Below are 144179 nucleotides of genomic sequence, written 5' to 3' on the forward strand. Positions count from 1 at the left end.
GGGAACCCTATTAGAGAGAGGATTATACAAGATGTGGTTACTGTGTCTTTTTCACATTTCCTTTTTAACATTTTTACAATGGCACACCATATATCAGTTTGCCTTAATTTTTCTTATCAATGTGAATCATTTCACTTGTGAGGTAAATTTCATTTACCTTTTACGGGTTCTCTTTACCCTCTCCTTCAGTCTGTTGCTTCCACCTCATTCTTTACCACATTAGGTTTGGAATTATTACTTATTTTTTTTACTCTGCCCACAGTTCGGAATTCTAAATCACTAATATTGATGAAAATAAAATTGTACTCCCTCACTTATTTCTCAGGGATATCATTGAAAATATCCATTTGCAACCATGAAATCGAGATCATTGGATTGCAACACCACTAGACCCATCAAGCCCATGCAACCTCACGATAAGAGCCATCTCCACAGGTTTTCCATAGCTCCATTGCCTTATAACTTCAACGCTCATTGTAGTCAATCGATGGAGAGGTATCCAGAGACTAATTTGTTATTTGTATTCAAGATAGACACAAAATTCTGCAGTATCTCGGGTCGAGACCCTTCTTCAGACTGATTTTTTGTTTTCATTATTTGTATTGATGTGTTATTATGAACTATATTATTGCCATGCGTACTGACAGCAAATTTGGTGGAGTTGCAGACAGTGAGGAATGCTGTCAGTAGATACAGCAGGATATAGATCAGCTGTATAAATGGGCAGAGAAATGGCAGATGGAGTTTAACCCGAGCAAGTGTAAGGTGGTGCATTTTAGGAGGTTGAATGTAAAGGGAAAGTATACTGTTCATGGCAAAACCTTTCACATCATTGATGTGTAGAGGGATCTTGGGATCCAAGTTCTTAGCTCACTGTAGGTGGCAGCACAAGTAGATAGGGTGGTAACGAACGCTTGTGGTGTGCTTGCCTTCATTGTTATGGGCATTGAATATATGGGTCAGGAAGTCATGATGCAGCTCTATAGGACTTTGGTTAGGCTGCATTTGGAGTATTGTGTACAGTTCTGGTCACCTCCTTACTTACTGAAAGATGTGGAGGCTTTGGCGAAGGTGCAGGGGAAGTTTACCAGACTGCTGCCTAGATTAGAGGGTTTCAGCTACAGGGAGAGGTTGGAGTAGACTTGGATTGTTTTCTCTGGAATGTCCGAGGTTGAGGGGAGGCATGATATATAAAATTATGAGAGGCATAGATAGGGTAGACAGAGTGGAAATGTCCACCACTAGGACTAGTGTGTGGGTGATGGGTATAACGTCGAAAACACAAGCTACCAGTTCGTAGACCGAGTGTATGGGTGATCGGTGTGGACTCGGTGGGCTGAAAGGCCTGTTTCCACACTATATCCCCAAACTCTCTAAATTAGAGGGCATAGCTTTTGGTGAGAGGGGGAAAGTTGAATGGAGACGTGCGGGGCAAGTTTTATTATTATACAGGTACACAGAATACTGAGGACGGAACACATTGACGGGGTGGTGGTGGAGGCAGATATGATAGTGGTATACAAGAGGCTTTTGGATAGGCACATAGAAGTTCAGGGAATGGAGGGATTTAGATCAGGTAGAGGCAGATGAGATCAGTTCAACATTGAGTCATGGAACGTGGAAACAGGTCCTTCAGCCCAACTTGCCTATGCCGGCCAACATGTCCCATCTACATTAGTCCCACCTGCTGCTTTTGGCCCATATCTCTCTAAACCTGTCCTATCCATGTACCTGTCTAATTGTTTCTTAAACATAGCAATAGTCCCTGCCTCAACTACTTCCTCCGGCAGCCCATTCCATACACCCACAACCATTTGTGTGAAAAAGTAACCCCTCAAATTCCCAATAATTCTTTCCCCCCTCACCTATGTCCTCTGGTTCACGATCCCCCAACTCTGGGCAAAATAGTGTGCGTTTAGTGCCGAACTTGGCGTCATGTTCAGCACAAACATTCTTCCTGTGCTGTGTTGTTCTATGTTCACAATAATCGGGACTGTACCTTGAACTGATGTGAAGACCTCAGTACTCCGATAACAGTGGGGAATCTGTGGCTCGTGCTTTCAAGCTTTTCTATCTTCTGCTCGATGCAAGTGGGGAGAAGAGAGAATGACTTGGGTGTAAGTGATCCTTGATTATGTCGGATGAGTTCCCAAAGCAGTGTAGAAAGTAGATGGGGAGGCTGGTATGTATGATAGCCTAGGCTACATCCCTAACGCAACAATATTTTGCCCAATTTTTCAGCAGTGGTGTTGTCAAACCAAGCTGTGATGTATCCCCATAGCATGTTTTCTTATAGTGCATTGGTAGAAATAGATGAGTCATTGGAGATATGCCCAAACTTTCTCAGACTTCAAAGAAAGTAGAGGCATTGGTGTGCTTTCTTGGTCTTGGCTTCGATGATTTAGTCCCAGGCAACAGAAAGCTAGAGTAATACAGCAGATCATGTTTCTATATTGGGCACGATCAGCCATGATCGCAATGAATGGCGGTGCTGCCTCGAAGGGCCGAATGGCCTCCTCCTGCACCTATTTTCTATCAGTTTACTTTGAAAATGATTGATAAATTGCTCCTTACCCAAATGAGTTTGGAAGCCAAATAACAAAGGGGCTTTTTTTCTGGTTGGCTGCCAGTGAATTGCGGAGTTCTGCAGGGGTCAGTGCTGGGGCTGCTACGCTTCAAGTCAAGTCATGTTTATTTGTCACATACACATACGAGATGTGCAGTGAAATGAAAGTGGCAATGCTCGCGGACTTTTGTGCAAAAAGACAAATAACCAAACAACCAAACAAACTATAAACACAATCATAACACACATATACCTTTACATAATAAATAATGGAAGGAAAAACGTTCAGTAGACTTAGTCCCTGGTGAGATAGGCATTTACAGTCCGAATGGCCTCTGGGAAGAAACTCCTTCTCATCCTCTCTGTTCGCATGGCAACGGAGGCGTTTGCCTGACCGTAGCAGCTGGAACAGTCCGTTGCAGGGGTGGAAGGGGTCTCTCGTGATATTGTTGGCTCTGGAGTTGCACCTCCTGATGTATAGTTCCTGCAGGGGGGCAAGTGAAGTTCCCATAGTGCGTTCGGCCGAATGCACTACTCTCTGCAGAGCCTTCTTGTCCTTGGCAGAGCAATTCCCAAACCAGATGGTAATGTTCCCAGACAAGATGCTTTCCACCGCCGCTGTGTAGAAGCACTGGAGGATCCTTGGAGACACTCTGAATTTCCTCAATTGCCTGAGGTGGAACAGGCGCTGCGTTGCCTTACTCACGAGTGCTGAGGCGTGTGATGCCCATGTCATATCCTCGGAGATGTGGACTCCCAGATATTTAAAACAGTTCACCCTATCCACAGGATCCCCATTTATCCTCAATGGAGTGTACGTCCTCAGATGATGTGCCCTCCTAAAGTCCATGATCAGCTCCTTCGTTTTTTTGATGTTCAAGAGGAGGCTGTTATTCTGGCACCAGAGTGCTAGATCAGCCACCTCCTCCCGGTAGGCCTTCTCGTCGTTGTCTGAGATCAGGCCCACCACCACAGTGTCATCAGCAAACTTAATTATTGAGTTGGAGCTGAACCTAGCCACACAGTCATGTGTGTACAGGGAGTACAATAGGGGGCTGAGGACGCAACCCTGGGGCGATCCTGTGCTCAGGGTGAGGGACTTTGATGTATTCCCTCCCATCTTGACTACCTGGGGCCTGGCGGTGAGAAAGTCCAGGACCCAGGCACACAGGGAGGTGTTGAGTCACAATTCCATTAGCTTCCCGGCCAGTCTGGTGGGGACTATCGTGTTGAAGGCTGAACTGTAGTCAATGTTGTATATTAACGATTTGGATGAGGGGATTGAAGGCTTTGTGGCCAAGTTTGCGGATGAAATGAAAAGGTAAAGGGGCAGGTCATGTAGAGAAAGCAGGGACTCTGCAGAACTTGGACAGGTTGGGAGAGTGGGCAGAGAAGTGGCAGATGTAATATAGTTTATGTAATAAAGTGCGGAGTCATGCATGTTGGTAGTAGGAATAAAGGCATAGACTTTTCTAAATGGGGAGAGAATGTAGACATCAGAGGTACAAAGGGACTTGGGAGTGCTGGTACAGGATTCCCAAAAGGTTAAGCTGCAAGTCGAAGTTCGCAAACGCAATGCTAGTATTTATTTCGAGAGGGCTTGTATACAAAAACAGGGATGTGAATGTAATCATGAAGCTGGATATAAGCTTGACATCATTAATCAAGTGTGACAATTATATGGCCCCTGTGTGCTTGGAGTTGGGAATTGTGTGATTAGAAACAACTTACAAGTCTTTACCAAACTTATATACAATGTTTGTACAGGTGCACAACCTTTTATCCGACGATCCAAATAACGAAAACCTCCGAATAGCGAAAAAAATTTCGGTCCTTGAAGAAAGGTCCTTGAAAACGTTCACCGAGGGCAGCCCGCAGAGGTGACAGCGGAACCTCCGGTCGGTCCCGGTCCTCGAAGAAAGGGGAACTAAATCCCCATTCATAAAATAAAAGGTGAGGGTATATTGCGCGGGAGGGTTAATAATTGACAATATGCTGCTGCCTGTCCGAGATCCCAGAGACCCACAGCCAGCAGCAGCCCAGCCCCGTTCCAACTACAGAGGAAAACTGCAAACTGGCCGGAGACGTCAGGACCACCAGAAGCCGCTCCCCAAGCTGCGCCCCCTCATCGGGACACCGACCCCCAGGCCCACTGCAAGCACGGAGATCCCAGATCAGCAACTCCAGCCCCGCTCCAACTCCAGAGGAACATGCTCCCCGTATGGACAGAAGCTGATGGTGTGCAAGGGCCGTCGTGTTTTTGGGGTGGCGCAGCTCGGGCTGTGGGCGAACTGCCACTTGTCGCCGTAGCGGCCCATCGGGGAGCGGATTCCTCTGGAGTTGGAGGGGGAGTGGGGTATTGTGCTGTTTGATGGCCCCCTGCTATCCCAGGGACAGGGAGACAGGACGTTCACCGAGGGCGGCCCGCAGAGGTGACAGCGGAACCTCCGGTCGGTCCTCGAAGAAAGGGGAACTAAATCCCCATTCATAAAAGAGAAGCAGAGGGTACATTGCGTGGGAGAGTAGGAATCCAAAGACAAAGTTGAATTAGCGTTCACCAAGGGCGGCCCGCAGAGGTGACAGCAGAACCTCCGGTCGGTCCTCGAAAAAAGAGGAACTAAATCCCCTTCATAAAAGAGAAGTGGAGGGTATATTGCCCGGGAGGGTATATCGCCTACCTGGAAGAAACCGGACATTTTTTCCAGGATGTCATCTGCACACCAAAGCTCACCAGTTTATGTTTAAAGTTTTACTTAACGTTTATCTCGTCTTTATTATTTATTCGGGGGATTCAAGAATCCCCGAGCTAGGCCGCCTATGTATCGTGAGTCTACCGTGGGAACTCTTTAACTCAGGGAGGCAGCAGCAGATTGTCGCTCCCTTCAGTTTCCCAGCGACAGTCACCTGCCACGGGAGAGAGATCATGCACTGTTGTAGGTCTCCTTTGCACGTCGGTGTTTCTGTCTTTCTCCACTCATTGTTGGCCCCATCTGTCACCACCCCCATCTACACCCCTCTGCTTACCGGCCATGTGTGTGACCCCTTCCCTCCCCTCTCCAGCTCCCCGCTCATTGCACCGGCGCGGGGGCTTTGTACTGTCTTCACGTCGGCGATGGCAGCAGATCGGTGCGAGTCACTGGAGACGTCAGGACCAATTGGACGTCGAGCACCAGGCCCACCGCAAGCACGGAGAACCCAGAGACCCACAGCCAACAGCAGCCCAGCCCAGCCCCGCTCCAACTACTTAGGAACCTGGGTTGCGGATGACGGGGCGCAGCTCGGGGAATCGTAGGGGCCCATCGGGGAGCGGGTTCCTGTTGGTCCTGACGTCTCCGGCCACCTGCTATCCTCCGGGAACTGTACCGCCCTTGCAGGAGAGTGGGGTTGTTTGCAGTTGCAGAGGGAGGGGGCAAGGGCGGTACAGTTCCCAGTCTCAGCTCCAGTCCAGGGGGTGGCCGGAGACATCAGGACCAACGGGACAGCGACCCCCCAGGCCCACTGCAAGGACGGAGATCCCAGAGACCCACAGCCAGCAGTAACTCCAGCCCCACTCCAACTCCAGAGGAACACGTAGGGGCAGAACCTGATGGTGTGCAAGGTAAGTCTTGGGGTGGCGGATGAGGGGGCGCAGCTCGGGCTGTGGGTAAACTGCCACTTGGCGCCGTAGCGGCCCATCGGGGAGCAGATTCCTCTGAAGTTGGAGGGGGAGGGGGGTATTGTGCTGTTTGATCGCCCCCTGCTATCCCAGGGACAGAGAGACACAGCGGCTTTTTAGACTGGTGGGCAATCACTTCCAAAGTTCTGCCCACACAGTCAGTACACCTCTCCTACACCGCATTTGATACAAACATTTATTCTGCAAGAAAAAACTACATTGAAGACTCAAACTCGCGACCGAGTAACTGCCGGGATCAAGACGCAAACTCGCGACCTTAGATCGCCTAAGGGCATGTAGCCCCGCTAGGGTGACATGAGTGCGGGAGGTGATTCAATGCTGCGGGCACATTTACAAATTGAGGAATTCATTCAACACACTGCATTTCATACAAACATTTATTCTGCAAAAAAAAACCTACATTGAAGACTCAAACTCGCGACCGAGTAACTGCCGGGATCAAGGCGCAAACTCGCGACCTTGTGGATATGAGCCGAGCACTCTACCACTGAGCCAGCCATTAAAATCTACGCTAAAAAATTTCCATTCCGAAGACCGACAAATTCTGAATTACGAAAAGTGTCTGGTCCCAAGGCTGTCGGATAAAAGGTTGTGCACCTGTAATACATAGGTAATTGTATTTTAACTATGTAGTTGTAGGGACATTATTTGTGAAGTGTATTGTGTTTTAATTAGGATTGTAAATATTAGACTTTGTATAGATCTGTAGTTTTAGAAATAAAATTATTTTCCAAATGTGAGAACATGTGTTTTGTGTGTATGTATTGTGTGATTGCTGTATTATGTGTCTTTTATATTTTGAGAGGTGGTCTCTGACAATTGATTCTATTTTTCTGTGGTTTTACTTTGTTGAAATAAAATGATTTTGAACAAAGAGGGCAAAAAACCACAAGGCAAGCAAGGGTTGTAAAGAGGCCAGGAAAGGGAGTGTCATGTGACTACACCTGTTGTAAATCACTGGAAGTTGCAAATAAGCTAATTTATGGTAAATAATAATGATTGGTTAATAGTTTGTCACACCTTCTGTACCATAATCGTCTAATACCTATATAATGCCTTGATTTTGTATTGGAGTTACGAGTTCTCTCGACTTGCCCCTGAGCTGTTGGCTCCGTGTTGGCAGGTTTAGAGAATTTTCACAGCGCTGCAATAAAGAAGTATTAAACTAAGACAAGTATTTGAGTCAAGTTTTCTTGAGACTAGACTGATGAAAATAATCCGATTTGTCATAATGCTGAGGCTCTATAAGGTGCTGGTCAGGCCACATTTGGAGTATTGTGAGCAATTTTGGGCCCCATATCTGAGGAAGGGTGTGCTGGATCTAGAGAGGGACCAGAGAAGGTTTACAAGAATGATCCCAGGAATGAGTAGGTTAACATATGATGAGCATTTGACGGCACTGGAGTTTAGAAGAATGAGGTGGGATCTCATTAAAACATACCGAATAGTGAAATACTTGGATAGACTGGAGAGGATGTTTCTACTAATGATAGAGTGCAGGACTAGAGGTTATAGTCTCACAAATTAAAGACGTTCTTTTAGGAATTAGATGAGAAGGAATTTCTTTAGAGGATGGTGAATCTGTAGAATTCTTTACCACAGAAGGTTGTGGAGGCCAAGTCAATGTATATTTTTAAGGCATGAGGAAATATATAATAAAATTGCTCAAATGATAAGTTCTTAAGGAACTTGTATTAAGTGGCAAGAGGAGAGCTTGGAGTTGGGGCTTTCAGAAATACATGCCTCCACAAAGAAATAAAGAACAAAGAACACACACAGGAGAACAGATGGCTTATCATAAACATGGAAAGGGTGATCTGGATAGGCATATCTTTCTTTATTGCTTTGGAGCAATAATAATGCTATGAGAAGGTGTAGTTGGTTTAGGTTGGTGTTTATAATAGAGGTTGTTAATGGGATCTTTCTCCATGACATGGGCACCATCCTTCTTCCTTTGTGGCACATCTCAGAGTTTGGCTGTGTCATCTAAGGCAATTTATGGTTGCTTTTGTTGGATTGTAGGCACCAAGGGTAGATACTAGTCTGTGAGATGGTTTGTGCTGTTTAGATGTGTTTATGTTGGGATAAAAGATAAGGCATAGATGATGGTTGTGTGACCTCTGCAAAAGGATTTCTCATGGTTACCAGAAACTGAGAAAGTAACTCTGTTTTGATACTCTTTCATTTGTTGTGCGGAATGCTTTTAGTGGTGAAGAAGCGTTACATTCCTTTCCTCCAGAGATAGTAGGGGGAGGTTGTAATACAAAATGAAATTAGACCCGAGCTTGGGAAGAAGCAATCGAGTGACAATTAATGGCCTTTATGTGGTTGGAGTTGGGAATTGTGTGATTAGAACTTTGGCTTTACCACTTTGTAAGAATGGGGTAAAACTCATCTTTAATCTTTGTAATCCTTAAGTAACTGTATTTTAACTAAGTGGTTGTAAGGGAATTAATTGTGAAGTGTATTGTGTTTAATTACGATTGTAAGTATTAGACTTTGTTTAAATCGGAAGTTTTAGAAATAACTTTCTTTTCCAAAAGTAAAAATATGTTTTGTATGTATGTGTTGTGTGATTGCTATATTATGTGTATATTCTGAAAAGTATTCTGTGAGAATTAGTTTTATATCTGTGGTTTTACTTTAATAAAATAAAATGATTTTGAGCAAAGAGGTTGAAGAAACCACAGAGGGGATGAAGGTTGTAAAGGGGCTGGAAAAGGGAAAATCATGTGACTATACGTGTTGTCAATCAATGGAAAGGATTTAGTTGATTGGTTAATGCAAATAAGTTAAATGTATGGTAAACCATAATGATTGGTTAATAGTTTGCTACTCCTTTTGTACCATCATTGTCTTTTACCTATATAATGTGTTACATTCATGCCAAAGTCAGTAGTTCTTTCAACCTGCCCCAGAGTTTCTAACTCTGTGTTGGAAGGTTTAAAGAATTATCCAGCGCTGTCAGAATAAAGAATTGATTTTAGCAGCAATGGTTTGAATCAAGTTTTCTTGAATTAGACTGGCAAAAAGAACTCATTTTAACAGGCAGAGATAGATTCTTAATTAGTACGGGTGTCGGGGTAATGGGGAGAAGGCAGGAGAATGGGGTTAGGAGGGATAGATAGATCAGCCATGATTTAACAGCAGATGGGCCGAATGGCCTAATTTTGCTCCTATCACATCCCCTTATGATCAGGAAGTTGCAGAGGGACGGTCTGTGGAAAGCGGAAAAGGGTGGAGATTGGAAGATGTGGCTAGTAGTGGAATCCCGTTGGAGGTGGAGAAAATGTTAAAGGATTATGTGTTGTATGCGACAGCTGATGGGGTGAAAGGTGAGGACTAAGGGGACTCTGTCTCTGTTGTGACTGCGGGGAGAGGGAGCAAGAGTGGAGCTGAGGGGTACTGAGGAGACACGTATGAAGGCCTCATCTATGATGGAAGAGGAGAACCCCCATTCCCTAAAGAATAAAGACATCTTAGAAGTCCTCATACACACATGTGACACATACACATTGAACTGTTTTTTTCCTTTTATTATATTGTTTGCAGAGTACTATGTTTACATATCCTGTTGTGCTGCTGCAAGTAGGAATTTCATTTTTCTGTTTGGGCATAAGACAATAAAACACTCTTGACTCGTGAGATTAATAAAAGTTAAAGATGACCAAATTAATTAAATTAGGTGGTCAAACCTTCTACAGCCTTAGCAACTAATGGATTGGCCATCTGCCATAGACACAAACAACATGAAACAAGATGCATATTGGCACCTTTTTATCCCCCACAGAAGCACAGGTGGGCGAGGTCAGGGTGGGCTGCAGGACTATTTCTGAGCTGTATGACTTGATGTCACCGGTACTGATATGCACGATCTCTGCCTGTTCACTGCAGACTATGAATGCTCTGCAACCACTCTGTGCGATCCTTGATCTCGGCACCAAGCATAAAACAACCTAGAATCATACCTGCAGATGCAGAAACAACCGTCTTTCTCCCAGAACCAGGAATCTCCTGTCACTATCACACAGGATGTTTCCACAGGTGGGAGAGTCAAGGACCAGTGGGCATAGCTTCAGAATAAAAGGATGTACCTGCGGTGCCTTCATTGAGACTTTAATCAGGTCAACCTACGAGCTGCACTCCGCAAATTCCACCAGCTTGTGCAGTGCCTTACCAGGGGCTCAAACACGCTGGATAAAGTGTACACCAACATCAAGGACGCATACAGAGCTCTCCCCTGGGACAATCCAATAACCCCGGCTATGGCGGAGGGACAGGCCTTAACACTGAGCACTTAGGAAGTACAGTGCGCTCTGCGTAGGATCAATCCACGCAAGGCTGCAGGCCCGGATGCCATCTCTCTGGCTCTTCACACTGCCCTGACTGACCTGGAATGACAGGGCACATACGTGAGGATGCTCTTCATAGACTATAGCTCTGCATTTAACACGGTCATCCCCACCAAGCTCACCACCAAACTTCACCAGTTAGGTCTCAGCTTGCCGATATGCGACTGGATCCTGAATTTTCTGATGGAGCAACCACAGGCAGTGAGACTGGGCCTGCACCTGTCCTCCACCATCACCCTGAGCACCGGCACACCACAGGGCTGTGTACTGAGCCCCATGCTCTACTCCCTCTTCACACATGACTGTGTTCCTGCATTCGACACCAACACCACGTCAAGTTTGCAGACGACATAACGGTGATCGGGCTGATCACCAACGGTGATGAAACAAAATACAGAGCGTAGGTGCAGAACCTGGCAGACTGGTGCTCACGTAACAACTTGTCACTAAACACCTCCAAGACCAAGGAGCAGATTATCAACTTCAGGAGGTCACATAATGGGGAATACGCCCAAATCTTCATTTACGGGGACAGTGTGGGGAGAGTGTCCAGCTTTAAGTTTCTGGGCACTCACATTTCAGAGGACCTCACATGGTCCACCAACAACGCTGCGCTGGTCAAGAAGGCACAGCAACGACTGTTCTTCCTGAGAACATTGAAAAAGACTGGTCTGCCCCAACAACTACTGACAACCTTCTACTGCTTTGTATTCGTATTGTATTGTATTCAAATTTATTGTCATTGTCCCAATTTGGGACAACGAAATGAATTTCCCTTACAGGCAGTATCATAAAAAAATCACAAAGAAATAATAAAAATAAATAATAAATAAATAATAAAACATATTAAAAATAAAATTGAAATTGAATTAAAATGTAAAAAAAGCACAAATACAGAAGTCCACGACACAACATAACATAAATGGCACCAAGGTGAGGAAGGCACCATAGTCCAGCCAGCCTCCCCTCCGTGTTCATCCGTGGTCGGGGCCTTCCGAGCACCTGCAGTCGCCGCCCCGAGTGGCCCGATGTTCAGGCCCTCACGCTGGGCTGGTGGAACGCCGACGCCGAAACCCTGCCGGAGTCTGCAGCTCCTGAGTCCACAGGCCGAGCCGGGCAGAGTCACAGGACCCCGCGCTGTCCATCAGCGCCGCCCGCGTTGGGAGCTCAGCAAACCGCAGCTCCATGATGTTGGTGCAGCAGGTCCAGCACTCCGGGCTCCAAACGGCGACCCCCAGTAAGGCATCGCCAGCCTCGCGATGTTTCAACGCTGTCCCGCCGCTGCTGGAGCTCCGGTCGATCCCGGCAGGAAAGGCCGCGCCAATCCAGGTAGATAGGCCGCTGTGGGGGGAGGGGGGGGAGGGGGGGGGGGCGAGGACGCGACTCGAATAATAGTCGCGTCCTCACCAGGAAGCGGCTGAAGTACGGTATCCCCCGCACCGTGCCCTCTTCCCCCACATAAAAACACCAAAGAAACACAAAAAAATACACTTTTTACATAACTAAATAAACAAAAAAACAAAAAGATACAAAGATACAAAAAGATACCGGGCTGTAGGTGGAGGCTGCTGGCACCAGCGCCACCGGAAGTACAATACACACAGAGATGCCATACTAACATATGGCATCTCTGTGTGGTAACTCAGCTGCACGGAGGCGGAGAGGCGAGCTCTTCAGCGCGTCGTCCATAGAGCGCAGAGGATTATTGGGACACAGCTACCACACACGGTGCCTCAGGAAGACTGTCAGCATCCATAAAGACTCCTCACACCCTTGTAATGGACTGTTCGAACTCCTACCTTCCGGCAGACATTACAAGGCCTTCTACGCCCGCACTTCCAGACTCAGGAACAGCTTCATTCCCAGAGCTATAGCTGCTCTGAACCGGCCCTGCTGAGTGCCCCCCACCCCCATGGACTGTCTCCCTCGGATGGTCAAGTTGCACAGATACATCTGCACTTTAGTCTGTTTTGACTGTTTTACTGTTTTAATGTTCTTTTTACAAACCATGTTTTTGGGGTATCTAAATCTAAATTTTATTAGTTTAAGTTATGACATCGGATGGAAGCTGCATACCCAAATCACATTGCACTTTTGTGCAATGACAATAAAATTATTATTATTATTATTATTATTATTATTGTAAAGGAGATGAGCAGGAATTTCTTTAACCAGAGGGTGGTGAATCTGTAGAATTAATTGCTGCAGACGGCTGTGGAAGTCGTCATTGAGTATTTTTAAGGCGGTGTTTGACAGATTCTTGATTATCCCTTTTCTCCAGAGATGCTGCCTGTCTAATCTATTGTCAAGTTAGATTTACAAACAAATAACAGCACTTTTTCCTTGTTAAGTGGCCGAGCCAGCTATGTTAATGGTTTGGTTCCCAATTCTAGCTGGTGCATGGCATCCATTTCTTTAAGTTGTGGCATTCTCATCTCTGAGATTACAGGTTCAAAACCCCACAATTTGAGCACATTGTGGAATGAAGGAGTCGTGAATCACTGGAGGTGCAATCTTTCAGAGGAGAAGATATCCTGCCTGCCACATTTCAGCAAATTATAAGCCCAGTCTGCAGAAAACAAGTTGAGATCAGCATCTGGAACATCTGGATTGGAAGTCCATCCAGGTATGTTTGAGGCACTACATTTGGTTGACACGTATAAAGCACCCCTTCCTCTTCCCCATGTAATTAATTAAGTGAACGGCAGAGGGCACAGAGCGAGCACACACACATCACATACATTCCCCGGCGGCCATCCCCGGTTCATATCCACCCCTCCAGTAGAGTGTTGGCCTGAAATGCCCCATTCCTTTTTTCCAAATGTTTTTCACTATACCGCGGTACACGTGGCAATAAACGAAACTAAAGCTGCCTGACCCGCGGAGTTACTCCAGCGCGCTATGCCTATACTCCAGACCACAGGGCCGGCCTTAGGGGGTGCGGGGCCCAATTGGGAACAATTTGGGTGAACCCCAGATTCCCAGCCAAGGTCTGTCAGCCCTGTTATTTAGTAGATATTATGAAATTGTACACTGGGTGCTATGGATTATACACTGTGTGAATCTCTCCTGCTCCCTCCCGTTTGCCCGTCAATAGCTCCGCTGGCTTCCAACATTTACCCTAGCTGCTAATTATATGATTGGACACAATGCCCTTGGAGACAGCAGCTGATTGGACGGGAGGTGATCTATTTGTTGATTGGAAGGGAATTTTAAGGCAAGCTGGTTGGTGATTGGATGCAACCCCCTTAGAGACAGCGTTTGATTGGTCGACAAATAAAATTGTCAAATAGGAAAACAAACATCGCTGGTCGGTGCGAACTCAGTAGACTAGCTGGCTGTTTCTCCAAACTAAACAGTACAACATGCAGGTACATTCATTTAAAATTAAATTCAGTGATTATTTCACATGATTTCTCGCTGTGTAAAGCTCAATATCTGGCCAATTTCTGTTTAACACGTTTGGTCTGCCGTGAGCATTTTTCTCTCCCAAAACAGTTCATATCTAGCAAACCGATCAACGAACCAGACAGCAGTTGGACGCAGTCATAGGGACATAGAAAATAGGTTCAGGAGTAGGGAATTCGGCCCTTCGAGCCTGCACCGCCATTCAATATGATCATGGCTGATCATCCACCTCAGTATCCTGTACCTGCCTTCTCTTCATACCCCCGGATCCCTTTAGCCACAAGGGCCACATCTAAATCCCTCTTAAATATAACCAATTAACTGGCCTCAACTACATTCTGTGGCAGAGAATTCCAGAGATTCACCACTCTCTGTGTAAAAAAACGTGTTTCTCATCTCAGCCCCCTTTATCCTTAAACTGTGACCCCTTGTTCTGGACTTCCCCAACATCGGGAACAATCTTCGTGCATCCAGCCTGTCCAACCCCTTAATGTTGTAAGTTTCTATAAGATCCCCCCTCAATCTTCTAAATTCTAGCGAGTACAAGCCGAGTCTATCCAGTCTTTCTTCATATGAAAGTCCTGACATCCCAGGAATCAGTCTGGCGAACCTTCTCTGTACTCCCTCTATGGCAAGAATGTCCTTCCTCAGATTAGGAGCCCAAAACTGTATGCAATACTCCAGGTGTGGTCTCACCAAGATCCTGTACAACTGCAGTACAACCTCCCTGCTCCTGTACTCAAATCATTTTGCTATGAATGCTAACATACCATTTGCTTTCTTCACTGCCCGCTGCACCTGCGTGCCTACTTTCAATGACTGGTGAACCATGACACCCAGGTCTCGTTGCATCTGCCCTTTTCCTAATCGGCCACAATTCAGATAAAAGTCTACTTTCCTGTTTTTGCTACCAAAGTGGATAACCTCACATTTATCCACATTTTACTGCATCTGCCATGCATTTGCCCACTCACCCAGCCCGTCCAAATCACCTTGTAGCCTCCTAGTTTAGGGGGGTTTAAACGGTTTAGAGATGTTTAGAGGGCTTCAGATGGGTTCAGGTGTGTTTAGAGGGGCTAGAGATGTTCAGAGGGTCCCAGAGGGGTTTAGAGACGTTATAAGCCCCCCCCGTGAGAAATTGTATTTCTCTGAAATTGAAGATAGACATAAAGCTGGAGTAACTCAGCAGGACAGGCAGCGCAGCGACTCTGGAAGTCCTTCTTCAGACTAAACTGAACTCTCGTCGGTGAGAGTACTTGTGATTGTCTGAAGAAGGGTCTTGACCAGAAACGCAACCCTCTCCCCAGAGCCGCTGCCCGTCCCGCTGAGCCACCTTCAACTTCAGAGCCAAACAAAAAACACAGTGCTGGAGGAACTCAGCGGGCAAGGCGGCTGCCTCACCCGGTGGGTTTCTCCAGCATTTTTGTCTACCGCAAAACGTCAATGATTCCGGGAATGCCGAGGTGACAGGGTGAGAGCTAGAGAGAGATGAGATGGGGAGCAGGAGAGAGCGTGCGAGAGAGGGAGGGAGCAAAACACAGAGAGGCACAACGTGGGTCAGTAGGCGAATGACTAACCTGCACACCAGGAAGAAGCCCCTTCTCGCGGTCCGGGGCCCTCACTCATGATGGTGAGTTTAAAGAAATTCTCAACGTGTCATCGATCTACATTCCTCAGTAAATGTGATTGTGTTTTAAACAAGTATTAATGACGCCGCGTGAATTTTATTCAAAGGAACACGGCGTTGTAGCGGCAGATTTTTCAGATCTTTCAGGAAATTAACTCCCTAGCCACTAATTGGGTGAGAGGGGATAAGGGGAATATCTTCGGTACGCATGCAAGCTGCCTCAGAGACTTTCAGAGCTTCTACTTTATAAAGCTTCAGCACACAGTCTTTTAATGAATATTTTCTTTATTGTAGATATAAAACAGTAAGATACATCCAAGGTTTTCCGACTTGTTCCAGCAATCTTCTTCGAACTCCAGCGCATTGCTTCAGATACTAGAAAACTCCTCGTGTCTCCTTCTTCACATGAGGCTTGACATGGTCGAAGGATAAACCTTCTCCCTCTCCTGTCCAAAACGAATCCCCAACTAAACTAACACGCAAGCAGTTAAGCTGCATAAACACGCCCCAAGACACGTCATAAAATCCCACCCACATTATAACGGGCTGGCTAAAATTTAAAGGAACATGCCATCCACAATGACATGCAAAACAGGCCAAATGGCCACTACAGGCGTCATTAATACTTGTTCAAAACACAATAACATTTACTGAGGAATGCGGATGGATGCATTGATGACATTGCATAACAACGTGTTAAGTACTTGCTAACGTGCCAAAAGTACTAGTTGGTAGTACAGGAGTGCTGGGAGAGAGGGGTGGCTCAGTCTGGAAGCTTCGGCTGGGTTGGAGGAGTTGTGGCAAGGGACATGGGAGTAGAGGACAAAGAGTTCTGCCCTGCAGTATTGTGGCCATCTGTGCCAATATGGTTACTGAACATCCCAAAAGTTGATCTGGAGATATGGGAGGCAAAAAGGAGGAACAAAAATTCAGACCTAAAGACAGAATATCATAGCCATATAGATAATAGATACAGGGAACACCTCTTAATTTTCACAGATTGGGTCAAATGATCCAGTAGCTGAAACAACAGGGGCGGCTGTGGTAGTCCAGGGGATGAATGTTGAGCTTTACGAAAGAACAAACAACTATTTGACAGTATATACAGTGGAACTGTACGCTATTTTGATGGCAGTTCGGTGGATGGAACAGGTGCAACCATGTAAAGTAGTAATATGTAGCGACTCATTATCTGCAATCCAGAGTATTGGGTCTGGTGCATCCCATAGGCGGCCTGACTTAGTTTATGAAATCCTGCTACTATTAAGCCAAGTGACAAGGAGGGGCAGTGACGTGAATTTGTTGTGGGCCCCAGCACACATTGGTGTTCTAGGGAATGAAAAGGTGGATACATTGGCAAAGGAGGCTGTAAAAAAAAAGAAACATAGAGGTAAACTTACAACTATCCAAATCTGAAGGAAAACACATTGTGTGGAAGAAAATAAATCAGGAATGGCAACAATACTGGGAACAGGAGACAAAGGGGAGACACCTCTATTCGCTACAAAACAGAGTGGGCATTACAGCAAGAAGAGGGGGGGGGGGGGGGGGGGACAGGAGGGAACAGGTAGTTTGAGGGTAGGACACACTCACCTGAACAGCACATTAAAAATATTGGTAAAAAACCCTACTGGGCTGTGTGAGGAATGCCATCAGCCAGAAACAGTTCAGCATGCCCTAGTTGCATGTAGGAGATATGAGACAGAAAGAGGATTTATGATAATTGAAATTAGGAAATTTGGATTGACAGAAATTCCAGTAAAGAACATTCTAGAGTGTGGAGGGAAAGGAAAAGGAATAAAGGTGTGATTTCTTGAGGGCCTCTGGGCTTGTAAAAAGGATCTAATATAAAGACATGAGTACTGTGGAATGAAGCCAGAAGGTGGCAGCAATGTAACATTGCGGATGCCGGCTGCCGTAAAACTACAAAGAAGAAGAAGGAGAAAAGTACTGGTTAACAAATCGTTTGTGTCTGATGGCCGTGCAGCGGTTGTTATACACAAAGATCCTATAGTGGAGCTCTGCTAGAAGATCTTTGGTTATCTGAAGAAGGGTTTCGGCCCGAAACGTTACCTATCTCCTTCGCTCCATAGATGCTGCTGCACCTGCTGAGTTTCTCCATCATGTCTGTGTACCTTTGGTTATACATGTTCGTTTAAAAAAAAAATCCGGATGGCGAATTAAAAAAAAACTTTATTTAACAAAGAGAATTCGTATTTCCGTACGAAATACGGAACCTTAGTGCGCCCCCTCCCCCCTTAGGCGCGGGGCCCAATTGGGAGCAATCGGTCAAATCGGCTTAAGGCCGGCCCTGCCAGACTAGCTCGGATACTTGTGGACGTCCCGAGTGCCGGCGGAGCTGCCCCCAAGGCGCGTCTCTCATGTTCTAGGTCTGACAGCCACCCCGGGTACACTGTTGTAAACCCGCAACGGCCTGTCCCAGTGAGTGGAGTGAGGGCTCAGGCACTCTGTTGTAAACTGGCCGTGGCTCTGTCCCAGTTAGTGGAGGCTCAGCCACTATTGCAAGCCGGCAACTGCTCCCTCCCAGTCGGCTTGCCTGCGGACAGATGTGGACGGGTGGGCTTGTCTCCCCGGATCACCCGGCTGTCTCCCGACACAGTGAGCCGGCTACTGAGGGGCAGTCTCCCCCAGTACAGCCCAGCCAACTCCACCTCTCCCTGCTGCCGGCGGGCCTTTGCACTTGCTATAGGATCTTTGATTGCAGGGGCGCGTGTCCGCCCATTTGCCGCGGGGACGCGCACGGCGGCGGCGCTCGGGGACGCGCTCAGTCACTGCGCTACTGCTGCCCACAGAGGCCGGGACGCAGTCATGCTGAGGGCGGCGGCGCACACCGTCCGGAGACTCTCTACCACGACGGTGAGACCCAGCGATACTCCCCGGGCACCAGCCTCCTCTCCCCGGCCACTTATACCCCCCATTCCGCGCTGTCTACCCTCTGCTGGCTCTTCACTGCCCGTCTCAGCGTGTACCCCTCTCTACCCCGTCCCTCGCTCACACCAGCCCCTCTCCAGACGTGTCCCCTCTCTGTCCCCAGACCCGCGCCCCCCCCCCACATATCCCCCACTCTCCCCTCTCTCTCCCCACTCTCTCTCTCCCCTTCTCTTTATTTCTCTCTCCCTTTTCTCTCTTCCTCTCCCCCTTCCCTCCCTCTCCCCTTCCCCCCCCGTCTCTCTCTCTCTTTCCCCCTCCACCTCCACTATCTCTCCCCCTCCACTATCCCCCCCTCCACACTCTCTCCCCCTCCACACTCTCACTCTCCCCCTCCACACACTCTCACTCTCTCCCCCTTCACTCTCCCACCACACACCCTCTCTCCCTCCACACACTCTCTCTCTCCCACACCGCGCATCGCCACCACTCAGTGGACACGTTGCATCAGACTCGGCGGTGGGAGCCGGGCCAGCCAGCTCACAGCCCGGACACACACACACACACACAGAGCTACTACACACTCTCTATCTCTCCTCCCTCCCCGATCAGCCGGCTTCTACACCGGGCAGCCTCCATTCATCCTGGACAACCCCCACCTCCTCCTCGCCACTGACTTCCATGATTATTTCTGTCTCCCTATCACCAAGCACCAAAGATCTTATAGCGAAGATCTCGCTATAAGATCTTTGCCAAGCACAGCTGACACCTACCCCCCTCCCCCCCCCCCCCCCCCCCCCACTCACTCACTCACTCCTCTCACCCCGCCCCACTCACTCACCCCCCAACTCACTTCCCCTCCCCCCCCCTCTCCCTTGTTCCGCCCCCCACATCCCTCTGCAGGGCAGTGTTTTGAGTTGGAGTTTGTTTTGCAGATCCGTTACCAGAACAAGCTGAAAGTTGCGTTGATCGGCCAGAGTTTGTTTGGGCAGGAGGTGTACAGCGGTCTGCGGAAGAAGGGGCATGAAGTAGTCGGCGTGTTCACAGTCCCCGACCGAGATGGGAAAGCGGATCCTTTGGGTGAGTGTGTGAGACTGTGTGTTTCATTGTTGGACTGAGGTGGACCTGTTACAGTGCTGTGGAACTCCATGACTATCAATACTTTCTAAAATCAACTTTCTCCAGGCCAATAACAGAAGTTCCCCTTCCTGGATAGAGTTGATGTGGAGAGGATGTTTCCACCAGTGGGAGGGTCAAGGACCAGAGGGCACAGCCTCAGAATTAAAGGACGTTCCTTTAGGAAGGAGATGAGGAGGAGTTTCTTTAGTCAGAGTGTGGTGAATCTGCGGAATTCATTGCCACAGGCTGTGGAGGTGTTCAATGGATATTTTTAAGGCGGAGATAGATAGATTCTTGATTGGTACGGGTGTCAGGGTTGTGGGGAAAAGGCAGGAGAATGGGGTTGAGAGGGAGAGATAAATCAGTCTTGATTGAATGGCGGGCTAGACTAGATGGGCTGTATGACCTAATTATACTCCTATCAATTATGACATTTACCTGATTTATTCCTCTCAAGATTTTGTACTCTATAAGATCACCCCTCATCCTCCTGCGCTCCAATGAACCCAGCCTACTCAACCTCTCCCTATAGCTTGCACCCTCTAGTCCAGGCAACATCCTCGCAAATCTTTTCTGAACTTTTTCCAGGTCGACAACATCTTTCTGATAACATGGTGCCTAAAATTGTACGCAATAAATACAGCCTCACAAACGTCTTGTATATCTGCAGCATGATCTCCCAACTTCTATATGAAATACTCTGACTGGGAAAGGCCACTGTGCAAAAGCTTGTTTGACCACCCTATCTACCCGTGATGTCACTTTCAAAGAACCATGCACCTGCACTCCTAGATCCCTCTGCTCTACAACACTCCCCATAGCCCTACCATTCACTGTGTAGGCTCTTGCCCACGTCGGACTGTCCAAAATGCAACACCTCACATTTCTCTGTTAAATTGCATCAACCACTCCTCAGCCCACCTGCCCAACTGATTGAGATCCTGCTGCAATTTTTGATAACCATCTTTACTATCTGCAATACCACCCACTTTTGTGTCATCATTTATAAACCATTCAGGTTGCCCCTTGGTCTCTGACATCCCACAGAAAACAATGCAAGGCTGTCCAAATATTCCTTGTTCCTAATTCTTTCTAACCCAGAAGACATCTTGCAGTTCCTTGTGTCCGCATCTTGATCAACCTCTTTTTCAGTAATGGACGGCTCAATTGTAATCATGTATTGTCTTTCTGCTGACTGGTTAGCACGCAACAAAAGCTTTTCACTGTATCTCAATAAACATAGAAACATAGAAAATAGGTGCAGGAGGAGGCCATTCGACCCTTTGAGCCAGCACCACCATTCATTGTGATCATGGCTGATCGTCCCCTATCAATAACCCGTGTCTGCCTTCTCCCCATATCCCTTGATTCCACTAGCCCCCTAGAGCTCTATCTAACTCTCTTAAATCCATCTAAACAATAAACTAAACGTAACTATCCCCTCCAAGGCCCCTACATCCTTTCTGCAGCGCAGTAACCAGAACTGTAAATAATATTCCAAATGTAGCCTAACCAAAATTTAACAGCTGCAACATGGCGGGCCAATGTTTATCCTCCGTGCCCTGACTGAAAGCCACACTCCAAAGACGTACAGGTTTGTAGGCAAAATTGGCTTCGGAAAAATTGTAAATTGTCTCTAGTATGTGTAGGATAGTGTTAGTGTGTGTGGATCGTTGGTCAGCATGGACTCAGAGGGTCGAAGGGCCTGTTTCCCGGCTGTATCTCAATACGATACGAAATTCATATGCACCCTTAATCACTCTATCAATCTGTGTTGCCACTTTCTGGGAGCCTTGTACCTGTATCCATAGGTCTCTTTGTGCAGGAATCCCAGGGCTCATTTGTTGTGTATGTCTTGCCCTGGTTTAACTTCCTTGTGCATCATTTTGCATTTAAACTCCATCTGCCACTCCTTTGCCCACGTTCCCAGTTGATCCTGTTATAATCTGAGACAACCTTCTTCACTGATCATTGCCACTGGCAATGTTGGAGTCGCCCACTGTATCAGCAAAGTATATGACATGCCATAATGTGTTATCTTGCTTTATTCAATATTAAGATGTTCCAAAACATGTCATTTTGGGTTTACATAGTTTTGTTTTATTCCTGTAGGCAACTTGATCAAGTCACCAAATTAAAACGAAGATAGACACAAAATGCTGGAGTAATTCAACGGGTCAGCCAGCATCTCTGGAGAAAGATGGGGAAGATGGGTGGTGGGGAAGATGCTGGAGTCAATTATAAAAGATGAAATAGCAGCACATTTGGATAGCAGTATGAGAATCGGTCCGAGTCAGCATGGATTTACGAAAGGGAAATCATGCTTGACTAATCTTAACCATATAACAATTACAGCACGGAAACAGGCCATCTCGGCCCTACAAGTCCGTGCCGAACATATTTTTTTTCCCCTTAGTCCCACCTGCCTGCACTCATAACATAACCCTCCATTCCCTTCTCATCCATATGCCTATCCAATCTTCTTGAATTTTTTGAGGATGTAACTAGGAAAATGGACAATGGAGAGTCAGTGGATGTAGTGTACCTCAGGGCTGCCAACTCTCACGCATTGAGCGCGAGACTCGCGCATTTGGCCAAATTCTAACGCTGATCACAAATTTCTCACGCTCTGTCGTGAGAAATTCTGTGATCAACAAGAATTTCAAAATTAATATCAACTGCATGGGCCGCGAGTGTTGGAGAGCCAGGGCTGAGGGAGGGATGGAAGCAGAAGCAGCGGCGGGGACAGATGCGGACGGGGAGCCGTGGCTGGCGAGTATTTTCCGGGCTGGCGAATGTTTGCCGGGCTGGCGGGTTGCTCGCTGCAGCTCCAGCCACGGAGCAGCCTCAGTGCAAGAGTCCCGAGCCGTCGGATGAGGCGGAAGCGTTGCGCTGGTGCCGTGAGAGTCTCTGTGCCGAATTCGCACAGGTGGAATAACGGTGCTGGCTCGAAGGGCCCATTGGCCTACTCCTGCACCTATTGTCTATTATCTATAGTCTATTGTCATATAAAGAATGGTGACATTTTGGGTCGAGGCGCTGAGCTTATTTAAAATTAAGGTCTAAAAAGGGTAGAAGGCCATCGACCCGAAACATCATCTATTCCTTTTCTCCAGAGATGCTGACTGACCCGCTGAGGTGTTCCAGCATTTTGTGTCTATCTTTGGTGTAAACCAGCGTCTGCAGTTCCTTCCCACACAGTTCACCTGTTCACACTAGTTCTATGTTATCCCATATTTTATCCACCCCCTATACATTAAGGCCAATTTTAAATGCCAATTTAAAATTGGGTGGTAACCAGAGCACCAGAGCACAAGGAGGAAACTATCATGATCGCAGGGAGATGTGCACATTCCAAACAGGCAGCATGAAGATGCATTTGGGTGGTAGTAGAAGAAGGGGTTTGAAACGAGGCAAATGCACGATCCGAAAAAATGAATGGAGAATATGTGTAGGAAAGAACTGCAGATGCTGGTTTAAATCGGAGACAGACAAAATGCTGGAGTAACTCAGCGTGACAGGCAGGATCTCTGGAGAGAAGGACTGGGTGACGTTTTTTAGGTCGAGCCCTTTATTCAGACTTCTTCAGAATGGAGACTAGACAGTGAGACAGAAGCAAAAACAGCTCTTCAACCAACCATGTCCATGCCAAGTATAAAGCACCTATTTGAACTTTTTAGTTTAGTTTTGCATTACCGCGCGAAATGACGCCCTTCGGCTCGTCGAGTCCACGCCGCCCAATTATCTCCATATACTATCCAACAATTTATAATTGGGACAATTTACAATTTTTTCCCCCTCTATATACTTTATCTCTAAATCTCTTTTTAAATCTCTCCACCTCTGGCAGTCTGTGTTCCTGATTTCAGTAACCCTCCTCGGATCCCCCCCCTCAACCTCTTACCCTTTGGTTTTAGAAAGCTGTGCTATGGGGGAAAGTGTCTTCCCATCCACCTGTGCCCCTTATCATCTGTTATCCTCTGTTCCAAGTGCTTCCTATAATGTGGTGATCAGAACTATACCGGATACTCCAGCTGAGGTCCAACTAATGCTTTGTAATGGAAGGAACTGCAGATGCTGGTTCTGCAGAGTCTGAAGAGGCGTCTCGACCCATTCCTTCTCTCCAGAGGTGCTGCCTGTCCCGCTGAGTTACTGCAGCATCTAACGTTTTGTCAAGTTGTATTCTAGCTGTTGCTGTTATTTTGTATGCCCAGGGTGGTTTAGTTTACTGCCACGTGCACTGCAGGCCAGTGAATAGCTTCTGTTTGCATGCTATCCAGTGAAATAACATACCATGCACGCTTACAATCATGCCATCCAAAATGCACAGATATTTAGTGCAAGATATAACATTAAAGTCTGATCGAGTCCGACTAAAGATAGTTCAAAGATCTCCAATGAGGTAGATGGGAGGCCAGGACCGCTCTCTCGCTGATGAGAGAACCGTTCAGTTGCCTGATATCTGCTTGAAAAAAACTGTCCCTGAGTAGACTGCACTCGGAATAGTCACGATGGGCCGAATGGTCTAATTCTGCACCTACCACTTATGGACATGAATTCTTCCCTGATGGGAAAGGGGAGAAGCGGGAGTGGCCGGGGTGTGACTCGTCCTTGATTATGCTGCTGGCCTTGCTGAGGCTGCGTGAGGTGTAGATGGAGTCAATGGAAAGGAGGTTGGTTTGTGTGATGGTCTGGGCTGCGTCCACAACTCTGCAATTCCTTGCAGCCTTGGACAGAGCTGTTCCCAAACTAGGCTGTGATGCATCGCGATAAAATGCTTTCTATGGCTAACCTGGCAAGTATCCATCCTGCAGTTAAAATGCCGGTTCTCACCCAAAATGTTTGTCCCCCCCCCACATGCTGCCTGACCCACTGAGTTCTTGTAGCAGATTCTATTTTGCCCCAGATTCTTGCCTCTGTAGTCTTATGTATCACCACTATCCTGTTTACCATGTTCCCTCTATATTTACCTTTTGCTGCCTTCAGGGATCCTTGGTCTTGTGCTCCAAGAATCCTTAATTTCGCAACACTCCCCTGGGTTCTGTGTACATCGCAGTCCTCTCTAGATGAATTGCTTCATGTTTTTCAGGTGTAGATTCCATCTGCCGTTGCTCTGCCCTCCTGCCAACTCGTTCATATTGTGCTGAACCTATGCCTGCTCATAGTTTATTGTCGCGTGTACCGAGGTACAGTGAAAAGCTTTAGTTGCGTGCTAACCAGTCAGCGGAAAGACAATGCATGATTACAATCGAGCCGTCCACAGTGTACAGATAGAGGGAATAATGTGAATAACATTTAGTGCAAGATGAAGTCCAATCAAAGAGTGCGAGGATCTTCAGTGAGGCAAATGGTAGTGCAGGACTGCTCTTTAGTTGTCGATGGGATGGATGGTTCGGTTACCTGATAACAGCTGGGAAGAATTTGTGTGTTATCTGTGGATTTACTCATTTTACATCTTCGACATTCACATCCAAATCGTTAATTGGTATTGGTTTATTATGTATACTGAAATACAATGGAAAGCTTTTTTTTGTGTGCTATCCAGTCAGGTCAAACAATCAAGCCCTATGTAGGGAGTTCCCCTCTCCCCTGATTCTCAGTCTGAAGAAGGATCTCGACCCAAAACGTCAACTGTTCCTTTTCTTCAGAGATACTGCCTGACCCGCTGTGTTATGTATAGAGTCATACATTGTGGAAACGGGCCCTTCGATACAACTTGCCCACATCGACCAACATGTCCCAGCTCCACTGGTCCCATCTGCCTGCGTTTGCCCCACATCCCTCTAAATGTCCTATTCACATCTCTGTCTAAATGTTTCTTAAACAATTAGTTTGTGTCTACCTTCAGGTTAAATCAGCATCTGCAGTTCCTTCCTACCTATCCAGGTACACAAGGTAGTACAAAGACAAAAACACCAGAATGCCATGTATGGCGTTACAGCTGTAGAGAAAACCAGTCCAGAAGGCCCACAGTGAGATGGGATGGAAGATAGGGATGACAGTGCAGCTTATATGAAAGTCTGATAACAGCGGGAACACGGTGATCGTGAATCTGGTGGTCCCAGCTTTCAAGGTTTTGTATCTTCTGCCCAAAGGGAGAGGGGAGACGAGGGAACACCAGGGTGAAAGTAGTCCTTGATTATGTTGGCTGCTTTCCCAGGGCAGATAGAGTTGAAGGGGTCTGTGTGATGGACAGTTACATTCACATCTCTGCATTTGTTGTAATCCAAAGTCTTGTTTTCTGTACCGACTAACAGTTTATTTTGGTGTTAGTTTGGGTTTTAATTCAAATTTAGTTTAGTTTATAGATACAGCATGGAAACAGGCCCTTCAGCCCACCGAGTCCGTGCCGACCACAGGTCCCCGCACACTAACACTATCGTACGCACGCTAGGGACAATTTACAATTTTACCGAAGCCAATTAACCTACAAACCTGTACTTCTCTGGAGTGTGGGAGGAAACCGGAACACCCGGAGAAAACCCACGCAGGTCACGGGGAGAACGTACAAACTGCGTACAGACAGCACCTGTAGTCAGGATCGAACCAGAGTCTCTGGCACTGTAAGGCAGCAACTCTACCGCTGCGCCACTGTGCTGCCCTGACTGCTTCTGCCAGCTTCCGAGCAACCCGTTTACAATAGATGGGCTCACATTGGTGAGATTCAAGATTCACAGCTGAGACTGGAGGTTAGAGCAGCCTGTGACCCAGGCACTCTGCTCCAGGCTGGCAACGTGTCTCAGCTGCCTGACGTATGGTTTATGATGCAAGAACTAGCTACTCGATCTTGAAATTCGATCCCGTGGGTGGAGCAGTGGAAGTTGGATAGATTCTGACAGGATCAGGAGTGTGTTTCCTGAGGCTGAGGTTAGACAGACGTTGACTAACCCTTGCAGTACCCCAGCTCCTGCACCTTCCTCCCCTTTATACAGATTGGACTCATTGAAGCAGTTTAAAGTGCTCAAACTCCTGGGCTGCTGCTCCTCTTCCTCTTGCAGCTCAGCTGCCGGATTGTTTTCTTGGCCTTCACCCACCCCCTCTCCCTCCATTCATCCGCAGCAGCTTATCCTCTCCCCACACACACTTCTGGATAACCCTGCCCTATTGTTGCATAAAACACAGAACAGTGCATCACAAAACACGCCCTTCTGCCCACAATGTCTGAGCTGCACATTTTTTTTAATTGTTTATATTTCGCAGTAGAATTAGGCCATTCGGTCCATCAAGTCTACTCCGCCATTCAATCATGACTAATCTATCTCTCCCTCCTAACCTCATTCTCTTGCCTTCTCCCCATAACCCTTGACACCCGTAGTAATCAAGAACCTGTCTATCTCTACCTTAAGTATATCCATTGATAGCCTCCATGGCCGCCTGTGGCAATGAATTCCACAGATTCACCACCGTCTGACTAAAGAAATTCCTCCTCATCTCGTTCCTAAAGGTACGTCCTTTCATTCTAAAGGTTTCAAAGGTCTTTTATTGTCACATGTACCAATTAAGGTACAGTGATATGCAAATTACCATACAGCCATACCAAAAAAAAGCAACAAGACACACGACTACTTAAAATTTAACATAAACATCCACCACACCAGGTTTCCCACATTCCTCACTGTGATGGGAGGCAATAAAGTCCACACTTCTTCCTCTTTATTCTCCCGCAGTCGGGGCAGTTGAACCATCTGTCAGGGTGATTGAAGCTTCCACGTCAGGGCGGGCGAAACTCCTGCTGCTTGGAGTTTTCTCGAAGTCGGTCTCCAACCAGAGACGGCGGGTTCCATGAGGTTAAGTCCGCAAGCACCCATGGTTGGAGCTCCGAGGACGACCCCTGACAAAGGGATCACGGGCGCCGTGATGTTAAAGTCCCGTAGGTGCCCGCGGTGGAGCTCTTAAAACTCGACCTTCAGTAAAGGCGGCCAACTCCTCAATGTTGGGCCGCAGTGCAGATGGATATACGAGCTAAAGAACACTAAAAACATACATTTAACACATACTATTAAAACACAAAGAAGGAAGGGAACATACAGATTGTTGGCAAGGCAGCCATTGCTAGCGCCACCCAGTGAATTCTGAGGCTATGACTGGTCCTAGACTCACCCACTAGTGGAAACATCCTCTCCACATCCACTCTATCCTGGCCTTTCACTATTTGGTACGTTTCAATGAGGTCCCCCCCCCCTCATTCTTCTTAACTTCAGTGAGTGGAGCCAGTGCAGCCAAATGCTCATCATATGTAAACCCACTCATTCCTGGGATAATTCTCGTAAACCTCCTCTGGACCCTCTCCAGAGCCAGCACATCCTTCTGCAGATATTGTGCCCAAAATTGTTCACAATACTCCAAATGCAGCCTGGCCAGCGCCTTATAGAGTCTCAGCATTACATCCCTATTTTTGTATTCGACCCCTCTTGAAATAAATGCCTTGAATTTGCGTAACATTGGTTGCCTTCTTCATGACATGAGGCCAGGCTATCACTTATCTACCTGCACACAGGCCATATCCCTCCATTGCCTGCATATCCATTGGCCTATCCAAAAGTATTTTTAAATGCCACTAACGTACCTGCTTCAACCACTGCCTCCAACAGCGTGTTCCAGGCACTCACCACCCTCTGTGTAAAAACAAACTTGCCCCGCACATCTCTCAACTTTCCTCCTCTTACTTTAGACCGATGTCCTGGAGTATTTGATTTTTCCACCCATGAAAAAAGACTGTCTATCCTATCTATGCCTCCCTTAATTTCCATCCGCAGCTTTCGGCGTGCCAGTGAAAACAATGCAAGTCTGTCCAACCACTCCCTGTTGCTAATACCCTCTAATCCAGGTATTGCTCTGCTAAATCTCCTCTGCACCATTTCCAAAGCTTCCTCATTCTTCCTGTGATAGGGCGACCAGACTGCACACAATACTCAAACTACGGCCCAACCCAAAATAATATAAAACATCCTGATACCCACAACCCTGGCCTATTTAAAGCAGGATTACCATATGCCGTCTTTACCACACTATCTACTTGTGTTGCCATTTTCAGGGAGTTATGGACATTGACTGCAAGATCTCTCTATATAATGTTGTGTAGGGTCAAGCCATTAATTGTATATTTTGTCCTTACATTTGAGCTCCCAAAGTGCAACATCTTACACTTGCTCAGATTAAATTCCACCTGCCGTTTCTCTGCCCATTTCTGTAGCTGATCTATATCCCGCTGTATACTTTGACAGCCTTCCTCACAGTCCACGACCCGAACAATCTAGGTGCCATCTACAAACTTACTAACCACTGTACACTGTGGTTGGCTCGATTGTAATCATGTACTGTCTTTCCACCGGCTGGTAGGCATGTAACAAAATGTGCCCTGAGGGGGATGTGGACACATGTGCAAGTCTCTTCAGTCTTAGTTTAGAGATACATTGTGTAAAAAGGTTCGTTTTTGCTTCAAACAGATAACAACACAAAAGTTAGTAATACAGTAATGTCTTTATTTCGCCAGGTGGGGTGGGATCAACTCTGACAGTATGTAAAATACACACTACAGAGTCTCTCTTTCACCACACACAGAGGTAATGTTCAATCAGATATATTTATAATCAGCAATTCTTTCTCTCACAGCATTATGCAGCCTTTTGCCTGTTAAAATCAGAGGATTGACAGGTTCTTCCGATAGAGGAAAGGTTAGCCCATATATGGTTATGCAGAAGGAGCTATTTTTTGCAGATTCAAGCACTCTTGTTTTTTGACCTTGTTGGTCTATTTTTTGTACATTACAATCTGTAGAGTAAATGGTAGGAACGAATTGTCTGAACATTTTTCTGATTGCTTATATCATAGAAAAAAACATTCACGTTCTTGTGCTGTAATCTCGCTCGTGTTGCAGAAGAAAGGTGAAAACATTCATGGTATTGTGCAGAACTCTCACTTGTGTAGTAGGAGAACGTTTAGGCATTCATTTTATTGCTTCTAAATCTACAGCAGAATCCATTTTGTAACTTCTAAATCTTTAAACCCATTCAGACCCTTCGGCCCATAGCATCCGCACCAACCAGCGATCCCCGCACACTAACACTAGGGACAATCTACATTTATACCAAACCAATTAGCCTACAAACCTGCACGTCTTTGGAGTTCGGTAGGAAACTGCAGTTCCCCAGAGAAAACCCACGGGGAGAACGTACAAACTCCATACAGACAACATCTGTAGTCAGGATGGAACCTGGCTCTCCGGAGCTGTAAGGCAGCAACTCTACCGCTGCACCACTCAATGCTGATGAATTTCCATTGATTCTTCCACTCACTTGGTCAGAGTACCAGGAGTGGGTGCCACTCAGGCTCTCATGGACGTTCCCAGACGGGTGATAAGGTTCCAGTGCAGGGGTTTGAAGTGTATTGTCTATCATCCTGCTTACCATTTGTGTGTTAGTCACAGAAGTGGATCTGCAATCACCCAGTACAATCGCTGCTCACTTTGAAATCTCTACCCCAACAGCAACATTTCTTACTTCAATTATGTCATTCCCCTTATCGTGTATCTGCACACTGTGAATGACTTGATTGTAACAGTGTATTGTCTGACTGGTTAGCACGCAACAAAAGCTTTTCACTGTACACGTGACAATACACTAAACTAAACTCTGTTTGTTCAAATGCCATTACCATGTGAAAGGCAGGTTGTTTAATACCATGGGGGGAGGAACCAGAGCTGGAAGCGAATGTTACAGAAACTGACTGTAAACTAATTGTCTCCTCAGCGGTGGCCGCGGACAAGGATGGAACACCAGTCTTTAAGTTCCCCAGATGGCGGCTGAAGGGAAAGCCCATTGCTGATGTGGTTGAAGCCTACAAATCTGTCGGAGCAGAGCTCAACGTGCTCCCGTTCTGCAGCCAGTTCATCCCCATGGATGTTATTAACCACCCGAGGCATGGATCAATCATTTACCACCCGTCCCTGCTCCCCCGCCACAGGGGTGCAGCTGCTATCAACTGGTAAGAACATCACGCCACAAGGCCAAGTTAAACGCTGTGTGCTCCAAGTTTTGTTTAGAGTTACAGTACGGAAACGGGCCCTTTGGCCCATCGAGTCCGCGCCGACCAGCGATCCCCACACACTAACACTATCCTACACACTAGGGACAATTTACACTTATACCAAGCCAATTAATCTACATACCTGTGCGTCTTTGGAGTGTGGGAGGAAACCGAGGATCTCAGAGAAAACCCACGCAGTCAAAGGGAGAACGTACAAACTCCGCACAGACAGCACCTGTAGCCAGGATGTAACCCGGGTCTCTGGCTTTGTAAACGCTGTAAGACAGCAACTCTACTGCTGCGCCACCATGCCGGCCTTGAAATTATATGTGCTATGAAGATCTGGTCAACCTTTGAAGCTCATTGCACAGAAAACATTTCAGCCTTTGCAGATTTCGATGTGGTCTCAACAGTAAACGTTGTCATGAAATCTTTCCTACTTAGCCACCTTGTTTAAACTATGGTAACGCTCTGGGTAGTGTTGTAGAGCAGAGGGATCTAGGGAGTGTGGGTGCATGATTCCTTGAAGGTGGAGTCGCAGGTGGATCGGGTGGTCAAAAAGGCTTTTGGTACATTGACCTTCATCAGCCAGAGTATTGAATATAGAAGTTGGGAGGTCATGTTGCAGTTGTATAAGACGTTGGTGAGGCCACATTTAAAATATTTTGTTCAGTTCTGGGCCCCATGTTATAGGAAAGATGTTGTGCTGGCCTTTATAAATTAGAGCATTGAGTATAGAAGTTGGGATGTAATGTTAAAATTGTACAAGGCATTGGTGAGGCCAATTCTGCAGTATGGTGTACAATTTTGGTCGGGGACAAGAAAGGAAAAAGGAGGAGGAGCCCGCCTAATTATAGGAAGGACGTCAACAAAATAGAGAGAGTACAGAGGAGATTTACTAGAATGTTGCCTGGGTTTCAGCAACTAAGTTACAGAGAAAGGTTGAACAAGTTAGGGTTTTATTCTTTGGAGTGCAGAAGGTTAAGGGGGGGACTTGATAGAGGACTTTAAAATGATGAGAGGCATAGACAGAGTTGACGTGGATAAGCTTTTCCCACTGAGAGTAGGGAAGATTCAAACAAGGGGACATGACTTGAGAATTAAGGGACAGAAGTTTAGGGGTAACATGAGGGGGAACTTCTTTACTCAGAGAGTGGTGGCTGTGTGGAATGAGCTTCCAGTGAAGTTGATGGAGGCAGGTTCGTTTTTATCATTTAAAAATAAATTGGATAGTTATATGGACGGGAAAGGAATGGAGGGTTATGGTCTGAGCGCAGGTATATGGGACTAGGGGAGAATATGCGTTCGGCACGGACTAGAAGGGTCGAGATGGCCTGTTTCCGTGCTGTAATTGTTATATGGTTAAGTTGGAAAGGGTACAGAAAAGATTTACGAGGATGTTGCCAGGACTCGAGAGAGTCCAATCTATTGGGAGAGGTTGAGCAGGCTGGGACTCTATTTCCTGGAGCACAGGAGGATTAGGGAAGATCTTATAATATCATATGTATAAAATTATGAGAGAAATAGATCGGGTGGACGCACAGAGTCTCTTGCCAGAGTGGTAGAATCAAGAAGCAGAAGGCAAGGTGAAGTGGTAAAGATTTTATAGGAACCCGAGGGGTAACTTTTTCACACAGAGGGTGGTGGGTGTATGGAACAAGCTGCCAGAGGAGGTAGTTGAGGCAGGGACTATTGCAACGTTTAAGAAGCAATTAGACAGGTACATGGATAGGACGGGTTTAGAGAGATATGGGCTAAATGTAGGCTGGTGGTACCAGTGTAGATGGGACATGTTGGTCGGTGTGGGCAAGTTGGACCGAAGGGCCTGTTTCCACGCTGTATGACTATTCCGTTTCTATTGATTGTTCATGAATACCCAAACAAATTATTCCCAGATTCCTTCTCCCACAGGGAGCTGCCTGTTGTACCTTCATACCTAGCTGGACCAGTGGTTCGTTTTCTAAGGAAGGGAGGTTGTTTCAAATCTCTCGGAAGGAACTGCATATGCTGGCTTATACCAAAGATAGACTCAAAATGCAGGAGTAACTCAGCAGGTCATGGAGGATCTCTGGAGTAAAAGGAAGGATGATGTCTCAGGACAACCCTTCTTCAGACTGAAAGTTGAGGGAAGGGAACTGGAGGTAAAAAATGGCCAGAAAAAAGCAGGGCCAGCACTTTGTGTTTATCTTTGGTTAATAATAGTAGTATATGTGTTATCCCCAGTGAGGGAGCACAGGAAGGCTGCAGAGAAAGTCAAGGTCCACGGCAACACCAATGATGCAGGTTCTTGAGGAGTTGCTCGCTGCACAGATGGCAGAACCTGGGGGCACATCTCAAGGTAGTTTTGCAAGCTTCTTGCACGGTGAGGAGTGATGGTAATGCCAGTGTGTGGAGCTGTGCCAATGTTGGAGGGAAGGGTTCATGTAGGGGGGTTAATGGATATCTGTTGAAAATGTTATTGGGGAAAATCAATGGAGGAATGGGGTTACTTTCATAAGTTCATAACTTATAAGAGCAGAATTAGGGCATTCAGACCATCAAGTCCACTCTGCCATTCAATCATGGCTGATCTATCTTTCCCTCTCAACCCCATTCTCCTGCTTTCTCCCCGTAGCCCCACTGGCACCTGTACTAATCCAGAATCTGTCTATCCCTGCCTTCAAAATATCTATTGACTTGGCCTGTGTGGCAATGAATTCCACAGATTCACCACCCTCTGACGAAAGAAATTCCTCCTCATCTCCTTTCTGAAGGTACGTCTTTTTATTCTGAGGCTGTGGCCTCTGGTCCTAGACTCTCCCACTAGCGGAAACATCCTCTCCACATCTACTTTGAGAACCAGCTGGATTTAATATGTTGAATGGCCTCGTCACATGCAAATATGAAATGGAGCGTTTTAGAAAGATAAGCCAGTGAATGTTGGCTCTCATCTCAACATGATGATTGGCCGACAAAAATGCTGGAGAAATTCAGCGGGTGAGGCAGCATCTATGGAGCGAAGGAAATAGTCAACGTTTTGAGTCGAAACACTTCTTCAGAATTTTTGTGGGGATGGTGAGGGGGGGGGGGTGCGGGGGGGCGGGAGGAAGAAAGGAAGAGGTGGATCCAGTGGCCTGAGGGAGAGCTGGGAAGGGGAGGAGAAAGTGAGGACTACTTGAAATTGGAGAAGCCAATGTTCATACCGCTGGGGTGTAAACTGCCCAAGCAAAATATGACGGTGGAGGAACAGCTGGCCATGGACGAGGCCTAGGATAGAAGGGTCGGATTAAGAATGGGAGGGGGAATTGAAGTGCTGAGCCACCGGGAGATCAGGTTGGTTATTGCGAACCGAGCAGAGGTGTTGGGCAAAGCGATCGCTAAGCCTACGCTTGGTCTCACCGATGTGGGGCAGCTGATACCTAGAGCAGTGGATGCAATAGATGGGGTTGGAGGAGGTGCAGGTGAACCTCCATCGCACCTGGAAAGACTGCTTGGGTCCTTGAATGGAGTCAAGGGGGGAGGTAACGTGACAAGTGTACCATTTATTTTGGTTGCAAGTGAAAGTGCCCGGAGAGGGGGTGGTTTGGGTGGGAAGGGACGGGTTGACCAGGGAGTTACGGAGGGAACGGTCTCTGTGGAAAGCAGACAGGGGAGGAGATGGGAAGATGTGGCCGGTGGTGGGATCACGTTGGAAGTGGCGATGATTGGTCATTCATTTTGAATTGTATTTACTTCTTGTATCCAGGAATAAAAGTAAATTAAATGTAGCACCAACAAATAGAATGATGAAGTTGTTGAATTATGGTCACGATCATACTGTTTGTGCTAGGGAACACTGTCGGCCTGCTCCACACCAGTATCATGTACCTAGCAGTTGTTCTCAATGCCTTCAACTGCCTGGTGTCTCAACTGTCGAGTCAGAGTGACGCTAAACTCCCTCTTGGGAAGCGCAGCGTAGGTTCACAAGGCTAATTCTCGGGATGGCGGGACTGTCGTATGCTGAGAGAATGGAGCGGCTGGGCTTGTATACCCTGGAATTTAGAAGGATGAGGGGGGATCTTATTGAAACATATAAGATTATTAAGGGTTTGGACACACTAGAGGCAGGAAACATGTTCCCAATGTTGGGGGAGTCCAGAACCAGGGGCCACAGTTTAAGAATAAGGGGTAAGCCATTTATAACGGAGATGAGGAAACTCTTTTTCACACAGAGAGTTGTGAGTCTGTGAAATTCTCTTCCTCTGAGGGCAGTGGAGGCCGGTTCTCTGGAAATTTTCAAGAGAGAACGAGATAGGGCTCTTGAAGATAGCGAGTCGGGTGATATGGGGAGGAGGCAGGAACGGGGTACTGATTGTGGATGATCAGCCATTGATGGTGGTGCTGGCTCGAAGGGCCGTATGGCCTACTCCTCAACCTACTGTATTGTCTATTGTCTAACAGTGTTTATTGTCATATGTCCCAGATAGAACAATGAAATTCCTACTTGCAGCAGCACTACAGAATATATAAACTGTAATAAACAAAGGTTGTGTGTGTGTGTGTGTGTTATATACCCCCACTCATGTCTCCTCAGTACCCTGCAGCTCTGCCCTTGCTCCCCTCCCAATAATCCAACCGAGTCCCCCTAGTCCTTACCTTCCACCCCATCAGCCGTCGCATACAACACATAATCCTCTGAGCTTTTCGCCGCCTCCAACGGGATCCTAACACTAGTCACATCTTCCCATCTCCACCCCTTTCCGCCTTCCGCAGAGACCATTCCCTCCGCTACTCCCTGGTTAACTCATCCCTTCCCACCCAAACCACCCCTTCCCCAGGTACCGCAGAAGATGCAACACCTGTCCCTATACCTCCCCCCTCGACTCTGTCCAGGGACCCGGACAGACCTTTCAGGTTAGGTAGAGGATCACTTGCACCTTCTCCAACCTCATCTACTGTATCCGTTGTTCAAGATGTGGACTCTTGTACATTGGTGAGACCAAACGCAGACTGGGCAATCGTTTCGCTGAACACCTTCGCTCAGCCCGCCTGGACCTTCCTGATCTCCCGGTTGCTAAACATTTTCATTCTCCTTCCCATTCCCACACTGACCTTTCTGTCCTCAGTCTCCTCCAATGTCAGAGTGAGGCTAAATACAAATTGAAGGAACAGCACCTCATATTTCACTTGGGCAGCTTACAGCCCAGTGGTATGAATACTGATTTCTCCAACTTCAAGTAACCCCGGCATTCCCTCTCTCTCTGTCCCTCCCTCACCCAAGTCGCACTTGCTTCTCGTTTTCACTCAACAAACAGCTAACAATGGCCTGTTTCCTTTATCATCATTACGTTTTTGCATATGTCTAATTCATTGTTCTTTATCTCTCCATATCACCATCTATATCTCTCGTTTCCCTTATCCCTAACTTGTCTGATGAAGGGTCCCGACCTGAAATGTCACCCATTCCTTCTCTCCTGAGATGTTGCCTGTCCCGCTGAGTTGCTCCAGCTTTTTGTGTCTATCTTCTGTGTGCATGTGTGTATGTGCATGAGTGTGTATATATGTGTGTGGCTCTGTGTATACACACACGTTATTTGGAGGTTGTCTTGTTTAATAGCCCAATGGCTGAAACTAGGAGCCTAAAAACGGTAACATCCAGGTTCAGGAACAGTTTCTTCCCTTCAGACACATACCACTCTGGCAACCACTCATTTCACTCCTGCCAGAGTGGTGTGTGTCTGTGATAAGGCTGCCTGCCCGTCAGAGTGAATACAGTTGTGAACGTTACAGGTGATGGGCAATAAATGCTGGCGTCTGGCAACGCCCAAATTCTGAGAAAGAATAGCTGAAAAAGGGTGGAGACTACAAATGGAAAGTAAGATTAATAACATAGCAGTAATGCAAATATGTTCATTTGAATACAAGAAAAGGGAATGAGGCTATGGTGCTGAAGAGGTCTTTTTCAAAAATATTATGAGATGTGTGTAATAGTTGTGTTATGCCGACTACATGGAAGTCTGTGTTGTAATGAATGTTCTTAGGGAGATTAATATCTATTTGTTTTCAATTGCTGTATCAAATCGATTATATTTGGAAGTCGTCTGTAGAGGATTGTATTAATAATGTACATGTGTGTTTGGTTTAGAGATACTGGGATAATTTTAGATTAGTTCAGAGATACAGCACGGAAACAGACTCTTTGACCCACCGAGTCCGCACCGACCAGCGATCCCCACACACTAACACTGTGCTTCACACAGGGGATCATTTACAATTATACCAAGCCAATTAGCCTACCTAGTATGTCTTTGTAGTGTTGGAGAAAACCCATGCAGTAACAGCGAGATCGTGCAAACTCCGTACACACAGCACCCGTAGTCAGGATCGAACACGGGTCCCTGGCTCTGTAAGGCAGCAACTCTATCGCTGTACCACCGTGCCTCCCTTAAACCCACGTGTTAAACCTACCAACATGCCTATTCCCCATTATATTGTTTTAAAGATTTGATTTTGTCTATCAACTATATTCTTAAGTGAAGATGAGCTCATTTTTGTGAAACATTTATTATTCAGTAAACTGTTCCTTACGTAATCCCTGTTTAGAAAATTTGGCAAGCACCACACAATTTATATATGTGATTTTCATGGTTAAATTAGTTGTTGCTCTTTGTAATTGAATGCCATTAAATAATTGAAATCAAATCATTACAGTGCTCCGCCTCATCATGGCATGAAGCAGTGATCTCTTGTGAAAGCAGACAGTATCCTATTCATTCTTCATCCCAGTCTGCGCTGGCTTTCAGGCCACATGTTTTGTACCGCGACCAGTAACCAATTAAAAGTGTATTCATCTTTTCTTGCCGTACCATACTACTTATTATCATAGTACTGAAAGGGCAGGAAAAGATTCAACACACTTTTAACTGCTCACTGGCTGAAGAAGGGTCTCGATCTGAAACGTTGTCTCCAGAGATGCTGCCCGTCCCAATGAGTTTAGTCTAGAGATACCGCGTGGAAGCAGGCCCTTCGGCACACCGAGTCTGCACCGACCAACGATCCCCTCACATTAATACTACCCTCCACACACACACGGGTCAATTTTTTACATTTATGCCAAGCCAATTAACCTACAAACCTGGACGTCTTTGGTGTGTGGGAGAAAACCAAAGACCTTGCAGAAAACCCACACAGGTCACGGGGAGAACGTACGAACTCTGTACAGACTGCACCTGTAGTCAGAATCGAAACTGGGGCTCTGGCGCTTCAAGGCAGCAACTCTACCGCTGCGCCACCGTGCCACCCATTTACTCCACCTTTTTGTGTCTATCTTCGCTTCAAGCCAGCATCTGCAGTTTCATCCTTCACTTAATATAATTGTAACTTGCTATGTTGAAGTAAGATTCTCCTTCTCTCCCCACTGACTCTTTTGCCAATTACTTGTCAAAATCAGTCATATTATCTGCTCTCGGTGGTAAAACCAGGGCCTTATCATTGTGCCATTGAAGGGCTCCTTGACAGTGGTGCAGCAGGTAGTGCTGCTGCCTCATAGTTCCAGCAACATGGGTTCAGTACTGTTCTTGAATGCCAGCTTATGGATTTTACATGCCCTCCCGGGCATCATGTGCATTTAACGACACAGAGTGCTGGGGGCACTCAGCGGGTCAGGCACCATCTCTGGTGAACGTGGATGTGTGATGTTTTGGGTCGGGACTCTTCTTCAGACTGATTGTGGGAGGGGTTTGTAGTTGGAAGGGAAGAGGGGAAGGGCAAAGTCTGGCAGGTTGCATCAATACCATGGCTACAACAGCAGGCCAGAGTCTGGGAGAGGCTTGCCTTCTGACACCTCAAAGCCTTTCCACTGTAGAGAAGGCTCAACCAAGATTGCCTGGAGGAGAGCACTCCCAAAAACGCTCTGGAAGCCTAGCACCACCTCGGATAAAGCAGCGTGTATAGTTCACACCACATCAAACACTATAAACCAGAGTACAGTGATATAGTGACGATGGTTGTCAGAAATTGCAGCAGGGTCTTGAACAAGTGGGTAGTTGGGCAGAGGAATCCTTGATGGAATTTAACAGAGCAATGTGAGGTGTTGCATTTTGAGAAGTCTAACATGGGCAGGATGTACACAGTAAATTAATCTGTGGCTTTAATGTGTAATGTGTATCACCAATTAAATGCGTTGGAGTTATGGAGTAAATGGTGTAATAGAGTCATGCATTGATACGGTGAGGAAACAGGCCCGTCAGCCCAACCTCACCGGCCAACGTGTCCCATCTACACTCGTCCCACCTGCCTACATTTGGCCCATGTCCCTCTAAACCAGTCCTATCCATGTACCTGTCTAATTGCTCATTAAACGTTTCTCAACTACCTCTTTCGGCAGCTCATTCCGTTCATCCACCACCCTTTGAATGAAAATGTTGCCTCTCAGGTTACTATAAAATCATTCCCCCCCTCGCCTTAAACCTATGCCCTCTGGTTATTGATTCCCCTACTTTGGGCAAGAGACTCTGCGTCTACGCGATCTATTCCTCTCATCATTTTATACACCTCTATAAGATCATCCCTCATCCTCCTGCACTCCAAGAGTAGAGACCCAGCCTGCTCAACCTCTCCCTTTTGCTCAGACCCTCTAGTCCTGGCAACATCCTCATACTGGCTTTGATCGGAGTCGTAGGGGGTCGTGAGGTTCGAGCCTGAGGGGTGACCTGGTGTGAGGGACAGGCGGACACCATATCTTCCCTAGTGTGAAACATGAAGTTCTGAGCTCACTGGGCTTTCTGGTTGTGCATGTGTGGTGTGTCCCAGAGATAGCAGTTGCCCACACAGCCCAAAGCCTCCTCAGCCATGTTTGGATCTGGCCACTGGGTTAGATTTACCTCCTTCAAACCCCCTTATTTATCTGCTCTACTGCAGAGGTTAATGTCATGGTCAATGGTTTCTTCATTGTCACGTGTACCATGTACCATGACATACAGCTCTGCAAGATTATCCCCGGACATCAGTACAAACACCCCGTTCAGTACAGAACAGCCCACTGGGTCCACATGCAAGAGGCTCCATTTTACAGTTGCAGCTGTAGCTGGTAACAAAGGCCAGTTACGGCCTGCGCCTCCATTCCGGTCATCCTGTGATCCGATGTCGCTCTCCTCACCTGCCACTGAGGACAGAGGGAAGGAAGGTGACGCCTGCTGATTAGATCTGGAGCATAGTTTGGGAACAAATCCATCCAACACCGCAAGAAATTCCAGTGAATTGTGGACACAGCCCAGAACATCACACAAACCAACCTCCCTTCCACTGACTCCATTTACACCTCACGCTGCCTCAGCAAGGCCTGCAGCATCATCGAATACGAGTCGCACCCCGGACACGTCCTCTTCTCCCCTCTCCCGTCAGGCAAAAGGTACAGGGGTGGCACAATGGTGCAGCGGTGGAGCTACTGTTGTACAGCGCCAGAGACCCAGGTTCCACTCTGACTTTGGCTGCTGCCTGCACGGAGTTTGTATGCTCTCGCTGTGACCTGTGTGCGTTTTCTCCGAGATCCTCGGTTCCCTCCCGCACTCCAAAGACGTACAGGTTTGTAGGTTAATTGGCTGGGTATAGATTTAAAATTGTCCCTAATTTATGTAGGGTAGTGTTAATGTGCAGGGTTCGCTGGTTGGTGAGGACTCGGTGGACTGAAGGGCCTGTTTCTCATGAAGGGCCTAAATCTCTAAACTAAAGTGTGAAAACTCACATCTCCAGATTCAGGGACAGTTTCTTCCCAGCTGTTACCAGGCAACTGAATCATCCCACCACAACCAGAGAGGAGTTCTGAACCTCATTGGTGACCCTTGGACTATCCTAGATCGGACCTTGCTGGCTTTAACTTGCACTGAACATTATTCCCTTTATCATGTATCTATACACTGTAAATAGCTCGATTGTAATCATGCATTGTCTTTCCGCTAACTGGGTAGCACGCAGCAAAAGTTTTTCACTGTACACGTGACAATAAACTGTAACTGTAACTCCCTGGGGTCTGCCTTGAAGCCAGAGACTGCAGAGGAACTGTTAAACATGTGTTCTTTGTGTGTAGGACCCTTATTCATGGAGATAAGACTGCAGGTTTCACCATTTTCTGGGCAGATGATGGATTGGACACGGGTCCCATTCTGCTGCAGAGGCAATGCGACGTTGAGCTGAACGACACCGTGGACTCGCTGTACAACCGCTTCCTGTATCCCGAAGGAATAACTGCAATGGTAAGCGATGCTCGCATCCCCCTGTTTAGTGCAGTATAGAGAGACAGCATGCAAACAGGCACTTCGGCCCAACGAGTCCATGCTGACCAACATCCACCCGTACACTAGTTCCATCCTGCACACTAAGGATAATTTGCAGAAGCCAATTAACCAACAAACCTGCATGTCTTTAGAATGTAGGAGGAAACTGGAGCATCCGGAGTCACAGGGAGAATATACAAACTCCGTGGAGGAAGGAACTGCAGATGCTGGCTTATACCAAAGATAGACGCAAAATGCAGGAGTAACTCAACGGATCAGGCAGTATCACTGAAGAAAAGGAATAGGTGATGTTTCGGGTCAATCAGAAGAAGTGTCTTGACCCAAAATGTCACCTATTCCTTTTCTCCAGAGAGGCTTCCTGATTAACTGAGTTACTCAAGCATTTTGTATCTATCCATGTACAAACTCCATACAGACAGCACCCGTGGTCAGGATCAAACCCGGGTCTCTGGTGCTGAAAGGTAGCACTCTCCCACTGCGCCACCGTGCTGACCTGTTCTGGTTTATACACTTCTCACAGTATGATTCAAGGTTGAGGGGCAAACTGCTTTGAGGATTGTCTGAAGAAGGGTCTTGACCTGAAACATCACCTATTCCTTTTCTCCAGAGATGCTGCCTGACCCGCTGACTTACTCCAGCATGTTGTGTCTACCATCGGTTTAAACAAGCATACACAGTTCCTTCCTACACTTTGTAGAGGGTTGTTAAGTCAGCATTCACTTGCACAAGGATTTACAAAATGGTTCTGAATGTTACCAACTTCTCACACATCCCTCACCTGAGCCGACTTTCCCACTCCTGCACTTCGCTACAATGCATGAGATGCAGCTACATGCAGGAAGAACACTGTTCCTTCTGTGCGGATCATTCTGAGGCATTCCCTCCACCCTACTGCAGGTTGAGGTACGGTGCTCTCAAGTGTGTGTTTAGTGTGTAGGATAGTGTTAGTGTATTGAGATGGCTGGTCGGCACAGACTTGGTGGGCACCGTATCTGCGCCCGTATCTCTAAACAAAACACAAACTTAATATTCCAGCAATACCCCAAAATACCAAACGTGGCATGATCACCTCATTAACACAGCCGACATTTACCTTGGGAAATCAATTAGTTTGTGTACAGTGCCCTCTGTAATGTTTGGGACAAAGACCCATCATTTAGGATAGTTGTCCATTGAATGGGGAAAGGAGTAAGCAAAGCAAGTGGAGTCAGTTCACCCCAAGTTGGGTTAGTCGGTCATCAAGGAAACAATTTAATCAGGTGCAGGATCAGTTCATTCAAAAGAGGAAGAAAGATTCCAAGGATAGTAAGGGGCAACTGTGGCTGACAAGGGGCATCAGGGACAGTATAAAAATAAAAGAGAACATAGCAAAGATGAGCGGGAAGCAAGAGGATTGTGTAATGTTTAAAGAGCAACAGAAGATAACTAGAAAGGCAATACGGGGAGAAAAGATGAGGTACGAAGGCAAGCTAGCCAAGAATATAAAGGAGGATAGTAAAGCTTCTTTAGGAATGTGAAGAGGAAAAATATAGTTAAGACCAAAGCTGGACCCATGAAGACTGAAAAAGGTGAATTAATTATGGGGAACAGGGAAATGGCAGGAGTTGAACAGGTACTTTGGATCTGTCTTCACTAAGGAGGACACAAACAATCTTCCTGACATACTCGTGGCCAGAGGATCTGGGGTGACGGAGGAACTGAAGGAAATCCACATTAGGCAGGAAATTATGTTGGGTAGACTGATGGGACTGAAAGCTGATAAATCCCCAGGGCCTGATGGTCTGCATCCCAGGAAGTGGCTCTAGAAATCGTGGATGGATTGGTGATAATTTTCCAATGTTCTATAGATTCAGGATCAGTTCCTGTGGATTAGAGGGTAGCTAATGTTATTCCAGTTTTTAAGAAAGGAGAGAGAGAGAAAACGGGGAATTATAGATCAGTTACCCTGACATCGGTAGTCGGGAAGATGCCGGAGTCAATTATAAAAGATGAAATAGCGGCACATTTGGATAGAAGTATCAGGATCGGTCCGAGTCAGCATGGATTTATGAAGGGAAAAATCATGCGTAATTAATCTTCTGGAATTCTTTGAGGACGGAACTTGGAAAATGGACAAGGAAGAGCCAGTGGATGTAGTGTACCTGGACTTTCAGAAAGCATTTGAGAAGGTCCCACATAGGAGATTAGTGGGCAAAATTAGAGCACATGGTATTGGGGGTAGAGTGCTGACATGGATAGAAAATTGGTTGGCAGACAGGAAACAAAGAGTAGGGATTAACGGGTCCCTTTAAGAATGACAGGCAGTGACTAGTGGGGTACCGCAAGGCTCAGTGCTGGGACCGCAGCTATTTACAACATTCATTAATGATTTAGATGAAGGGATTAAAAGTAACATTAGCAAATTTGCAGATTACACAAAGCTGGGTGTCAGTGTGAACTGTGAGGAGGATGCTATGAGGAAGCAGGGTGACTTGGACAGGTTGGGTGAATGGGCAGATGCATGGCAGATGCAGTTTAATGTGGATAAATGTGAGGTTATCCATTTTGGTGGCAAGAACAGGAAGGCAGTTTATTATCTAAATGGTGTCAAATTGGGAAAAGGGGAAGTACAACGGGATCTGGGGGTCCTTGTTCATCAGTCACTGAAAGTAAGCATGCAGTTACAGCAGGCAGTGAAGAAAGCGAATGGCATATTGGCCTTCATATCAAGAGGAGTTGAGTATAGGAGCAAAGAGGTCCTTCTGCAGTTGTACAGGGCCCTAGTGGGACCACACCTGGAGCATTGTGTGCAGTTTTGGTTTTTAAATTCAAGGAAGGACATTCTTACTATTGAGGAAGTGCAGCGTAGGTTCACAAGATTAATTCCCGGGATGCCGGGACTGTCATATGTTGAAAGAATGGAGCGATTGGGCTTGTATACACCAGCATTTAGGATGAGAGGGGATCTTATTGAAACATATAGGATTATTAAGGGATTGGACACGTTAGAGGCAGGAAACATGTTCCCGATGTTGGGGGAGTCCAGAACCGGGGCCACAGTTTAAGAATAAGGGGGGCCACAGTTTAAGAATAAGGGGTAGGCCATTTAGAACGGAGTTGAGGAAAAACTTTTTCACCCAGAGACTTGTGAATCTGTGGAAATCGCTGCCTCAAGCAGTGGAGGCCTATTCTCTGGATGCTTTCAAGAGAGAGTTAGATTGAGCTCTTAAAGATAGCAGAGTCAAGGGATATGGGGAGAAGGCAGGAACAGGGGACTGATTGTGGATGATCAGCCATGATCACAGTGAAAGGCGGTGCTGGTTTGAATGGCCTACTCCTGCTCCGATTGTCTATGTATCTATGAATGAGGCCGTTCAGCCCAACAAGTCTAGTCCGTAATTCAATCAAGGCTGATCTATCTGTCCCCATTCTCCTGCCTTTGCCACGTAACCCCTGACACCCGTACTAATCAAGAATCTATCTACGCATTATAAATCCCCATTGACGTGGCCTGCACTGATGCCAGACTGGGCGTTTGCTGTGTATCCCCCCATCTCCTTCTTCCTCTGACCCCCTTCCTCTCACAGCGCCAGAGACCCGGGCTCGATCCTGACTACGGGCCCTGTCTATACGGAGTTTGTACGTTCTCCCTGTGACCTGCGTGGGTTTTCTCCGAGATCTCCGGTTTCCTCCCACACTCCAAAGACGTACAGGTTTGTAGGTTAATTGGCTTGGTATAAATATATAAAGTTGCAAAATTGTCCCTAGTGTGTGTAGGAGAGTGTTCGTGTGTGGGGATCGCTGGTCGGCACGGACTTGCTGGGCCAATGTGCCTGTTTCCGCTCCGTATGTCTAAACCAAACTAAAGTAATCTGTGGACTCCCGATTCCTCCTACCCCTACAAACCAGTCCGTCACCTCCTTTCCTCTCCTGCCGAACCCAACCCTTGCCCCCTCACCCCATCCTTCATAGCACAGAGCCTGGATTCTGTTGAGCTTTGAAGCAGGACTGACCCTGCTGTGACCCTTGTGGTGACCTTGCTGCAACCTTGTGGTGACCTTGCTGCTCCCAGTGGTGGCCCTGTAGTTTAATGCCAAGTTTTGATGAATTGATTGTGGACATCTCGGACGGTTCTAAAGGTGTACATCGCGGCCAGTGACAAAGTCCGTCTTATTTTGTTTCAGGTGGAATCAGTACAGCTAATAGCTGATGAGCAGGCGCCTCGCATAAACCAGCCTGAAGAAGGAGCAACATATGAAGGAATCCAGAGGAAAGACAATTCCAAGGTAGTGTTCTCGGCTGCAGATATCATATTCCCTCAGAACAGTGATTGCTTGAATGGTTATAGTACCTTATTTGTCACATGTATCGAGGTACAGTGAAGTTCACATCTGTTTCCAGTTCAGTTCAAGTATCACAACACATAAGCACTTAGTTACATGGCAGATACGCGTTTCGGCCCATAAGAAGGTTTCGGCCCGAAACGTTGCCTCTTTCCTTCGCTCCATAGATGCTGCTGCACCCGCTGAGTTTCTCCACCAATTTTGTCTACCTTCAATTCTCCAGCATCTGCAGTTCTTTCTTGAACATTAACTCTCCCTCCCATTCCCACACTGACCTTTCTGTCCTGAGTCTCCACCACTGTCAGAGTGAGGCCACAAGGAAATTGGAGGAGCAGCACCTCATATTTCGATTGGGTGGCTTACAGTCTCATGGTATGAATATTGATTTCTCCAATTTTAAGTAACCTTTTTATCCCCCCCCCCCCCCCCCCCCCCCCCCCCGTGTACTGAGGTACAGTGAAAAGCTGTTTGTTGCATGCAAACCAATCAGCGGAAAGATTATATGATTACAATCATGTGTACAGTGCCGTCCATAATGTTTGGGACAAAGACCCATCATTTATTTATTTGCCTCTGTACTCCACAATTTGAGATTTGTAATAGAAAAAAAAATCACATGTGGTTAAAGTGCACATTGACAGATTTTAATAAAGGCCATTTTTAAACATTTTGGTTTCACCATGTAGAAATTACGGCATTTCAGGGCACCATAATGTTTGGGACACAACAATATCATGTAAATGAAAGTAGTCATGTTTAGTATTTTGTTGCATACCCTTTGCATGCAATGACTGCTTGAAGTCTGTGATTCATGGACATCACCAGGTTGCTCTTTTAAGTACTTCGTGGCAAACTGTAACCTGGCCATCCTATTTTTGTGGCTAACCAGTAGTTTGCATCTTGTAGTGTAGCCTCTGTATTTCTGTTCATGAAGTCTTCTGTGGACAGTGGTCATTGACAAATCCACACCCGACTCCTGAAGAGTGTTTCTGATTTGTCAGACAGGTGTTTGGGGATTTTTCTTTATTATAGAGAGAATTCTTCTGTCATCAGCTGTGGAGGTCTTCCTTGGCCTGCCAGTCCCTGCGATTAGTAAGCTCACCAGTGCTCTCTTTCTTCTTAATGATGTTCCAAACAGTTGATTTTGGTAAGCCTAAGGTTTGGCTGATATTTCTAACAGTTTTATTCTTGTTTCTCACTCTCATAATGGTTCCTTTGACTTTCATTGGCACAACTTTGGGCCTCGTGTTGATAAACAGCAATAAAAGTTTCCAAAGGTGATGGAAAGACTGGAGGAAAGACTAGGTGCTGAGAGCTCTCTTATACCTGCATTAAGGAGGCATTTAAACACACCTGAGCAATTACAAACACCTGTGAAGCCATGTGTCCCAAACATTATGGTGCCCTGAAATGGGGGGGGGGACTGTGTATAAACACAGCTGTAATTTCTACATGGTGAAAACAAAATGTATAAAAATGGCCTTTAATAAAATCTGACAATGTGCACTTTAATCACATGTGATTTTTTTTCTATTACAAATCTCAAATTGTGGAGTACAGAGGTAAATAAATAAATGATGGGTCTTTGTCCCAAACATTATGGAGGGCGCTGTAGATACATGGTAAAGAGAATAAAGTTTAGTACAAGGTAAAGTTTGATTAAAGATATTCCAAGGGTCTCCAATGAGGTAGATAGTAGCTCAGGACTGCTGTCTGGTTGTGGTAGGATGATTCAGTTGCCTGATACCAGCTGGGAAGAAACTGTCCCTGAATCTGGAGATGCGCGTTTGCACACTTCTGTACCTTTTGCCTGATGGGAGCGGGGAGATGCTGGCATATCAAACAAAACCCAGTGGGTCAGATGCTGAGTTACTCCAACACTTTGAGTCTGGGCCCTGAGATCAGTTTATAGGCTGGGAAATCTGACCGCTGTATCAAATTAGTGTTTAAAAACCTTTTAAAATGAGTGTTTTGGTGGAGAGCCATTGAGGCCATTCACTGTGGGAGAGCTTGCGTGTGTGGCCATCTCCTGTGTTGCTGCATCCCAGCTGTTTAGAGGCTCTTGAATCTGATCTCTTTAGTCAGAGGTTGGTGAACCTGTGGAGGCCAAGTCATCGGGTGTTTTTAAGGCAAAGATTGACAACTTCTTGATTAGTAAAGTGTCAGAGGTTATGGGAAGAGGCTGGAGAATGAGGTTAGGAGGGAAAGATAGATCAGCCATGATTGAATGGCAGATTAGACTTGATGGGCCAAATGGCCTAATTCTGCTCCTGGAGCTCATTAACATATGCCTTCAATTGCTTCATTTCTTAATGGGACGTATTGCCCACTGTTCAGAATGTCAGTCTGGGTGGTGAATGGGAGGGGACATGAGCCTGGCCATCCCTTGCCTCACAGTTTCTGCATCACTGTAGCACCATTTTCCCTTTTGATATCATCAATATTATTGATGCGTGATGAGAGTATCTGTTTGTGGTGAGAAATGTGGATATGTTGCTTGGTGGTAATCTAGAGTGTGGAAGAAGGAACTGCAGATGCTAGATTACACTGAGGATAGACACAAAGTGCTGGAGTAACTCAGATTGCCAGGCAGCATCTCTGGAGAAAAGGAATTGGTGATGTTTCGGGTCAGGACTCTTCTTCAGAGTGTAATTAAGTTATACCATGGATGACTTAAGTTTCATTTCAGTTTTAATAGCTACTGATATAAGATGTTGGTGTCAATAAAGTGAGCTGAAATCTTTGGTAGTTTTGGTTAGTTTTACAAATGTCGGTGAGGTAGCTGGTGTCCATCTCAAGTGTGGTCTGTGTGCCCTCCAGTCCCACACCATTGATGGCCAGTTGCAATAAACACCCTTCACCAATTTGGCTTTCCAGGGAAAATCATGTGTAGCTCCACAGCATGTCAGCTATGATCAACAACCAACATTTAACCAACCAGCAGGTACATGAAGAAGGGTCTTGACACAGAACGTCACCTCTTGTATTCCTTCTCTCCAGAGATACAGCCTGTCCCGCTGAGCTACTCCAGCATTTATGTCCATCTTCGGTACATGACAGAGTCAATCTTTATAAGGGCAGGGGCAGCACGATGGAGCAGTGGTAGAGTTGCTGCTTTGTAGACTATGGGTGGTGTCTGTACGGAGTTTGTACATTCTCCCTATAACCTGTGTGGGTTTTCCCCAAGATCTTTGACACACTCCAAAGACGTGAGGGTTTTTGTAGGTTAATTGGCTAGTATAAATGTAAATTGTCCCTAGTGTGTGTGGGATAGTGTTAGTGTGTGGGGATCGCTGGTTGTTGCGGAAAATGGTGGACGAAAGGCCTGTTTCCGCACTGTCTCTCTAAACTAAAGTAAACTTTACTAAACCGACGTCAAATGAAACTGCATCATTGGCCCAACATCTGTGTCAATATTTCCCACCACATTGTTGCCTCTGGCCTCCAACGGGCTTGCAGTGGAAGCGGGGTTAACGTTCAACCAAACAATGACTGCACTCTAGAACCGGGGTCACCCGGACACAGGTCGTTGAGCTGCAGTGTGTAAATAATGCCTGTGTTCACGGGCACTCACAGGCCAAGCTTCAAGGCATCTTCCACTTGTTGACTGAGGAACGTGAAGCTAGACTCTTCACTCAACTCCCACAAGACAATGGTTATCTAGTGTCCTTCCCCACACCACCCACACTGCCCACACCACACCGCCCAAACCACACCTTCATAGCTGTTATCAAGCAACTGAACCATCCAAACAAAATAGTTAGCAGTTCTGAACTACTAAAGATAGACACAAAAAGCTGGAGTAACACAGTGGGACAGGCAGCATCTCTGGAGTGAAGGAATGGGTGACGTTTCGTGTTGAGTCCATTCTTCAGACCCGAAACGTTTTTCGAGAGATCTCTGGAGAGAAAAACCCCATTCTTTCTCTCCAGAGATGCTGCCTGTCCTAGTGAGTTACTCCAGATTTTTGGAGTCTATCTTGGTTTAAGCCAGCATCTGCACAGTCCTTCCTACACAGTCCTGAACTACTATCTACCTCATTGGTGACCCTCTGACTATCTTTGATCGGACTTTATTAGCTTTACCTTGCAATAAACTTTATTCACTTATCATGTATCTGTCCACTGTGAATGGCTCGATTGTAATCATGTATTGTCTTTCTGCTGTGGCGAGAGGGCTGTGGATGTGCAAGACGTTCAGTCTTTGGGGTGCAAGAATTTGGGATGAATTTTGTACCAGACCTCCCTCACAATGATTTTCCTTGTCTAATTATCGTTAGTTTTTTCAGGCCATCATTTTGATACATGTGACCTCAAACTAGTGCAGTTTATTGAATCTGGAATGAATGCTAGGTTATGCAAACAGTAATATGTTGGACCAGTTTCCATCAGATAAACTTTGTGTTTACACAATTAAATGGAACGGGTTCTTTCAGTCCTGGAACCACTGACTGGGTCACTGGCTTTGTGCAAAAAGTCCTGACACACACTGGAGTCACCTGTATTAGAGTGAGGCCTGGATAGAGTGGGATGTTTCCACTAGTGGGACAGTCCAATGAGTGCCTATTAACATTTGTGCCCAGTAATGCCAAGCACTCCTTTCAGAAAGTCTAACCAGTGTGAGCCCCAACTGGGCAGAAATGCCCCTGGGCAACCATACAAACGCAGGGCACTCACTCCATCCCCACCAGCTACAGGGCAGGAGAATGCTGTGGGAAACCTGCAATTACATGGATTACAACAGCCGTCTGGAGTTTAGAAGGGTGAGGGGGGACCTCATTGAAACTTACTGAATGGTGAAAGGCCTGGATAGAGTAGATGTGGAGAGGATATTTCCACTAGTCGGAGAGTCTAGGACCGGAGGTCACAGCCTCAGAATAAAAGGACGTATCTTCATAAAGGCGATGAGGAGGAATTTCTTTCGTCAGAGGGTGGTGAATCTGTGGCATTCATTGCCACAGAGGCCAAGTCAATTGATATTTTGAAGCCAGATGTACCTTTGGAAAGGAGATGAGATTCTGTCAATCTCCGTGGATGAGAAGAAATCTTTAGTCGGAGGGTGGTGAATCTGGAATTCAATGCCACAGTCGGTTGTGGAGGTCGTCAATGGATATTTCTAAGGCGGAGTTTGACAGATTCTTGATTAGTACGGGTGTCAAGGGTTATAGGGAGAAGGCAGGAAAATGGGGTTGAGAGGGAAAGATAGATCAGCCATGATTAAATGGCGGAGTAGACTTGATGGGCTGAATGGCCTAATTCTGCTCCTAGAACATGAAATTTAAGAACTAATTACAAAACATTTCTTGAACAGCATTTTATTAATATTAGCGCAGTCCATTTGATTGAGGATAGCAGGTGGCACTGAATATCATCTTCCCACTGCGCCTGTTAGTTTTCTGCTTAAATTACACCTAGCTGCCATTCCCACTTTAAATGCTGCTTCAGCATATTGCAGACCACAGACACCAAACAGCACTGCACTGACTGCTCACAATACCGCCTCCTGCAAGTGAAACCAGTGAGGAAAGGCTTCTGGATGTCTCTTCTTGCAGCTAATTCACCGTGTTCATAAAGCTGGTGCAAATGGTAGCAATAATGTTCATTTTGACATTGCACATTGTCTGAAGAAGGGTCCCGACCCGAAACATCACCCATTCCTTCTCTCCAGAGATGCTGCATGTCCTGCTGAGTTACTCCAGCTTTCTGTGTCTTTCTAGTGTTTTTTTAAAGTGTTTAACTGCAGATTACAAGGAATAATTTCTCTGTGTAGTGCAAAATATAAACTGAGCCCATTTGGAGTGATATACCGTGGAAACACTTTACCCGTACAGTCCAACATGTCCCATCTACACTAGTCGCACTTGCCTGCGTTTGGCCCATATCCCACTAAACCTGTCCAATCCATGTACCTGTCTAATTGCGTCTTAAACATTGCATTAGTACCTAACTCAACTTCCTCCTCTGGCAGCTCATTCCATACTCCCATCACCTTTTGTGTGAAAAAGTTACCCCTCAGTGTCCTGTAAAATCTTTCCCCCTCTCATCTTAAACCCCCAGGTTCACTATTCCCCTATCTGGGCAAGAGACTCTGCGCATCTACCTGATCTATTCCTCTCATGATTTTGTACACCTCTATAAGATCACCCCTCATCCTTTGATCCAGGGAATAGAGAGACAGCCTGCTCAACCTCTCCCTATAGCTCACACCCTCTAGCCCTGGCAACATTCTTGTAAATCTTCTCTGCACCCTTTCCAAATTACCAACATCTTTCCTATAACATGATGTGCGGAGATGAACACAGTACTATAATTGCGGCCTCACCGACGTCTTATACACCTGCAACATGGCCTCCTAGCTTCTACTGTACTCAATACTCTGACTGATGAAGGCCAATGTGCCAAAAGCCTTTTTGACCACTTCTCATAAAGTCAAGTCCAGTCCAGTCGTTTATTTGTCACATACACATACGAGATGTGCAGTGAAATGAATATGACAGCTCATTCCATATATCCACCACCCTCTGAGTGGACAAAGTTGCTCCTCACCTTAAAACGATGTCCTCTGGTTCCTGATTCCCCTTCCCTGGGCAAGTGATTCTCATGGTTTTATACACCTTTATAAGATCATCACTCAACCTCACACACTCTAAGGGATAAAGTCCTAACTTGTTCTCTGTAGTTCACGCCTTCAAGTTCTGCCAACATCCTTGTAAATCATCTTTGCACTCTCTCCAGCTTAATGACATGCTTCCTACAGCAGGGTGAACAAAACTGAAAACAATCCTCCAAATGCAACCTCACCGACATCTTGTACAAGTGTAACATGATGCCTTTGTTAAAAAGCCTTCTTTACCGCCCGTGTTGCCAGTTTGAGGGATCTGTGTATGTGTACTAGATCCCTCTGTTTTACAACACTCTCCAGGGCCCTGCCACTCCCAGGTAGAGAAAAGTGCTGGAGAAACTCGGTGGGTGCAGCAGCATCTATGTAGCGAAGGGACTAGGCAACATTTCGGGCTGAAACCCTTCTTCAGACTGAAGGGCCTTCTTCAGACCATCAGTCTGAAGAAGGGTTAGGCCCGAAACGTTGCCTATTTCCTTTGCTCCATAGATGCTGCTGCACCCACTGAGTTTCTCCAGCACCTTTGTCTACCTTTGATTTTCCAGCATCTGCAGTTCCTTCTTAAACACCCTGCCATTCCCAGTCCAGGTCCTGCACTAGTTTGGCTTCCCAAAATGCAACATCACACTCTTATCTGTATTAAACTCCAATAGCCATTCTTTAGCCCACTTGTCCAGCTGATCAAGACCGTAGTGTATTTTTTGGTGATGATCTTGATGATACCACCTACTTTAATCCGGATTCAGATTCAGATTCGACTTTAATTGTCATTGTCAGTGCCGAGACAATGAAATGCAGTGTCATCTGAAAACATACTAACCACGCCTTCTACATTCCCATCTAATCATTGATAAAAACACAAACAGTAATGGGCCCAGCACTGACCCCTGAGACACAACATTAGTCAAGTCTGACAAACACCCTTCCACCAGCATCCTCTGCCTCCTTTCATGGAGCCAATTCTCTATCCAGTTTGGTTATCTCTCCCTGGATGCTGTGTATTCTGAGCTTCCAGAGCAGCCTATTATTCAGAACCTGCACAAGGGTGAAGGCACAATGGTGCAGCGGTAGAGTTGCTGCCCCACAGCACCAAACCCCCAGGTTCGATCCTGACTACGGGTGCTGTCTGTACGGAGTTTGTACGTTCTCCCCGTGACCTGCGTGGGTTTTCTCCGGGTGCTCCGATTTCCTCCCATACTACAAAGCCGTACAGGTTTGTAGGTTAATTGGCTTGGTAAAATTGTAAATTGCCCCTAGTGTGTGCAGGATAGTGTTAACGTGCGGGGATCGCTGGGCGGCACCAACTCGGTGGGCACTGTATCTCTAAGACTGATACTAAAAACGTTTTGAAAAACATCAAAAGCCCTGCTGAAGCCACATCGACAATCTCTGGAGCCTTGCACTTGTTAGCTTGGTTACTCCTTCAAAAGATCTCAATCAAAATCATGAGCCATGATTTCCCACGTACAAAATCATGTTGACTCTTCTAATCAGTCTCTTTCTATCCAGATATCTTATCCTTCAGAATCCTCTCCTGTAACGTACCTACTCCAGAAGTTGGGCCCACTGGTCTAATAATTCCCAAGCTTTTCATTGCAGCCTTTCTTAAACAGAGCCACAACATTAGCCACCCTTCGTTTATCTGGCACCTCACTGTTATTGTTAATAGAGCTGGACGAATCAGTTTAAGCACCAGTGTTTGTATATTGACAAAGCCGTCCTAACTGGTGAAAATGGAAGAATATTCTCGTTCCAGGTCAACCTTCTTGTTTTTGCTTGTATCTCGTTAGGTGCGGATGTGATGTTAAGAGGATTCAAGAACTTGGTTCTATCTGTTATTTCTTTCTTCAGATTTGCTGGGATCAGTCGGCAGAGTCCATCCACAACTGGATTCGTGGTCATGACAAAGTACCAGGAGCCTGGACAGTCATTGATGGCCAGGTACCGCACACAAACCTCTCTGTATTCTTTTGTTGTCCTGTTGGGTTCTACCGCCTGTCAAGCAATGTACCTCAAACATCATTGTGGGTCAATGCAACTCCGTTCATCTGGGTTATAATGTAAGTGTGTCAGATGTGGGGGCGTTATTGGAATACACTTGTCTCAGTGGTTGAGTGAATGACCTCTGGGGCTGGTTGTTCGTGTGTCATGAATACGCTGAGGTTGCTGGATGTAGCATTGATCTGGGGACTAACATAAAATGCTGGAGTAACTCAGCAGGACAGGCAGCATCTGTGGAGAAAAGGGATAGGTGACGCTTCGGGTCAAGACCCTTCTTCAGACTCTGAAGAGTCTCTTTGTATCTGAGGACGGGTCTCGACCTGAAACTTCATCTATCCCTTCTCTCTAGAGATGCTGCCTGATCCGCTGAGTTACTTCAGCATTTTGTGTCTGCCTTTGGTTTAAACCAGCATCTGCAGTTCCTCCCCAAATATTTGATCTGGGGATTAACTGATGTGTAATTCTATGCATTGCGGCTTCATCTTTAAGATAGAGTTGGCTACAGTTAGGACTCTGGCAACTGTGGGGACGCTGCAAGCCGGCGCCCTGTCAGCAGCGTCCGTTTTTTTCCAACTTTTTTTGTTTTTTTAGTATGTTTTAAAGTATGTTTTTTGTGTTTCTTTGTGTGTTTTGTGTGGGGGGTGGTGTGTGGGGGGGGTGAGGGGGAAACTGTTTTGGTCGCCTCCCCCGTGGCCTAACAACGAGGACCGGGCGGGCCTTTCCCGGAGACGCGCCCGGAGCTTCAGCGGCGGGCACAGCGTGTACTCTTGGCGTGGAGCGGGCGAGCCCTCGCTGGGATCGCCGGAGCTGAGCGCTCCGTTTCGCTGGCCCGCGGCAGCCTGAAGCCGCGGTCTGCACAGTTCCAGCTGGCGCGGGGTCTGCAGCCCCGGGATCCCTTGTGGGGGACCCGCAGGAAGAAGAAGCTTCCACCGCCAGCCCGCGGCCAACTCCTACCGCGGACCCAGCGTGGACTTACCATCACCCCTGGAGGGGGAGCTTCGACCGCCGGCCCTGCAGTCTGCGGTGCTTCTGGCTGCGGCGCGGCGGGGACTTTAAATCCTCGACCGCCGGCCTGCGGCCTACACCATCCTGAAGCCACGGTCTCCGGTGGGGAAGAGCCGACTATGGACTGGCTCTGGACTGTGGTCTCGACCATGGGGGGAAATGGAGGAGGACTGGCCAATTTTTGTGCCTTCCAACACAGTGATGAATGCTGTGGTGGATGTTTGTGTTAAATTTCTATTGTGTATTGTGTGTTCTTTCTCATTGTACCACTGCTGACAAATTGTATTATATTGTATAACAATACTTCCACTAAAGTCGTTGGAAACGTATAAGGATAAAGGAAAACGGATAGCTGCTGTGCAACTAGATTGAAACCTTGTTCAAGTTAATAAAAAATGGTGCACCTCATGATGTGTTAAGTAATGACACTCAAAGATAGAAGCAGGATTCTGAAAATGTGCAGATCATGGACTCTACAAAATCAGGGCTCGAAATCGGTTGCCATTGGCCACCTAAAGTCCCGCTGGGCAACCTAAAAGCCATGTCAATTTGCCCAGCTTGATACTGCAGATACTGGTTTATACCGACGATAGACACACAAAACTGATGTAACCATATAACAATTACAGCACGGAAACAAGTCTGTACCGAACAACTTTTTTTCCCCTTAGTCCCACCTGCCTGCACTCATACCATAACCCTCCATTCCCTTCTCATCCATATGCCTATCCAATTTATTTTTAAATGATACCAATGAACCTGCCTCCGCCACTTCCACTGGAAGCTCATTCCACACCGCTACCACTCTCTGAGTAAAGAAGTTCCCCCTCATATTACCCCTAAACGTCTGTCCCTTAATTCTGAAGTCATGTCCTCTTGTTTGAATCTTCCCTATTCTCAAAGGGAAAAGCTTGTCCACATCAACTCTGTCTATCCCTCTCATCATTTTAAAGACCTCTATCAAGTCCCCCCTTAACCTTCTGCGCTCCAGAGAATAAAGACCTAACTTATTCAACCTATCTCTGTAACTCAGTTGTTGAAACCCAGGCAACATTCTAGTAAATCTCCTCTGTACTCTCTCTATTTTGTTGACATCCTTCCTATAATTGGGCGACCAAAATTGTACACCATACTCCAGATTAGGTCTCACCAATGCCTTGTACAATTTTAACATTACGTCCCAGCTTCTATACTCAATGCTCTGATTTATAAAGGCTAGCATACCAAAAGTTTTCTTTACCACCCTATCTATATGAGATTCCACCTTCAAGGAACTATGCACGGTTATACGCAGATCCCTCTGTTTAACTGTATTCTTCAATTCCCTACCATTTACCATGTACGTCCTATTTTGATTTGTCCTGCCAAGGTGTAGCACCTCACATTTATCAGCATTAAACTCCATCTGCCATCTTTCAGCCCATTTTTTCCAAATGGCCTAAATCACTCTGTAGACTTTGGAAATCCTCTTCATTATCCACAACACCCCTATCTTGGTATCATCTGCATACTTACTAATCCAATTTACCACACCTTCATCCAGATCATTGATGTACATGACAAACAACAAAGGACCCAACACAGATCCCTGAGGCACCCCACTAGTCACCTGCCTCCAACCCGATAAACAGCCATCCACCATTACCCTCTGGCTTCTCCCATTCAGCCACTGTTGAATCCATCTTGCTATTCCTGCATTTATACCCAACAGTTGAACCTTCTTAACCAACCTTCCATGAGGAACCTTGTCAAAGGCCTTACTAAAGTCCATATAGACAACATCCACTGCTTTACCCTCGTCAATTTCCCTAGTAACCTCTTCAAAAAATTAAAGAAGATTAGTCAAACATGACCTTCCAGGCACAAATCCATATTGACTGTTCCTAATCAGACCCTGTTTATCTAGATGCTTATATATATATTATCTCTAAGTATCTTTTTCATTAATTTGCCCACCACTGAAGTCAAACTAACGGGTCTATAATTGCTAGGTTTACTCTTAGAACCCTTTTTAAACAATGGAACAGCATGCGCAGTACGCCAATCCTCAGGGACTATTCCCGTTTCTAATGACATTTGAAATATTTCTGTCATAGCCCCGGCTATTTCTACACTAACTTCCCTCAATGTCCTAGGGAATATCCTGTCAGGACCTGGAGACTTATCCACTTTTATATTTTTCAAACGTGTCAGTACTTCTTTTACTTTGAACCTCATAGTATCCATAGCTACTTCATGCTGCCTATAATTATTGTAGATCTCCCTCTTTTTCCGAACAAGATGTCCAATTTCCCTTGAAAACCAGGGCTCTTTCCAATTTCTACTGTTTCCTTTCAACCGAACAGGAACAAAGATTCTGTACTCTTAAAATTTCCCCTTTAAATGTCCTCCATTTCTCTTCTACATCTTTCCCATAAAACAAAATGTCCCAGTTCACTCCTTTTAAATCATCTCGCATCTCATCAAAGTTAGCCTTTCTCCAATCAAAAATCTCAACCCTAGGTCCAGTTCTGACCCTCTCCATAATTATATTGAAACTCAGCCAGTCAGGGAGCATCTCTGGAGAAAAGGAATAAGTGACGTTTCGGGTTTCGGCGGTGGCTCCCCCTCCTCCCGCACCCCGCTCGCCCTCATAATGGCTGCTGCATGCCACTCCGCCAACAGCGCTAACCGATTTCAAAACAAACCCTCCCGCACGTCGAGGGAGGGAAAGAGGAAGGGGGAGGCCCCCTTCCGCCATCTGAACCACCTGCCCCACACCTTCCTGTTGGCTGGCGGAAGAGGGCAGGCAGTGGCGAGGAGATCCCAGCTGCCTCCCCTATTGGCGGCAGCACTTGGCGGTAGACAGAGACAGCCTAGGCAGCGGGGCGATGATGCCGGTGTTGTCTGAGGAGCGCTGATCTTCCTCCTCTGCTCCTTCCCCCTCTCTCTCTCTCTCTCTCTCTCTCTTGTACGCTCCCCCGCCACCCCCCCTTATCCTGGGACCCCACCCCTCCATCCCGCACTGATCCCCATTCCCGCCTCTTAAGTCCTCGCTGACATCCCCTGCGCTCCCCTCCCCATCTACCCCCCTCCCCTCGATCACCTATTCATCCTGCACTGATTCCGTATCCACCTCGCTTTGATTCTCCTGCCAGCCCCCATCCATCCTGCACTGATCCCCCCCCTTCCCATCTATCCTGCACTGCTCCCTCCATTCATTCTGCACTGATCTCCCGATTCATCCTGTACTGATCCCTACATCCAACCTGCAGTGATCCCCCCCCCCCCCCATCCAACCTTTACTGATCCCCCCCATCCATCCCGTACTGATCCCCCCCATTCCCCTGCCTCAATCCATCCATCCCGCATTGCCTTCTCAACCCCCCCCCCCCCCCTCCCCATCTATCCATCCCGCATTGATTCACCCCCCCTCCCTGACCCTTCTGCGCTGGAAATGTCTTTAGAGCGAACGTTGACTATGTTTGATAACAGAATGCAATCAAATGTGTTTTCATTCCCAATATTATTATTTGTTTTAATCCACAAAGATTTAATCCATAAAGATGTGAACACATAGAAACATAGATAATAGGTGCAGGAGGAGGCCATTCGGCCCTTCGGCCCTTCAAGTCAGAACGGCCATTCATTGTGATCATGGCTGATTGTCCCCTATCAATAACCCATGCCTGCCTTCAGTAAGTAGTGCCTTTCAACTTCATGCCACCACTTACAGTAAGTAGTGCCTTTCAACTTCAAGCCAAAGCACCCAAACCACCATTTGCAGTAAGTAGTGCCTTTCAACTTCAAGCCAAAGCTCCCAAGCCACCATTTGCAGTAAGTAGTGCCTTTCAACTTTAAACCAAAGCTCCCAAGCCACCATTTGCAGTAAGTAGTGCCTTTCAACTTCAAGCCAAAGCACCCAAACAACCATTTGCAGGCAGTGCCTTTTTAATTCAAACAAACCACATTAAGGGTACTCACAGTTGTGTAGACATTTGTTCAGTGTTATTCAGAGCTCAGAGAGACATGACCATTGGCTTTATCCATCTTGCAGAGAGTGAGTGAGGCACACCACTTCCTGGTTTTATCGTCCCTCCTCTTCCCTCCAGCAGGGGCAGCAGAGAGAATGGTGAATATTTTTAAAACAATAATATCTCTCTGATTTGTCATCGATGGGAAAAATCCTCCGCACCCGTAAGGCAGAGGGGGGCTCTGAGCGAATTGGCCAAAAATGACGGCCGTAGGTGGCGGCGTTCTGTCGGAAATCGCAGCACAGTGGGCCAAAAGCGGTCAAGATTTGGTAATATAGATTGCATTAATTGCAATGTGTAAAAAGAGTTGAGATACTGCATTACAATTTTGCTGCATGTCATTGTGGTATATATCATGTTTTGATTGGTGAATATGTTTAGTTTGTGACTTTATTTGAAGCAGAAATAATAAGTGAATGCTTCATTGAGCAAAATCCCGACTGGTGACTATGCACTTCGTCCGAGCACATTATCGCATGCGTCATGCAAGCCGTCTTAAATGACCACCTAAACTGTCATTTGGCAACCTAAAAAGCTGCCTAGGTTGCCCGGCTGGCAACAGGAAAAAACGTTATGAGAGACCCCTGAAAATCATAACTTTGCAGCTTAAAACATGGGACATGAGCTGCTCTAGGGGGTTACACAGATCACTGTGTTGAGTTAAGAGCCTGATGATCAGAAGTACATGAGCAATATATCTTTAATCCCTTCAAGATTCAGGACAAATTGAAGAAGTGACTGCCAATTACCTCATTGGACAAGACATGAACTTCATTAATCTGCACTGATGCGGCCAAAGTCTATGGCAAAACCTTATGGGTGGCACGGTGGCGCAGCGGTAGAGTTGCTGCCTTACAACGCCAGAGACCTGGGTTAAATGGTGGCTTGGGTGCTTTGGCTTGAAGTTGAAAGGCACTATTTACTGCAAATGGCAGCTTGGTTTCTTTGGCTTGAAGTTAAAAGGCACTACTGCAAATGCACTTCCTGTTTGCTCTTTATATTGATTTTAGATAAAACGCTACCACTTATGGCTGTGATCTTTGACCCAGCCCCCCCTCCACTGAGCAGGTGCTGTCATGTAGATCGATTCCTCGCCTCGTCCACCTCAAAGTGGCTGTAGGTAGGGATTTGGTCCACTGTGTCCTTGCCAATTGCAACATGAGTTCATGCACATCCCATTTTCAATCGCTGAAATTAAACCTTTGGTTTACGGTTCATTCAGTTATTCTAGTCAATAGACAATAGACAATAGGTCACTGACCTATAATTCCCTGGATTCTCTCTACCTCCTTTCTTAAGCAAAGTAACACTTCCTTCATCCATGAATATTGATTGAATATTTTTAATCTGTGTGAATAAAGTTACATTGCTGATTTTGAGATAATTCAAGCATTATTTAATTGACCTTGATTATGTGTAATTCATTAATTGCTCAGAGATCTTGCAGTTGAGAGCTTAGCAAAGACTCCAACTATGGATACAAAGTGCTGGAGTGACCCAGGCAAACTCACCCAAAAAGGATGGGTGACGTTTTGGCTCAGACTCAGAACCCTTCCTCAGACTGTTCAACAGTCTGAAGAAGGGTTCCAGCCCGAAATGTCACCCATCCTTATTCCCCAGAGATGCTGCTTGACCTGTTGAGTTACTCCAGCAATTTGTGTCTTTGGGAAAAACCAGCATCAGCAGTTCCTTTTTACACAAACAAAGACACCATTTGACTTTTGAATCTGTTGAACTCCTCTGAAACATAGAAACATAGAAATTAGGTGCAGGAGTAGGCCATTCGGCCCTTCGAGCCTGCACCGCCATTCAATATGATCATGGCTGATCATCCAACTCAGTATCCCGTACCTGCCTTCTCTCCATACCCCCTGATCCCCTTAGCCACAAGGGCCACATCTAACTCCCTCTTAAATATAGCCAATGAACTGGCCTCAACTACCCTCTGTGGCAGAGAGTTCCAGAGATTCACCACTCTCCATGGAGTTATTCAGTTGGCAAATAGGCCACTGGGCCCATCACGTCAATGCGACCAGCGGGCACTGATCCATATTCATCCCTTCTTTATCATAATATCCTTTCACTTGCACACGTAATGGTTGGCATTGGGAGGATACAGGCGCTGACCACGAATGGGCACCACATGCCAAACCCCAGGCTCTCGTAACACAAAGGTTGGTTCATGTTGACAAGCACAAGTGATACTTAGAAAGAGCAAAATTACAAAATGTTTATTTTTTACTGTCGTCGTGTTGGAACTGTCTGTGTGTAAACAAAAAAAGCTCATCCCTCGGATCACCTTTAAAACTCGGTCCATTCACCTGTAACCTTTGCCCTGTTGTTTATGCAATGGGGGAAATATTCTGACTCCCTGCACCATCGCTGCTGTTTTTAATTTTACATCCCAATCAGCTCAGGATCAGTTCATCCAGCAGCTTCCTTTGCTCCAGGGGAAATAATCCACACCTCTCCAGTCTCACCCTGGCCACTCCCTCTTCTCCCCTCTCCCATCGGGCAAAAGGTACAGAAGTGTGAAAACATTGGGAGAGTGGGCTGAGACGTGGCGGAAGGAATACGGCGTAGCAAAGTGTGGAGTCGTGCATTTTGGTAGTAGGAATAAAGGTGCAGACTGTTTTCTCAATGAGGAGCCGATTCAGAAATCGGAGGTGCAAAGGGACATGGGAAAACGGGTGCAGGATTCCCAAAAAGTTGATTTGCAAGTTGAATCGGTAGTAAGGAAAGCTAGCATTTATTTCAAAAGGTCTAGAATACAAAAAAAAGGGATGTAACGCTGAGGCTCTATAAGTCGCTGGCCAGACTGCGTTTGGAATATTGTGAATAGTTCTTTTGCCACATATCTGAGGAAGGATGTGCTGACGTTGGAGAGGGTCCAGAGGAGGTTTACGAGACCGATCCCAGGAATGATTGGGTTAACATATGATGAGCATTTGAAGGCACCGGGCTTGTACTCGCTGGAGTTTAGAAGGATGGGGGAGGACCTCATTGAAACGTACCGAATAGTGACAGGAATAGGCCTGGATAGAGTGGATAAGGAGAAGATGTTTCCACTAGTGGGAGAGTCTAGGATCAGAGGGCACAGCCTCAGAATAAAAGCAGGTACCTTTAGAAAGGACATGAGGAGGAATTTCTTTAGTTAGAGGGTGGTAAATCGGTGGAATTAATTGCCGCAGACAGCTGTGGAGGCCGTCAATAAATATTTTTAAGGCAGAGATTGATAGATTCTTGATTAGTACAGGTGTCAGGGGTTATGGGGAAAAGGCAGGAGAATGAGGTTCAGAAGGAAAGATAGATCAGTCTCGATTGAATGGCGGAGTAGACTTAATGGGCCGAATGGCCTAATTGTGCTAGAACCTATATACCCATGAGAGGAGCAGCTGAGCTGCTGAGTTGGCTCTGAACTGTGCCAGGTGTTCACTTGTGTCAAAGCCATTAACAGGTGTGTGTTCTTTCTCCTCCCTTTCAGCCCATCACCCTGTATGGATCATCCATGTACAAAGGTGCCATACCTTCAGGGCAGCCGCTGGAGATCAGTGGAGCTGGTAAACCCGGCCTGGTAACCAACAATGGCTTGGTGCTCTTCGGCAACGATGGAAACACGGTAGGTTTCAGCTCTCCAATTCACGGTGTGGAGGATTTCCCACCAGTTGTCCATGTGTGAAATGCAGCAGAGTCCTGAGGAATACCAGGGGCTTGTGTTACCTTCGCCAACCAACTCTTCTGTGAAGTGGTTGCAGTCAAAATAAACTAATGATTGTGGAGCTGATGATAGTGCCAGTCCTCGGCTGATGGGTTTATCTTGAAAGGTTTTTCTAAAGTTATGTGTGGAAATATAAGGAACACAACAAAGTGACCTGCAAATTATTGGAGATTTTGGTCCTGATTAAGCAACTCCACATCCAAGCTCATAGCTATGTATTTCCTGCGTTGTTAGTCAGCGCTGTAGGTGCATCTGCCAAATATACTGCCCATCTGTACACTGGAAACCAAGGTGGTGCAGCGGTAGAGTTGCTGCCTTACAGTGCCAGAGACCCGGGTTCCATCCTGACTACAGGTGTTGTCTGTACGGAGTTTGTACGTCTCCCCATGACCACGTGGGTTGTCGCTGGTCGGCACGGACATGGTGGGCCAAAGAGCCCGCTTCCGTGCTCTATCTCTAAACTCAACTAAACCATTAGTATTGTTTTATTTTTGTTGTCTTGTGTATCGCAATACAGTGAAACAATTGTTTGCCGTTCTTTCCAGGTAAAAACATCCATTCACGAGCACCTAAATAGAGAAAATAAATGGAGTGCATAGAACACAGACCAGTACAGGATAGGAAAGGTCACTTTGTCCCACGATGTTTGCGCAAAACATGATGCCAAGTTCAACCGATCTCATCTTTACGTGATCCATATCTCTATCGCCTTGTCCATGTGCCTAACTAAAAGCCTTTTAATGCCACTATTGTATCTGCCCCTAGCAATGCATTCCATGCCCCGCACATTTCCATTAAACTTTCACCCTCACACTTTATAGATATGCCCTCGAGTGTTGGACATTCCCGTCCTGGGGAAACAGGTTATGACAATCCACCCTATCTATGCCTCTCAGAATTATATCCAATCTCCCCTCAACCTCCAATATTCTAGAGAAAACAATCCAAGTCTCTCCAACCTCTCCCTGTAGCTGCACCCTCTAATCCAGGCAACATTATGGTAAACCTCCTCTGCACCCTCTCCAAAGCCTCCACATCTTTCCTGTAATGCAGAACTGCATGCAATACTCCAAATGCGGCCTAACTAAAGTGGTATAGAGCTGCATCATGACATCCTGGCTGTTATACTCAATGCCCTTAGCAATGAAGGCAACATAACGTACACCCCATCTTGTGCTGCTACATTCAGTGAGCTATAAACTTGGACTCCAAGATCCCTCTGCACATCAATGCTGTTAAGGGTCTTGCCAGTAACTGTATGCATTCAACTCACTAAGTACAGCACCTCACGCTTGCTCACGTTAAACTCCATCTGCTATTTCTCTGCCTATTTCTGCAGCTGATCTATATCCCGCTATCTATACGGACAACATTCCTCACTGTCTGCAACTCTCCAACCCACTACTTTTATGTTCACGTCATTTATAACATCACAAACAGCAGAGGTCGCAGCACAGATCCTTGCGGAACTCCAGTGGTCATTGACCTCCAGCCAGAATATCTGCCCTTCACCACAACCCTCTGTCTTCTATAAATAAGCCAGTTCTAAATCCATATGACTGTCATCGTGGGTCCCGTACATCTCAATCGTCCCACAAATCACCCCCGCAATCACCTCTCTTGCCTCCCTCAGTAAAACTGGGATAGATTTGGCGATTTATCTTCAAGGCCTCAGCAGCTCCTCCTTCTCCATCGCAAACTGTCTTCACATATTTGTATTTTCCACACTGGCTTTGCTGTCCTCCATGTCCTTGTCCTTGGTGAATGCAGGTACAAAGTACTTGTTTAGTGCCTCACCTACATCCTCCAACTCCAAGTATAGATTCTCTCCTTTATCTTTCACCTTCTCCCTGGTCACCCTCTTGTTTTCACTTGTGCATAAAAAGCCTCGGAATTTCCCTTACTCCAACTTGCCAATGACATTTCATGGCCCATTATAATTGCCCGCTTAAGGTTTATTCCGACTCACTTTATATTCCTCATAAGCCCCGTCTGATGCCACCTTCTTAGACCTGACATGCTTGCTTTTTCTTCTTGACCAGGTTTATAACCTCCTTGGTCATCCATGGTTCCCTTTCCTTGCCGTCCTTATCCCTCCTCCTTGGAAACCTTCTTGATTACACCTAACAAGTTCTGCCCTGTAAAATCCTCTTGCCTTAAGTACGCCCCAGGTCCATATTGTGGAAGTTAAAGTCACCCCCTACAAAAACCTTGTGATCTAGATCCCTTTGTCATATGTCACATATCTGAGTCTCTATCTCCTGCTGGCTCATGGCTCATGGGTGGCCTATAATAGAATCTCATTTGAGTAATTGTTCCTTTCTCATTTATTAAGGTCAACCTACAATGCCTGAGTAGACGTGCCCTCCAGTATGCCCTCTCTGAGTACCACCATGACATTCTCACTGATTAGCAACTCTTCCACCTCTATCACGTCTGAAACATCGAAACCCTGGGACATTGAGCTGCCAGTCCTGTCCCTCTAGCAACTAAGTTTCCAAAATGTACTGCAGAATATACAATGATTAAGGGTCGTCACGGTGACGCAGCGGTAGAGTTGCTGCTTCACAGCGCCAGAGACACGGGTTCCATCCTGACTACGGGCGCTGTTTGTACATTCTCCCTGAGACCACATCCCTGGGTGCTCCGGTTTCCTCTCACATTCCAAAGACGTACAGATTTGTAAGTTAATTGGCTTTGGTAAAAATTGTAAATTGTCCCTCGGATGTGGGATAGTGTTAGTGTACAGGGATCACTGGTCGGCACAGACTCGGTGAGCTGAAGGGACTGTTTCTGCGCTGTATCTCTAGATTAAACAAAAGTAAACTCATGTAGTGCAAATTATAGTGTTATTGCGACAGAGAAGATGCAGATTTAAAAAAGTGCAAGATAGATTGGAAAATCAGGAATGCATTCTGTTCAAGAATCTATTAACAGTGGGGAAGAGGCTGTAGTATGTGTTTTCAAGAATTTGCATCTTCTGCCCCAAGAGCCTGTGTTTGCCATATCCCTGGGCTAAGGATATTATAGTCGGTCAGGCACTGTATTGGTATTTCAAGCTTTGGACTGTTAATGTCATTAGTGATAGGAGTAGAATTAGGCCACTGCCCATCAAGTCTACTCCGCCATTCAATTATGGCTGATCTACCTCTCCCACCTAACCCCATTCTCCTGCCTTCTCCCCATAACCTCTGACACCCGTACTAATCACGAATCTATCTATCTCTTCCATATATCCATACCCATAATAAAAATATCCATTAACTTTGCCTCTACAACCTTCTGTGGCAAAGAATTCCACAGATTCACCACCTATCTGACTACGAGGATGTAACTAGTAGAGTGGATAAGGGAGAACCAGTGGAATATCTGGACTTTCAGAAGGCTTTCGACAAGGTCCCACATAAGAGATTAGTATACAAACTTAAAGCACATGGTATTGGGGGTTCAGTATTGATGTGGATAGAGAACTGGCTGGCAGACAGGAAGCAAAGAGTAGGAGTAAACGGATCCTTTTCAGAATGGCAGGCAGTGACTAGTGGGGTACCGCAAGGCTCAGTACTGGGACCCCAGCTATTTACAATATATATTAATGATTTGGACGAGGGAATTAAATGCAACATCTCCAAGTTTGCGATGACACGAAGCTGGGGGGCAGTGTTACCTGTGAGGAGGATGATAGGAGGCTGCAAGGTGACTTGGATAGGCTGGGTGAGTGGGCAAATGCATGGCAGATGCAGTATAATGTGGATAAATGTGAGGTTATCCACTTTGGTGGCAAAAACAGGAAAGTAGACTATTATCTGAATGGTGGCCGATTAGGAAAAGGGGAGATGCAATGAGACCTGTGTGTCATGGTACACCAGTCATTGAAAGTAGGCATGCAGGTGCAGCAGGCAATGAAGAAAGCGAATGGTATGTTAGCATTCATAGCAAAAGGATTTGAGTATAGGAGCAAGGAGGTTCTACTGCAGTTGTACAGGGTCTTGGTGAGACCACACCTGGAGTATTGTGTACAGTTTTGGTCTCCTAATCTGAGGAAAGGCATTCTTGCCATAGAGGGAGTACAGAGAAGGTTCACCAGACTGATTCCTGGGATGTCAGGACTTTCATATGAAGAAAGACTGGATAGACTCGGCTTGTACTCGCTAGAATTTGGAAGATTGAGGGGGAATCTTATAGAAACTTACAAAATTCTTAAGGGGTTGGACAGGCTAGATGCAGGAAGATTGTTCCTGATGTTGGGGAAGTCCAGAACAAGGGGTCACAGCTTAAGGATAAGGGGGAAATCCTTTAAAACCGAGATGAGAAGAACTTTTTTCACACAGAGAGTGGTGAATCTCTGGAACTCTCTGCCACAGAGGGTAGTTGAGGCGAGTTAATTGGCTATATTTAAGAGGGTGTTAGATGTGGCCCTTGTGGCTAAAGGGATCAGGGGGTATGGGGAGAAGGCAGGTACAGGATACTGAGTTGGATGATCAGCCATGATCATATTGAATGGCGGTGCAGGCTCGAAGGGCCGAATGGCCTACTTCTGCACCTATTTTCTATGTTTCTATGTTTCTAAAGAAATTCCTCCTCTTCTTCCTAAAATATCGTTCTTTAATTCTGGGGCTATGACTAGAGGTCTTAGACTCTCTCACTGGTGGAAACATCCACTCCACATCCACTTTATCCAAGCCTTTCACTATTCTCTATGTTTCAATGAGGCCTCCCCCCTCATTCTTCTAAACTCCAGCGAGTACAGGCCCAGTGCCGACAAACGCTCCAGTATGTCCCAGCTAGACAAAAAAGCTGGAGAAACTCAGCGGGTGAGGCAGCATCTATGCAGCGACGTTTTGGGTCGAGACCTGATGGGTTAGATGGTAGATGGGTTGGTGATGGGTTGGAATGTAGGCAATGTAAAGGCATGGTCAGCAATCACTGTATGTGCCCACTCTGCAGATTGGGGCAAATGTGGTGGACTGCCAATGGTTATTTGTCTCAACAAGCCACTCAGTCTGAATGCGGTGAGACACTGCTTTGTATTGATCATTGGGAGCAGATTGGTCTGGTGCAGTTGGGCTATGGTGTTTGGTTTTCATGTGCTGGATGGGAGGCAGCTCTCTGATTGTTTTCTTTGTGACCATTGCAGCTGATGGTTCGAAACCTTCAGTTTGAAGACGGGAAAATGATCCCTGCCTCCAAATATTTCTCCACCGGTGACACAGTCGCTGTAGAACTGACTGATGAAGAGAAGACAATTGCTGAAGATATAAAGGTAAGCTGTGGTTCATACAAACTCTTGCCACAATGTCGGGCAGTCTTGTGTGTTCAGTTTCCCGTCACCTTGTTTTGAGGACGATTTGTTCAAGCTACCAAGTCGTCATGACGGAGAAGGAGGAGGAGAGGCCTTGGCCTACCACTGTACCAAGTGCAGTGAACTAGGGAAGAGTTTAGGGTAGCACGGTGGCGCAGCGGTAGTGCTGCTGCCTTACAGTGCCAGAGTCCCAGGTTCAATCCTGACTACGGGTGCTGTCTGTACGGAGATTGTACGTTCTTGCGTGGATTTTCTCCAAGAGGCTAATATCTAGGTTAGTTGCTTGGTGTAACTGTAAAGTTATCCTGAGTGTGTGTAGGGTAGAGTTAGGATGCGGACTCGGTGGGCCGAAGGGCCTGTTTCTGCGCTGTATCTCTAAACTATAAAAGGAAGTTAAGGGAAGTGAGGTAGCTGGGCATCTCCCTGGCTGATCATTCTGTGTCCATGGTCCACTTCAGAATAGCAATAATCCATGCTCTTCATCCAAGCATTTCATTATATATTCTTTGACTGTTTGAAATAATTTGATGATAGTTAGCAACTGATACCAAAATATTTGGGTTTCCAGAAATGTTTTGAATAAACAAAGTAGGTCAGATTGATGCATTTGAGAGTCATGGAGTCTACAGCATAGAAACAGGCCATTTGGCCCAACTTGCCCATGTCGGCCAACATATCCCATCTACACATCCCACCTGCTCGTACAACTTTTGAACTTGGGTATAATGAAAATATTGCTTGCAGCCACATCACAGGCAACACACAGACAGTTATTGTACATAAATTGTGCAATGATGATCAACCCACCACCAATTCCCTCAATTCTTCTTTGAATCCTACTTCTACTTTCAAGTACTTCTTGAGGTACTATAACGACATCTAAAAGACACTTGGATAGCAAGGTTTTAGAGGTACATGGTCCAAAGGCGGACGGGTGGGACCAGCATATACAGGACATCTTGGTCGGCATGGGCAAGTAGGGCTGAAGGGTCTGCTTCTGTGCTGTATGACCCGATAATATGCAAGTTCATATCATCAGGTTATCGGGAACTTTTCCAGTTTTAATTTATTTCCACTGTCTACATTAATTTAAGAAATCGGAGAGGTGCCTCCCGTTGATATATTTTTGCATTGTTACTGGTAAAAGTGAAGGAATTCTTGTTCCCACTCTGAGTGGCTTGTGAGAACGTGTGAGCTTGACATTCTTGAGCATGTTGCAATTTATGATTCGACCACCAAGTGTGACTCCATGAGACGTAGACAGACGCAAAAATGTATCATTCATTCCAGTATGCCTTGTGTTATAGGCAATAGGTGCAGGAGTAGGCCATGTGGCCCTTTGAGCCTGCACCGACATTCAATGTGAAGGGTTTCGGCCCGAAACGTTGCCTATTTCCTTCGCTCCATAGATGCTGCTGCACCCGCTGAGTTTCTCCAGCTTTTTTGTGTAACCTTCAATGTGATCATGGCTGATCATCCACAATCAGTACCCCGTTCCTGCCTTCTCCCCATATCCCTGACGCCGACTGTCCAGGGCAGGACATGACAGAGAATGCAGGAAGGAACTGCAGATGCTGCTTTACACCGAAGATAAACACAAAAAGCTGGAGTAACTCAGCGGGTCAGACAGCATCTCTGAAGAGAAGGATTGGGTGACGTTTCGGGTCGAGGCAGTTGTTTCAAGTCTGATGAAGGGTCTCGACCCGAAACGTTACCTGTTCCTTTTCTCCAGAGATGCTGTCTGACCCGCTGAGTTACTCCAGCTTTTTGTGTCTGTCTTCGGTTTAAACCGGAGCCAGCAGATCCATTCCCATTGCCAACCTCCGCAGCCAACTTTGCGGGCCAGTGTCTCAGGGGGCCCACAATACCTGTTCCGACAAAACAGATAATCCTGAAAGTCTCTGGAAACAAAAGTGCCGGAAAATCAGTGCTCTACCTGTACCCTGGGTCTGGCTGTTCTACAACACTCCCCAGGGCTCTACTATTTACTAGGACCTGTACTAGTTTATCCAAATGCAAGACTTTGCACTGCAGTAGAGTTACAGTCGACTGAACTCATTGGAATTAATGGATGATGAGGCGCAAAACGTTCCCTAAAGACATTCCCTGAAAGACAAACTGTATTCCTGTGATTCATTGCTTCAGAATGGAAGTTTATTTTCTTAAATGTTCACATGTTTTTTTTAATGTGCTCCAGGCGATCTGGAAATCAATTCTGAGCAACGTTTCTGCCATCGAAGACTCGACAGACTTTTTCAAATCGGGAGCAGCTTCCATGGATGTGGTCAGGTAAAATCCTTCTTCAGTTAATATGTGTGCTTAAGTGTATATGGGCATTGCTGACCATGAAAACATAACTTGCAAACTTCAAGCGGGGAAGGGAGCAGAGAAGATTTACGAGGATGTTGCCAGGACTCAGTGGGCCTGAGCTATAGGGAGAGTTGAGCAGGCTGGGACTTGATTCTACAGATCGCAAGAGGATAAGGGGTGATCTACTTGAGGTGTACAAAATTGTGAGAGGAATAGATCGGTTCAGGAACCAGAGGACATAGGGTCAGGTGAGGGAGGAAAGATTTTATAGGAACCTGAGAGGTAACTTTTTCCCACAAAGGGTGTGTGGAACGAGCTGCTGGAGGAGGTAGTTGAGGCAGGGACTATCGCAACGTTTAAGAAACATTTACCCAGGTACATGGATAGGACAGGTTTAAAGGGACATGGACCAAATGCAAGCAGGTGTGGGACTAGTGTAGATGGGACATGTTGGTCGGCGTGAGCAGGTTGGGCAAATTATTGCAAACGTGGTTAAATGTGGCAGAAGTGATCATTTATTTATTTGCTCCATAAAATAAACTCCAGACTTTAGAGACACACGATGGAAGCAGGCCGTTTGGTTCACCATGTCCACGCCGACTGCCCCGTGCCTTTGCACTATCCTACACACGAGGGTCAATTTACACAAGCCAATTAATCTACAAACCTGTATGTCTTTGGAGTGTGGGAGGAAACCGGAGCTCCTGGAGAAAACCCACACAGTCACGGGGAGAACGTGCAAACTACGCACAGACAGCACCCATGGCCAGGATGGAACCCGAGTCCCTGGCTTTGTAATCATAATTATAATCATAATCATAATAATTCTTTATTAGCCAAGTATGTTTTACAACACACAAGGTATTTGATTTGCCATTCAGTCATTCCAATAAAGAGCAACAAGACACCCAAATAAATGTTTATCATGAACATCCACCACAGCGATTCCCCCATTTCGTGCTCGGTTTCTAGGTCTGCACAAAACTTGAGAGTCTTCAATTTACAACAGAAGTCTTTAATGCTTTACTCAATGCTGACAGCAAGACAACTCAAAATGGCTGCACCCACACATACACACAGGAGAAAACTATATACAAAACATCTCCCCTTGTCCTGTGCAGTGCCACCTACTGCACAGGAGGAGCAACGGGTCCTCCCACCCCACACAATCCACCAAACATCACACCCCACATTCCTCACTGTGATGGAAGGCAAAAAAACGTTGAATCTTCTTCCACTCTACCACTGCATCACCTATTGGACCATTCATTTTTAACCAGCAGATATCCTTTATATCGTGAGTAGCAGAGATGAATGAGGAACACCATGAGTAATTGGAAGTGTGCTGATGAAGGCTAGTTGCATTTTGGTCACTTTGAAGACCTTTAGTTCTCAAGAGATCATCTCCTTTCCAACTGGGCTTCCAAATGAGCTGTGTCATTGTCCCCTACCTAGATTGGTGGAGGAAATCAAACAGAAATGCAGTAGTCTGCAGCTACAGAACGAAGATGTTTACATGGCACCAAAGTTTGAAGATTTCATTCAGATGGTTGTGCGGAAGCTGAGAGGTGAGGACGAAGAGGAAGAGTTGCAGGTGGATTATGTAAGTAGCAAGGTGTTATCATTCATCTTTTAACTCCAGAATACCTGATATAAGGATGTGTGAAGTTCTCAGAGAGATCAGTCTCTTGGTATTCAGCATGGAGACCTGAGGATGAATCTTTCTGTGGTGGGAGAAGAATTTTGGGATAGTGATCGCAACTCGGTAAGTTTTAAGATTGTTTTGCATAGGGACGGATCTGAATGTTGGGGGAAGGTACTTAATTGGGGCAAGGCAGATTACAATGTCATTAGGCAGGAGCTAAGGCGGGTAGATTAGGAGCAATTGGTATTGGGTAAATCCACAGAGGACATGTGGGAGTCAGCATGTTCCAGTGAGGAGGTGGGATAAAAACGGCAAAGTAAGGGAACTATGGATGACCAAGGAGGGAGGTCATGAAGATCAAGGAAGCGTATAATAGCACTGAGATGAGGAAAAACGTTTTCACCCAGAGTTGTGAATCTGTGGAATTCTCTGCCAGTGGAGACCATTTCACTGTATTATTTTTTGGAGAGAGTTAGATTTAGCTCTGAGGGCTGAAGGAATCAAGGGATATGGGAGAAAAGCCTGAATGGGGTACAGATTTTGGGCAATCAGCCATGATCATATTAAAATGCGGTGCTAGCTCGAGGGGCTGAATGGCCTACTCCTGCACCTATTTTCTATGTTTCTATGTTTAAGAAGGTAGCATGAGATGGGGCTTATAAAGAATATAAAGTGTGTAGATAAGAACTCAAGCTGGCGATTGGAAGGACCAGAACGGGCCATGTAATGTCATTGGCAAGACGGATTAAGGAAAACTCCAAGGCTTTTCATAGATATGTTAAGAGGGTGACCGGGAGAAGGTAGGAGACAATGTATGCTTGGAGTCGGAGGATGTAGGTGAGGCACTAAACGAGTCGGCATTCACCGAGCAGAGGGACGTGGAGAACAGTGAGATCAGTGTGGAGAATACACACTGCTCGGGCAGTTGAGAGATTGAGAAGACGTTGTTGCTGGGGCTCTTGAAGAACATTCATATGGATAAGTCCCCAGGCCCTGATGGGATCTATCCCAGGTTACTGACAGAGGCAAGAGAGGAGATTGCAGAGGCCATGACGAGGATCTTTGTTTCTTCTCTAGTCCCAGGCGAGGACTGGAGATCTGGAAAGTGGCCAATGTTGTCCCTTTGTTTATGGAGGGAAGAGAATCCAGGGAACTCTTGGCCGGTGAGCCTCACATCAGTGGTGGGGAAATTAATGGAGGGAGTTCATCGACATAGGATTTACTGCCATTTGGAAGAGAATGGGCTAATCAGGGATGGCCAGCATGGCTTGCACCGTGTCTCACTAACTTGATTGAGTTTTTTGAAGAGTTGACGAAAGAGATTGATGAAGGTAGGGCAGTGGATGTTGTACACGTGGATTTTAATCAGGCTTTTGATAAGGTCCCTCATGGCAGACTGATCCAGAAGATTAAGATGTACGGGATTCACAATGACTTGGTTCTGTAGATTCAGAACTGGCTTATTCATAGAAGACAGAGAGCTATGGTGGAAGGTGGATATTCAGGCTGGTCTCTGACCAATGGAGTTCCACAGAAATCTGTGCTAGGACCTCTGCTGATTGTGATATGTAGACTATGCGATCTCCCGGTTGCTGAACACTTTAACCCCCTCCCATTCCCACGCTGACCTTTCTGTCCTGAGCCTCCTCCACTGTCAGAGTGAGGCCAAATGCATATTAGAGGAACAGCAGCACCTCATAGTTTGCTTGGGCAGCTTGCACCTCAGCGGTATGAGGATTAATTTCTCTAACTTCAAGTAACCTTTGCTTTCTCTCTTGGTTGAGGGGAGGGGAAGCTTGAATATAGACGCTCAGAACCTTTTCCCAGGGTGGAAATGTCCATCACTAGAGAGCATAGCTATCAGGTGAGAGGGAGAAAGTTTAATGGGGTTCTTTCTACAGATGGTGGTGGAGGCCAGCATGGCATTGCCAGGGTTGATGATGGAGGCAGATACGATCGTGGCATTTAACAGGCTTTTAGATCGGCTCATGGAAGTGTAGGGAATAGAGGCTTGGATCACGTGGAGGCAGATGTGATCAGTTCAACAAGGTGTCGTTTATGACACAAACATTGTGGGCTGTTCCTGTGCTGTATTCCATGTTCCAGCTGTTCGAATCACGATTTTTGAACTTTTTGAAAGGTTATAACGTTATTCAAATCAAGTAATGACTTGAAAAGTTCCCCTTATTCATATTATCAATATTATTAGTATTATTTATGTTATTTGTATATCCCATAGTGTAGGATCTGGATATTCGGTCCATCAAGTCTCTTGGTACAGTCCCATCTATCCCATTTCCCTGTAAACCACTCTGCCTCTCACCTACACAACCCCATCCTATTCTCCTGCCACTCACTGACACTAAGAATAGGTTATGGTGGCAACTCAACCCACCTAATGTCACGTCATTGGGATGTGGTGGTACAATGGGTAAACACCCAGAGTCATGGACCCGCATGGTCACAGGGAGAATGTGCAAACTCCACACAGACAGTAAACAAGGTCCAGGGCAAAGCTGGAACCGTGGAGCTGTGAGGCTTTCTACGTAAGCAGTTGACATGACAGAAAAGTGAGTGAAACTAATGTGCTGTCTTTTCCATGATAGAAACGAGCCCTGTTCTTCCCTTCTAAACCTGACAGGAAGTTTAGTTCAGTTTAGAGATACAGCGCGGAAACAGGCCCTTCGCCCCAATCAGGGGCGGAAAACCCGGGGGGTCAGAGAGGACACGTCCACCCCATGTTTTGAAAGGTGGGGGACATCCCCCCCAAGTTTTTGTAATCCCGATTCTTTCCGCGAGGCAGTGGATGATTGGAGGAGGGAGGAGTGTGGGGGGGGGGGACTGAGGATAGAGCGCGGCGATTGGAGGCGGAAGACGTGGCACAGACCTACGCCTCATCCACAGGCAGGATCGATCCCGACCGGGTCTCCGGCGCTGTCCCGAGTGCCCCCCCCACGGGTGGCCAGAGAGGTCAGGAGTCAGACGCGAGCTGTACCCCCAGGCCCACAGCCAGCGCAGAGAAGCAGCGCTAAACCCAGCTCAACTCTGCCTGTCCCGCCAAGTGAAGTACAACTCTGGGTGGGCTTGCGGGAAATATGGCCAGCGTGGAGAAGCAGCGCTGGTGGCCCATCAGTCCAGACAGGGCTGTTGCTTAACCCGGTGAGACAGGCAGAGTTGAGCTGCATTTAGCACTCGATTGAGCCTCTGAAGTCTTGCGCGCGTGTGAGTGGGCGCATGCGCGCGTTACCGCCAAAAAATTGTGTCCCCGTCCCCTCCATGTTTTGATAACGAGTTCCCCTCCTGGGCCCAACCAGCGATCGCCCTGCACACTAGCATCATCCCATTCATTTTTTTACCAAGCTAATTAGTCTAAAAACCTGCACGTCTTTGGAGTGTGGGAGCACTCGGGGAAAACCCACACAGGTCACGGGAGAACGTACAAACTCCTTAAAGACAGCACCCGTTGTCCGGATCGAACCCGGGTCTCTTGCGCTGTAAGGCAGCAACTCTACCGCTGCACCAAGTGAGGAAGAAAAATTTGAAGTTAGAACCAGTAATCTCATGAGTGCTTAAGAGGGAACTGCAGATGCTGGAGAATCGAAGGTTACACAAAAAAGCTGGAGAAACTCAGCGGGTGCAGCGGCATCTATGGAGCGAAGGAAATAGGCAACGTTTCGGGCCGAAACCCTTCTTCATGAGTGCTCTTTGGTTACTCAAGCCGTGGCTATTGTAAACCAGATTCCCTTCACCACGAGAGGTGAAACGTTTTTGTCCTGTTCTTCCACTCTGCTCTTCCTATCTCAAGACCACCTTAGCTTAATCGACTGCACTGTAAATCCCACACATCCTTTCAGCAAACACCTAACATGGGCATGGTTACCGAGGCTGAGACCATTAATCCACAGGTGTGAGTAAATAGCTCACTGTCACCTGTGGACTGAATGTAAATGCAATTAAATCAGCAAGTTTAAAAGCAGCTGACCTTGTGAACGGTGACCACGGAACCAGAGGGTTGTTATTTACACTCTCTGATCACTAATGACCTTCAGGGGAGAAAACCTGTTCCCCTGACTGGAAGAACAGGCCTGTTTTTTAGAGTGATACAGTGTTTAAACAGGCCCCGCCAACCAACATGACCCAGCTACACTAGTCCCACTATTCCTGCTTTTGGCCCCAAACCTGTCCAATCCATGAACCTGCCTCAACTACCTCCTCCGGCAGCTTGTTCCATGCATCGACCAACATTTATGTAAAAAAGTTACCCCTCAGGGTCACAATCACAATAATACTTTATTAGCCAAATATGTTTTGCAACATACGAGTAATTTCCTATTAAATCTTTTAAATCTTTTTCCTATTAAATCTTTCCCCCCCTCACCTTAAAACTATATCCTCTGGTTCTCGACTCCACCACGATGGCCAGGAGACTCTGTACATCTGCCCGTTCTAGTCCTGTCATGATTTTGTACACTCTAAGGAATAGAGTCCCAGCCCGCTCAGCCTCTCCCTGTAGCTCAGACACTTGAGTCCTGGCAGGATCCTGGTACATTTTCTCTGAACCCTTTCCAGCTTGACAACATCTTTCCTTTAACACGGTGCCCCGAACACGGTGACCCACCTGTGAGTTCATTCAAATTCGAGCTGTCCCCGACCCACAAGACCTCTCAGCCAAGGAGTAATTACAGCGCAGAAACAGGCCCTTCGGCCCACCGAGTCTGCACTGACCAGCACACTAACACTATGCTACACACACGAGGACCAATTTATAATTTTTACCAAAGCCAATTTACTTACAAGCCAGTATGTCTTTAGAGTGTGAGGAAAAGCCCACATGCTCACAGGGAAAACGTACAAACTCTGTACAGACAGCACCCGTAGTCAGGATTGAACCCGGGCCATGGTGCTGTGAGGCAGCAACTCTAACACCGTGTACCCCGTTAACGTTAGTCAATGTTGGCTTTGTCATATCTTGTCAGTGATCAAATAAACAAACCGAAATGTCAATACTGACATCCTTAACAAAATCCAAAAAATATCTTGGATTAAAACAATTCTAATTGCATGTATTATATTCATCCAGTAAATCTTGCATTGTAAGGTCTGGGGTTTTCAGACTCCTGATCAGTTTTGGATTGTTTCAGAAATTGTGTAAAGGAGGGAGTTTCTCCCAATGCTGCTGGGTGGTACTTGTGGTAACCTGAGGTATCTGACACTTTTGAAAAATATAAAAGTGGATAAGTCTCCAGGTCCTGATAGGATATTCCCTAGGACATTGAGGGAAGTAAGTGTAGAAATAGCCGGGGCTATGACAGAAATATTTCAAATGTCATTAGAAACGGGAATAGTCCCCGAGGATTGGCGTACTGCGCATGTTGTGCCATTGTTTAAAAAGGGTTCTAAGAGTAAACCTAGCAATTATAGACCTGTTAGTTTGACTTCAGTGGTGGGCAAATTAATGGAAAAGATACTTAGAGATAAATATATATAAGCATCTGGATAAACAGGGTCTGATTAGGAACAGTCAACATGGATTTGTGCCTGGAAGGTCATGTTTGACTAATCTTGAATTTTTTGAAGAGGTTACTAGGGAAATTGACGAGGGTAAAGCAGTGGATGTTGTCTATATGGACTTTAGTAAGGCCTTTGACAAGGTTCCTCATGGAAGGTTGGTTAAGAAGGTTCAACTGTTGGGTATAAATGCTGGAATAGCAAGATGGATTCAACAGTGGCTGAATGGGAGAAGCCAGAGGGTAATGGTGGATGGCTGTTTGTCGGGTTGGAGGCAGGTGACTAGTGGGGTGCTTCAGGGATCTGTGTTGGGTCCTTTGTTGTATGGCATGTACATCAATGATCTGGAGGAAGGGGTGGTAAATTGGATTAGTAAGTATGCAGATGATACCAAGATAGGGGGTGTTGTGGATAATGAAGAGGATTTCCAAAGTCTACAGAGTGATTTAGGCCATTTGGAAAAATGGGCTGAAAGATGGCAGATGGAGTTTAATGCTGATAAATGTGAGGTGCTACACCTTGGCAGGACAAATCAAAATAGGACGTACATGGTAAATGGTAGGGAATTGAAGAATACAGTTGAACAGAGGGATCTGGGAATAACCGTGCATAGTTCCTTGAAGGTGGAATCTCATATAGATAGGGTGGTAAAGAAAGCTTTTGGTATGCTAGCCTTTATAAATCAGAGCATTGAGTATAGAAGCTGGGATGTAATGTTAAAATTGTACAAGGCATTGGTGAGACCAAATCTGGAGTATGGTGTACAATTTTGGTCGCCCAATTATAGGAAGGATGTCAACAAAATAGAGAGAGTACAGAGGAGATTTACTAGAATGTTGCCTGGGTTTCAACAACTAAGTTACAGAGATAGGTTGAATAAGTTAGGTCTTTATTCTCTGGAGCGCAGAAGGTTAAGGGGGGACTTGATAGAGGTCTTTAAAATAATGAGAGGGATAGACAGAGTTGATGTGGACAAGCTTTTCCCTTTGAGAATAGGGAAGATTCAAACAAGAGGACATGACTTCAGAATTAAGGGACAGAAGTTTAGGGGTAACTTGAGGGGGAACTTCTTTACTCAGAGAGTGGTAGCGGTGTGGAATGAGCTTCCAGTGGAAGTGGTGGAGGCAGGTTCATTGGTATCATTTAAAAATAAATTGGATAGGCATATGGATGAGAAGGGAATGGAGGGTTTTGGTATGAGTGCAGGCAGGTGGGACTAATGGAAAAAAAGTTGTGTCGGCACGGACTTGTACGGCCGAGATGGCCTGTTTCCATGCTGTAATTGTTATATGGTTATATGGTTGTTATATGATATTTGCCTCTAATTGCTTCAAGGTTACAATGGATGTGAATGACATGACTGTGAAGATGCCCCACCAGTGCTTTATTGACGGCAGGTTTACCGATTCTGAGGATGGAAAGACCTACAAGACCATCAATCCCACAGATGGATCAGTGAGTACCTGCTCCGTCAGTGAAACTCATCCAGGTGGCAACATAAATGGGCATGTCATAGCGGCTGTTGTGGGACCTTCACCCCCCCTATTCCCTCCTATCTCCCTCCCCCTCACCACAATAATTTGTCAGATGTGATATTTTTGTTGTGGTGTTTGAGCATACCTCGTGAAGTCACCGAGATGAACATCCTGGAAGACTTAACATTATTATTTGTACGGTGGTTATTGTAGTCTAACCTTTAGTTTAGAAATACAGCGTAGAAGTGGGCCCTTCGGCCCAACAAGTTCATGCCTACCAGCAACCCCCGTATAATAACACTATCCTACACACACACTAGGAACAATTTACCAAGCCAATTGGCCTTAAAACCTGTACGTCTTTGGAGTGTGGAAGGAATCCGGAGCTCCCGGAGAAAACCCACTCAATTACTTCTTCTCCAACCCCAGGACAGACCCCAGTCCATGTTTATAAGGGAACATCCTTTTGATTCAACCAATCGACCATTGTCACATCCCTTCCCAGATCATTAGTACATTATGGCTTGTTATTTTATATACCCATAATTCCTCAGTACTGACGGCATGTTTGAGAAGTGATCACCTCTTCCTACCTTCCGGCAGAGGTAAATAGTTTTGGGATCAAACATGTGGTCCCATACCTCTGCACGGACCTCTCTCACATTTACCAGGTTAATACTACATGGTATTGGTCCAGTTACAACAGGTTTACCAGCTGCAGCAATATCCCCCACCATACATCAACGAGATTGCAGAAATATGGACCTGAAATACAGAAGCAATCGGCACCTTCTACAACGCTGAAATGAAAACAGAAAATGCTGGGGATTCGCAGCAGACTGGGCAGCATCTGTGGAGCAAGAGATGGTTAACTTTTCAGGTCGGAAGATCACTGATGAAAAGGTCACTGAGTCCAGGCTCTTCCTCTCTCCGCAGATGCTGCCTGATCTGCTGGGTGTTTCCAGCATTCTTTGTTTTGACTTCACTTTCATAAATGACTGATTCTGTTATGGTTATGATGCTTTATTTGTCACATGTACTGAGCGAGGTACAGTGAAATTCATTGGAGAAACTCAGCGGGTGCAGCAGTATCTATGGAGCGAAGGAAATAGGTAACGCCCGAAACGTTGCCTATTTCCTTCGCTCCATAGATGCTGCTGCACCCGCTGAGTTTCTCCAGCTTTTTGTGTACCTTCGATTTTCCAGCATCTGCAGTTCCTTCTTAAACACGGTGACATTCATTGTTGTACACAGTTCAGTACAAGTATCCACGATACATGGCACGTAGACACATCGTAGATAAGCAACACAGATACAGTACAAGTGTGTAGCAGTCGTACACGGGGACAGTGCACAGAGTCGCCAGTTTGGAGCCACTTTCAAGTCCCAGTTGTTGTAAGTTCAGGGACCTTGACCTGACCATGAAAGTCTGTTGTCCTGGCGGCGTTGCAGGGTCGGCCTGGCCAAGCGTAGCCGTGGTGTCCTCCACCGCTGTAGGCCGCGTGCGGTCCATGCGCTTTCCCTCTAATGGTGGGTCTACCAGTGTCTAACAATCTATAAACGTACAAGGATGTTGGTCTGAGGAGTTAGTGACTTCATTGTTCCACGCATCCCCCCCCCCCACAGGTGATCTGCGAAGTGTCCTATTCATCAGTGGCTGATGTTGATAAAGCTGTGGCCGCAGCCAAAGACGCATTTGAGAACGGACAGTGGGGGAAGATGAACGCAAGAGACCGAGGGAGACTGTTGTACAAGTAAGTGCTTCCTCATTCTTTTCCAGCTATAAACCTGGTCATCGTACAAATGGAAAATAAATACGAAAAACTGGAGTAACCCAGCGGGTCAGGCAGCATCTCCGGAGAAAAATAATAGGTGACATTTCAGGTCGAGACCCTTCTTCATACTGAGAGTTAAGGGAAAGGGAAACAAGAGATATCTAGGCGGTGATATAGAGAGATGTAAAACAAATGAATGAAAGATAGGCAAAAAGTAACGATGATGAAGGAAAGGTGGAGCCCACAATGGTCCATTGTTGGCTTTGGAGAAGGTGATAACGAGTTATACAGACAGTGAAACTCAGCAGGGCGACAGTGAAACTAGTACGATGATTAGGTGGGGGGAGGGACGGAGAGAGAGAGGGGATGCAAGGGTTACTTGTAGTTAACAATATCAATATTCATGCCGCTGGGTTGATCGTAAGCTACCTCCTCTAGTTCTTGTTGATTTGGAAGTTGGTGGTGAATGAAACAGCAGGAAATGTGATTGACTGGGTGGTTAATGCCCCTGTCCCACTTAGGAAACCTGAACGGAAATCTCTGGAGACTTTGCGCCCTGCCCAAGGTTTCCGTGCGGTTCCCGGAGATTTTTGTCAGTCTCCCTACCTGCTTCCACTCCGGCAACCACTAACCTCCGGCAACCACCTGCAACCTCCGGGAACCGCACGGAAACCTTGGGTGGGGCGCAAAGTCTCCAGAGGTTTCCATTCAGGTTTCCTAAGTGGGACAGGGGCATTAGGATCCATACCAGGCAGTGAGCAAACTCTGTCCTACGCTAAATGCCCAGTGCTTGCGTGCCTTTTTGATGACAGTATTGGTGGAAATGCAAAGACAAGAAGGTGCAGCAATGTCCTCTACAGACCCTCAACCTCACCACTGATAAATAAGACCTCACTTTCATGTTGTTGCCCGGTCTTTATAACCCCCCCCCTTTCCCTTTAATCTGAAAGTCTCATATGCTCACTGGTGCCATCTTGAAAATTAATCCGAATTTGACCACACTACTGCTTCCTATATAGACAGGTGGAATATAAGAATATTTAAAAGCCTGTTGGTACATGGATAAGAAAGTATTTGAGACATATGGGCTAAACGTGGGGAAATAGAATTAGTTTAAATGTTGCATCTTGGTCAGTATGGCAAGCAGGGCTGAAGGGCCTGTTTCTGTGCTCTGTGACACCATGTTGCATAAATGATGTCTTCTGGTGGTAGCGTGATGGCCAGGCAGCATCCTATTTACTGCCATACCTTTTATCAGGTGTAATTATCAGATATTTACACCTGATAATTAACCCGCCAATCATGCATGTCTGCGGGACACAAGTTCAAGTTCATTTAAATCTTTTCATTTGAATTTCACAGCAATTTGCATACATACAATGATAACAGACAGTGACAGTCAAGGCATAATTGTGCAACAGTATGTAAGCGACCCTCAAAGCCCTTACCCTTACCCACCTTCAACCCACCCGAATCAGGTCGGAACCAAACGGGGGCAAACAACACTCACATACGTACACATCCACACAAATATGGTAAGCTCGACGAAACAAAAAGTACTAATAAAAATAAAAAAACTAAATTAAATTTTAAAAAAGGGGTCACTAATAACAGTAAATAAGTAATTAATTAAATAAATAAGTGTGGGGAGGGGAGGGGGGGGGGGGTTAAAGGGAGAGCAGCTGCAGTAGAGCAGAACAATGGTGGAGAGCACTCAGTCCTCTTCCGAGTCTGGGGACAAGTTGAGAGAGAGAACAAGTTCCAAGAAAGGGTTCCATGGATCTAGGAATGTCTTGGTAGAGCCTTTGAGAGAGAACCTAAGTTTTTCAAGCTTTAAATTGTAAAGCACCTCCTTAATCCAGTGGGCGTGTGTCGGGGACAGGTGAGCCTCCAGTTAAGCAAGATCAGTCTCCGGGCTAACAAGGTTGTAAAAGCTAGAACCCGTTTCACCGCAACAGAGAGGTTGGTGTTGGGAGGGGTACCGAAAATGGCTGACAGTGGGTTTGGAGGAATAGTCTGGCCATAGGCTCTGCTTATCACGTCGAAAGCACTCCTCCAAAAGGCTGCTAGCTTAGGGCAAGACCAGAACATATGGCTATGGTTGGCAAGGGATTGATTACATCTGTTGCAGGTGTCCCTAACAGCGGGGTCAATTCTAGATAATATTGCATTTGTGTAGTGGACTTTGTAAAGGACTTTGCATTGGATTAGGCCATGACGGGCACATATGGAGGAAGAATGGATCAAATCCAAGGCAGACTCCCATTGCTGGTCTGTTAGTTTCGTATTCAGATCACCCTCCCACGCAGCTTTTAATGAGGTATGAGGTTTCAATATAACCGACCCTAACAAGTTATACAAAACAGAGATGCTTTTCTTCTGGTTGGGATCTAGAGCTAAGATGATATCGGTCATGGTTTCAGGGGGGTGTTCAAGTGAGTTTATTGTCATGTGTCCTTGTATAGGACAATGAAATTCTTGCTTTGCTTCAGCACATAGAACATAGTAGGCATTTACTACAAAACAGATCAGTGTGTCCATATACCATAATATAAATATATACACACATGAATAAATAAACTGATAAAGTGCAAATAACAGAAAGTGGTTATTAATAATCCGAGTTTTGTCCGAGCCAGGTTTAATATCCTGATGACTGTGGGGAAGTAGCTAGTCCTGAACCTGGTTGTTGCAGTCTTCAGGCTCCTGTACCTTCTACCTGAAGGTAGCAGGGAGATGAGTGTGTGGCCAGGATGGTGTGGGTCTTTGATGATACTGCCAGCCTTTTTGAGGGAGCGACTGCGATAAATCCCCTCGATGGAAGGAAGGTCAGAGCTGATGATGGACTGGGCAGTGTTTACTACGGGAAGACCTGGGGAATTGTGCATACACAACGCAGCATCCAAGGGGCAGCATTGAACCTTCATCACGAGCTGTGAGGCAGTGGCTCCGCAGATGGGTAGGAATCTTGGTCTAAATTATGATCTGGTCAAATCTGCCAGTGCAGTTCCATGCTCACACACCAGGGTAGGGGTGATAGCTCATTGTAAGAGCACGACAGCAAGGTGGTGAATGGGAGGCTCCACACATCATCTTACCACAACCAGAGAGCAGTTCTCAACTACTATCTACCTCATTGGTAACCCTTGATCAGACTTTGCTGGCTTTACCTTGCGCTAAATGTTATTCCCTTATCATGTATCTGTACACTGTAAATGGCTCGATTGTAATCATGTATTGTCTTTCTGCTGACTGTATGGTACGCAACAAAAGCTTTTCATTGTACCCCGGTACATGTGACAATAAACTAAACTAAACCACAGTTGTAATGGTCCAATGTTGGATGTATTTAACTACAGACTGGCAGATCTGATGGAAGAGCACCAGGAGGAACTCGCCACGATAGAAGCCATCGATTCCGGCGCTGTTTACACACTAGCCCTGAAGACCCACGTTGGAATGTCCATCCAAACATTCCGATACTTTGCAGGATGGAGTGACAAGATACAGGTAAAGCCAGCCTCCCACACGTGAAGAATCGATTCACAGAGAATGATCCCGGGGATGAGTGGGGTAACATATGATGAGCGTTTGACGGCACTGGGCCTGTACATGCTGGAGTTTAGAAGGATGAGGGGGAACCTCATTGAAACTTACCAAATAAAAATAATGAAAGACCTGGATTCGGTGGATGTGGAGAGGATGTTTCCACTAGTGGGAGAGTCCAGGACTAGAGGCCACAGCCTCACAATTAAAGGACGTACCTTTTGGTAGGAGATGAGGAGGAATTTCTTCATTCTGAGGATGGTAACTCTGTGGAATTCATTGCCACAGACGGCTGTGGAGGCCAAGTCAGTGGGTATTTTTAATGAATGAATGAATAAGTTTTTTGGCCAAGTATTCACATACAAGGAATTTGCCTTGGTGCTCTGCCCACAAGTGACAACATGACATACAGTGACAGTTAGGAATGATACATAAAACATAAAACATTAATAATAAAACATTATTGATTAAACATGTGAATTAAATAAAATGGAAACAGTCCCTTCAGCCCAACGAGACCGCAACGACCAGTGATCCCCGCACACTAATCCTATCCTACACGAGAGAGACAGTTTACAAGCCAAAATTAACCTACTAACCTGCATGTCTCTGGAATGTGGGAGGAAACCGGAGCACCCGGAGAAGCCCCACACAGGTCATGGGGAGAATGTACAAACCCCATACAGTCAACCCCGTAGTCAGGATGGAACCCGGGTCTCTGGCGCTGTAAGGCAGCAACTCTACCGCTGCGCATGTTTGTTTTGTGTTAATAGGAGGTGTGCAATAGTCCAGAAGCAAAGTCCCAGTCTGATTATGAGTGTGTTCATAGGGTCAAAAGTGAGAGGAGAAGAATTAGACCATTCAGCCCATCAAGTCTATTCAGCCATTCAATCTTGGCAGATCTATCTCTCCCTCTCAACCCCATTTACCTGCCTTCTCCCCATAACCCCTGACACCTGTACGAATCAAGAATCTATCTATCTCTGCCTTAAAAATATCCATTGACTTGGCGTCCACAGCCTTCTGTGGCAAATGAATTCCACAGATTCACCACCATCTGACTAAAGAAACTCCTCCTCATCTCCTTCCTAAAGGTATGTCCTTTAATTCTGAGGCTGTGACCTCTGGTCCTAGACTCTCCCTCTAGTGGAAACATCCTCTCCACATCCACTCTATCCAGGCCTTATTTCCAGGTTCTTGTTTGAAAAGTCACTTTTTCAACGACTCCCCCAGTAAGAGGTTTAGCTTTGTTTACTTTAGAGATGCAGCATGGAAACCGGCCAATTACTCCCCAGCGTGAGAGGACAAAGATGGGGACAGTATGGAACACTTTGTAACGTTGTCGGTGCCCTCGATGTGGTGCCTCTTTGCATACCTTGTGTATGCTACACAAAACAAAGAGTTCACATGTGACTCACATGTCATAATGAAGTATCATTCAATCGATCAATCTCTCACATTTTAACACCTCCCTCATTTCACTTCCACCTGAAACTGAATTGACTATTATATTGAAGAGTAAATTAAATTGGAATGTAAAAACTGAAAATCTCTCCATTTTGTTTTCAGGGCTCTACAATCCCCATTAACCAAGCACGTCCCAACCATAATTTGACGTACACTAAGAAGGAGCCTCTTGGGTAAGATAACACATGAAGTGTTAGTTGCTTCAGTCAATGGTGTTCCATGTTGGGTGTGACTGCTCACTAGTTTAGTTCAGAGATACAGCGCGGAAACGGGCCCTTCGGCCCACCGAGTCCTCACAGACCAGCCATCCCTGCACACTAACACTATCCTACACACACTAGGGACAATTTTACTTTTATACCAAGCCAATTAGCCCACAAGCCTGTACGTCTTGAAACATATAAGATTATTAAGGGTTTCGACACGCTAGAGGCAGGAAATGTTCCCGATGTTGGGGGAGTCCAGAACCAGGGGCCACAGTTTAAGAATAAGGAATAAGCCATTTACAACGGAGACGAGGAAACACTTTTTCTCACAGAGAGTGGTGAGCCTGTGGAATTCTCTGCCTCTGTGGAGGTCAGTTCTCTGGATGCTTTCAAGAGAGAGCTAGATAGGCTCTTAAAAATAGTGGAGTCGGGGGACATGGGGAGAAGGCAGGAACGGGGTATTGATTGGGAATGATCACATTAAATGGCGGTGCTGTCTCGAAGGGCCGAATGGCCTACTGCTGCACCTATTGTCTTAGGAGTGTGGGAGGAAACCGGAGCACCCGGAGAAAACCCACGCAGGCCACGAAGAGAACGTACAAACTGCGTACAGACAGCACCCGCGGTCAGGATGGAACCTTTATTGCAGCGCCACCGTGCTGCCCACCACTCTCCTGTTTTCCTCTTGTGTTTTGCAGGGTCTGTGCGATCATCATTCCCTGGAACTACCCCCTCATGATGCTGGCGTGGAAGAGTGCAGCATGTCTGGCAGCCGGCAACACATTGGTATTGAAGCCAGCACAGGTACCTTGCCACTGACTTGCACTAGTCCCCCTTTGTAAACTGGAGCATGGCAGCACACAGAGCAGGTCCTGTCCCGCTACACAGAGTGTGTATGTGACACAAAAAGCTGCAGTAACTCAGCATCTTTTGAGAAAGGGAATAGGTGACGTTTTGGGTCGAGACCCTTCTTCAGACCAAATGTCAGGGGAGAGGGAAATGTGAGATATAGACGGTGATGTAGAAAGATACAGAACAAATGAATACAAGATATGCAAAAAAGTAATGAAGATTAAGGGAAGATGGAGCCCACAATGGTCCATTGTTGGCTGTGGAGAAGGTGCTAACGGGTGACACAAACAGTGAAACTAGCACGGTGACTAGGGTAGGGAGGGACGAGGAGAGAGGGGATGCAGAGGTTACCTGGTTAGAGAAATGAGAAAAGTTAGAGTGTCTAACTTTGGTTTAAAACCAGGATCTGCAGTTCCTTCCTACACGTGTGTGACACTACTTGCCCTGACCAACTCACAGACAGGCACCAACACAACTGGAAATGATCCCCAGAATGTGGAGATCACCCACCCTCCTGCCCACAGCTCGCTGACAGTCTATTGCTGCTCTGCTGAGCTGCCAGAACCAAGTCGACAACTTATATATAGTAGGTACACAAAAATGCTGGAGAAACTCAGCGGGTGCAGCAGCATCTATGGAGCGAAGGAAAAGATATATATAGTATTATATATATATAGTATATATATATATATATATATATATATATATATATATATATAAACTTATATACAGTATTGTGTACAGTTTTGGTCTCCTAATTTGAGGAAGGACATCCTTGTGATTGAGGCAGTGCAGCGTAAGTTCACGAGATTGATCCCAGGGATGGCGGGACTGTCATATGAGGAAAGATTGAAAAGACTAGGCTTGTATTCACTGTTTAGAAAGATGAGGGGGAATCTTATAGAAATATATAAAATTACAAAAGGACTGTACAAGCTAGATGCAGGAAAAATGTTCCCAATGTTGGGCGAGTCCACAACCATAGAAACATAGAAAATAGGTGCAAGAGTAGGCCATTTGCACCACCATTCAATATGATCATGGCTGATCATCCAACTCGGTATCCTGTACCTGCCTTCTCTCCATACCCCCTGAACCAGGGGCCACAGTCTTAGAATAAAGGGGAGGTCATTTAAGACTGAGGTGAGAAAAAACTTTTTCACCCAGAGAGTGGTGAATTTATGGAATTCGCTGCCACAGAGGGCAGTGGAGGCCAAGTCACTGGATGGATTTAAGAGAGAGTTAGATAGAGCTCTAGGAGCTAGTGGAGTCAAGGGATATGGGGAGAAGGCAGGCACGGGTTATTGATAGGGGACGATCAGCCATGATCACAATGAATGGCGGTGCTGGCTCGAAGGGCCGAATGGCCTCCTGCACCTATTTTCTATGTTTCTATATACACAAGTACGATAAGGCAGGTTACATTAAACTCATGCTCGCAGAAGCATCACGGGCACCATTGTTGCAGGAATGATGTTGTCAATCTGGAGAGGGTACAGAGAAGATTCACGAAGATGGTGCCAGGACTTGAGGGTGTGAGCTATAGGGAGAGGTCAAGCAGGCTGGGAATCTATTCCTTGGAGCACAGGAGGGTGAGGGGTGATCTCATAGAGGTGTACAAAATCATGAGAGGAATAGATCGGGTAGACGCACAGTCTCTTGCCCAGCCTAGGAGAATCGAGAATTAGAGGACATAGGTTCAAGGTGAAGGTGGAAAGATTTACCGGTAATCGAATTCTGAGGGGTAACTTTTTCTCACATCGGGTGGTGGGTGTATGGAACGAGCTGCCAGAGGAGGTAGTTGAGGCAGGGAATATCCCAACATTTAAGAAGCAGTTAGACAGGTACATGGATAGGACAGGTTTAGTGGGATATGGTCAAATGCAGGCAGGTGGGACTAGTGTAGATGGGTCATGTTGGCTGGTGTGGGCAAGTTGGGCTGAAGGGCCTGTTTCCACACTGTATCACTATCATTCTACAGACTAGACAACATGCACAACATAATTTATTCATAAATGGCACAAATTTGACAAGATAATATGGAGTACTATGCAATAAAAGATGTAAAACAATGAAAATATGGTAGTGCAAGCTATGCGCCGTAGTGTTGTGTTATCAAGACGGGACTGGGGTTGTGTGGATTGGTTGAAGAACCTGGCGGCTGTAGGCTGTAGAACAGCCAATTCAGATGGAGTGGGACATCAGGCTCCTGGCCAGTGGCAGCAGTGAGAGGGGGGGATGGTGGGGATCCCTGATGATAGGTGTCAGCCCCTCGTGCATTGTGCTCAATGTGGGGAGAGGGCTGTGCCTGTGCAGGACCAGGCTAGGGCCACCGCTCCCTGCACCTCATGCCTTGGAATTGCTGTAGCAGGTCACGATGACCAGCTGTGATATCTGGCCACCCTCATTTATATCCGAATATGTCTTCCTCATTAACAGTTTTGATTCCGAGGGGAAACCTAACTCTTGGGGATGAATTGTGTCGGAAAGAACTGTAGATGCTGGTTTACACCAAAGTTGGACACCAAATGCTGGAGTAACTCAGCAGGACAGGCAACTTTCCTCCTCTCCAGAGAGTGGGCTGTGTTACTCCGGCATTTTGTGTCCAAGTCAAGTCAAGTCAAGTTTATTTGTCACATACACATACGAGATGTGCAGTGAAATGAAAGTGGCAATGCTCGCGGAACAACAAAACAACCAAACAAATTATAAACACAATCATAACCCACATATTATTTTGCATAATAAATAATAGAAGGAAAAACGTTCTGTACAGTTAGTCCCTGGTGAGAAAGGCGTTTACAGTCCGAATTGCCTCTGGGAAGAAACTCCTTCTCAACCTCTCCGTTCTCACTGCATGGCAACGGAGGCGTTTGCCTGACCGTAGCGGCTGGAACAGTCCGTTGCAGGGGTGGAAGAGGTCTCTCATGATTTTGTTTGCTCTGGAGTTGCACCTCCTGTTGTATAGTTCCTGCAGGGGGGTGAGTGAAGTTCCCATAGTGTGTTCGGCCGAACGCACTACTCTCTGCAGAGCCTTCTTGTCCTTGGCAGAGCAATTCCCGAACCAGATGGTAATGTTCCCGGACAAGATGCTTTCCACCGCCGCTGCGTAGAAGCACTGGAGGATCCTCGGAGACACTCTGAATTTCCTCAATTGCCTGAGGTGGTAAAGGCGCTGCCTTGCCTTACTCACGAGTGCTGAGGCGTGTGATGACCATGTCATATCCTCAGAGATGTGGACTCCCAGATATTTAAAACAGTTCACCCTATCCACAGGATCCCCATTTATACTCAATGGAGTGTACGTCCTCGGATGATGTGCCCTCCTAAAGTCCATGATCAGCTCCGTCCGTGCTGGGGAATGAAGGAGGGTGGTGAATATTGCGGTTGCAGTAGTACAGAAGTGTAGATACTAAAGCACCAACATGTTGTGTACCTTGTCACAACATTCACTGCCTCCGCAGCATCGTCAACCATTACCAAGTCGCACCAGTTTCTCGTTTTCACCCAATAAACAGCGTTCCTTTATCATCGTCACTTTTTTGCATATCTTTTATTCGTTGCTCATTATCTCTCTACATCTCTCATCGAAATCTCTCGGTTCCCTTATCCCGAACCAGTCTGAAGAAAGGTCTCAACCCGAAACGTCACTCACTCCTTCTCTCCAGAGATGCTGCCCGCCCCCCCCCCCCCCCCCACCTCTTGGCACCCACTGTCCCCACTAGCCCAACCCAACTGACTTGTGCTCCCCCCACTCACCCCAGCCCCACTCAATACTGCTCCCTTCCTCCTTCCCCTTGCCATGCTTACCCCACCCCCATTGCTCCCCACCGTACCCCCCCTTGCTCTGTGCTCCCCCCCCCCCCCCCCTGCCCCCACACATACACACTGCCACCCACCCAGTGCCGCTGGCCTCTACCAGCCCTCCACCCACATCCGTGCCGTGCAGCCACCCCACACTGAATGTTTGCCGTGTTCTGTCTCCGACCAGGTGACGCCACTCACCGCGCTGAAGTTTGCCGAGCTGGCAGCCCGTGCCGGCATTCCCAGAGGGGTCATCAACATCCTCCCTGGCTCAGGTAACTCGCACCGGAACTGTTCACCTGTACGGCGGTGTTGCTCCAATCGCCCCTATTGCTCAATGCCTCCCATAGACGTCGGTAACCACCCCCCCCCCACCTCAATCACTTCAGTCCAGTGTAGTTTATTGTCAGGTGTACCGAGGTACAGTGATAAACCTTTGTTACCAGTCAGCAGAAAGACAATACATGATTACAATCGAGCCGTCCACAGATACATGATAAGGGAATAACGTTTAATGCAAGATAAAGCCAGTAAAGTTCAATCAAGGATAGCCCGAGGGTCACCAATGAGGTAGATCAGGACTGCTCTCTGGTTGTTCTAGGATGATCCAGTTGCCTGACTGCACCTGGAAAGACACTCTAGCTGAATGTGGAGGTGTGTGTTGTCATTCCTCCTGTGTCATGTTTCCTCCCCCTGGTGTACGTATTACAAAGCTGTTGGGTCGCCATTGGCAACATCTGCCCCCGTACAGGACAAGGCCAGGCTCCAGGTGCCAGTCTTCTGTGTCGGCACTGGCTGCGGCAGCACGGTGGCGCAGCGCCAGAGACCCGGGTTCCTTCCTGACCGTGGGTTTGTACGTTCTTCCCGTGACCTCGTGGGTTTTCACCGGGTTCTCTGGGTTCCTCCCACACTCCAAAGACGTGCAGGTTTGGAGGTTAATTGGCTTCTGTAAATTGTAGGATAGAACTACAGTATGGGTGATCTCTGGTTGGCTCTGATTCGGGGAGCAGAAGGGCCTGTTTCCATGCTGTATCTCTAAACTAAACTAAACTAAACTAACGGACATGTGGGTTTGTAGGTTAATTGGCCTCAGTGAATTAGCCCTAGTGTGTAGGGAGTGGATGCTAAAGTGGGATAACATGGAGCTAGTGTGAATAGTTGCTGGATGGTTTGTGTGGACCCGGAGGGCGGGATCAATCAATCAATCAATTTGATTTATTCATCATATACACAATAAAGTGCAGTGAATTTGCCAGCAGTGGTACAATCAAAAAAGAACACACAATACACAATAAAAATTTAACACAAACATCCACCACAGCTTCACTGCTGGAAAGGACAAAGTACAGTCAGTCCTCCTCCATTTCTCCCCCATGGTCGGGACCATAACCTCCGCAGTGGCCGCTGAGGGCGGCCAGATGTACAGGCCCTCTCCAGGGATCCCCGGCAATAGTAAGTAAGTCCGTACGTCCCCGCCGCGCCTTCGGCTAGAAGCTCCGCATTCAGCGGCTTCAGATGTTGTAGTCGGATCGGATGTAGTCCATGCTGCGCCCGCTGCTGAAGCTCCGGGCCCGACTCCGGGAAAGGCCGCACCAATCTTTGGTGTTAGGCCACGAGGGAGGCGACATGGAAAAAATCGCCTCTCCGTGGAGGAGGCGACAGAAAGCGGTTTCCACCTTACCCCCCCCCCCCCCCCACCCCCCTCCTCACCCACCCCCACCTCACCCCCACCTTACCCCCCCTCACCACCCGCTCACCCCCCCTCACCCCCACCTTATCCCCCCCCTCACCCCACCTTACCCCCCCCCCCTCACCCCCACCTTACCCCCCCCCTCACCCCCCCCCCCTCACCACCCCCTACACAAGAAGACATTAAAACAGACATTTGGAAATACTATAAAAACAAAAAAAGTCGAAGTGACTAACACTGCTGGCAGGGCAACTATCTTGCAGCGCCCCCACCGACCAAAGGGAGGGCCAGTTTCCATGCGGTATCTCTAAACTATACTCTGGTGGGGCCCACAGGGGGCCTGGTGGGACAGCGACTGTCGGAACACCCGGATATCCGCAAGCTGGGCTTCACTGGATCCACTCCCATCGGAAAACACATCATGAAAAGGTGGGTGAGCACAGGCACAGCCGTCTGCTGTGACAGGGACTGGGTGGTGGGTGTATGGAACAAGCTGCCAGAGGAGGAAGTTGAGGCAGGGACTATCTCAATGCTTCAGAAACAGTTAGGCAGGTTCATGGATAGGACAGGTTTGGAGAGATATGGACCAAGCACAGGCAGGTGGGACTAGTGTGGATGGGACATGTTGGGCGGTGTGGGCAAGTTGGGCCGAAGGGCCTGTTTCCACTGTATCACTCTATGACTCTATGAGAGGGCAGGCCCCGGGGAAGGTTGGACAGGATCCAAGTGGCGGATTGCGTGGTGTTTCATAAGTTCTAGCAGCAGAATTCGGCCCATCAACTCAATGCCACCATTCTATCATGGCTGATCTATCTTTCCCTCCTAACCTCATCCTCTTGCCTTCTCCCCATAAACCCCTGACACCCGTATTGATCAAGAATCTATCAATGTCTGCCTTCAAAATATCCATCGACGTCCTCCACAGCTGTCTGGCAAAGAAATCCACAGTTTCACCATTTGTGTGAGAAGGATGGGCCTCGGTGAGGGTGGAGACGGGGAGAGGCGGCAGGGAGGAGAGCGGAGGGGGGTGGGAGGGGAAGAAGGGGGGGGGGGGGGGGGTTCCAGTGTAATGGGAAAGTGTCCAGGGCACATTGGGTGGTGTTTGTGCGAGAGGGCTGGGCCTCAGTGGGGGGGTGGAGGAGAAGGCATGTGGAGGTGGAGGGGAGGAGAGCGGAGGGTGGTGGGGGGTGGGGCGAGGGGAGGAGGGGGTTCTGTGTAGCGGGACAGGGTCACGGGACAGATTGGGTGGTGTATGTGAGCGGCAGGTTGTGATCGCTGCCTGTCCACACAACCTGGGCAGGTGTCAGTGACTGGCAGCAGAGATACACCAGCAAGCTTGGGATATGTTGCTCAGGTGTTGGGGGGCTGCAGGTTAATTGGAGGGGGGTGGGGTGGGGGTTATGTTGCTGGAGGGACAGGATCAGCAGGTGCTGTGGGTCAGTGCCTGGGGTCGGGGGTCAGTGCCAGAGTCTCTGACCTATGTATTGGGCGCTGGCAATCCTACAGACCAATATTACCCATCTGGTAATGGGGGTGATTGAGGGGTGTGTCTGTTGACCCTCATTGCTGCAGTTGCCACAAGTAACACCACAAATGGGATGGCACGGTGGCGCAGCGATGGGCTTGCTGCCTGACATCGCCACAGTTGGTACGTGACCCCCGTGGGGTTTCACCGGGTGCGTCAGTTTCCTCCCACACTCCAAAGACGTCCAAGTTTGCAGGATAATTGACTTTGGTAATTAGTAAATTGTCCCTAGTGTGTAAGATAGTGTTGGTGTACAGGGATCGCTGGTCAGCACGGATTGGTGGGCCAAAGGGCCTGTTTTCGAACTGTGTCTCTAAACTAAACTGAAGGAGAGGAATAAGAACCGTAATTGTAAATGATGTTGAATGATCTATAACGTCTCCTCTCCAGCTGTGCGGTGAGTAATCTGAAGAAGGTCTCGCTGGAGTTGGGCGGCAAGTCACCACTTATCATCTTCAACGACTGTGATCTGGACAAAGCCGTGAGAATGGTGAGTGGGGCAACGGGGAGATGGAGAGTGGGGGGCAGGCTGGGAGTGGGGATACAGGCAGGGAGTGTGGATACAGGCTGGGAGTGGATACAGGCTGGGAGTGTGGATACGGGCAGGGAGTGTGGATACAGGCTGGGAGTGGGGATACAGGCTGGGAGTGGGGATACAGGCTGGGAGTGGATACAGGCTGGGAGTGTGGATACAGGCTGGGAGTGTGGATACAGGCTGGGCTGGGCTGGGAGTGGGATACAGGCTGGGAGTGGATACAGACTGGGAGTGGGGATACAGACTGGGAGTGGGATACAGGCTGGACATACAGGTGTGGGGATACAGACTGGGAGTGTGGATACAGGCTGGGAGTGGGGATACAGGCTGGGAGTGTGGATACGGGCGGGGGAGTGGGGATACGGGCTGGGAGTGGGGATACGGGCTGGGAGTGTGGATACGGGCTGGGAGTGGGGATACGGGCTGGGAGTGGGGATACGGGCTGGGAGTGGGGATACGGGCTGGGAGTGGGGATACGGGCTGGGAGTGGGGATACGGGCTGGGAGTGGGGATACAGGCTGGGAGTGGGGATACAGGCTGGGAGTGGGGATACAGGGGCTGGGAGTGGGGATACAGGCTGGGAGTGGGGATACGGGCTGGGAGTGGGGATACGGGCTGGGAGTGGGGATACGGGCTGGGAGTGGGGATACAGGCGGGGAGTGGGGATACAGGCTGGGAGTGGATACAGGCTGGGAGTGGGGATACGGGCTGGGAGTGGGGATACAGGCTGGGAGTGGGGATACAGGCTGGGAGTGGGGATACAGGCTGGGAGTGGGGATACAGGCTGGGAGTGGGGATACAGGCTGGGAGTGTGGATACAGGCTGGGAGTGTGGATACAGATGGAGTGTGGGTACAGGCTGGGAGTGTGGGTACAGGCAGAATGGGAGAATGGTGAGTTCTGTCAGACAGGCCCGATCTTTCCTAGGACCTCCAGACAACACCAGACACTCCAATGCAGAGAATCTTTTTTTAAATATTTCAAAATAGACTTTATTCCGGTAATAAATATATACAATACATGAATCATGCAAAAAGTTAATCCAACATTTTCGGATGCCATACAAATTGTTCAATGCAGTTTATATACATTGCACAAATGTCACAAATCTGTCCCCCACCCGTGCCACTCATGTGGCCCCCTGGCATGGAATCCCTTCCCTTATTTTGAGGAGTATCTCCACCACACCCTGCCCCCCACGTCCAGCAGCGGAAGGACCCTAGACTGTGGTCCTCCCCCACCGAGCCTTGGCGTTGGCTGCATCGAGCTTCAGTGCGTCCCTCAGCACGTACTGCTGCAGTCTGCAGTGGGGCCAGTCGGCAACATTCCCTGACGAACATCTCGCTCTGCTGGGTGGTGAACAACGCTCGGGCCGACCAAAGAGCGTCTTTCACCGAGTTGATGACCCTCCAGCAGCACTCGATGTCAGTCTCTGAATGGGGCTGCAGGAACAGTCCGTAAATCACAGAGTCCTCTGTGACGGAGCTGTTTGGGATAAAGCGTTCCAGGGACCCTTGCAAACCTCTCCAGACTCTCTTTGCAAATCCACACTCTGCGAAGAGGTGGGCAACTGTCTCCTCTCCATAGCAACCGTCCCGAGGGCAGTGTGTGCTGGTAGTGAGGTTCCGACGGTGCAGGAAGGATCTGACTGGGAGGGCTCCCCTCACCGCCAGCCAAGCCAGGTCTTGGTACTTGTTGATGAGTTCTGGTGATGAGGCATTTTGCTAGACAAGCTGGGCAGTCTGCTGTGGGAACCACGCCACAGGATCCATGGAGTCATTTCCCTGCAGTGCCTGCAGGACGTTCCGTGCTGACCTCCCGCTGGGCCAGAGGTCCAGAGCAAACCCAGGCGGATTGAACCAAATTCCCAGTGCTTGCCCCAAAACCATTCCAAACTTTGACCTAGAGATAGACACAAAATGCTGGAGTAACTCAGTGTGAACGGCAGCATCTCTGGAAAAAAGGAATAGGTGATGCTTTGGGTCGAGACCCATCTTCAGACAGAGATTCAGGGGAGAGGGAAACAAGCACTATGACAGGGCTAGAGGTGTGAAAAGGACAGATCAAAGTAGATGGAGTTCAAGGAAATGTAGACTGGTTCATTGTTGGATGAGGGGAAGGTGACAACGAGGCATACAAACTGTACAATACATCAGGAGGGCAGTGACACTAGTTAGAGAACTAGGGTGGTGGAGGGACGGAGAGAGAGGGGATGCAAGGGTTACCTGAAGTTAGAGAAATCAATATTCATGTCACTGGGATGTAAGCTGCCCAAGCGAAATACGAGGTCCTGTTCCTCCAATTAGCGCTGGGCCTCACTCTGACAGTGGAGGGGCCCAGGACAGAGGGGTGGGAATGGGAGGGGGAGTTCAAGTGTTTGGCAACCATTGTTGATCCAGACGTGTGACTCCTCACACTTATCCCAGAGGGAGCTTGGTGCTGTAAATTTTGAGCAAGACACCCGCTCAATGCCACCAGCAGGTACGGAAATCTAGTGGGCAACATGTACTGTAGTATGCTTCTAGCTGGCAACATGTTCAAATGGTATGCTTCCAGTGGACAACATGTCAGAATCTATCATCACCTTATCTACAAGCAGAAGGGGAAGAGGGCAGCACAGTGGTGCAGCAGTAGTGTTGCTGCCTCACAGCGTAAACCACCCGGGTTCAATCTTCACCAAGGCTGCTCTTTGTATGGAGTTTGTATGTTCTCCCCGTGACCTGCGTGGGTTTCCTCCCACACTCCAAAGACACACAGGTTTGTAAGTTAATTGGCTTCAGTAAAAATGGTGCTAGTGCTAGTGTATGGGGATCACTGGTCGGCACGGACTCGGTGGGACGAAGGGCCTGTTTCCGCACTATGTCTCTAAAGTCTAAAAGCCTTCACCTACAAGCAGAAAGGGAAGAGGAGGGGTATGAGGAGTTAGCACACCATCTCCATGTTGAATGAGGATTACAAGGTCCTGTCCAAGCCTTGCCAAGTGGGTTCATCTGCTGTGGGAGGTGATGTACCTGTGCTGTACTTGTCAGCCCATTCGATGACAACTCGTCACCCATGTACAGGGCACAGGGTGGAGACCTGCCTGGTCAGCTTGTACTAGGAGAAGGATTCTGATGGAGTATTGCATATATTCCAGTGGGACAGGGCGGGTACCTGCTCCTCACTAACTGTTGCAGTGAAGGCTTAAACAGGGTGGGAGGGAGGAGGCCACAGGTTAACACAATGTCTTTGCACAATACACTTCTTCTTTTCCTGTCCACCTTGTTACAAATGTTGGCCACGCTGTCATCGTCCGCCCTGAAAAGGACGCAAGCTGCCAGCGACAATCAGTGGGAGCCATCACTTGTGGCAGTCGATGATGGTGGTCGCAGGATTAGCTCAGGATACTTCCAGTTCACAGCCCCGCCACATGAAATGATATGATATATGATATGCCATTTATTGTCACTACACATGTACAATGAAATTAAAAGCTGCTCGTACTCAGTGCATACATATAATTTAGCACAAAAAACAAGAAACAGAAAACAAAAACAAAAGGGAGAGGGGGGGGGGGGGGGGGGGGATGGGTGCACAATTCTGCGGCGCTATATACATATATACAGATGGAAGTCCGGGTGTTGCGCCGTGTAAGCCATGTGTGAATTAGAATTAATAGTAGTTATAATTTTCAGAAAACAACTATTCTTGAGTCTATTTGTCCTGGATTTGATGCACCTATAGCGCCTTCCAGTGGGCAGCAGGTCGAACAGTCCAAACGCAGGATGGGAGCTGTCTTTGATGATATTCTTTGCCCTGCTAAGGCAGCGGGAGGTGTAGATATCCATCAGGGAGGAGAGAGGGCAACCAATGATCTTCTGTGCTGTCCTAGTTACCCTCTGAAGCCTCTCCCTGTCTGCCATGGTGCAGCTGCCATACCATGCTGTAATGGGGCTGAAATGGGGCTGAAACCCGCGCACAAGACACTTAATAAACAAAACTAAACTTCAATTTATCATTGTTTAAGAAAGAACTGCAGAAAAATCAAAGGTAGACAAAAATGCTGGAGAAACTCAGCGGGTGGGGCAGCATCCATGGAGCGAAGGAATAGGTGACTGATGTTTACAGTCTGAAGAAGGGTCTCGACCACGAAACGTCACCTATTCCTTCGCTCCATAGAATCTGCCTCATCTGCTGGGTTTCTCCAGCATTTTTGTCTACCACCCTTTATCATTGTTTAGTTCAGAGATGCTGTTCGGAAACAGGCCCTTCGGCCCAGCGAGTCTGTATCGACCAATGGCCACCCCTACACTAACACTATCCAACGCACTAGGGACAATTTACAAGTTTACCAACAAATAAAAACCTACAAACCACTTTAGAACTTGTACTTCTTTGGAATGTGGGAGGAAACCGGAGCACCCAGAGAAAACCCACACAAGTGACAGGAAGAACGTACAAACTCCGTACAGACAGCACCCATAGGCAGGTTGAAACCCGGCTCTCTGATGCTGAGAGGCAGCCACGGTGGAATGCTGTGCTGATGTGAGTGACTGGAAGTGTGCATCTTCCACTGGGGATAGCAGTGGGCAAGAATACTGAAGTGTACATTTGCAGGTATATTGAATAGAGTGTACTGCAAGGGAAACATTGGTGCAGGTACTTGTTGAGCAGTGTAACACATGAACCTCTCTCTCTGCTGCAGGGTATGGGAGCGGTCTACTTCAACAAGGGGGAGAACTGCATTGCAGCTGGTCGCTTGTTTGTGGAGGAGTCCATCCATGATGAGTTTCTTGGTCGAGTGGTAAGGAAGGCATCGTGAATAGTTGCATTGCCAGCCAGAGCTGGCCACGTGTGTGTCTGTCCCTGCCCGTCTGCCTGCACTACACCCGCCGTACTGTTTTACAGGTTGAGGAGATCAAGAAGATGAAGATCGGAGACCCTTTGGACAGGTCGACGGACCACGGGCCACAGAACCACAAGGCCCACCTGGAGAAGCTGCTGGAGTATTGTGAGGCAGGCGTGAAGGATGGAGCCACACTAGTGTGTGGGGGGAGATCAGTCCCACGGCCCGGTATGCAGCTTACACCTCTCTGCCTAGCCAGCACTGGTTAATATCCATGTGTCGCAGTATTGTAGCCTTTTGTGCTTTCACCCATGTGGGAGTCTTTCAATGTTCATATGTTCATGAGTGATAGGAGCAGAATTAGGCCATTCGGCCCATCAAGTCAACTCCGCCATTCAATAATGGCGGATCTGCCTTTTCCTCTCAACCCCATTCTCCTTCATTCTCCCCGAGACCCGCACTAATCAAAGTTAAGTTGCAGTATCAGAGGCTGATAGAAACATAGAAATTAGGTGCAGGAGTAGGCCATTCGGCCCTTCGAGCCTGCACCGCCATTCAATATGATCATGGCTGATCATCCAACTCAGTATCCCGTACCTGCCTTCTCTCCATACCCCCTGATCCCCTTAGCCACAAGGGCCACATCTAACTCCCTCTTAAATATAGCCAATGAACTGGCCTCAACTACCCTCTGTGGCAGAGAGTTCCAGATGGAGGGGCAATGGCTGCCAGCCTATTACTGAGTGGAAGCAGCACAGTGTGAAGCCAAACAGAAGGTGCTACCTGTTGTGGAACGTTCATTGTGGATGGGAATGGTTAACTGGGATGTACGAGGGACATATAAAGGCCTGGATGTGGAGAGGATGTTTCCATTGGTGGGAGAGTCTAGCACCAGAGGGCACAACCTCAGAATTAAAGGTTGTACCTTTAGGAAGATAAGGAGGAATTGTTTTAGTCAGAGGGTGGTGAATCTGTGGAATTCATTGCTACAGACAGCTGTGGAGGCCAAGTCAATTCATATTTTTAAGGCAGAGATTGATAAATTCTTGATTAATACAAGTGTCTGGGGTTATGGGAAGGCAGGAGAATGGGGTTGAGAGAGAAAGATAGATTAGCCATGATTGAATGGTGGAGATGGGCCGAATGTCATTCGTCTCCTATCACATGATCTGACGACCCTGCAGAAGGCTCCTCCCTCGCTGATGGACTCTGGGCATCAGCAGCTCCTCCCGGTTCCCACAGCTTTCTAGTATAAAGTGCTGGCACGTCACTGCCTTTGTCGTTCCACTGCCGGTTAATCAACTCCAATTTGATCTTCCTGCTGTTGGGTTGTAAGTAAGGTACTGTTCCTCTAGTTTGCACGTGGTCTCACTCTGCAAATGGAGGAGGCCCAGGGCAGAAATGGGATGGGATGGGGAAGTGGAAGTTAAATTGAATGAGAAGGAGGGTTAAAGTGAATAATGACCGGAAGATCCAGTAAGCCTTGGTGGACAGAGTGCAAGCGTTCGGCAACATGGTGGCCAAGTCTACGCTTGGTCTCGCCGATGGAAAGGAGCTCGCATCAGACACAGGATGCAGTAGATGGCGTTAAAGGAGGTGTACGTGAACCTCAGGTACACAAAAAAGCTGGAGAAACTCAGCGGGTGCAGCAGCATCTATGGAGCAAAGGAAATAGGCAACGTTTCGGGCCGAAACCCTTCTTCAGACTGATCGGGGGTGGGCGGGGACAAGAAAGCCTGGGTTGCCTGGGTTTCAACAACTAAGTTACAGAGATAGGTTGAATAAGTTAGGTCTTTATTCTCTGGAGCGCAGAAGGTTAAGGGGGGACCTGATAGAGGTCTTTAAAATGATGAGAGGGATAGACAGAGTTGATGTGGACAAGCTTTTCCCTTTGAGAATAGGGAAGATTCAAACAAGAGGACATGACTTCAGAATTAAGGGACAGAAGTTTAGGGGTAATATGAGGGGGAACCTCTTTACGCAGAGAGTGGTGGCGGTGTGGAATGAGCTCCCAGTGGAAGTGGTGGAGGCAGGTTCGTTGGTATCATTTAAAAATAAATTGGATAGGCATATGGATGAGAAGGGAATGGAGGGTTATGGTATGAGTGCAGGCAGGTGGGACTAAGGGGAAAAAAATTTGTTCGGCATGGACTTGTAGGGCCGAGATGGCCTGTTTCCGTGCTGTAATTGTTATATGGTTATATGGTTAAAGGAAAAAGGAGGAGGAGCCCGAAGGCTGGGGGATGGGAGGAGACAGCAGGGGGACTGAGGAAGGGGAGGAGACAGCAAGGACTAACAAAATTGGGAGAATTCGATGTTCATGCCTCCAGGATGCAGACTCCCCAAACGGAATATGAGGTGCTGTCACCTGGAGGGATATGACGGACAGGTGTTTACGTTACTCACAGTTACAGGGGAAAGTATTGTTTTGAATAGGTATAGGTGTGGATGTTGGGGGAAGGTACTTATTGGGGCAAGGCAGATTACAATGTCATTAGGATTTGTTATTGGCCAGCCGATAGATGACATGTGGGAGTAATTTAAAGGCCAGCTGATCACAAGTTGTAGGAGTAGAATTAGGCCATTCAGCCCATCGAGTCCACACCATCATTCAATCATGGCTGATCTCTGCCTCCTAATCCCATTTTCCTGCCTTCTCCCCATAACCCTAGACACCCGTTCTAATCAAGTATTTGTCTATCTCTGCCTTAAAAATATCCACTGACAGCTTCCACACCCCTCTGTGGCAATGAGTTCCACAGATTAAATACCTGCCCCCTCCTACCAGAGCCCTGCAAACCAGAAGATCTCAAGGTCTTCAACCCATGTGCCAGAGCCTGCGTTATTCAGTGGCTTGGAAACGTGTAGCAACACAAGAAGAAGAAGACTACCCTCTGACTAAAGAAGCTCCTCCTCACCTCCTTTCTAAAAGAGTGCCCTTTAATTCTGAAGCTATGTCCTAGACTCTCCCAAACATCCCTTCCACATCCACTCTATCTATGCCTTTCATTATTCTGTAAGTTCCAATGATTACAGTGCAGGATCAGCATGTTCCAGTGAGGAGGAGGGATAAGGACGACAAGGGAAGGGAACCATGGATGACCAAGGATGTTGTAAACCTGGTCAAGAAGAAAAAGCAAGCATGTGTCAGGTCTAAGAAGGTGGCATCAGGAATATAAAGTGACCATGAAATGTCATTGGCAAGTTGGAGTAAGGAAAATTCCAAGGCTTTTTATGCACGTTAAAACAAGTGGGTGACCAGGGAGAAGGTGAAAGGCAAAATAGGGAATCTATACTTGGGGGTGTAGGTGAGGCACTAAACAAGTATTTCGTACCTGCATTCACCAAGGACAAGGATATGGAGGACAGCAAAGTCAGTGTGGAAAATACAAATATGTGACGACAGTTTGAGATGGAGAAGGAGGAGCTGCTGAGGCTCTTGAAGAACATTAAGGTGGATTAATCCCCAGGCCCTGATGGGATCTATCCCAGTTTTACTGAGGGAGGCAAGAGGGGAGATTGCTGGGGCCTCGATGTGGATCTTTGTTTCTTCTCTACTACAGGCAAGGTCCGGAGTGTGGCCAATGTTGTTCCTTTGTTTCAGCGAGGAAGTATAGAGAATCCAGGCAACTAAAGGCCAGTGAACCTCACGTCAGTGGTGGGGAAACTATTGCAAACAATCTTTGATGTGGGATTTATTCCCATTTGGAAGAGAATGGGCAAACTAGGGATAGCCAGCATGGCTTTGTATGTGGCAGGTTGTGTCTTACGAGTTTTTTTGAGGAGATTGATGAAGGTAGGGCGGTGTATACATGGAATTTAGTAATGCTTTTGATAAGGTCCCTCGTGGTAGACTGATCCAGAAGATTAAGATGTACGGGATTCATGCACGGCTGTGTGGAGGAAGGTAGATATTCTAGCTGGAGGTCTGTGACCAGTGGAGTTCCACAGAGATCGTTGTTGGGACCTCTGCTGTTTGTGATATAAATAAATGACTGGATGTAGATGGGTTGGTGAGTAAGTTTGCTGACGACACCAACATTGGAGGAATTCTGTCAGAACATACAGCGGGATGTAGATCAGCTGCAGAAATGGGCAGAGAAATGGCAGATGGAGTTTAACCCGAGCAAGTGTTGCACTTTGGGAGGTTGAATGTAAGGGGAGAGTATACAGTTAATGGCAAGACCCTTTCACAGCATTGATGTGCAGAGGGATCTTGGGTTCCAAGATCATAGCTCACTGAATGTGGGCAGCACACATTGATAGGGTGGGAAAGAAGGTGTATGGTGTGCTTGCCTTCATTGCTGGTGGAATTGAGAATCCGAATCAGGACATCCTGTGCAGGTCATTAGGACTTTGGTTAGGCGGCATTTGCAGTATTGCGTGCAGTTCTGGTCACCCCATTACAGGAAGGGTGTGGAGGCTTTGGGAAGGGTTTACCAGGATGCTGCCTGGATTAGAGGGTTTCAGCTACAGGGAGGTTGGATTGTTTTCTCTGGAATGTAAGAGGTTGTGGGATACTTGATAGAAGTATATAAAACTATGAGGAGCATAGATAGGGTAGAGTGTCAGAACTCTTTGCCAGGGTATAAATGTCCAACACTAGAGGACACAGCTCCAAGGTGAGAGGGGGAAAGTTTAATGGAGATGTGTGGGGCAGGTTTTCACACACAGAGTGGTGAGGTCCTGCAACGCCTTGCCAGGGGTGGTGCCTATATGATAGCAGTGTTTGAGGCTTTTAGATAGGTACATGGAATTGGCAGGTATAGAGGGATAGAAATCATGTACAGGCAGATGAAATCAGTCTAACGTGACATTATGTTTGGAGCAAGCATTGAGCCGAAGGGCCTGTTCCTGTGCTGTTCTGTGTTCAGTCTTGGTGCCAGTTGCATTGACCTCTGATTATCACCACTCCAGGCTTCTTCATGGAACCAACGGTGTTCACTAACGTCGAGGACCACATGTTCATCGCCAAAGAGGAGTCCTTTGGACCAGTGATGGTCATCTCCAAGTTCAAAGATGGGTGAGTTAGCTACTGAAGTCAATCTCCTGCCCAAAGAGCACGTTAAGGATAGCACAGTGCAACGACTCTGCCTTCTCCTCCATGTGACTAACACAATGCATAAATCATTCCAGTATGCCTTGTGTTATCCAGCGCAGGACATGACGGAGAACGCTGTGTGTAGGAACTGCAGATGCTGCTTTACACCAAAGATAGGTACAAAATGCTGGAGTAACTCAGCGGGTCAGACAGCATCTCTGGAGAAAAGGAATAGGTGATGTTTTGGGTCAAGACCCTTCATCAGACTGAGAGTCGGGGAGAGGGAAACCAGAGATGTGAAAAGATACAAAGAACAAATGAATGAAAGGTTATGCCAAGAATAAATCAAAGTCATCACCTTGATCATCGTTGCTGGCTTTGATTTGTCCTTTTGCACACCTTTCATTCATTTGTTCTTTGTACCTGTTCATATGTCTTATTTCCGTCTCCGCTGACACTCAGTCTTCAGAAGGGTCTTGACCGGACACGTCACCCATTCCATCTCTCGGTGAAAACCCACGCAGGTCACGGGGGGAACGTCCAAACTCCGTTCAGACAGCACCCGTAGTCAGGATTGAACCCGGGTCTCCGGCACTGTACAGCAGCAACTCTACCGCTGTGCTACAGTGCCGCCCTTGGTGTTTTTTTAATATTGTCAGAATTCCTGCCTTCACTGCACCATCGGGCAGAGCGCTCTGGGCTCCAACTATTCTCAATAAAAAAAATCTTCCTTAGAATTGAACCATCCATCCCCTTAACCAAGACTGTGTTTTATTTTGTTTAAGAAGGAACTGCAGATGCTGGAAAATCAAAGGTAGACAAAAATGCTGGCGAAACTCAGCGGGTGAGGCAGCATCTATGGAGTGGGTCGAAACCCAAGGGTTTGCCTAGTTCCTTCGGTCCATAGATGCTGCCTCACCCGCTGAGTTTCTCCAATAAAAATCTGTTTTATTTGAATTCTCTGCTTATATCCACTCTATAGCCCCCAAAAGTCTGTATACCTCAATCAGGTCACGTGTTAACTTCAAGGAAAACCAACTGTCTCCTCACAACTGAAACACTCCATCCTTATCAATATCCTCTGCACCCATTCCAGTACGATCATAATAATGTATTAATTCTTTGTTACACATTCGCTGCCCATTGTGGTAACATTGGAGTGTAGTTGTCGAATCTACTGTGGACACAGTTACTGTATCATTGTTTACATGTAAAGCGCTGGCCTCGGGTTCATCCAAATGTAACATTCATTCATGTGGGTGGCACGGTGGCACAGCGTAGAGTTGCTGCCTAACACCGCCAGAGACCCGGGTTCAATCCTGACCATGGGTGCTGTCTGTACGGAGTTTGTACGTTCTCCCCGTGACCTGCGTGGGTTTTCTCCAGGATCTCCGGTTTCCTCCCACACTCCAAAGACGTACAGGTTTGTAGGCTAATTGGCTTGGTGAAATCGTAAATTGTCCCTAGTGTGTGTAGGATAGTGTTGGTGTGCGGAGATCGATCGCTGGTCAACGTGGACTCGGGCCGAAGAACCTTTTTCTGTGCTGTATCTCCAGGGCAGCTCCCAGGCTCTGGAACTCCCTCCCCCAACTGATCCACAATTCTGTGTCCCTCACCATCTTCCAGTCCCGCCTCAAGACCCATCTCTTCACTTCTGCCTATCCTTAGTCCCACGTCCCCCTCCCTTTTCATCTGTGCTTGAATTGCCTCATATTGTGTTTTGAATTGAATTCTGTCTTTAATTTGTGTACTAGTCATGTCTCTACTATTTATTTCATTCCGCTTACATGTTTTTCCTCTACTTGCTAAATATTTGTAAGGTGTCCTTGAGACTCTTGAAAGGCGCCCATAAATAAAATTTATTATTAATATTATTATCTCTACACTAAACTAATGTTATTTTCTCTTCTTTAAAAGCTCCTGAGCTCTGAAGATTAATTAACTTTCTTACTGCACGAGATTGTAATGATCCAATCTCTAGGTTTCTCCACACATCATTTCTTTCACAGTCCACGATTTAGTGCATTTGAATGTCTCACTTTAGTCTAGTCATAGTCCTTCTCTTTACCGAGAGGGCATGTGTGTTAAACAAAACCTATCTTTAATCCCTTCCCAAGACCCACGTTGAATCTGCGGTCTTGTGTATCCCACCCCTCCCCGTCACTGAGAAGATGAGTTTAGAGATGCAGTGCGGAAACTGGCCCTTCAACACACTGCGCTGATTAGCGATCCCCATACACTAAACAATAACCTGACCTTGAAACTTGTAGTCAAGATGGAACCTGCGTCTGTGGCGCTGTGAGGCAGCAACTCTACCGCTGCACCACCAGCCCAAATTCGATTAATCGGCCCTCAGAGCAAGCAGGTGGAAGAAGGAATGTGTTGGTGGAAGTCCTAATTCTGACGTGTGTTCACTAATTCCAGGGATGTGGACGGAGTGTTGCACCGTGCAAATGATACGGAGTTTGGTTTGGCATCTGGAGTTTTCACACGGGACATTGGGAAAGCGATGTATGTGAGTGACAGGCTCGATGCTGGCACTGTCTTCATCAACACTTACAACAAAACAGACGTGGCCGCTCCATTTGGAGGTTTCAAACAGTCTGGATTTGGGAAGGACCTTGGTAAGTTCACACTCGATGCAGATCACACCTTGAGATGAGGGTGGGCCTTTGTGGCTAGGAGAGTGTTTCTGATTGAATTTGTCTAGGTAGGGTGGCTGGGCTGACTATATAGCTTCTGGAACTCTGGGCTGACACAAAAACCTGGAGTAACTCGGTGGGTCAGGCAGCAAAGGGTAGATGCACAGAGTCTCTTGCCCAGAGTAGATGAATTGAGGACCAGACGACGTAGGTTTAAGGGGAAAATAATTAATAGAAATCTGCAGGGTAACGTTTTCACACAAAGGGTGGTGGGTGTATGGAACAAACTGCCGGAGGAGGTAGTTGAGGCAGGGACTAACCCAACGTTTAAGAAGCAGTTAGACAAGTACATGGATTGGAAATCTTTGGAGGGATATGGACCAAATGCTGGCAGGTGGGACTAGTGTAGCTGGGACATGTTGGCCGGTGTGGGCAATTTGGGCCGAAGGGCCTGTTTCCACACTATGGCTATATGACTCTAGGTAACGTTTCAGGTCGAGACCCTTCTTCAGATTGACAGGGGAGAGGGAAATGAGAGATATAGACAGTAATACAGAGAGATATAGAACAAATGAGTGAAAGATATGCCAAAAGTAATGATAATCGAGGAAAGATGGAGCCCACAATGATCCATTGTTGGCTGTGGGCTAGGTGATAATGAGTGATACAGATAGTGAAACTCAGAAGGAAGACAGTGAAACTAGTAGGATGACTAGTGTGGGGGAGGGGCGAAGAGAGGGGATGCAAGGGTGAGTTGAAGTTAGAGAAATCAATATTGATATTGCTGGGGTGTAAGCTGCATGGATGCTGTTCCTCCAGTTTGTGTGTGTGGCCTCACTCTAACAGTGGAGGAGACCCAGGGCAGAAAGGTCAGTGTGGGGATGGGAGGGGAATTAAAGTGTTTGACAACCGGGACAACATGTGGGCCAAGGCGGACTGATGAAGGTGTTCAGAGAAACGATTGCCAGGCCTGTGCTTAGTCTTGCCGACTAGGAGTCCGTACCTGGAACAGCGGATACAGTTGATGAGTGTCATAGATGAGATGGACATATTGACAGAGTCCGCGGCTGGTGGTGGGTCACCCAGGTCTGTGGAGCTGCCACTGAGAGAGTTCACCTTCCCTGGTACTGGGGCTGTGGGTCAGAACTAAGCAAGAGGACATGTATGGAGCAATAGTGAGGATGGTAACAGTGGCAACGGTGGAAGATCTCTCCCATGCCTCTGGGGTCCCCTCCACCTTATGCTCAGCAGCAGGTGGGCCCGAAACCAACAGGGACTGAGTCAACGATGCCGGTTCAATGATACTTTATGTCACATGTATCGAGGTACAGTGAAATGCTTTGTGTTGCATGAACCTGGTAAAACCATGCAGCAGAGTCGTGAGTCTGGGAACTGCCTCAGTGGAGGTTGCTCTGGCGATAACATTATGTGTGGCTTGTGGCTGGCGTTCCTTAGGGTGCTGTTTGTCCTGGGAAAACCAATGTAATGCCTGTCCAGGGGAACTGTCAGTGAGCTGTCTTCACAGGCATGATGCTGAGGGAGTTTCCAGGCCTGTGTATGTACATCGTGCCAAAGTAGACATGGTTGAACGTTTCACATTCTTAGGAGTCAATATCTGCAACAACTTGGCCTGGACCACCCATATTGAAGCAACGACCAAGAAGGCACATCAATGCCTCTAATTCTTTAGAAAAGCCTAGGAAGTTCGGCATGTCCCCAACAACACTCACCAACGTCTACAGATGCGCCATAGAAAGCATTTTATCGAGATGCATCACAGCTCGGTTTGGGAACAGCTCCAGCCAAGACCGCCAGAAATTGCAGAGAATTGTGGATGCAGCCCAGACCATCACACAAACCAACCTCCCTTCCATTGACTCCATTTACACCTCACGCTGCCTCGGCAAGGCCAGCCGCATAATCAAGGATGAATCTCTCCCTGGGCACTCCCTCGTCTCCCCTCTCCCATCAGACAAAAGGTACAGAAGTGTGAAAACGCACACCTCTAGATTCAGGGACATTTTCATCCCAGCTGCTATCAGGCAACTGAACCATCCTACCACAAACAGAGAGTGGTCCTGAACTACTATCGACCTCATTGGTGACCCTCAGACTATCTTTGATCAGACTTTACTGGCTTTTCCTTGCACTAAAAGTTATTCCCTTATCATGTATCTGTACACTATGAATGACTCGATTGTAATCATGTATTGTTTTTCTGCTGACTGGAAAGCACACAAAAGCTTTTCACTGTACCTCGCTACACGTGACAATCAACTAAAAACTAATAAACTAAACACCGCTCCACCTATACTATCTGCATTGCTGTCATTAGTCTGAGCAAGTTGCCCCTTCAACCCACAACCTCAGTCTCACCCTCACTGACGGCTTCTTCAGCAAGCAGATCATTTGCTATCCTTGGAGTTGTACACTCAGCCTAACATCCATTCCCACCACCTTTTCAAATTGAGCAAGTCCCGTTTGCCTATAGTGGCCAATATTTCTCTCTTTAGACAGGTACAGCGCAGAAACAAGCCCTTCAACCCACCCAGTCTGTGCCAACCAATGATCAAGAGTTTAAGAAGAAACTGCAGATGCTGGAAAATGTCTTGTAAAAGTGATAATTTTACCAGCCTCCACCACATTCTGGCAACTCAATCCACATACCCTGTTCCTATCTCATCTTAGACCATGGAGCGGCACAACACAAGAACTGGCCCTTTGTACCACAATGTTTGTCCTGAACATATCAGCCTCCACCACCGCCCCTGGCAATGTGTTCCAGGCATGCACGACTCTCTGTGTAACAAAATATTCCCCCTCTCAACATATAATTACGCCATCTAGTGTTGGATATTTCCATCCATGGAAACCAGTTCTGCCTGTTCACACTAGCTATGCCTCTCATCATTGTATATACTTCAATCAAGTCTCCCCTCAACCTCTGACATTCCAGAGACAACATTCCAAGTCTCTCCAACCTCCCTGTAGCTGAAACCTCTATTCCAGGCAGCATTCTGGGCTGCACCCGCTCCAAAGCATTCACATCTTGCCTGTACTGGGGTGACCAGAACTATCGCAATACTCCTAATGTGGCCTAACCAATGTCCAATAGAGCTGCATTGTGACTTCAATGCCCCTTGCAATGAAGGCAAGCACACCATATGCCTTCTTTACCAGCCTATCTACTTATGATGATTTAAAAGGAGTGAACTGGGACATTTTGTTTTATGGGAAAGATGTAGAAGAGAAATGGGGGACATTTAAAGGGGAAATTTTAAGAGTACATAATCTTTATGTTCCTGTTCGGTTGAAAGGAAACAGTAAAAATTGGGAAGAGCCCTGGTTTTCAAGGGAAATTGGACATCTTGTTCGGAAAAAGAGGGAGATCTACAATAATTATAGGCAGCGTGAAGTAAATGAGGTGCTTGAGGAGTATAAGGAATGTAAAAATAAAGAGGGAGATCTACAATAATTATGAGGTTGCTTTGGCAAGTAAGGTGAAAGTAAATCCAAAGGGTTTCTACAGCTATATTAATAGCAAAAAGATAACGAGGGATAAAATTGGTCCATTAGAGAGTCAGAGTGGACAGCTATCTGCAGAGCCAAAAGAGCTGGGGGAGAATTGAAGATATGAGGTTGCTTCGGTATTGGCAAGGAGAAGGTGAAAGTAAATCCAGTAGAGTAGCTATGGATACTCTACGGCAAAGTAAAAGAAGTACTGACACTTTTAGCAAAAGGATAAAAGAGGGACAGGATATTCTCTAGGACATTGAGTCCATTGGAGAGACAGAGCCGGGGCATGACAGAAATATTTCAAATGTCATTAGAAGCCAAAGTCCCCGAGGATTGGGGGAGATGTTGTTCCATTGTTTTAGGGTTCTAAGAGTAAACCTACCAATATAGACTTGTTAGTTTGACTTCAGGGGTGGGCAAATTAATGGAAAAGATACTTTTCCATTATATATATAATATTATATATAAGTATATATAAGCATCTGTAGCTATGGATACTATGAGATAATATATTAAGCATCAAAGTAAACAGGTCTGATTAGGAAAGTCAACATGGACTGACACTTGAATCTTTTTTTGAAGAGGTTACTAGGGAAATTGACGAGGGTAAAGCAGTGGATGTTGTCTATATGGACTTTAGTAAGGCCTTTGACAAGGTTCCTCATGGAAGGTTGGTTAAGAAGGTTCAACTGTTGGGTATAAATGCAGGAATAGCAAGATGGATTCAACAGTGGCTGAATGGGAGAAGCCAGAGAGTAATGGTGGATGGCTGTTGGAGGCAGGTGACTAGTGGGGTGCCTCAGGGATCTGTGTTGGGTCCTTTGTTGTTTGTCATGTACATCAATGATCTGGATGAAGGGGTGGTAAATTGGATTAGTAAGTATGCAGATGATACCAAGATAGGGGGTGTTGTGGATAATGAAGAGGATTTCCAAAGTCTACAGAGTGATTTAGGCCATTTGGAAAAATGGGCTGAAACATGGCAGATAGAGTTTAATGCTGATAAATGTGAGGTGCTACACCTTGGCAGGACAAATCAAAATAGGACGAACATGGTAAATGGTAGGGAATTGAAGAATACAGTTGAACAGAGGGATCTGGGAATAACCGTCCATAGTTCCTTGAAGGTGGAATCTCATATAGATAGGGTCGTAAAGAAAGCTTTTGGTATGCTAGCCTTTATAAATCAGAGCATTGAGTATAGAAGCTGGGATGTAATGTTAAAATTGTACAAGGCATTGGTGAGACCAAATCTGGAGTATGGTGTACAATTTTGGTCGCCCAATTATAGGATGGATGTCAACAAAATAGAGAGAGTACAGAGGAGATTTACTAGAATGTTGCCTGGGTTCCAACAACTAAGTTACAGAGAAAGGTTGAATAAGTTAGGTCTTTATTCTCTGGAGCGCAGAAGGTTAAGGGGGGACTTGATAGAGGTCTTTAAAATGATGAGAGGGATAGACAGAGTTGATGTGGACAAGCTTTTCCCTTTTTGAGAATAGGGAAGATTCAAACAAGAGGACATGACTTCAGAATTAAGGGACAGAAGTTTAGGGGTAACATGAGGGGGAATTTCTTTACTCAGAGAGTGGTGGCGGTGTGGAATGAGCTCCCAGTGGAAGTGGTGGAGGCAGGTTCATTGGTATCATTTAAAAATAAATTGGATAGGCATATGGATGAGAAGGGAACGGAGGGTTATGGTATGAGTGCAGGCAGGTGGGACTAAGGGAAAAAAGTTGTTCGGCACGGACTTGTAGGGTCGAGATTGCCTGTTTCCGTGCTGTAATTGTTATATGGTTATATGGTTACTTGTGCTGTACAGGAAGGAACTGTAGATGCTGGTTTACACTGAAAATAGGCACAAAATGCTGGAATAACTCAGCAAGATAGGCAGCATCTCTGGAGAGGAATGGATGATGTTTCGGGTTGAACCCCTCCTTCAATCTGAAGAAGGGTCTCGAGTCGATAAGTCTCCCATTCCTTCTCTCCAGAGATGCTGCTTGTTCTGCTACTTGTGCTGCCACCTTCAGTCAGCTATGAAGTCCAAGATGCCTCTGCACAACAATGCTGTTCAGGGTCTTACTCTGTTTCCATTGCCTTCCCCACGCATGCATGCACACATAAAGCAATCAATGTGCTTTAAAATCACTTCTAGAGATACAGGCCCTTCAGCCCACCAAGTCCATGCCGCCAGCGATCCCCACACACTAGCACTATCTTACACACTAGGGACAATTTACAATTTTTACAAGCCAATTAACCTACAAACCTTTAACATCGTGGAGCTCACGGTCTCTTGTTGGAGACCGACTTCGGGAGCTCGAAACCGCAGGACCTTCGACCACCGCGACGTCGGGGCTTTGACCGCCGGGTGCGGGGGCTTCAATCGCCCCGACGGATGGTTCGACTGCCCCGACCACGGGAGAAATATGAGGGAAGAATATTAGATTTTATTGCCTTCCATCACAGTGAAGAATGTGGGGAATCCACTGTGGTGGATGTTTATGTTAACTTTTATGTAGTTGTGTGTCTTGTTGCTTTTTTAAATATGGCTGTATGGTAATACGAATATCACTGTACTTTAATTGGTACATGTTACAATAAAAGACCTTTGAAACTTGGAGTGTGGGAGCAAATTGGAGCATCCAGAGAAAACCCACGCAGGTCACGGGGAGAACGTACAAACTACGTACAGACAGTGCCTGTAGTCAGGATGGAACCTGGGTCTCTGGCGCTGTAAGGCAGCAACTCGACTGCTGTGCCATCGTGCTGCCCCTCTTCCAGCTGAAAGGCTTTTTGGGGCACTGAGAAGGGGCTGTAAGCACGTACAGACTCCGTACAGACAGCACCCATAGTCAGGGTGACGTGACTACTGGGTGACCGTGTACTTACACTATGGGTGACCTGTGTACTTACATTATGAGCAAGTTCACAAGAAATGTGCAAAGTATCCACCTACTAGCCGGCCGGTCTCATCTGAATCAATATTTCACTTCTGTTTTCAGGTGAGGATGCGCTTCATGAATATCTGCGAACAAAAGCTGTGACAGTGGAGTATTAGCTCCTGATTCAATCAACGTCTTCACTTGCACTCACCCTGTGGCCAGACTTCAGCAGAAGACTACGACTCAACACCTCCATTCAGCATGGTTCCAGCATGCAGCAATGCAGCACTTGAGTGCAACTGTAGCGCATTGTTCAATGTTTACAAGTGTGCCATCCTCTTTTAGTTTCAGCATTGGGTATACCTAAACTTTACACATTGAACACTGGGGTACAATTGTAACTCAATGGACAAGCTTCTTTGACCCCCCCAACTCAGAGTTTATGTTTTCATTTCCAATCTGGCCACTAATTGTCTTGCAAATTGTTGACGTTTTCATGGGATTTTTTTTGTTTCAGTTGGAAATTATCTGCAAATCCCTTTAACCATATTGGCAATATTTAACAAAATTCCTTGATGTCACGGAGTCATATAGCGTGGAACCAAGTGCTACATTCTGACATCGAGCGGCATGGTGGAGCAGCGGTTGAGTTGCTGCCTCACAGCGCCAGAGACCCAGGTTCAATCCTGACTATGGGTGCTGTCTATACGGAGTTTGTACGTTCTCCCCGTGACCTGCGTGGGTTTTCTCCGAGTGCTCCGGTTTCCCCCCACACTCCAAAGACGCACAGGTTTGTAGGCTAATTGGCCTGGTATAAATGTAAATTATCCCGTGCGTGTAGGATAGTGTTAGTGTGCGGGGATCACTGGTCAGTACGGACTCAGTGGGCCGAAGGGCCTGTTTCTGTGCGAAACTAAACTATGTGCAAAGGTGGTAATATGTTACAACTGCACCAGTGCAGTAGAGAATATATATGTTCAAAAGTAAAAACAATTGTAGATATGCACCTGAACCATCTTTGTGGAGGGGGAAACGGAAACAACATTCAATGCAGCTGAAGAGCCATAGCCAGTTATTGAACTAATATAAAGCTATGAAACAGAAATTATAGAACGTGTAATTACGTAAATTATAGAAAGACTAATTGATTAAACATTTCAGAAACAGTATTTACTTTAGTAAAAAAAATCACAAAACTTGGTACAGTTAATGGCTGAGAAGTTGACATGAAATGATGGTCTTGAATCAGAAATGCAGGGAATTGCTTGCTGGTGTGTTATGTTTGTTCTGAACTTGTTGCCGTTCCATTCATTGGATGATCACAATGAAAGTGCCCTTAATTTGGATTTTTGTTAAGCAAGACTCTATGACTCTATGTGTAGGAGTCACCATGATCTGTGCATATTTGATCGATAAGCTTCGATTCAGAATAATGTCCTCGTTTGTGTACATCCCAGCCGTGGACACTCTCTGGGAGCAGTGCTCGTGCTCAGGGAGAAAAGATGCCATCTATAGAGAATGTAAAAGCAGATATCTCCATCCAGTCTACCTGCTCTACAATATGGTGCTTACAGTATTCAAATGTTTCATTGATCACACCGTTTCATTTGTATGGTCAATCATGAGCCAGTAATATTCTTGTTGTACTTCATAAGTGATAGGAGCAGAATTAGGCCATTCGGCCCATCGTCAACTCTGCCATTCGATCATGGCTGATCTATCTCTCCCTCCTAACCCCATTCTCCTGCCTTCTCCCTTCAGTACTGGTCTGAATATCCATTGAAAAGGAGCAAAACACTGCAGATGCTGGAAATCTGGAATTTAAAAAGAAACAGATAATGCTGGAAACCTCCGGTCAGTGTCTGAGCAGAGGGAAATGGATTAACATTACAGTTGGTTGGTCGTTCATCAATAACAGTTGCACAGTGGGAAGGGTGGAGGCTGCGAGAATCCAACGTAATGGAGAAACTCGTGCCGTCTCTGAGAGGCCACGGTTGCAGTGGCCACTCTCAACAAAAGCGTTTCACCGTACCACGGTACACATGACAATAAACTAAACTGCAGCTCTCTCTGTCACTGCCGCCTGTATCAGTGGCCAAGGCAGTGTGACCAAGCGCTATCTCACCCCCCTTGCCCACAGTCAAAGACCAGGCTGCAGAGACCAAAGGGCACCAAGGCAATTGTGCTATGGAAACCTCTGCCCTTGGGTAATAGACTCGTGCACAAACTTGGCCAAACAAATGTATGTGGAGAGTAGGAAGGAACTGCAGATGCTGGTTTACACCAAAGATAAACACAAAATGCTGGAGTAACTCAGCGGGACAGGTAGCATCCCCGGATAAAAGGAATGGGTGACGTTTCGGGTCAACGGCCTTCTTCAGACTAGATCTGAGGAAATGTCACCCATTCCCTCTCTCCAGAGATGCAGCCTGTCCTGCTGAGTTACTCCAGCATTTTGTGTCTTATCAACTGTAGTCATGGTGCCTATGTGGCAGTGAGTGCTGTCAGCATCAACGGATCCTGCTTCCTTGCTGATAGAGAGAGACACACACACACACACAGCAACCCCTCATCAGCCAGCAGCTCACTCCTCTCGGAGACCCCTTCAACATCCTGCAAACCCCATGTATGGTTCAAATTCTATTGTGAGAAGTTATGCATCCATGTAAAACATTTAGTCTTCAACTTAAATGCGTTGTGATTTTATTTTACAAGTAAAGCTTTGCTCTGCATTCCAGCTCGTATGAGATCTGTGTTCTGTTGGGTGTTTGATCCAATTAACCTTGTGTATTTGGTGCTCATTGTAAACAGTCCTTACTAATCATTGTGTCACATTGTGCTCGACACACCAGAGTGTGGTGAAGTGCGTCTGTGTGCGTGTGTGTGTGTCCGTATATTTGTCTCAGTGTAAGTTCAGCTACCACCACCTACGAAGGAGGCTTTGCTGCCACATTGCTGTCCGGTGTCACTTTGGGCAGACTGTGACTTTTCATTAGGTACACAAAAATGCTGGAGAAACTCAGCGGGTGCAGCAGCATCGATGGAGCGAAGGAAATAAGCGACGTTTCGGGCCGAAACCCTTCTTCAGACTGATCAGTTGACATTTAGCCTGACAGTGTGGACAGTTGCCCAGAGGAGGATTATTAAGGGCTTGGACACACTAGAGGCAGGAAACATGTTCCCCATGTTGGGGGAGTCCAGACTCAGGGGCCACAGTTTAAGAATAAGGAGTAAGCCATTTAGAACGGAGATGAGGAAACACTTTTTCTCACAGAGAGTGGTGAGTATGGAATTCTCTGCCTCAGAGGGCGGTGGAGGCAAGTTCTCTGGATACTTTCAAGAGAGAGCTAGATAGGGCTCTTAAAGATAGCAGAGTTAGGGGGTATGGGGCGAGGGACTCAAATAGCGAAAGGTAGTAGACAGAATGGGAGGCAGGAAGCAGAAATGGGAAGCACTCGGACACAAGAGGAGAAAGAAAAAAAAGGAAATAAACAGAGAATAAGAGACGGGGGTTTTCTTAAATGTACATATTTTAATGCTAGGAGCATTGTAAGAAAGGTGGATGAGCTTAGAATCTGGATAGACACCTGGAAGTATGATGTTGTGGCGATCAGTGAAACGTGGTTGCAGGAGGGCTGTGATTGGAAACTAAATATTCCAGGATTTCGTTGCTTCAGGTGTGATAGAATTGGAGGGGCAAGAGGTGGAGGTGTTGCATTGCTAGTCAGGGAAGATATTACAGCAGTGCTTTGGCAGGATAGATTGGAGGGCTCATCTAGGGAGGCTATTTGGGTGGAATTGAGAAGTGGGAAAGGTGTAGCAACACTTATAGGGGTGTATTATAGACCGCCAAACGGGGAACGAGAATTGGAAGAGCAAATATGTAAGGAGATAGCAGAGATTAGTAGTACGCACAAGGTAGTGATTGTGGGAGATTTTAACTTTCCACACATAGACTGGGAAACACATTCTGTAAATGGGCTGGATGGGTTGGAGTTTGTAAAATGTGTGCAGGATAGTTTTTTTGCAGCAATACATAGAGGTACCTACTAGAGGAGGGGCAGTGCTGGACCTCCTGTTAGGAAATGAGACGGGACAGGTGGCGGAGGTATGCGTTGGGGAGCACTTCGGGTCCAGTGATCACAATACCATTAGTTTCAATATAACTATGGAGAGGGTCAGAACTGGACCTAGGGTTGAGATTTTTGATTGGAGAAAGGCTAACTTTGATGCGATGCGAGATGATTTAAAAGGAGTGAACTGGGACATTTTGTTTTATGGGAAAGATGTAGAAGAGAAATGGAGGACATTTAAAGGGGAAATTTTAAGAGTATAAAATCTTTATGTTCCTGTTCGGTTGAAAGGAAACAGTAAAAATTGGAAAGAGCCCTGGTTTTCAAGGGAAATTGGACATCTTGTTCGGAAAAAGAGGGAGATCTACAATAATTATAGGCAGCATGAAGTAAATGAGGTGCTTGAGGAGTATAAGGAATGTAAAAAGAATCTTAAGAAAGAAATTAGAAAAGCTAAAAGAAGATATGAGGTTGCTTTGGCAAGTAAGGTGAAAGTCAATCCAAAGGGTTTCTACAGCTATATTAATAGCAAAAGGATAAGGAGGGATAAAATTGGTCCATTGGAGAGACAGAGTGGACAGCTATCTGCAGAGCCAAAAGAGATGGGGGAGATATTGAACAATTTTTTTTCTTCGGTATTCACCAAGGAGAAGGATATTGAATTATGTGAGGTAAGGGAAACTAGTAGAGTAGCTATGGATACTATGAGGTTCAAAGTAAAAGAAGTACTGACACTTTTGAAAAAATATAAAAGTGGATAAGTCTCCAGGTCCTGACAGGATATTCCCTAGGACATTGAGGGAAGTTAGTGTAGAAATAGCCGGGGCTATGACAGAAATATTTCAAATGTCATTAGAAACGGGAATAGTCCCCGAGGATTGGCGTACTGTGCATGTTGTTCCATTGTTTAAAAAGGGTTCTAAGAGTAAACCTAGCAATTATAGACCTGTTAGTTTGACTTCAGTGGTGGGCAAATTAATGGAAAAGATACTTAGAGACAATATATATAAGCATCTAGATAAACAGGGTCTGATTAGGAACAGTCAACATGGATTTGTGCCTGGAAGGTCATGTTTGACTAATCTTCTTGAATTTTTTGAAGAGGTTACTAGGGAAATTGACGAGGGTAAAGCAGTGGATGTTGTCTATATGGACTTTAGTAAGGCCTTTGACAAGGTTCCTCATGGAAGGTTGGTTAAGAAGGTTCAACTGTTGGGTATAAATGCAGGAATAGCAAGATGGATTCAACAGTGGCTGAATGGGAGAAGCCAGAGGGTAATGGTGGATGGCTGTTTATCGGGTTGGAGGCAGGTGACTAGTGGGGTGCCTCAGGGATCTGTGTTGGGTCCTTTGTTGTTTGTCATGTACATCAATGATCTGGATGAAGGTGTGGTAAATTGGATTAGTAAGTATGCAGATGATACCAAGATAGGGGGTGTTGTGGATAATGAAGAGGATTTCCAAAGTCTACAGAGTGATTTAGGCCATTTGGAAAAATGGGCTGAAAGATGGCAGATGGAGTTTAATGCTGATAAATGTGAGGTGCTACACCTTGGCAGGACAAATCAAAATAGGACGTACATGGTAAATGGTAGGGAATTGAAGAATACAGTTGAACAGAGGGATCTGGGTATAACCGTGCATAGTTCCTTGAAGGTGGAATCTCATATAGATAGGGTGGTAAAGAAAGCTTTTGGTATGCTAGCCTTTATAAATCAGAGCATTGAGTATAGAAGCTGGGATGTAATGTTAAAATTGTACAAGGCATTGGTGAGACCAAATCTGGAGTATGGTGTACAATTTTGGTCGCCAAATTATAGGAAGGATGTCAACAAAATGGAGAGAGTACAGAGGAGATTTACTAGAATGTTGCCTGGGTTTCAACAACTAAGTTACAGAGATAGGTTGAATAAGTTAGGTCCTTATTCTCTGGAGCGCAGAAGGTTAAGGGGGGACCTGATAGAGGTCTTTAAAATGATGAGAGGGATAGACAGAGTTGATGTGGACAAGCTTTTCCCTTTGAGAATAGGGAAGATTCAAACAACAGGACATGACTTCAGAATTAAGGGACAGAAGTTTAGGGGTAATATGAGGGGGAACTTCTTTACGCAGAGAGTGGTGGCGGTGTGGAATGAGCTCCCAGTGGAAGTGGTGGAGGCAGGTTCATTGGTATCATTTAAAAATAAATTGGATAGGCATATGGATGAGAAGGGAATGGAGGGTTATGGTACGAGTGCAGGCAGGTGGGACTAAGGGGAAAAAAACATTTGTTCGGCATGGACTTGTAGGGTCGAGATGGCCTGTTTCCGTGCTGTAATTGTTATATGGTTATATGGTTATAAGGCAGGAATGGGGTACTGATTGGGGATGATCAGCCATGATCACATCGAATAGCGGTGCTGGCTCGAAGGGCCGACTGACCTACTCCTGCACCTATTGTCTATTGAGTCCTGTCCGTTAATGCAGAACAAAACTATCGATGCACCAGTTCTGCCAAATCCTGATAGTGACATTCCTAAAAAAACTAATATCATAGACAGGGTCTTGACCCAAAATATATTTCCTATTCCTTTTCTCCAGAGATGCTGTCTCCCCCTGCTGAGTTACTCCAACATTTTGTGTCTATGTTATAGCAGAACAGGCTGCAACCTTCAAAGCAGATTTCAACTGGTGATTGCTACCATGCTATAACCTATGCTGCCCATGTAATGTAAATAAGGTTCCTTAACCCATTGAATGGTATTACATAATCAATACATATGGAAATACCTTAACCATTCACCTCATCTCCAATAAAAGTGAGGGAAGGGAAACCAGTTTGAAGAAGGGTCTCCACCCGAAACGTCACCCATTCCTTCTCTCCAGAGATGCTGTCTGTCCCGCTGCATTACTCCAACATTTTGTGTCTAACCGGTTTAAACCATCATGTGTAGTTCCTTCCTACAGAGTGAGGGGAGGTGTTGGTGACAGTGACACTAGGAGGCATTTGCTGTCCAAGTACCTGTTCTCTCAGCTGCACTAAGACCAGGGTTTAGAGGGACATGGTATGGTACTTTATTTAAAACTGCAGCAGGAACTTGATCGATTGGCCAGGTGGGCTGAGGCATGGTACTTTATTCATTTTTGTTTCCACTTCAGTACGTACCACTATACACAAGCACTTAGATTAATCTTAAGTTCGCATCTCAGATACAATACGTGTATAGTAGCTGAGACTGAGACACTGCAACAGTATAAATCACCAGTTTGGAGCCATTTCTAAGTCCCACGTTGGCCATGAAGGTGTGTTGTCCTGGCAGCGTTGCAGGGCCGGCCTGGCCACACATAGCCGTGGTGTCCGTCGCTGTAGGCCACGTCCGGTCCATGCACTAGACCTCTTGGAGTGGCCAAATGCAGGTAGGACTACTTGAGATGAGGCACCTTGGACAGCATGGGCAAGCTGGGCCAAAGGGCCTGTATTATCCGTGCTGTATGACTGACCATTTGATTCCAGACCTCACCATCCTTAGGCTCCAGAGGGGGAGGTGGGCACAGCTACCCATGATGTAAAGTCCGTGGCTTCAGAGAGAAAATGCTCAGGAGGATGGGTGTGATAGTCCGGTCAAGCAGCCCAACCTTGGGCCGTCCCAAACCCAACTATCCTTAAGGGCCTGTCCCACTTGCATGCGATCGCATTCGTCTGGCGCGACCAGAATGTGGTTGCTTGAGGCGTACAGGCCGCGCGGGGCCGGTCCCACTTTGAAGCGCGGAGGCGTATGGAGTTGTGTGGGGCTGGCTCCGAAAATCCCGCACTGTCCGAAAATTTTGCACGCCAACGGCCTGTCGGCCAGCAGGCGCATTGAGAGCGTACACAGTGTCTTAACATCGTACGCCTAACGCTTGGCATTGCGCTATGACATCACCACGTGGCGTTGCGTGATGACGTCACTGTGCGACGCCCAAATTCAGTTGGCCCGCCTTCTGCCCAGCTGATTGGTAAGTATGACGCGAACTTAGCGCGAACTCCGCTTCCGTTAGGCCGCGCCAAACGCATGCAAGTGGGACAGGCCCTTTAGTGTTTACGCCAATGCCTGTCCATCAGTGAGGATGGTTGCAGATGGATGTGCAATGTTCAGATCTATTTTCAGCTCCTCAGCAAATGAAGCAGCCCTTGCCCACATATACTCACAGTCTAATAAGTGCCTATTAACATTTGTGCCCAGTAATGTCAAGCACTCCTTTCAGAAAGTCTAACCAGTGTGAGCCCCAACTGAGCAGAAATGCTCCTGGGCCACCATGCAAACGCAGGGCACTCACTCCATCCCACCAGCTACAGGGCAGGAGAATGCTGTGGGAAACCTGCAATTACATGGATTACAACAGCTGTCTGGAGTTTAGAAGGATGAGGGGGCTCCTCATTGAAACTTACAGAATGGTGAAAGGCCTGGATAGAGTGGATGTGGACGGGATGTTTCCACTAGTGGGAGAGTTTAGGACCAGAGGTGACAGCCTTAGAATAAAAGGACGTACATTTAGAAAGGAGATGAGGAGGAGTTTCTTAAGTCAGAGGGTGGTGAATCTGTGGAATTCATTGTCACAGACGGCTGTGGAGGCCAAGTTACCGCATATTTTTAAACACGGAGATTGACAAATTCTTGATTAGTCAAGAGTTATTGGGAGAAGGGAGGAGAATAGGGTTCAGAGGGAAAGATGGATCAGTCATGATTGAATGGCTGAGTAGACTTGATGGGCCGAATGGCCTTATTCTGCTCCTTGAACTTAAGAACTTACTTGATTGGCAGCCCATCGCCCCTCCAAAACCAGTGCAGGATGGGTAACGCATGGCCCATCTCCACAATGCGTTGCTTATTCAATAATCTACCAGACCCATCACCTCTACAACCAAGTCATGGACCATCCTGATTCAGAAATACATGTGGTCCAAATCCCTACCCAAAGCTGTCATAACGCCACAGAAACAGGCCATTTGGACCTTCATGTCCACACTGCCCACCAAGCATCCATGTACAGCAGACACAAAGAGGGCCAGGGAGCCGTTGGTGAGAGGGGAGGAGTACCTGCGCTGTAACCTGCGACACCAAATCGCCAACGTTCCAGAGAAGGAGTCTGGGGGAAGCCTCTGATTGGTTCAGAGGAAGCCTCTGATTGGTTCACATTTTTGCCTTTAGGCTAAGGATTCTGGGAGTTAAGGATTCTGGGAGTTAAGGGTACAGTATTTATTAGTAAAGTTTAACAGATAAAGTTTTGTGTTTTTTAATATTTAATATAGTTAAATTGGGGGTAGGATATGTCGGTGGAGATTGGCCCCGTGGTTTGCTCAGCCTGCAACATGTGGGAGATCAGGGATATGGTCGGTGTCCCTGGTGACTACGTTTGCAGGAAGTGTGTACAGCTGCAGCTCCTGGCAGACCGCATTGAACGATTGGAGCTGCGGTTGGATTCATACTGGAGCATCCACGACGCTGAGAAAGTCGTGGACAGCACGTACAGTGAGTTGGTCACACCGCAGGTAAAAGGTAAGAGGACAGAAGGGGAACGGGTGGCCAATAGTCAGCAAAGCAGTAGGCAGGTAGTGCAGGAGTCCCCTGCGGTCATCTCCCTCCTAAACAGGTATACCATTTTGGATACTGTTGAGGGAGATTGCTCATCAGGGGAATGCAGCAGCAGCCAAGTTCATGGCACCATGGGTGGCTCTGCGGCACATGAGGGGGGGAAAAAGAGTGGAAGGGCAATAGTAATAGGGGATTCAATTGTCAGGGGAATAGATAGGCGTTTCTGCGGCCGCAAAAGAGACTCCAGGATGGTATGTTGCCTCCCTGGTGCAAGGGTCAGGGATGTCACTGAACGGCTGCAGAACATTCTGGAGGGGGAGGGTGAACAGCCAGTTGTCGTGGTGCATATTGGCACCAACGATATAGGTAAAAAAAGGGATGAGGTCCTACAGGATGAATTTAGGGAGCTAGGAGATAAGCTTAAAAGTAGGACCTCAAAGGTAATAATCTCTGGATTACTACCAGTACCACGGGCCAGTCAGAGCAGAAATAGGAGGATATTGCAGATGAATACGTGGCTTGAAAAATGGTGCAAGGGGTAGGGATTCAAATTTTTAGGGCATTGGAACCAGTTCTGGGGGAGGTGGGACCAGTACAAACAGGACGGTCTGCACCTGGGCTGGAATGGAACCAATGACCTTGGGAGGGTGTTTGCTACTGCTGTTGGGGCGGATTTAAACTAATGTGGCAGGGGGATGGGTACAAGAGCAGAGGGGCAGGGGGGTGTAAAATGAAGGTAGAAGCAATAGGTAGCAAGGTGAAAAGTAAAAGTGGCAGGCAGACAAAACCAGGGCAAAAATCAAAAAGGGCCACTTTTCAACATAATTGTATAAGGGGTAAGAGCGTTGTAAAAACAAGCCTGAAGGCTTTGTGTCTCAATGCAAGGAGTATTCGTAATAAGGTGGATGAGTTGAACGTGCAGATAGCCATTAATGATTATGATATAGTTGGGATCACGGAGACATGGCTCCAGGGTGACCAAGGCTGGGAGCTGAACATCCAGGGATATTCAATATTCAGGAGGGATAGAGAGAAAGGAAAAGGAGGTGGGGTAGTGTTGCTGGTTAGAGAGGAGATTAACGCAATGGAAAGGAAGGACATTAGTTTGGAGGATGTGGAATCGGTATGGGTAGAGCTGCGAAACAATAAGGGGCAGAAAACGCTGGTGGGTGTTGTGTACAGGCCACCTAACGGTAGTAGTGAAGTTGGAGATGGTATCAAACAGGAAATTAGAAATGCTTGCGACAAAGGCAAAGCAGTTATAATGGGTGACTTCAATCTACATATAGATTGGGTGAATCAAACTGGCAGGGGTGCTGAGGAAGAGGATTTCTTGGAATGTATGCGGGATAGTTATCTAAACCAACATGTAGAGGAACCAACGAGAGAGCTGGCTATTTTAGACTGGGTATTGAGTAATGAGGAAGGGTTAGTTAATAGTCTTGTTGTGCGTGGCCCCTTGGGCAAGAGTGACCATAATATGGTTGAGTTCTTCATTAGGATGGAGAGTGACATTGTTAATTCAGAAACAATGGTTTTGAACTTAAAGAAAGGTAACTTTGAGGGTATGAGACGTGAATTGGCCAAGATTGACTGGCAATTAATTCTAAAAGGGTTGACGGTGGATATGCAATGGAAGGCATTTAAAGACTGCATGGATGAACTACAAAAATTGTTCATCCCAGTTTGGCAAAAGAATAAATCAGGGAAGGTAGTGCATCCATGGATAACAAGGGAAATCAGGGATAGTATCAAAGCAAAGGATGATGCGTACAAACTAGCCAGAAAAAGCAGCATACCGGAGGACTGGGAGAAATTCAGAGACCAGCAGAGGAGGACGAAGGGCTTAATTAGAAAGGGAAAAATGGATTATGAAAGAAAACTGGCAGTGAACATAAAAACTGACTGCAAAAGTTTTTATAGATATGTGAAAAGAAAGAGATTAGTTAAAACAAATGTAGGTCCCTTGCAGTCAGAAACAGGTGAGTTGATCATGGGGAACCAGGATATGGCGGACCAATTGAATAACTACTTTGGTTCCGTCTTCACTAAGGAAGACATAAATGATCTGCCGGAAATAGCAGGGGCCCGCGGGTCAAAGGAGGTGGAGGAATTGAGTGAAATCCAGGTTAGTCGGGAAGTGGTGTTGGGTAAATTGAATGGATTAAAGGCCGATAAATCCCCAGGGCCAGATAGGCTGCATCCCAGAGTACTTAAGGAAGTAGCTCCAGAAATAGTGGATGCATTAGTAATAATCTTTCAAAACTCTTTAGATTCTGAAGTAGTTCCAGAGGATTGGCGGGTAGCAAACGTAACCCCACTTTTTAAGAAGGGAGGGAGAGAGAAAACGGGGAATTACAGACCAGTTAGCCTAACATCGGTAGTGGGGAAACTGCTAGAGTCAGTTATTAAAGATGGGATAGCAGCACATTTGGAAAGTGGTGAAATCATTGGACAAAGTCAGCATGGATTTACGAAAGGTAAATCATGTCTGACGAATCTTATAGAATTTTTCGAGGATGTAACTAGTAGCGTGGATAGGGGAGAACCAGTGGATGTGGTGTATCTGGACTTCCAGAAGGCTTTCGACAAGGTCCCACATAAGAGATTAGTATACAAGCTTAAAGCACATGGCATTGGGGGTTCAGTGTTGATGTGGATAGAGAACTGACTGGCAAACAGGAAGCAAAGAGTAGGAGTAAACGGGTCCTTTTCACAATGGCAGGCAGTGACTAGTGGGGTACCGCAAGGCTCAGTACTGGGACCCCAGCTATTTACAATATATATTAATGATTTGGATGAGGGAATTGAAGGCAATATCTCCAAGTTTGCGGATGACACTAAGCTGGGGGGCAGTGTTAGCTGTGAGGAGGATGCTAGGAGACTGCAAGGTGACTTGGATAGGCTGGGTGAGTGGGCAAATGTTTGGCAGATGCAGTTTAATGTGGATAAATGTGAGGTTATCCATTTTGGTGGCAAAAACGGGAAAGCAGATTATTATCTAAACGGTGGCCGATTGGGAAAGGGGGAGATGCAGCGAGACCTGGGTGTCATGGTACACCAGTCATTGAAGGTAGGCATGCAGGTGCAGCAGGCAGTAAAGAAAGCGAATGGCATGTTGGCTTTCATAGCAAGAGGATTTGAGTATAGGAACAGGGAGGTTCTACTGCAGTTGTATAGGGTCTTGGTGAGACCACACCTGGAGTATTGCGTGCAGTTTTGGTCTCCAAATCTGAGGAAGGACATTATTGCCATAGAGGGAGTGCAGAGAAGGTTCACCAGACTGATTCCTGGGATGTCAGGACTGTCTTATGAAGAAAGACTGGATAGACTTGGTTTGTACTCTCTAGAATTTAGGAGATTGAGAGGGGATCTTATAGAAACTTACAAAATTCTTGGGGGGTTGGACAGGCTAGATGCAGGAAGATTGTTCCCGATGTTGGGGAAGTCCAGGACAAGGGGTCACAGCTTAAGGATAAGGGGGAAATCCTTTAAAACCGAGATGAGGAGAACTTTTTTCACACAGAGAGTGGTGAATCTCTGGAACTCTCTGCCACAGAGGGTAGTTGAGGCCAGTTCATTGGCTATATTTAAGAGGGAGTTAGATGTGGCCCTTGTGGCCAAGGGGATCAGAGGGTATGGAGAGAAGGCAGGTACGGGATACTGAGTTGGATGATCAGCCATGATCATATTAAATGGCGGTGCAGGCTCGAAGGGCCGAATGGCCTACTCCTGCACCTAATTTCTATGTTTCTATGTTTCTATGAATCATCATTTGTGTATGGCGTGCATAGCCTAAAGTTGTAGGTTAACTTGTTCTATATGATCTATTTGTTTGTGCATGTCGAGTTGATTACATTAGTCAAAACAGGTGAAGATTGCAATCTCCCACCAAAAATGCTGGAGTAATTCAGTGGGCCAGGCAGCAGATCTGGAGAGAAGGAAGAGGTGATGTTTTGGGTCAATAGACAATAGGTGCAGGAGTAGACCATTCGGCCCTTCGAGTCCACACCGACATTCACTGTGATCATGGCTGATCATCCACAATCAGTACCCCGTTCCTGCTTTTCTCCCCATTTTCCTTGACTCCGCTATCTTTAAGAGCTCTATCTAACTCTCTTGAAAGCATCCAGAGAATCAGTTTCCACTGCCTTCTGAGGCAGCGAATTCCACAGATTCACAACTTTCTGCGTGAAAAAGTATTTCCTCAACTCCGTTCTAAATGGCTTGCCCCTTATTCTTAAACTGTGTCACCTGGTTCTGGACTCCCCCAACATCGGGAACATGTTTCCTGCCTCTAGCATGTCCAATCCCTTTGTAATCATATATGTTTCAATAAGATATCCTCTCATCCTTCTAAATTCCAGTGTATACAAGCCCAGTCGCTCCATTCTTTCAACATATGACAGTCACACCATCCTGTGAATTAACCTCGTGAACCTACACTGCACTTCCTCAATAGCAAGAATGTCCTTCCTCAAATTTGGAGACCAAAACTGCAAACAATACTCCAGGTGTGGTCTTACCAGGGCTCTGTACAACTGCAGAAGGACCTCTTTGCTCCTATAATCAACTCTTGTTATGAAGGCCAACATGCCATTAGCTTTCTTTACTGCCTGCTGCACCTGCGTGCTTACTTTCAGTAACTGATGAACAAGGACACCCAGATCTCATTGTTTTCCCCCTTTTCCAAACTGGACACCATTCAGATAATAATCTGCTTTCCTGTTCTTGCGACCAAAATGGATATCCTCACATTTATCCACTGCATCTGCCATGCATCTGCCCACTCACCCAACCTGTCCCAAGTCACCCTGCATCCTCATAGCATCATCCTCACAGTTCACACTGCCACCCAGATTTGTGTCATCTGCAAATTTGCTAATGTTACTTTTAATCCCTTCATCTCAATCATTAATGTATATTGTAAATAGCTTCTCCCGAGCCTTGCGGTATCCCACTTGTCACTGCCTGCCATTCTGAATGGGACCCGTTAATCCCTACTCTTTGTTTCATGTCTGCCAACTAATTTTCTATCCATGTCAGTACCATACCCCCATTACCATGTGGCCTAATTTTGCCCACTAATCTCCTATGTGGGACCTTAATGAATGCTTTCTGAAAGTCCAGGTACACCACATCCACTGGCTCTCCCTTGTCCTTTTTCCTAGTTACATCCTCAAAAAATTCCAGAAGATTAGTTAAGCATGATTTCCCCTTAATAGATCCATGCTGACTCGGACCGATCCTGTTACTGCTATCCAAATGTTCGGCTATCTCATCTTTTATAATTGACTCCAGTATCTTCCCCACCACCGATGTCAGGCTAACTGGTCTATAATTCCCTGTTTTGTCTCTCCCTCCTTTCTTAAAAAGTGGGATGACATTATCTACCCTCCAATCCACAGGAACTGATCCTGAATCTATAGGACATTGGGAAATATTGAGAACCTTCTTTAGACTTATCAGCTTCTCACACGTCCCTCACCTGAGCCGGCTTTCCCGCTAATGCAGTTTGTTACAATGCATGAGATGCAGCTACATGCAGGAAGAACACTGTTCCTTCTGTGCGGGGCATTCTGAGGCATTCCCTCCACTCTACTGCAGGTTGAAATACAGCGCCCTCCATAATGTTTGGGACAAAGATCCATCATTTATTTATTTGCCTCTGTACTCCACAATTTGAGATTTGTAGTAGAAAAAATCACATGTGGTTAAAGTGCACATTGTCAGATTTAATTTAAGTTTATTTTTATACATTTTGCTTTCACCATGTAGAAATTACAGCAGTGTTTATACATAGCCCCCCCCTCCCCCCATTTCAAGGCACCATAATGTTTGGGACATATGGCCTCATAGGTGTTTGTAATTGCTCAGGTGTGTTTAAATGCCTCCTTAATGCAGGTATAAGAGAGCTCTCAGCTCCTAGTCTTTCCTCCAGTCTTGCCATCCCTTTTGGAAACTTTTATTGCTGTTTATCAACATGAGGACCAAAGTTGTGCCATGAAAGTCAAAAAAGCCATAATGAGACTTGGAACCAAGAATAAAACTGTTAGAGACATCAGCCAAACCTTAGGCTTACCAAACTCAACTGTTTGGAACATCATTAAGAAGAAAGAGAGCACTGGTGAACTTACTAATCGCAAAGGGACTGGCAGGCCAAGGAAGACTTCCACAGCTGATGACAGAAGAATTCTCTCTATAATAGAAAAAAAAATATCCAAACACCTGCCCGACAGATCAGAAACACTCTTCAGGAGTCGGGTGTGGATTTGTCAATGACCACTGTCCACAGAAGACTTCATGAACAGAAATACAGAGGCTACACTACAAGATGCAAACTACTGGTTAGCCACAAAAATAGGATGGCCAGGTTACAGTTTGCCAAGAAGTACTTGAAAGAGCAACCACAGTTCTGGAAAAATGTCTTGTGGACAGATGAGACGAAGATTAACTTATATCAGAGTGATGGCAAGAGCAAAGTATGGAGGAGAGAAGGAACTGCCCAAGATCCAAAGCATACCACCTCATCTGTGAAACACGGTGGTGGGGGTGTTATGGCCTGGGCATGTATGGCTGCTGAAGGTACTGGCTCACTTATCTTCATTGATGATACAACTGCTGATGGTAGTAGCATAATGAATTCTGAAGTGTAAAGACACATCCTATCAGCTCAAGTTCAAACAAATGCCTCAAAACTCATTGGCCGGCGGTTCATTCTACAGCAAGACAATGATCCCAAATATACTGCAAAAGCAACAAAGGAGTTTTTCAAAGCTAAAAAATGGTCAATTCTTGACTGGCCAAGTCAATCGCCCGATCTAAACCCAATTGAGCAATGCCTTTTATATGCTGAAGAGAAAACTGAAGGGGATTAACCCCCAAAACAAGCATAGGCTAAAGATGGCTGCAATACAGGCCTGGCAGAGCATCACCAGAGAAGACACCCAGCAACTGGTGATGTCCATGAATCTCAGATTTCAAGCAGTCATTGCATGCAAAGGATATGCAACAAAAAACTAAACATGACTACTTTCATTTACATGACATTGCAGTGTCCCAAACATTATGGTGCCCTGAAATGGGGGGACTATATATAAACACAGCTGTAATTTCTACATGGTGAAACAAAAAATGTATAAAAATGGCCTTTATTAAAATCTGACAATGTGCACTTTAACCACGTGTGATTTTTTTCTATTACAAATCTCAAATTGTGGGGTACAGAGGTAAATAAATAAATGATGGGTCTTTGTCCCAAACATTATGGAGTGCACTCATGTCCCCTGGTTCTCAATTCTCCATATTCTGGGTGAAAGACTCTGCATTCATGCTATCTATTCACCTCATCATCTTATGTTCCTCTATAAGATCACCCTCAACCTCCTTTGCTCCAAGCAATAAAGTCCTAGCCTGACCAGCCTCCCCTTATAACTCAGACCCTCAAGTCCTAGCAACACCCTTGTAAACTTTCTCCGCACCCTTTCCATCTTCCTATGACAGTGTGAGTAAAACTGAACACAATACTACAGGTGTGGTTGTACGCAGAGAGGAGCTCTCTCACTGCACAATAAACAAACTGAAGGTCAGAGCTGTGCACAGGCGAGATTTATTTGTAAAAAGACAACTTTTGTAAGTCGGTAGTGGAGTGCCTTTTCGAGAGATTTATTTTATGACGATTGTGACCATTCTTTTCTTATGGAAGGATGAGGGGGATCTCATTGACACTTACCAAATAGTGTAAGGCCTGGATAGAGTAGATGTGGAGAGGATTCCACTAATGGGGGAGTCTAAGACCAAGAGGTCATAGCCTCGGAATGAAAGGATGTTCCTTTACGAAGGAGATGAGGAGGAATTTCTTTTTTCAGAGGGAGGTGAATCTGTGGAATTCATTGCCACAGTCGGCTGTGGATATTTTTAAGACATAGATAGATTATTGAATAATACGGGTGTCAGGGGTTATGGGGAGAAGGCAGGAGAATAGGGTTGAGAGGGAGAGATAGATCAGCCATGATTGGATGGCGGAGACGACTTGATGTGCTGAATGGCCTAATTCTGCTCCTAGAACTAACGAACATGAGGTTTGGGAAGGTTCTACAGAGGTGGTGATGGCTGGAAGATCACAGGGGTGGGACAGAGAGTCAAAGGGGAGCTGAGGGGGTTGTCACTGTGGGTGAACTCCCACCACATGTCGTGTCGTTTCACCAAGGTCAGTCGGGAGCTGGGAGGATCAGTGGGATCTCAGGCTTGGGACCAGGTTGGACACTGCATAGGCCTCTGCTGAGCTGCGGGTTCATCGTAGAAACACCATGGATGAGGTACATTCCTGGACTGCAACCACTGTTCTCTATCTCTCCAGTGGACTGATCTGCAGAAAGGTACGGGGTGGTGTTTGCATGGTTTTGTGACATTGGGCCAGAGCTTTGAGTGGGGTTGGGTCGAGGACAGAGCCTTGGGGTGGAGATGGGCTGAGAACAGGGTTGGGCCCAGTTGGACAGGCCGTGTCACTGAGAACTAGACCTGGGGGGAGGGGGGACGAGAAGAAAGGGGACCCGCTGGGGGGAACGGAGAAGGGACTTTGTAACTTTGTCGTGACCGTAGCAGAATGGAATGGAGCCGGGTGTGCGCCAACGGTTATAATTCCGTCAAAGCCGACCAACCCAGTCTCATCCCTGATATCTTGCAACCATCACTGCCTCATTAGAACTTCCCAAAACTCCTCTTAACTCATAATCCTTGCAATACAAATCTCCTGAAGAGACGGGATCAACACACCACGTGTCTTTTTGCAACAAATCTCTCCAACCTCCCTTCCATTGACTCCATTGACAAGGCCAGCAGCATAATCAAGGACAAGTCTGTCTCACCCCGGCCACTCCCTCTTCTCCCCTCTCCCATTGAGCAAAAGGTATAGAAGTGTGAAAACGCACACCTCCAGATTCAGGGACAGTTTCTTCACAGCTGTTATCAGGCAACTGAACCATTCTCTCACAGAGAGCAGTGCTGAACTACTATCTACCTCATTGGAGACCCTTGGACTATCTTTGATTAGACTTTACTGGCTCTATCTTGCACTAAACATTATTCACGTTCATCCCTTGATCATGTATCTGTACACTGTGGACAGCCTGATTGAAACTTGAATATTGTCTTTCCGCTGACTGGCTAGCACGCAACAGAAGCTTTTCACTGTACGTGGCAATTAACTAAACTCAAACACATCTGCAGCTCTAACCTTTATTTCCAGAGGCCACCCTTAGGAGTATTATGCGTAGTACTGATCACACAGCTACAGGGAAGGGTGCAGTAAAGATTCACGAGGATGTTACTGGAACTGGAGGGGTTGAGTGAGGAGATGATGGATAAACTGGGACCTTTTTTCCCCAGGAGCGTAGGAGCCAAGTGATTTGTAAATTCATGAAGGTCATGATCTTTTCCCCCAGGATAGAGGATTCTTATACTAAATTACATACATTTAAAATGAGGGTAGAGATGTATAAGGGGCCTCGGGCAGAGGCAGGTACTATTACATTGTTTAAACAATATTTAGACAGATATATGGATAGGAAAGGTTTAGAAGGATACGGGGCAAATGGGACTGGCTCAGATATATTGTGGTCAGCATTAACCAGTTGGGCTGAAGGGCAGGTGATTTCCCCAAGTGTTCTGTGCCACCACTAACTCCAGTTGCCAATGCACTGTCCTGAATTCACAGCTGAAGCACCCGTCTATACTGTGTAGCTGGAGACTCGGTGTCAAGTATCCTAACAGGCTTTGGGAGGATACTGCTAGTTTTTAATTTTAGTTTAGAGATACAGCGCAGAAACGGGCCCTTCAGCCCACCGAGTCCATGCTGACCAGCGATCCCCATACACTAACACTATCCTACATACTAGGGACAATTTACAATTTTTACTGAAGCCAATTAGCGTACAGACCTGTACGTCTTTGGCGTGTGGGAAGAAACCAGAGCACCCAAAGAAAATCCATGCAGGTCACGGGGAGAACGTACACTCCATACAGACAGCACCCGTGTCAGGATGGAACCCGGGTCTATGGCGCTGTGAGGCAGCAACTCTACTGCTGTGCCAATGTGCCAACTGGAGAGGAATAGAGAAACACTGGGGCCAGGAGAACAAAGCACAATGAAAACGGTCACGTGATGCACATCTGGTCAGAGCAGATATGAAGTGGCTGTGTGGTGTGGCCTTGAGAAGATAAGGTGGCTGGGAACTACTATTTTGCAAAGGAACTGTATCATGAGATGGAAAATATGAACAGGCAACATAGTTAAAAACTCTTGATTAGGAACAAAGATGTTTTATTTATTCAAGCGCATGGAAGAGTGACAACTTGAATCAGGAGAGCCTTGAGTTAGAACGAATGATTCCTTTAGAGGATTGAAGGAAAACAGTTTAAAAGGGTAGCCCGAGACATTGGCAGCAACAACCTGGGAACAACCATTGCAAGAACACCACCCCCTACCAACAGAGTGAATCTGGCCAATTTACTCATGGGTAATATCTGAGGCCAAGTCATGATTTTTGTGATTTAGTTTAAGTGTTAAGCTGGAATAGTAAAACAAATGTGAAGTTATTAGAAGTCAATATTTAGTTATTTAGTTTTGATACAGTGCGGAAACGGGGCCTTCAGCGACTAGCGATCCCCACAAACACTATCCTGCACACTAGGGACAATTTACAATCTTTACCAAAGCCAATTAACTTACAAACCTGTACGTCTTTGGAGTGTGGGAGGAAACTGTAGATCCCAGAGAAAACCCACGCAGGTCACGGGAAGAATGTACTAACTCCGCACAGACAGCGCCCGTAGTCAGGATCTAACCCGGGTCTCTGGCACTGTAAGGCAGCAACTCTACCGCTGTGCCACTGTTAGCATGTATGCGAGTGTTAATAAAGATTAAGTTGTATTAAACCTTGGTTTAGAGTATTTTGTTTGATTCGTCAGTTGACACCGTACAGAAGTAAGAGTCAACACAAGCCTTGTCCTTGCCCATGGACCTTGGCTCCTTCCCCTGTACAGCTGAGCCACCCAGGAGATGTGGCTCTGGTAACCCACCCCAGAGACACATCCAGTACTGAAAAGAGCCCCTTCCTCTACCGGTGGTCACCTCCTCCCTCTGCAGTGCCCTGGCTGGCACTGTGGCTGCTCCACAGCAGAAACACCCCATCCATATCATCAGCCTCAGAGGGTCTGCTGGGGTCATGCCTAGTACCAGTGTCCAGGCTGATCACACAGTGGGGAAATCCACACAGGACTCCAGCATCCCAGACATTCAACACGGACACCACCATCACCCCATTGTTAGTTTGCAAAGGTCTCTTACATGTCTCCCACACTGTGTTTGAACCAACCACTGTCCTGATCAATGGCATGCTGTCAGAATGCTGACGTTGAGGTCCTCATTGCCTCTTCACTGAAACATCTACAGGTGTACAGTAGAGAGCATATTGACTGGTTCGGCAACTCAAACGCCCAGGATGAAAGAAGACTGCAAAAAGTGCCCAGTCCATCGCGGTTTGACCTCCCCACCATCGAACGGGCTTACAGGGGTCACTGCCTCAAAAAGCCAGCCAGCATCATCAGAGATCCACACCATCCTGGCCATACACTCATTTCACTCCTGCCATCGGGAAGAAGGTACAGGAGCCTGAAAACTGTAATGTCCAGGTTCAGGAAGTTTCTTCCCTGCAGCCATCAGGGTATTAAACGCTACAATCGCCAAATAAACCCTGAACAATAGATTTGGGAGCATTGGTTTTGCTTTTATGTGTATGTCTGCATGTGTTTGTGTGTGCGCATAAGCTAGCCAAGAATATAAAGGAGGATAGTAAAAGCTTCTTTAGGTATGTGAAGAGGAAAAAAATAGTTAAGACAAATGTGGGTCCCTTGAAGACAGAAACAGGTGAATTTATTATGGGGAACAAGGAAATGGCAGATGAGTAGAACAGGTACTTTGGATCTGTCTTCACTAAGGAAGACACAAACAATCTGCCAGGTACTAGCGGCCAGAGGATCTGGGGTGATGGAGGAACTGAAGGAAATTCACATTAGGCAGGAAATGGTGTTGGGCAGACAGATGGGACTGAAGGCTGATAAATCCCCAGGGCCTGATGGTCTGCTTCCCAGGGTACTTAAGGAGGTGGCTCGAGAAATCGTGGACACATTGGTGATCATTTTCCAATGTTCTTTTGATTCAGGATCAGTTCCTGTGGATTGGAGGGTAGCTAATGTCCCACTTTTTAAGAAAGGAGGGAGATAAAACGGAATTATCGACCTGTTAGCCCGACATTGGTGGTGGGAAAGATGCTGGAGTCAATTATAAAAGACAAAATAGCGGCACATTTGGATAGCGGTAACAGGATCGGTCCGAGTCAGCATGGATTTACGAAGGGGAAATCATGCTTGACTAATCTTCTGGAATTTTTTGAGGATGTAACTAGGAAAATGAACAAGGGAGAGCCAGTGGATGTAGTATACCTGGACTTTCAGAAAAAAATTGATAAGGTCCCACATAGATTAGTGGGTAAAATTAGGGCACATGGTACTGACATGGTTAGAAAATTGGTTGGCAGACAGGAAACCAAGAGTAGGGATTAACAGGTCCCTTTCAGAATGGCAGGCAGTGACTAGTGGGGTATCACAAAGCTCGGTGCTGGGACCGCAGCTATTTACAATATTCATTAATGATTTAGATGAAGAGATTAAAAGTAACATTAGCAAATTTGCTGATGACACAAATCTGGGTGGCAGTGTGATCTGTGAGGAGGATGCTATGAGGATGCAGGGTGACTTGGACAGGTTGGGTGAGTGGGAAGACGCATGGCAGATGAAGTTTAATGTGGATAAATGTGAGGTTATCCACTGGTATCAAAAACAAGGCAGATTACTACCTAAATGGCGACAAGTTGGGAAAAGGGGAAGTACAACGGGATCTGGGGGCCCTTGTTCATCAGTCTATGAAAGTAAGCATGCAGGTACAGCAGGCAGTGAAGAAAGCGAAGGACATGTTGGCCTTTATAACAAGAGGAGTCGAGTATCGGAGCAAAGAGGTCCTTCTGCAGTTGTACAGAGCCAGTGAGACCACACCTGGAGTATTGTGTGCAGTTTTGGTCCCCTAATTTGAGGAAGGACATTCTTGCTATTGAGGGAGTGTAGCGTAGGTTTACAAGGTTAATTCCACTCGCCCAACCTGTAACCGGGTGGCACCATCAGCGATGGCAGCCTCGCCAACGGTCTGTCTGACCTTTTTGTTATTTTCAGTGCGTTTTAAAAAGTATGTGTTCATGTTCTCTGGTTTGTTTTATGTGAGGGGTGGGGGGTGGGGGAGGGAATCAGGGGAAACTTTTTTTTCAATCTCTTACCTTGCCGGAGATGTGATTTTTTTCTGGATCATATCTCCGGTCGCTCTGCGGCCTATCATCATGGAGCTAGCGGCCTTGCTCAAGACTGACTGAGTCCCACCATGGGACTGTGGACTTGCCACCGGAGCAGATCCATTGCCTGGGATTTCAACATCGAGGAGCTTGCAGTCTCGGGTAGAGACCGATGTCGGGAAGCTCCAAAGTCGCAGCAGATTCGACAAGACCCGACTCGGGGTCCGATTGCCCGGCACGGGGGAGCTGAGATCCCCCCCCCCGATGCTGGAGCCCGACCGCCGGCTAGGGAACTAAGATCGTCCCGCCAACGGAAGGCTCGAGGCTCCCTACCGTGGGAGGACAAAGAAGGGAAGTGTTTAAACTATTTTTTCACCTTCCATCACAGTGAGGAATGTGGAGGAGTCACTGTGGTGGATGTTTATGTTAAAATGTCTTTTGTGTGTTCTGTTGCTTTTTATTGGTATGACTGTGTGGCAAATCAAATTCCTCGTATATTGCAAAACATACTTGAATAAAGTATGATTAAGATTTGGTGGCAAGAACAGGCAGGCAGATTATTATCTGAATGGTGTCAAGTTGGGAAAAGGGAAAGTACAACGAGATCTGGGTGTCCTTGTACATCAGTCACTGAAAGTAAGCATGCAGGTACAGCAGGCAGTGAAGAAAGCTAGAGGAGTCGAGTATAGGAGCAAAGAGGTCCTTCTGCAGTTGGTGAGTCCATACCTAGAGTATTGTGTGCAGTTTTGGTCTCCAAATTTGAGGAAGGACATTCTTGCTGTTGAGGGAGTGCAGCGTAGGTTCACGAGGTTAATTCCTGGGATGGCTGGACTGTCAAATGTTGAAAGAATGGAGCAGCTGGGATTGTATATGCTACAATTTAGAAGAATAAGAGGAGATCTTATTGAAGCATATAAGATTATGTTGGTATTGGACATGTTGGAGGCAGGAAACATGTTCCCCATGGGTGAGCCCAGAACAAGGGGCCACAGTTTAAGAATAAGGGGTAAGCCATTTAGAACAGAGATGAGGAAAAAAATGTTCACACAGAGAGTTGTGAATCTGCGGAATTCTCTGCCTCGCCAGGCAGTGGAGGCCTGTTCTCTGGACGCTTTCAAGAGAGTTAGATAGAGCTCTTAAAGAGATACGGGGAGAAGGCAGGAACGGGGTGCTGAATGTGGATGATCAGCCATAATCACAGGGAATGGCGGTGCTGGCTCAAAGGGCCGAATGGCCTACTCCTGCCCCTATTGTCTATTGACTTCAGGAAGTGGTTTGCATTTACGGCGCCGGAATAGAGATGGTTGAAAGCTGCAAATTCGGAGGAGTCAATATCACCAACAACTTGTCCTGGACCACCCATATTGAAGCAACGACCAAGAAAGCACACCAACGCTTCTTCTTCCTTGGAAGGCTTAAAAAGTTTGGCATGTCTCCAACAACTCTCACCAACTTCTACAGATGCACCATAAGAAGCATGTTATCAGGATGCATCACTGCATGGTTTGGGAACAGCTCCATTCAAGATCGCAAGAAATTGCAGAGCATTGTGGACGCAGCTCAGACCATCACACAAACCAACCTCCCTTCCATTGACTCCATTTACACCTCACCCTGCCTCAGCAAGGCCAGAAGCATTACCTAGGATGAGTAGCCCCCCGCCTCCGGCCACTCCCTCTTCTCCCCTCTCCCCACAGGCAAAAGGTATAGAAGTGTGACACCTCCAGATTCAGGGACAGTTTCTTCCCAGCTGTTATCAAGCAACTGAACCATCGTACCACAGCCAGAGAGCAGTCCTGGACTACTATCCATCTCATTGGAGACCCTTGGACTATCTTTGATCGGACTTTATCTTGCACTAGACATTATTCATGTTGTTCCCAATATCATGTATCTGTACACTGTAAATGGCTTGACTGTAATCATGTTTTGTCTTTAGGCTGACTGGTTAGCACGTAACAGAAGCTTTTCACTGTACCTCAGTACACGTGTCATTGAACTAAAGTCAAACAGAGGTTGAATAGTTCCATCTACATGGACACAACTCCCCAGACGGCGTTGCCAGCCCTTCCACATAGTTGTGTGCGTGATGCCGGCTGTCAGTCAGTGTCACTGCTGCTGTCCACAGACACCACCTGTATCCGACCTTTCCGCTGCGGCTGGGGTGCAGGTAGTTTGAGGTTTTCTGCCGTCACCTCTCCATAAGACTCGGTGTCAGACTGGGAATCGTCGGACGTTAGATCCTCTGCTCCACTTTCACCATCCATTTCAAACAGAGACACGTTCTGAGGGGCAACAATGGGAAGAGGAACTAATAATTCATTGTTCAACAGAGCAGAAGACAGACAGCTCTAGGAGCTAGTGGAAGACAGACAGTGTAGGAGAGAAAGGAAGATGCGGTACTGCAGGAGGCATGGTCGCGCAGCGTTAGTGTTGCTGCCTTACAGCACCAGAGACCCGGCTTCTATCCTGACCATTGGTGCTGTCTGTACGCAGTTTGTACCTTCTCCCTGTGACCACGTGGGTTTTCTCCAGCTTCCTCCCATGCTCCAAAAACGTATAGGTTTGTACGTGGCTTTGGTAAAATTGTAAATTGTCTCTAGAGCATAGAAACATAGAAATTAGGTGCAGGAGTAGGCCATTCGGCCCTTCGAGCCTGCACCGCCATTCAATATGATCATGGCTGATCATCCAACTCAGTATCCCGTACCTGCCTTCTCTCCATACCCCCTGATCCCCTTAGCCACAAGGGCCACATCTAACTCCCTCTTAAATATAGCCAATGAACTGGCCTCAACTACCCTCTGTGGCAGAGAGTTCCAGAGATTCACCACTCTCTGCGTGAAAAAAGTTCTTCTCATCTCGGTTTTAAAGGATTTCCCCTTTATCCTTAAGCTGTGACCCCTTGTCCTGGACTTCCCTAACATCGGGAACAATCTTCCTGCATCTAGCCTGTCCAACCCCTTAAGAATTTTGTAAGTTTCTATAAGCATGTAGGATAGTGTTAGTGTGCGGGGATCGCTGGTCAGCACGGACTTGGTGGGCCACATCTGTGCTGTATCTGTTTCTCTAAAAGCAAAGATTTGGTTAGGTAACGGGGAGGTGCAGTGAGACCTGGGCGTCCTTGTACACTGGTCACTGAGAGTTGGCGTGCAGGTACAGCAGGCAGTGAAGAAAGCTCATGGCATGTTAGCCTTCATAACAAGAGGATTTCAGTACAGGAGTAGAGAGGTTCTTCTGCAGTTGTATAGGGCTCTGGTCAGACCACATCTGGAGAATTGTGTACAGTTTTGGTCTCCTAATTTGTGGAAGGACATCCTTGTGATTGAGGCAGTGCAGCGTAGGTTCACGAGATTGATCTCTGGGATGGCGGGACTGTCATATGAGGAAAGATTGAAAAGACTAGGCTTGTATTCACTGGAGTTTAGAAGGATGAGGGGGGATCTTATAGAAACATATAAAATTATAAAAGGACTGGACAAGCTAGATGCAGGAAAAATATTCCCAATGTTAGGCAAGTCCACAACCAGGGGCCACAGTCTTAGAATAAAGGGGAGGCCATTTAAGACCGAGGTGAGAAAATTTTTTCACCCAGAGAGTTGTGAATTTGTGGAATTCCCTGCCAGAGGGCAGTGGAGGCCAAATCACTGGATGGATTTAAGAGCGAGTTAGGTAGAGCTCTAGGGGCTAGTGGAATCAAGGGATATTGGGAGAAAGCAGGCACGGGTTATTGATTGGGGACGATCAGCCATGATTACAATGAATGGCGGTGCTGGCTCGAAGGGGCGAATGGCCTCCTCCTGCACCTATTTTCCTTGTTTCTATGTTTCAAAGGGAATGTTTTTATGAGGGGGGTTAGGGTAGAGATGATAGTGTCAATGATCAGTTATGGAAATGGGCAAAGACATGGCAGATAGAGTTTAATTGGATCAAGTGTGAGGTCAAATATTAGGGAAAAAGTATACAGTTAATGGAACGACTGATAACAGCTTAAATATACACTGATCTTCAGGTCCAAATGCATTTATCCCCAAAAATAGCAACACTAGTAGACAGAGGGGTGAAGAAAGTGTATGGTATGCTTACCTACATGGGTCAGGCATTGAGTATGTCAGAAAGTCATGATGCAACTATATAGGACTTGGTTAGGTTGCATTTGGAGTATTGTGTGCAATCTAGTTTTGTTTAGTTTGGAGATACAGCGCGGAAACAGGCCCTTTGGCCCACCGAGTCCGCACCGATCAGCGATACCCGCACATTAACACAACTCTGCACACAGTAGGGACAATTTTACATTTCTACCAAGCCAATTAACCTCTTTGTAGTTCTAGTCGCCCCCATTATAGGAATGAGGTGGAGGCTTTGGAGAGGGTGCAGAGGATGCTTATCAGAATGCTTCCTTGATGAGAGGGTATTTGCTGAAAGGGGTGGTGTGACAAACGTGGATTGTTTTCTCAGGAAAGGCAGAGGCTGACAGAAGACCTGATAGAAGTATAGAAAATTATGAGCACAGACGGGGTATTAGACAGTCAAAACCCGTTCCCACGGTGGAAATACATAGATACATAGAAAATAGGTGCAGGAGTAGGCCATTCGGCCCCTCGAGCCTGCACCGCCATTCAATATGATCATGGCTGATCATCCAACTCAGTATCCCGTACCTGCCTTCTCTCCTTACCCCTTGATCCCATTAGACACAAGGGCCACATCTAACTCCCTCTTAAGTATAGCCAATGAACTAGCCTCAACTACCCTCTGTGGCAGAGAGTTCCAGAGATTCACCACTCTCTGTGTGAAAAATGTTTTTCTCATCTCGGTCTTAAAGGATTTCCCCTTTATCCTTAAGCTGTGACCCCTTGTCCTGGACTTCCCCAACATCGGGAACAATCTTCCTGCATCTAGCCTGTCCAACCCCTTAAGAATTTTGAAAGTTTCTATAAGATCCCCCCTCAATCTCCTAAATTCTAGCGAGTATAAGCCGAGTCTATCCAGTCTTTCTTCATATGAAAGTCCTGACATCCCAGGAATCAGTCTGGTGAACCTTCTCTGCACTCCCTCTATGGCAATAATGTCCGTCCTCAGATTTGGAGACCAAAACTGTACGCAATACTCCAGGTGTGGTCTCACCAAGACCCTGTACAATTGCAGTAGAATCTCCCTGCTCCTATACTCAAATCCTTTTGCTATGAATGCTAACATACCATTCGCTTTCTTCACTGCCTGCTGCACCTGCATGCCTACTTTCAATGACTGGTGTACCATGACACCCAGGTCTCATTGCACCTCCCCTTTTCCTAATCGGCCACCATTTAGATAATAGTCTGCTTTCCTGTTTTTGCCACCAAAGTGGATAACCTCACATTTATCCACATTATACTACATCTGCCATACATTTGCCCACTTACCCAGTCTATCCAAATCACCTTGCAGCCTCCTAACATCCTCCTCACAGCTAACACTGCCCCCCAGCTTCATGTCATCCATAGTGTCAAATATTAAAGATGAGACGGCGTAGCTTGATGGCAAATGTGGCAACGTTTAAAGGAAATGTGAGGGGCAAGTTTTCTTTACTACACAGAGGGTGGTGGGTTCCTGAAAAGTGTTACTGGGGCGGTTATAGTGGCCCAGTAACACCGATATAAGATAGAGGTATTTAAGAGGCTTTTAGATAGGCACGTCGATATGCTGGACATGGAAAGAGTTAAGACAAGTACACAAAAGGACAGAGTGCTGGATCAACACAATATGCTGGAGTAACTCAGCGGGACAGGCAGCAATAGGTGACGTTTCAGGTCGAGACCCTTCATAAGACTGAGAGTCAGAGAGGGGGAAACTAGAGGAATGGAAAGGTACAGAACAAATCAGAGCCAGCATCGATGGCTCGGGAAAGGTGGATTGATGGCTGGGGAGGAGGTGATAACGAAGGAATGCAAATGGTGAAATTAGCAAGACTAGGGTGGGGGCGGGATGGAGAGAGAGGGAATGCAATGGTTGTTTGAAATTAGAGAAATCCGATATTCATGTCGCTGGGGTGTAAATTGCCCAAGTGAAATATGAGGTGCTGTTCCTCCAATTCACGTGTGGCCTCACTCGGACAGTGGAGGAGACCCAGGCCAGAAATGTCAGTGTGGGAATGGGAGAGCGAGTTAAAGATTTTGGCAATCGGGAGATCACGTAGACCAAGGCGGACTGAGCGAAGGTTTTCAGCAAAACGATCGCCGAGCCTGCACTTGGGCGCGCCCCTATAGGAGTCCACACCTGGATCAGTAGATGAGGTTATGGGGGTCAGTGGTTACGGGTCGAAGGCAGGAGAGTGGAGTTGAGATGGAATGATAGATCAGCCATGATTGAGCCATGATCAGCCATGAAGGCAGGCCTCGACCCGAAATGTCACCCATTCCTTCTCTCCAGAGATGCTGCCTGTCCCGCTGAGTTACTCCAGCATTTTGTGTCTAGCCATGATTGAATGGTGGGGTAGACTTGCTGGGTCGAATGGCCTAATTCTGCTCCTGGAATGAATGAACATGTATGTAGGTGTGTCTGTAAGTCGGGCGTTGATAACCCTGGGGCAGTCTGTATTCAGTAAACACGTGCTTGGCCCCATTACAAGCAGCAACACAAGCTCCTCGCTTACCATTTCAATAATCTTGTCAGGACAATGTTCCACGTTCTCAATGTCGAATTTGCTGGGATCAGCGGTCTCCATTTGTTTCCTGAGCTCCATGTTTGCAGATGCCATCTGGGGCAGGAAGCTCTGTAATCGGTCTAGTACTGAGGAACAAAGCAATGCTGTTGCTGAAAACACAGGCAGACATGGGCGGCACGGTGGTAGTATCAGCCTTACAACGCCAGAGACTGGGTGGGTCGAAGGCCCTATTTCCGCACCCTATCTCTAAACTAAACTGCGGATCGCACGTGTCAGGCCGGTACAGTACAAGCAGTGTCCAGTGGCCCAGCGTCCAGAGGCAGGAGGTGACCAGTGGAGTCCACTGGAGCCTCACCACCAATGCTGCAAATGCCCATTTGTCAAGAGGACCAGAATATAAAAACAGGGATATAATGCTGAGGCTTTCTTTACAAGGCGCTGGTCAGGCCACATTTGGAATATTGTGAGCAATTTTGGGCCCCATATCAGAGGAAGGATGTGCTGGCTTTGGAGAGGGTCCAGAGGAGATTTGCAAGAATGATCCCAGGAATGAATGGGTTAACATATGATGAGCATTTGACGGCACTGGGGGTTCACCCGACGCCGGAGTTCCATCTTCCAGGCAGGAACGTGCTGACGTTGTGGTGACTGGCTGCAGCCTCAAATAGGCCCCGACCTCGGGTGGGCTAGCAGGAGGAGGAGGACTGGACTTTTGGTGCCTTCCCTCACAGTGGAAAGTATTAATTCTGCTGTGGGGGGACGTTCATGTTGAATCCTGTGTCTTTTTTTCACTTGTTTTATTTTATATGGATGTATGGTAATCTAATTTCTTCTCTCTAAAGTACTTTGGCTTCAACGTGATTTGATTTAAAAGTGCTATATAAATAAAAAGTTACTTACTTACTATCCTCACTGGCGTTTAGAATGGTAGTGGGGACCTCATTGAAACTTACCGAATAGTAATAGGCCTGGATACAGTGGATGTGGGAAGGATGTTTCCACTAGTGGGGGAGTCTAGGACCAGAGGCCTCAGAATCTCAGAATTAGAGGACGTACCTTTAGAAAGGAGATGGAGGAAGAATTTCTTTAGTCAGAGGGTGGTGAATCTGTGGAATTCATTGCCTTAGAAGGCTGTGGAGGCCGTTAGTGGATATTTTTAAGGCAGAGATTGATAGATTCTTGATATGTACGAGTGTCAGGAGTTATGGGGCGAAAGCAGGAGAATGGGGTTGAGTGGAAAAGTTGGATCAGCCGTGATTGAATGGTGGTGTAGACTTGATGGGCCAATTCTGCTCCTGGAACTTATGAACCCAGTGGTAGGTCACCTAACGTCCCACCACTGTCATTGTACACTACCAACCTGCTCAGCCATTTCAC

The 144179-nt window shown here is 46.6% G+C and overlaps 2 protein-coding genes across 2 annotated transcripts in view; one reads left to right on the forward strand and one right to left on the reverse strand.

Moving 5' to 3' along the window:
• Window positions 1-18342: 18342 nt before the first annotated feature.
• On the forward strand, window positions 18343-115871 carry LOC129707620 (mitochondrial 10-formyltetrahydrofolate dehydrogenase-like). Its single transcript, XM_055652749.1, has 23 exons — window positions 18343-18506; window positions 19454-19598; window positions 30386-30620; window positions 40705-40870; window positions 45076-45177; window positions 53704-53793; window positions 62356-62490; window positions 67724-67849; window positions 70086-70177; window positions 71654-71801; window positions 78687-78806; window positions 80453-80580; window positions 83961-84111; window positions 85717-85787; window positions 86519-86624; window positions 90664-90751; window positions 92502-92595; window positions 94082-94181; window positions 98910-99008; window positions 99113-99278; window positions 103968-104073; window positions 106516-106715; window positions 113255-115871. Exons 1-23 carry the CDS (start codon window positions 18459-18461, stop codon window positions 113308-113310), a joined length of 2772 nt encoding a protein of 923 aa, XP_055508724.1. The 5' UTR covers window positions 18343-18458; the 3' UTR covers window positions 113311-115871.
• Window positions 115872-137988: 22117 nt separating this feature from the next.
• nopchap1 (NOP protein chaperone 1) overlaps window positions 137989-144179 on the reverse strand; it is a 7943-nt gene continuing 1752 nt past the window's right edge. The window contains exons 3-4 of the mRNA XM_055652750.1: window positions 142791-142927; window positions 137989-138441 (exon numbers count right to left, since the gene is read on the reverse strand). Of these exons, the coding sequence (XP_055508725.1) occupies window positions 138256-138441; window positions 142791-142927 (323 nt within the window). The 3' untranslated portion in view covers window positions 137989-138255. The remainder of the gene's footprint in view (window positions 138442-142790; window positions 142928-144179) is intronic.

The sequence above is a fragment of the Leucoraja erinacea genome, chromosome 22 (assembly GCF_028641065.1).
Source record: "Leucoraja erinacea ecotype New England chromosome 22, Leri_hhj_1, whole genome shotgun sequence".
Lineage (NCBI taxonomy): Eukaryota > Metazoa > Chordata > Chondrichthyes > Rajiformes > Rajidae > Leucoraja > Leucoraja erinaceus.

Excerpts from the sequence above, each read along its gene's own strand:
- LOC129707620 (XM_055652749.1), top strand. The coding sequence starts at position 18,459 with ATGCTGAGGGCGGCGGCGCACACCGTCCGGAGACTCTCTACCACGACG. Across the intron at positions 18,507-19,453 it reads GGAGACTCTCTACCACGACG|ATCCGTTACCAGAACAAGCT; the intron begins GTGAGACCCAGC and ends TTTGTTTTGCAG. Across the intron at positions 80,581-83,960 it reads CGAGGGAGACTGTTGTACAA|ACTGGCAGATCTGATGGAAG; the intron begins GTAAGTGCTTCC and ends ATTTAACTACAG.